This window comes from Megascapheus bottae, chromosome 18 (genome assembly GCF_031878675.1).
Source record: "Megascapheus bottae isolate mThoBot1 chromosome 18, mThoBot2.hap1, whole genome shotgun sequence".
Taxonomy (NCBI): Eukaryota; Metazoa; Chordata; class Mammalia; order Rodentia; family Geomyidae; genus Megascapheus; species Megascapheus bottae.
The window spans coordinates 13,259,342-13,385,893 of NC_143526.1; the positions used below are offsets into that span (position 1 = coordinate 13,259,342).

General features: G+C 38.2%; 2 protein-coding genes, 1 non-coding gene and 1 pseudogene across 3 annotated transcripts; 2 read left to right on the plus strand and 2 right to left on the minus strand.

Annotated features, from left to right (window-relative positions):
* Positions 1-15,216: 15,216 nt before the first annotated feature.
* On the plus strand, positions 15,217-16,940 carry Nkx2-4 (NK2 homeobox 4). Its single transcript, XM_090352773.1, has 2 exons — positions 15,217-15,679; positions 16,321-16,940. The coding sequence occupies exons 1-2, from the start codon at positions 15,217-15,219 to the stop codon at positions 16,938-16,940; spliced, it is 1,083 nt and encodes a 360-aa protein (XP_090208899.1).
* Positions 16,941-23,813: 6,873 nt separating this feature from the next.
* On the minus strand, positions 23,814-101,610 carry Xrn2 (5'-3' exoribonuclease 2). Its single transcript, XM_090351918.1, has 30 exons — positions 101,446-101,610; positions 86,340-86,467; positions 86,146-86,257; positions 84,654-84,765; positions 83,353-83,411; positions 83,187-83,276; positions 82,153-82,225; positions 81,847-81,897; positions 81,306-81,463; positions 76,530-76,604; positions 76,310-76,443; positions 76,152-76,209; positions 75,962-76,069; positions 72,195-72,239; positions 70,419-70,550; positions 65,944-66,062; positions 64,271-64,406; positions 61,528-61,635; positions 61,360-61,449; positions 60,583-60,655; positions 56,461-56,544; positions 55,210-55,307; positions 54,315-54,394; positions 52,041-52,097; positions 43,366-43,434; positions 43,151-43,282; positions 41,134-41,261; positions 34,472-34,535; positions 27,548-27,686; positions 23,814-23,990 (listed from the first exon to the last, which is right to left on the minus strand). The coding sequence occupies exons 1-30, from the start codon at positions 101,518-101,520 to the stop codon at positions 23,925-23,927; spliced, it is 2,853 nt and encodes a 950-aa protein (XP_090208044.1). The 5' UTR covers positions 101,521-101,610; the 3' UTR covers positions 23,814-23,924.
* On the plus strand, positions 67,948-68,042 carry LOC150050127 (U6 spliceosomal RNA; annotated as a pseudogene).
* A 22,330-nt stretch (positions 101,611-123,940) lies between the features above and the next one.
* Positions 123,941-124,043, minus strand: LOC150050128 (U6 spliceosomal RNA). Its single transcript, XR_016538775.1, has one exon. It is a non-coding gene; the product is annotated as a U6 spliceosomal RNA (small nuclear RNA).
* Positions 124,044-126,552: the final 2,509 nt, after the last annotated feature.

Sequence of the window (126,552 nt, forward strand, 5' to 3'; positions counted from 1 at the left end):
CACAATGCAACTAAGCTTTCAGCATACGAACCTTTGGGGGTTCATGTTTTGGTATTTTATGGAAATATTATAGACAGTAGACATTCACTAAGTGATTTGATTAAATTAGTTCTGAGTACATAATTGTTTTTTTTTCTGAGTACATAATTGTTATTCAGCATTCAGAAGGATAAGGCAAACTGCAAGCTCTAGGCCAAGCAACAAACATAACAAGTTCTAGATCAGCTTTGTGAACCCTCTCTCAAAAATCTAAATATGCAAATCACTTATATAAAATCTTTTAAATTACTTTTCTATCTGGAATGCCATCTCTGCCCTCCAACTCCTTAATTTTTTTTTTTTTTTTGCCACTCCTGGAGCTTGACCTCAGGGTCTGAACTGTGTCCTTGGACACTTTATGCTTAAGGCTAGTGCTTTGTCACTTGAGCCACCGCATCACTTCTGACTTTTCTATGTATGTGGTACTGAGGAATGGAACCTAGCTCTTTGTACATGCTAGGCAAGCACTCTACCACTAGGACAAGCTCCCAGCCCAAACTTCTTAACTTTTGAAATTCATAATATTGCCACTTAGTTGGATTTTTTTTGCTTTCATGAATGTACATTTAATATAATACCTAAATAACAGCATTATTGCCTGTAGCTTTGGTTAACAGAAGACAGGATTCAACAGTGATCAAGAAATTACATTTGTGGGGCCGGGAGTTTGGCCTAGTGGTAGAGTGCTTGCCTAGCATGCACGAATACCCGGGTTCGATTCCTCGGCACCACATACATAGAAAAAAGCTGGAAGTGGTGCTGAGGCTCAAGTGGTAGAGCTCTATCCTTGAGAAAGTCCAAGGACAGTGCTCAGGCCATGAGCCCAAGCCCAAGACTGGCAAAAAAAAGAAATTACATTTGTGATCTAATAATGCAATCCTTGTCTTGATCCAACTGTTTTATACCTCTCAAATTCAGAATTCACAACTTTAAAATTCTTTGGGAGCAATCAACATGATTTTTCTAAATGTTTAATAAATACTACCTTCATCTGAAATGAAGTAGTAAATAACTCATACATATACAAGGAATAGTGGTAGAATGCTTGCCTTAGCATACACTAAGACCCAGGTTCAATTCCTCTGAACCACATACATAGAAAAAAGCTGGAAGTGGTGTTGAGGCTCAAATGGTAGAGTTCTAGCCTTGAGGAAGTCCAAGGACAGTGCTCAGGCCACTTAGTTTTGAAGACATAGCTCTTAAGGTTACCCTACTTTGGTACAGAATTTTTCCACAAGCCACCTATTTGTTTAGTAAACTTTTAAAATTATTTTTATTTTTACTTTTTTTTTTTTTGCCAGTCCTGGGCTTGGGCTCAGGGCTTGAGCACTGTCCTTGGACTTTCTCAAGGCTAGAGCTCTACCACTTGAGCCTCAGCACCACTTTCCGGCTTTTTTCTATGTATGTGGTACCGAGGAATCGAACCCGGGTCTTCATGCATGCTAGGCAAGCACTTTAACCACTAGGCCAAACTCCCGGCCCTATTTTTACTTTTTTAGTCAGTTATGGGGCTTGAACTCAGGGCCCAGGTGCTGTTCCTGAGTTCTTATCACTCAAGGATAGTACTCTACCACTTTACATTACAGACCACTTCTGGTTTTCTGGCCCTAGATTATTACAGGTGTGAGCCACCAGCCTGGCATTTTTTTAAGGAAATATTTTTTATTATCTTTAAGTAGTTATACATACAAGTTGTCATTCCACAAAGCAATTTTTTAATACAACGTATCTTGATTAATGCCCCCCACAATGAACTCCATTTTCATTCTAGAGTAAGCCATTGATTTTCTTCTAAGAAGATTCAGTCACAAGGCAAGAGGAGATTAAGCAGAAGAGAGGTGTCAAGTGAGGGTGAAGAAACAGTCCTCAAAGAAAAAAGATTTCTCTTCTGCTACAGACCCATCAGTATGCCAACATGACTTCCCAGCTACAAACTCATACATTGAAACATGATAGTCCAGGAAATACATCCTTTTGTCATTCTCATAAAGAAGTGAAAGGAAGCGATAAAGTAAACATTTTTGGAACTGTTATGACAGATTATTTCACCTGTTACTTTAATCTGTTTCAGCTAGCTGTCACACTTTCATAGCTGAGAAAAATGAGATTCTGAAGGCTGAAGTAATGTTTGTTGGCCGCTGCATTTTATAGTTTGGTAAGGTTGAAATCAACTGATGTCCCCTTAATTCTGAAGCATAATTGCTTTACACCACACCACTGTCCCCATAATGAAAATACATTAACATTCTGGGCTACAGTATTTAGTAGGGATATTTCTGGGTATTATTTGTGGAGGCTTTTCTTCATACTTAATATATTTCTTGGTCAATTTTCTTTTTTTCATTTCTTAAAAAGAGTAAGAGTATTTTTGCAAATAGAACAAATATTAAAGAGGTAGTAAAATACTTACATAAGACTAGACTAATCTGGTAAATACAGGAATAATTATCTACTGTTAATGAGTGGTAATGGACAGAAAAGTAACACACATGTAACGTGCTACTTTTGGAGAGCAATTTGGTATCCTTCACCAAAATGAACAATAAACTTGGCCTACTGGTCAAAGCTAACTTACAGATATTAATTCTGCTGAATTATGCCAGCATACAAAGATCTGTATGAATATTACCTATGGCATTATTTGTAATAGAAAGAAAATAAGACTGAGAGGGAGAAAGGAAGATGGAAGAAAAAGGAAAGAAGTCATTAACCCAACCTCCTTCAGAAGAGACTAGTTAAATAACTTTTAGTAGAATCCTATTACAGAATCTTGATGTGATCATTAGAAAAACTGCGGCAGTAGAGCAGTATGTGCTACCATGAAAACATATACAACTGTAATAGCAAGGAATGTGTATAAATACTGACGTGGAAACTGACATGTAGTCAAGCAAATAAAGAAAATCACAGTTTAATGACACTATTACAAGAAATGGTGTGAATATGCCTCAATACATAAACATAAGTACAGAATATGTGAATAAATATTTGTATACTTAGGCATGTATATAAAATATACCATATAGGTTATGTATGTATACAAAGAACAAAGAAACATTTGTATATAAAGAAACATTTGGGAAAATACACAAACAAAAAGATATCTTAATAGTGATCACTTGCAGAGACAGGCATGGAACTGTGTATGTGCAAAGAAGACTTTGCCTTCTAAACTAAGTATGTTAGGTTTGTGGACTGCAATATCCTGGCACAGCTACTCCACTCGGTTATTTTATCCTACAAGCATCCCAAGATGAGGAAGTGAACCTTATCTATGAGGAATCACATCTGAATTTCCTAAGATTTTCACATCATGAATTTTCATTATTTTTTAAAATTTTATTGATGGGATAATGTAGAGGGGTTACAGTTACACTCATCAGGTAGTAGATGCATTACTTCTAGCACATTGATACCCCTTCTCGTGTTTTGTCCCTGGTTCCCTCTTCCCACCCCTCCCAATGATCTTGTTCCTCCCCCCGAATTTTTATCATTTACTTGACATTTTTCAATCATTTGAAAATGAAAAAAAATCCTATTGTACAAAATAAGACATTAGGCCAAATTTAGGCATGGATTCCTGAAGATCTATGTACACAGTGATAAAAAAAAATCAATAAAGGTAAGTATAGCATTGATGTGGAAATTTGATATAAAATGTAGCTGGCGGGCTGGGAGTTTGGCCTAGTGGCAGAGTGCTTGCCTAGAATGCACAAAGACCCGGGTTCAATTCCTCGGCACCACATACATAGAAAAAAGCCGGAAGTGGTGCTGAGGCTCAAGTGCTAGAGCTCTAGCCTTGAGAAAGTCCAAGGACAGTGCTCAGGCCCTGAGCTCAAGCCCAGGACTAGCAAAAACAAAAACAAACAACAACAAAAAAAAACCAAGTAGCTGGCTGGACACAGTGGCTCACACTTGTAAAACTAGCTACACAGGAGGCTAGATCTGAGGATCAAGGTTCAAAGCCAGCCTGGGCACAATAAGACCTGAGACTCATCTCCAATTAAAAAGGGGACATGGGGGGGCCAGGAGTTTAACCTAGTGGTATAGTGCCTGCCTAGCATGCACGAAGACCCTGGTTCGATTCCTCGGTACCACATACATAGAAAAAGGCTGGAAGTGGTGCTGTGGCTCAAGTGGCAGAGTGCTAGCCTTGAGAAAAGCTCAAGAACAGTGCTCAGGCCCTGAGCTCAAGCCCAGGACTGGACAAAAAAAAGGGGGGGGAGTGGGGCTTGGCTCAAGATAAGATGGTAGCCTAGAACTGAAGAGCTCAGGGACAATGCCCATGCCCAGGGGTATGGAGGTAGCCTTGAGCTGATGAGCTCAGGGACAGTGCCCAGGCTGAGTTCAAGCCTCATGACCCACACACACAAAAAAATGTAGCTGCAGGGTAGCTAGGCATCGGGCATATCACTCTAACCTCAGGTTTCAGGAAAGTAAGGCAGGAGGATTGAGAGTTTGAGGTTTTCCTACGTCCTAAGTGAGCTCATCTTCAAAAAATATTTAAGAAATGAAATATAGTTGGAGCCTTCCTATCCATTTCTATCCATTCTGATAGCACGTGGCTAATGAGCCCCGCATTCAGAGTGAGAATGCAATATATAATTATTTTTTTCAAAAACCTCCTGAGCCAGGCATCAGTGCCTTACACCTGTAATCATAGCTACTCAGGAGGTTGAGATCTGAGCATCGTGGTTCAATGCCAGGCTGGGCAGGAAAGTCCATGAGACTCTTATCCCTCATTGGGCATCCACAAAAGCTGAAGTGGAGCTATGGCTTAACTGGCAGAGCACTAGCCTTGAGCAAAGAAGCTGAGGGACAGTACCTAGGCTCTGCGTTCAAGCCTAGGATAGGTACATAGAGAGAAAGAGAGATGGGGGGCGGGCAGAGAGAGACAGAAACAGAGAGACAGAGACAGAGACAAAGAGAAATAACAAAAAAAAACCCCTAAAACCTCCCTAATAATTTTATATTGACATTTTAGATAATCTGATTTGAATAAAAATATTTTAATTTAATCCTATCTGCTTCTTTTCACTTCAATGTAGCTACTAGAATAATGTAAGCACTATGTGTGATTTCTGTTTTATTTCTATTGCAATAAGACCCTATTTATTTATTTCATCAATAACCTTAATGTTACTGAACTTGTATCAATAGCAATGTACACATAAAGTATTTGAAATTCACTATAACCTAAGAAATCTGATTGCTCTTCTAAAGAAGCTATTTTGTTACTGTGATCCCTACAGGAAAGAACACCTTTCATCACCTCTCCATTAATCTTCTCATTAGCCATCTGAAACTTTTAAACTTTTCTGCTTTTTTTTTTTTTTTCTTGCCAGTCCTAGGCTTAAGCTCAGGACCTGAGCACGGTCCTTGGATTTTTCTCAGGGCTAGAGCTCTACCACTTGAGCCTCAGCACCACTTCTGGCTTTTTCTAAGTATGTGGTACCAAGGAATCAAACCCAGGTCTTTGTGCATGCTAGGCAAGCACTCTACCACTAGGCCAAACTCCCGGCCCCCTTTTCTGCTTTCTTTACAAAAAAAAAAAAAGACACACAAAACAGTCAGCTGAATAAGTTGGTAAACTTTGTCCAAATAGTCATCAAAATCAACTGGCCGTGTAAGAATTTTACTGTTTCTAACAAAAGCTACTGAAAGATAGCATAAATGTAGATCTGTCAACTTTGTAGAGATGCAGAAAGTGACATTTTCTGTGAGATCTTCCCACTCCTTTTCGAAATACTTTTGGCTTAAATTCAATGTCAATGTCAACCACACTTTTAAATTCCTTTCTGTTGCAACTATTAAATGAGATGTACACACAAACACACACACACACACACAGAGTTCATTACAATACCATACCCAGTTACCAATAGATTAATAAGTATTCAGAATTTTTTTAGAATTTTAGCTTTATCTCCACCTTACAAATGAATATATTCTGAAAAGTTCATAAGCAAGTCAATTGTTTCACCTGGTATGTATTTTCTTCTAGACAAATATATTTGGGGGCCAGGGGTATGGCTTAGTGGTAGAGTGCTTGCCAAGCATGCATGCGGCCCTGGGTTCAATTATCTGTGTATACCACATACACAGATAAAGCAGACGTAGTGCTGTGACTCAAGTAGTAGAACACTAGCCTTGAATAAAAATAGTGCTCAAAGACAGTGCCTAAGCCCTGAGTTCAAGCCTCATGACTGGCAAAAAAAAGTTTGGATTTAGATATATTTTCTCAATCATACATATAAAACAACAGCACACAATTTTAAATAGTACCTAAAAGTAATTTTGTGTATGTACATATAATTTTAAAATACTGGTCAGGATTAGAATGATTGTTAGGATATATTTTCCCCTTTCTAATATCAAAGTTGCCCATTCTCAAGCACACAAAACCTTTTTAAGCCTATAGTGACCATATGATAAATCCCTAGTTAACATACACAAATATTAATTCTATATCCTTTTTTCTGGGAGACTTTTTGTTGAGGAGAAGATATAAGAAGGGACTAAAAATAGGATAATAAATATATGCTTGTAGGTGCAGAGCTTTATGGGAAGAAACTACACATATAGTTTAGCTGCAAAAGATGGAAGACTGATATCTGTAAATTGTAGGGACATAGTCTTAATATAAAAACTTTTTAGTTCTTATGGGGACAAAAACATAAGAAGAGCTATCAATGTATGTGAAGTAATGCACCCTCTATCTGGCGAATATAACTGTAACCCTTCTATTAATTACAATAAAAAAAAACAAAAGAAAAAAAAACTTTTTAGTTCTCAAACAGTGTGGTTTATGTGAAATCTTCCTTCAAAAGTATGGGCTTTGTGGGCTGGGAGTTTGGCCTAGTGGTTAAAGTGCTTGCTTAGCATGCACGAGGACCCGGGTTCGATTCCTTGGTACCACATATATAGAAAAAAGCTGGAAGTGGTGCTGAGGCTCAAGTGTAGAGCTCTAGCCTTGAGAAAGTCCAAGGACAGTGCTCAGGCCCTGAGCTCAAGCCCAGGACTGGCAAAAAAAAAAAAAAAAAAAGTATGGGCTTTGTTACTGCCCTTCAGAAGAATACATGCTCAGACCACACCTTCATCTTCCCATTCCTCCAGGTCTATAATTGACATGATTTAGGGTTAAGGACACAAACATTCTTGGAATAACCACTATAATAAGCTAAGGAAATAATAACTCTATCTACACTAGAACTATTACATATTAAAATTTTTATTATTATAAAGGTGATGGACAGTTACAGGGAAGGTCACCCTTCCTTTCTTTTCTTTTCTTTTTTTTTTGTTTTTTGTTTTTTGCCAGTCCTGGGCTTGAGCTCAGGGCCTGAGCACTAACCTTGGACTTTCTCAAGGCTAGAGCTCTACCACTTGAGCCATAACACCACTTCTGGTTTTTTTCTATGTATGTAGTACTAAGGAATCGAACCAGGGTCTTCATGCATGCTAGGCAAGCACTCTACCACTAGGCCAAACTCCCAGCCCCCTTCCCTTGCTTTCTCCCCATTTTCCTCTCCCATATCCACCCACAAGTTGTATGGTTCATTTTCAACATAGTGTTCAGTGAGTACCACTGCTCCATTTGTCCAATCCATTTCTTTTTTTTTCTTTTTTTTATTTTTCCAGTCCTGGAGCTTGAACCCAGGGCCTGGACACTGTACTTGGACACTTTTTGCTCAAGGATAGTGCTCTGCCACTTGAGCCACAGCACCACTTTCAGCTTTTTCTAAGTATGTGATACTGAGGAATCAAACCTGATTGTGTTTACAACTCAGAGAAAATATGGAGGTTCAAGTACAGGAATTTAGTAGGCTCTATATGTAACATGGTTGACTTTTTTTCACCCGTACCTTACCTCCCGTTTTTTTTGTTTGTTTGTTTGTTTGTTTAACACATAATTTTTCCTGAATTTTTTTTTTTTCAGTTCTGGGGCTTGAACTCCAGGCCTTGGAGCTGTCTCTGAGCTCTTTTGCTCAAGGCTACTTAGTGTTCTACCACTTTATGCCACAGCTCTACTTCTGGTTTCCTGGTGGCTAACTGGTCTCATGGACTTTCCTGTTTAGGCTGGCTTTGAACCAGGATCCTCAGATCTCAGCCTCCTTAGTAGCTAGTATTACATGCATGAACCACCAGTGCCTGGCTCTGTCAAAAGATGTATGTGAATCAGTGATTCATGCCTATAATCCTCACTACTCAAGAGGATGAAATTGAAGAATTACAGTTCAAAGCCAGCCAAAGCAGAAACGTTGAAATTCCATCTCTCCAAAAATAACCATCAAAAGTACAGGCTGGAAGCATGGTTTAAGTTATAGAACACTAATCTAACAAGCAGCAGAGAAAGCTTCAAGCTCTAAATTCAAATCCCAATCCTCCCCCCCCCCCAAAAAAAGGAGATGGAAGGATGGAAAGGAGGAAGGAGGAAACATGCCATTTAGGCACTGGTGGCTCATCCTGGCTACTCAAGAAAGTGAAGCAAAAAATGTTAAGCGTTGGCACCCAGATCCTTAGTTCAAGCTCCAGTACAGAAGTGCACACACACACACACACACACACACACACACACACACACACACACGAGTACAGCTTTAAAGAAATGAGGTGAACCAGGTGGTGGCTCAGGCCTGTAATCCTAGCTCCTCAAGAGGCTGAGATCTGAGGATCAAGGTTCAAAGCCGCCCAGGAACGGGAACAAAAGGACCTGAGACTCTTATCTCCAATTAACCTCTAGAAAACGGGAAGTGGGGCTTGGCTCAAGGGTAGGGTCGTAGGCTTGAACTGAAGAGCTCAGGGACAGTGCCCATGACCCACAATATAAAGCACTAAGTTGAGTTTATACTATTTTTTTTTAAAATAGGCTCTCACTCTGTAGTGTAGCTTGAGAATCTATGTCTACTATGTAGAACAGAATGGCCTCAAACTTGTGATCTTCCTGCCTCAGCTTCCCAAGTACTGGGATTACAGGCATGTATGATAAGCCTACCCTTGTGATTAAGATTCTGGGGAAGAAAGATCATGAAAAGTACTTGATTTTCAAGAGTGCTTACCTGTATTCATTTATTAGTTATGGAGTTAAGTACAATCACATGGGGTGTATTGAACACAAAAAACATTCTCAATTTCCCTTTTTGACTTGAGTACAGAATAAACATCCTAATTTGTTCCTTTAAGAGCCATGACCAAATAATCTTTAATGTCACATAATTTTTTTTCTGAACAAAGCACTTAAATGACACTTTTACCCATTAAACCTGGATTTTATGTGAAGATGATTTCAGAGGGCTCTGGAACCCCCAAGGTTTCTCTTCAATTCTCCAGTGTCTTTGGAAAGCAATTTTGAAACCACTATTTTCACTACTCTTTTAATCTCTGCAAATTGTTGGTAAGAGCTACATAAAGGGAGCCTGTGAACAATAGCTTAATCATATATATTAGGGAACACTGATTATTCTAAAGAAATAAATTGCATTTAAAAGAATCAACTATGGAATATGTACTTAACCAACTTCACAAATTTCATATGTGAAGATAAAACTTCACATATGAAATTGTTCCCATTCATACCTTTCAGAACATTTTATGTTAAATGTTTACAATGATAAGCACATAAAGCACATGCAGACTTTGGGGTACGGGGTAGGAGGGTAGTGGTGCATGCTTATAATCCCAGCACTTAGGAAGACTCAGGTAAGAAGATTACAAGTTTAAGACAAGCTTGAGTAAGTTTCCTGCCAGCCAAGTTTACATAATGAGGACCTGACTCAAAAGAATAAAAATAAATACATAAAATGTATTAAAATGCTTCCAGTATAAACTATCCCATGAATCAAACCCTAGAACAACTCAGCATAGCATTAGCTTTAATATAATTTTCACGGTTCAACATTTATTTGTATCATTAAAAAGTTAACTTTGTAAAATTATGAATTCAATTGTTAAAATCTTTTATCATATAACTAAAATATTTTTAAATAATTTAAGTGGTTTGTATCAGGCTTTTTCATAGAAATCATTGAAGGAATAGTTAAATTGCTTAAAATCTTCTATAGTTTATTGATTTATGAGGGGAACACAAGTTTATTGCTTCTTTTAAGTACAATTTTTAATCTTGAATTCAAATATTTGATTCTATGCAAATACCTGTTTTAAATATCATCTCAATATTAACAATATACAGAATAAAAAAGTATAAAATAGAGAAAATTATTCCCTTGGTATAATATTTTCCTATTTTGTCTAAATATTAACAGATATGATAATCTAATAATAAATTTGCCAAAATATCAAAAATTGTAACACTTCAGGTAACGGATAGGGTAGAATATTTACAATAACCAGTCCCACATGCAAAAATAATATAAATATGGTTATGCTTAAAATGCAAAAGATTCTCTTTTCTATAATATAGACATTTAATGGCATTCTAAAATATGCAATGGTGCTGAAAATATTGTTCAATAGAAATGCCATTATCTTGTTTCAAGTTTCTAGATAAGCAAAATGTATAAGTAAACTTAATACTCAGAAATAAAAGTATTATAATATTGCCATTTTCCCCATAACATTCATTCTTGAAAATATAGCTTTTTAACTGCCAAAATTTTTTAAATTTCTAGCTTAAGTTTATAATGTTAGGGTAAAAAAAATGTGGCTTACTGGCCAATTTCATAATTTTACTCCCTGTTATAGCCTAAGAACAAAATTTGAAAAAACTGTTACATGACTTAAAAACTACTATTACAGATTGCCTGTTAGAAGGAAAAGTCCCTTGTTTGGTTGATTTTTGTTGGTGTGTGTGTGTATGTTTTAAGGAAATGGTTGTGATGATTTAGTAAGATCTAGCTAGACATCTTCCATACATTCTTACATTGAGCTAATAACAGTGTTACCTGGGAAACTTTTTGATCTAAAATATACAAATTTTAGGAATGATCATTCAAGACTTTTTTAAGTAGTTGAAGTATCAGGATTATGCATTTTATAAAGAAAATAGAAAACAAACACTGTGTCACCGAGAAATAACAAAGTCATATAAATATAAGAGTAAATGTGCTAAGAAAAAATTTAAATAATTGAAACAAACACAAAAAACAAAACATTCAGGGCATGAGAAGGGGGAAGAGAGGGAGAGAGGGGGGAGAGGAGAGGGAGACCGGAAGAGAGAGGGAGTGAGTGGGGGAAAGAGAGTGAGAAAAAAGGAGAAGAGGGCGGGGGAGAGAAAACGAGAGAAGGAAAGAGAGGAGAGGGGGGCGGGAAACAGAACCAGAATTCAGAAACTGCTATTAGCAGATATTTAGAATAAACTTTGTTTCATTCTAGAATTTTTCTCCTTATGCCTCAAATTCTTCCACAAAATCCTCTCTTTGGCACTATTTATTCCTTCCCAACTGCAAAGAGGATACTTTAAAGCTACTTCTCCAACTTGAAAATTTCATTAATCAAATGATTTCACAACCATTTAAAACCAACCATAAATACAGCAAGTGTCTCATTTCTAAACAGCACTTCCACTCTTAAGTAGCAAGCACTGAGTTATACTTTGAAACATTTCAATTTGATGAGGAAATTTAGGTCCGACTGGCAATCTATTTGCTGCTCTAGAAAGACAAAATCTCCCTCTCAATGTGGGCTGGAACTCCACTTCACAGCCGATCAAAGTCACAAGGTTTCTAGGCTCTCCCAGGCCCCTCTGGCTGAGAAGTCTGACAACAGCAAATCCCAGCTGGAGTAGGGAGGGGGTGGAGACAAGCGCTTGCTTCAGAATTGCTTTGCCAAACGTTTTTGTTCATAAGATTAACATATCAGAGATGCTCAGGTTCATTAAAAAAAAAAAGTCAGGAAAAACTATTGAATCTTTTTGCCTAGAAAAACTTTCATTATTTGGCACAGCCTATTTTTAATTAACTTTTTCATATGAAGCATGATGTATGAAACTACAAAAACCTAACCCATGAAAAAAGAGAAGTCCCAAATCATTAAAACATGCAACATGCTATTCCTGGCATATTAAATAGGCTCAAGATGTGAAGACAAACCCAAAAGAAACAGGTAAACACCAAGTGCAAGGTCTGCCTTGTGAGATCATTTGAGCCCCCCCCCCTTTTTAAAGCCCTAAGTGCTAGCATTGTTTCTGAGGCAGACCTAAAGAACAAGAGCACATTACTGAGAAAACATATTTTCTTTGAAATACAATGTAATCAACAGTCTAACAATCAACTACAAATTTCTGTTGCAATTTGGGCAAAAAAATGTTCTGATCAAATGATTTTGTTAGAAAGCATCAATGGAATATTATTATTTTATGTCTTTGAATGAACATAATATATCATATCTCTTTAAAATCACGTGCACACATTCAGATAGTATTTCTAGCATGCAGTATGTAATGTCTAGAATGAGACACAAATCACTGATAGGAAATGTTGAAGTCTGTCAATCTTTCTTCCCACAACTATTCACCTCCTTTCAAGGAATACTATTTGGCTAGGTTTCTAAACAATCAGAAAGTAACTCTCTGTTAGACATTCTTCAGATGTGATAAAGTGCTTTGTTACTTAAGGATGGCAACTTTCCAGATACATATTCACATACATGACAAAGCAACAATGAATAATAGAACCACCTGTAAATTGCTATATTGAAGGTCTATAAATAAAACAATATGAAACTGAATAAATGTATAGCTTGAAAACTGAGTGATTGATATTCATCTGGAAAAATTGTTAATATCTTTTCAATTTGGACAACTAGTCAACATAGACATTGCGATAATGGTTTGCTTTTTTGTTATATTTAAACTTGAGAAATAAAATACGATGGTTCACAAGTGACTTTTATCTACATGTTATAACTATTTTTTACTTACCTTATTGTCTTTGATGGAAGTTTAAAATGACTTTCTATTTCTAAGCCAATAAATATAATACAATTTAAATTAAAACAAAACTTTAAGTGCCAAATTGGAGTTTTCAGAAGGGTCCCAGCAACTAATTTAAATGCATACTTAAAGGCTTGTTTGTGCAACATTAATTTAAGAATAAGTAGGCAATCCGATGCAGGTAAGGAGTAAGACCTAGCACAAGTATTTAAAGACCTGCAAAAGTAGTATCATGTTAAAGTTGCAACAATAGTAATCTTGTTAAGTCATTAACTGATGTCTGTAAACAAGCACATTTAACCTTGCATGTTGTTGTTAGTACATATTTTGAATATTACTAGCAATATTCCTCTGTTTGTCATTTTCTTCCTGTAGGTGACTACATGGATTTTTCTCCATATAAAGAGCAGTTTCTTTGCAAAACTATACCTAAATAATGGGAACAACGATTCAAACAATAAGACAAAGCCAGGAGTGACATTCTAACTACAGGCCTGAAACCAAACAGAAAAACAGCACTATTTTCATCTTGGAAACAAGCGCAACTATCCAGTTAAAGTTCCATAGTTTCCCCCACATTCTTTTTTCTCTTCATTTCTTTCTTTCTTTTCCTTCCTTCTTTTCTCCCTTCCTTCTTCCTACTTCCTAACTTCCTTCCTTCCTCCCTCCCTCCCTTCTTCTGTTCTTCCATTCTTTCTCTTTTCCTTTCCTTCTTTTTTTCCCCACAGTAAACTCTTGCTTAAAAAGCATTATTCCTGCTTCTTCTACTCCAGTTCCCAGGAAAACTTAAAACTGAATCTTCATTTTCCCTTTTATCATCATTTTTATTTGTGTCTTCATTGTTTCTTAATTGTAAGACTTTTCAAAATTTAGTGTATATGGTCTATACACTCCTTTAGCCTTTGTCTTGTTGAGCATTTGCTAATTTCTAAGTTCTTTGTAGTTATATTTACAAATCAAAAGATGATAAAGTTTTTAGACAATCATTACATCTATGGCTTTGTATTTTTTGAGAGAAGCTACTGTTTCACTTAATTTTTCTACATCCATTTTCATATTCCTCAATAGGTTATTGTTCCAAAAATAACAACAGAAAGACGCATTACATATTTGAAATTTCTGGTTGGTTTGTTTGTTTTTAAATGAGGTTAGTGGCAGAAAAAAATGTATCTTAAATCAGATATGAGGGGAATCAGAAACAAAGGGAACGAGAGTAAAGAACTTCACAAGTGCAAATAGCAAATAGCAAATCAAAGTTTACCTTCTTTCTCTCTTGTTCAACTTCCATCCCCTCCGAGCAAAAGCAAGATACAAGTTAGCATCTATGCATTTGCCAGTGTCTGTGTGTGTGTGTGTGTGTGTGTGTGTGTGTGCGCGTGTGTGTGTGTGTGTGTTTTCTCGCTTCTTTGGATGTGGATACTTTGAGCTAATTTGGAAGTATCCGTTTGGTTGCCCACAAAATGATGCTTAAGGATCTAAAGATGCATAAATTAGAGAGCCCTACAATGGCAGAGAACGGTCATTGTACCACTTCTCTTTTATGCACTCTTACGGTGGAACCCAAGAGCTTTTTTTTTTTTTTAATTTTAATTTAACACTTTACATGATCGAGCCAGTGAGGGGTTGGTAAGCTGGAAAGGATGCAGTCAGTCCTGCAAACCACCCCCTCCCAAACTTAGCTATGCGTCTCTCCCCCCAGCACCCACCCACCACCACCACCACCACCACCACCACCGCCACCACACACTCGCAATTCTACTGGACTTCGCCACGGAGTCACTTTAGGAAAACTCGGGTCTGGCAGGAGAGACAAGTGTGGAGTCTCCCGTCCAGCCTGGACACCAATCCCCGAGTTTCCCTTTCTGGTGCTCGAGGGCCATGGTAACTGGAGCGTACGGGAGGCGCGAAGGATGGAGAAAGTAAAGGGGGGTGATCTTTTCGAGAAGCACCCCACGGCCCCCTTTTACCTTGCTCGCCTCCGTTACGGGGCGAGGTGGTGGAGGGGGGGGCGCGCGAGAAAAAGATGTCAATGACCATTGTTTGCTCGTTTGGGATGTTGCTCCGCCCCCCGAGTCTGTCGTAAACCTGGCGCTGGACTAAAATAAACCCCAGATCCCCGCAGCTCCGGGCGCTCGCCGCGCCGCCGACTGCTCTCCACCGGCGCTGCCCCGCTCGCCCGCCCGCCCGCCCGCCCGCCCGCGGCCGAGGTGGCGGCCACTCCCGGCCGCCGCGTCCCGCCCGCGCCCGCCCCCACCCCGGGCCCCCCTCACCTGGCGGTCCGCCGAGCCATGTCGTTGAGCCCCAAGCACACGACGCCCTTCTCCGTATCCGACATCCTGAGCCCCATCGAGGAGACCTACAAGAAGTTCGGCGGCGCCATGGACGGCGCGCCGCCCGGCTTGGGGACGCCCCTGGGGGCCGCCGCTGCCGCCGCCGCCTACCGCGCGCCGCCGCCCGGCCCCTCGTCGCAGGCGGCGGCCGTGGCGGGCATGCAGTCGCCCCACGCCATGACCGGGCACAACGCGGCGGCGGCGGCGGCGGCGGCGGCAGCGGCGGCGGCGGCGGCCGCCACTTACCATATGCCCCCGGGCGTCTCGCAGTTCCCGCACGGCGCCATGGGCGGCTACTGCAACGGCGGCCTGGGCAACATGGGCGAGCTGCCCGCCTACACGGACGGCATGCGGGGCGGCGCGGCGGCGGCGGCCACCGCCGGCTGGTATGGCGCCAACCCGGACCCGCGCTACTCGTCAAGTGAGCGGGGCGAGGAGCGCGGGCACGGCGGGCAGGCGGGGCGGCCGCGGGCTCGGTCCGCCACCACCCTGGCGTTAGGGTCCTGGAGTTCGCGCCCCGGGGCGCGCCGGGGAGGAGTGGAGTGGGGTGGGGATGCGCTCTCGAGGATCCTGGATCGCGACGTGGGGGACCCAAGGCGTCCCGGGCCTCCGCGTGGGGTGCGCAGGGCGGGGTGGAGGGGAGAGAGGAGAAACGTGGGAGACGCGGACTTGGGCGCGCAGGGCTTTGAGACCTAACTTGGGGACCTCCATGGGGGCCGTCTTGGGTCATAGAGTGGGGCGCGCGAGGTGCGTCCTGGGGTGGGGGGGAGTGTCCAGCGTGGGGTGTCCTGGATCCCCCAGCCCGGGGTGCGCAGGGGTGACTGGGCCTCTTGGCATCCTAAGCGTGCTGGGGAGCGGGGAGGGGGGATCCCGGGACCCTGCCGGGCGGGGAAAGAGTTCGCGCCGTCGCGGCTGCTGCGTTTTGGTTTTGTTTTTGTTTTTTGCTTTTTGTGTTTTTTTTTTTCCCAACGAAAGACGGGCGGCGGCGGCAGGAAGGGGTCCCGGAGCGCGCGTGGAACTCACCGCCATCTTCTTGGCCTTCCCACCCCATCCCACTCCCAGTCTCCAGGTTCATGGGGCCGTCGGCGGGTGTGAACGTGGCCGGCATGGGGTCGCTGACGGGCATCGCCGACGCCGCCAAATCGTTGGCCCCGCTGCACGCGGCCGCCCCGCGGAGGAAGCGGCGGGTGCTGTTCTCGCAGGCGCAGGTCTACGAGCTGGAGCGGCGCTTCAAGCAGCAGAAGTACCTGTCGGCGCCCGAGCGCGAGCACCTGGCCAGCATGATCCACCTGACGCCCACCCAGGTCAAGATCTGGTTCCAGAACCATCGCTACAAGATGAAGCGGCAGGCCAAGGACAAGGCGGCGCAGCAGCTGCAGCAGGAGGGCGGCCTGGGTCCGCCGCCCCCGCCGCCGCCCCCGCCACCCTCGCCGCGCCGCGTGGCCGTGCCCGTGCTGGTGAAGGACGGCAAACCTTGCCAAAATGGTGCTGGCACGCCCACGTCAGGCCAGGCTAGCCAGCAACCGCAGGCCCCGACGCCTGCGCCCGAGCTCGAGGAGCTGTCGCCCAGCCCGCCCGCGCTGCACGGCCCCGGGGGCGGCCTGGCAGCCCTGGACGCGACGGCGGGAGACTATGGTGGAGGCGTGCTGGGTACCAACCTGCTGTATGGCAGGACGTGGTGACGGCGCGGGCTCCCCCAGCCCCAAAAGGGTCCTGCCTGCAGCTCTCCTCCCCCCACTACACACACACACACACACACACACACACACACACACACACACACACACACACACACACACACACACACACACACACAGCCGGGGTCTGCCAGAAACTGCTAGAACCAGAGTGGGGGGGGGTAGGATGAATGTGCGGAGGCCATGGAGATGTGAAACAAAACTATTGGGCGTGTTACCCACTGGGACAGGCTTGGAACTTCTTTGCTGGGGGTGGGGAGGACAGACAGACAGCCCCAGGATGGAATCCTGTCACTTCACGCTTAGAGGAAGTGATCTCTCTCTCTCTCTCTCTCTCTCTCTCTCTCTCTCTCTCTCTCTCTCTCTCTCTCTCTCTCTCTCTCTCTCTCTCTCTCTCTCTCTCTCTCTCTCTCTCTCTCTCTCTTTCTCCACGAGTTTCTAAATTATTCGAAACGCTGACCGAGTTCACATCCGCTCTGTTTCCTGACCCAGAGCTGCCAGAAGTGTGCAAAGTTGGAAACTTTTCTTAAATGTTCGTAGCTCTTTTCAAATAGCATCCCAGCTTTCAGGAAGGAATCCTGGCCCAAGTGGTGTGTTTATCTTGGGAGATCAGTTTTCACAGGGTCTCCCTAAGTGCAATTTCATTAATGTCTGATTGAAAGTAAATTGGATTGTAACTCCAGGTGGGTCGTATGCACGGGGCGACATTCTTGCGGAGGAGTGATTGTAATTAAGTAAAATAGAGCTATGGGATAAAAGAAAGAAAGAAAAAAAGGAAAAGGGATCAAAGTACTGCTTCTGTGGGTTGATTGATGCAGCTTTTTAAGTGCTACGAGATTTCAGAGTTGTCTTGAACTTTTGCCTACAATCCCAGAGTTGTCTCCCAAGATGCAGCGTTCCCTAAGAAAGAACGATGGTTGTGAAGTACTGTTCCTATGGAATCTGGCCTCTCCAATTCAGCTGATAAAAACTTCCTATCCAGTAGTCAAGGCATTTACTCTCTTTGAGGTATTTTTGTCTGAATTTGAATACTTGGATAAAGTACCAGAATGAGCAAGTCATTGCTAAAAGAATTAGAAGAAATAGTAGGGTGGTCTATTGAAATTGTAGTCAAGATATAAAGAAAAAGTAACATATTTATAATATTTCCAACATATTTAGGACTTAATAGGACTCGCACCGATTTTATTGGTATTTTATTGTATAAATTATGTATTTACTGTTTAATATGCAATTTATATTTCCAATGTTTCAAATGAATATTTAAATATAACTTAAAAGAATCTTGAGTACTTTTTCCAAAAAAAAGTCAAGTGGTCATTTCTTTTTCATTAATTATATTAGGGAAGGGATTAAAAATTAAAACTAGTTAACATGATGTGACAACCCAGCTTACTTATCTTTTAAATAACTTGTTTTGGAGGAAAAACATTACAAGACAATGGAATAAGGTCAATTTATAAGATAAATAAAAGTTAAATAATATGGGTAAAGCATGTTTTACAAATGATTAAAACATATAGTTTACCAGAGACCCCCAAACCTCTTCTACAGTTGAAGCTTTAGATAAACTGGGACTGAAATATTTTATCTTATTGCTTGAACATTTTTCTGAATGTACAAAATGAATCCATAGGAAGATATTATGAGCGTTAAATTTGCACTTTCTCCAAACTGTATTTTATAAAATAATTTTTTTTTGCTTTTTGTTTTAAATAACTACAGCTCCTTTATGGAGGAAGAGATCTCCTTTATTTAGGGGCTGTGGATGCACTTTTGGAAAGTGGGGTTTCATTAAAAATTTACATTAGAAGAAATGATTTCAGCAAATTAATATAAGAATAGTGCAGGAAACCTAAAATAAAGTGTTCCAACTTGGGTTTTTGCATGATAATAGATAAACTTTAGAAACAAAGGCTAAGCAAATAGGCCAAAGTATGACTGATGAGTTCAAAGTGCTTGTCTATATTTTATATGATTTTAAGATTGCTTCCAGAAAATCTGTTCTAAAAGGCCACATGATTTTCCATAATTTATTTTATAGCCCAATACCTACAACAACAATAAGAATTTATGGTTCAAGGACATCCAGAAATTAAATTTAAGGAAAATAAATCTTCCTGAGCACTTTTTCCCCCTTGATAGTTCATTTCCAGAATAAAGAACCCCTTAGACCAATGAACTCTATCAAAAATAATGTTGTCATTAAGAAGAAACAATTTTGTGTTCAGTATTTTCTGACAGTGTATTTAGGGTAGCCATACCTTTTCCATTCAGCCTTTGAAAAGCAGTAAAAGACCTAAGCCAGAAGTAATTGCTGCAAAGATTTACTGAGTTTATACTCGCACTCCAGGACTTGGGAAAAGGTTTGATTCCTGAAAGTTTAAAGAATGTTTTTACTATAGAATTCTATCTTCTGATTAATGCAAGGCAAGACTTTTTTTTTCTTTTGTAATTAGTATTTTGCAGATCCTTTATAAAAACACAAACGGCCAGACTAGGTGAAACTCATTAACTGAAGAGGAGGATAAGTGTCTTCACAACCAAGAGGGAGAACTGGCGCTGGGTCTGAGTGGAACAAAGCCCCCTTCAGAGTTTTGTAGAGGCCACAGCAAACCAGAGATGCTAACTCTGCAGATGTAACACTTGCCTACACAGTTTCGGGTCTAACTAACCATCATTTCCAATTGAGGCAGACACCAAAAGTGCAGAATGAAAACAGTAGAGGGGAATGGCAGATTGCAGGTACTTTGTTGCATTTGGATGTAAATGTGTGCAATTTTGAAGGACATAAGGAGGGTGTTTTCTGTATGAAGGGGCTGGGGGTGTCTTCTATTTAAGATTTTGCTTAGAAACAAAACCTAAAGGTCAGAACAAGTAGCCAATCAGACTTCTATCCACACAGATGTTGTGTTCAGACTCCATTCGGTTAGCAATTGTTTGCTTTCAATTTAAAGCAAACCCGAGGTTCAATCCTGTTCACTAAATTGCAAGCGCCTTCTTCCGTAGACTTGCTTTGTTAACTGCATTAAATAGTGACGGTTTAGCAAAACTATTAAAATAAATTTGTAAATCATAATTATATAAAGATGTATTGATTGGATTTTTAAGATATGAATCTGCGCATATGAGAAAACAATGCAAAGTCAATTATATTTGATAAAAATAGCATGTTACTGCTGGTGAGAATTTCTGGTGAATTTTCAAAGAAGATGCCAGGAGGGAAACCACATCCAAACCTTGTCAGAAGTCTGCTCTCTCTAGTAAGTATCACAATCTCTCTGATTTTAAGATCCGTTTTTACTATGTCTAAGTTTAGCCACAGAAAGTTTCAGAGAGTTTTTAAAATTTTGTTGAGTTTTGCTTTAGAATGTTTACCTGAGGTTGAATGCGATGCTTTTGTTTTTAAATCAGTATAACCTCAACTTCTGCTCAATGTTTAGGCGACTGACTTGTAATAAAATTTTAATCACCAACTGCCTAAATTTAGGTTGTGCAAAACTAATTTTGCAGTCGTGAACGGTTGTCGTCCCATTTCACTACATGCATTCGTCTGTTATCTCTTGATCCTCACCCCAGAGTATGGGAAATCAAGCCAGAAGAGTATTGGACGTAATTTCGACTGATGAAAACATCTTCCGAAAATGGGCCATCTGTTATATCATTCGTTCGTTTTATCTTTTTCCTGGTTTAGAAATAGAACTCCATCACCAGGAATAGATTCTGTCCGGATCTAATTCTGCGATCTTTCGGGAGGACTTGACAGGTTTAATGGGACCAGGCTAAACGATTTACAGTGCGCTCTAGGAAAGGATGGATGATAAATTAACTTCAGGGAATGTCTGCATTTTACATTTCCAAGCATAGCTAAATTTAATCGATCTCAGACCTCGAACTTAAAAACAGCTGCCAGGAATTTAAGTGAAGAAAGAGGACAACTTCCGATGTTTTCTTGCAGGTTTGGAGCTGGCGCTTGGACAGGTGAAGACGCTGGGCAGGCCGCGGTGTGAGGCCGACGCGGGAGGCAGGGTGCCCGGGAAGAAGGCCCCAATACCACCCCGAGAGGCGGAGGGCCGATCTCTTCCCAGTCCGCCCACCTGGCTGCGGGCCGCCAGCAGCTCCCTGAGTATCCTGAGCCTCGGGGCCACGGCGAGGTTTGCGCTCGGCACGGGGAGTAGCGACTGGGGACCAGGGCGACGCCCCAAGTAACCGCTGCCCAGGAGCTTCTCCCGACCCTGTCGAGTGGGAACGGGTTGAGGGGGGCAGCTATTTATTGTGGTGATTCTGATTCCTTGCAGAGCAGCTCGCCAGTCCTAGGACCGAGCCGCTCGCTTCCGAGCAGGGGGCCTGGCTGCGAAGTCTCTGCAACCCTCCCCGACCTCCTTTGAGTTCAGCCCAGGCTCACCGGGCGCCATTCAACTCCAGGGAAAGGGATAAACAGCCAGAGCGGGACCCCCAGCCCCACCTCGGTCTGTTCCTGGAGTCTAGCGTCATGGCAGGAAAATTAACCTATCGGTCATTACACCCCATTTGCCTTTGTAACGCTAAATGGCAATCTGATGGCAGTTGCAGAAGGCTTTGTACTTTAACATACATTACCCCATTTGATCTTCAGAGAAGACAGCTGCTCATTACGCGTCCCTAGCGCCACAGTAGTCAGGCTGTTACCAGGTTCTAAGATTTTTAAAAACCTTTATGAAACTGAAAAGAAAAAGTGCCCCATTTATAGATATTATAATGGAGTGCAATTAGCTACTTTAAAAATGGACCGTTGACTTTGCCATTAGAATTTTGAAGAGGCATTTATAGCTGTAAATATTACACTTTAAAGCACAGACAAGCCTTATTTGAAACAGGATTTGTGTGTGTGTGTGTGTTAGACATGGGACGAGGTGGAAGGAAATGGGGGAAGAATAAGCAAGAGGGCGAACATTCACCTGTTCTTAAGAGTTATCTATTGGAAGTGGCACTGTGGCTCAAGGGGTAAGGCAGTAGCCTTGAGCTGAAGATCTCACAGACAGCACTGAGGCCCAGAGTTCAAGCCCCAGGACCAACAAAAGACAAAAAGCTGAACTAGGTCAAAGACAGTCTTGTGAAAGTTTCCAACTAAAGGGCTGAAAAAAACAGGGTAGAAGTGTGGAATTGGGGTTCCTATGAGGCTATATACATTCAGGAGACGCTTTGGAAAATGTAGTACTTTGTTGAGTATGCATTTTTTTTTTTTTTGTCTTTGGAACACTACAGAGGAATCTGATTCCAGAAGGCACTAACAGAAGGCAGAGGTGAAACATAATGGTTGTTGATAATTCCTAGTGGAGACTGTCTCAACAATAGAAGGATCCTGCACCAGTCACCTTTAATCAGCAAGGAACTTAAATACCTTTCTATTCAAGTTTAAGATGGGATGAGCTAAGATTAATAAGTGTGCTTCAGTTGAATATGAAAACAATTATATCCTAAATCAGAAGGTCAAAGAGAAGCCCATCCTACAAATCTTAGGTTAGGAGAGAAAACTTGAGGTGCTGTGGCCAACTCTTTTTCCTGCACCAGTTTCATTAAAAGAAAGTGTTAAGTGGTGTGTGAATTCCAGACATTTAAGGAATTCTAGTGTGCTTAATCATAAGGGGGGAAAAATGAGTACAACTGAACTCAACTGCAAAGTAACCTTTTAAAATATGCCAAAATCTTCAAGTTGAAATTTAGAACAAGTCCTTAAAATTTATGAAATTGTAAATAATTTACTTTTTCAGTAATGAACTTATTTAATAAAAGATTTTGCTGGATTGTCTTGCTGATTACATCCTCTTAAAATCATTGACTTGCTTTTGATATCTAATTGTAGGACTGAATTAATTTCTGCAAAAGTTTAGTCAACAATCAATAGGTGTGTGTGGTGGCTCATGTCTGTAAGTAATTCTAGCTACTCAGGAGGCTGAGATCTGAGTATAGTGGTTCAAAGCCAGCCCAACCACTAAAAAGTGTGTGAGATTCTTATCTCCAATTAATCACCAAAGAACAGGAAGTATCACTGTGGCTCATGGAGTAAAGCGGTAAGCTAGAGTTCAGGGATAACACCCAGGCACAAAGTTCAAGTACCACTACTGACAAAAAATTAAGAACAACCCCTGCTTAGACTGGGAATGATAGTATACATATGTAATCCCATCTGTTTGAGCTGGAGGCAGAGGAAGGAGGATCCAGTTTAAGACCAGCCAGCAGGCGGAGGGGGGGAAGGTTCATGAGACTCTGTCCAAAAAAAAAAAAAAAAAGAAAAAAAAAGGCCAGGGAAGGAGTAAAAGAGGCAGACCCCACCTAAAAAACCTAAGTAAAAAGAGCAGGGAAGAGGAAGCATGTCTCAAGTGGTTGAATACTTGTTAATCAAGTTAACAGGCTCAGAGTTCAAATCCCAGTATCACCAACAAAGTCAACCCACTGTGCTTAGTCAAGATTTTCAGTTGAAATATGATAAAAGTATAACATGAGACAAGAGTTTTTAAAGTTTGCCTTTATTATTTTTTTACTAAAGTCCAGAAATTTCTGTAAGACAAGTACATTAATGAAATGTTTCCAAATACTGAACAATATATACTCTGAGTGTGTCAGCTCAAATGTTCATACCTAATTCTGTGCATTAAAAATCAGCATGGATCTTAGATGATCTAGAATACACTGTGTTTTAAAAATCCACAGCTGGTTTGATTTTTAACCATAAAGAAAAAAAAACAGTTCTCCTAATTCCATCAAATGTGTTCGCAAGCAATAATAAATTCAGACCCACTGTATTATGCAACACACAATCTTTGGAAAGCAACATAAAACAGTGAGATCAGACCAGTAGAAATATACAGTTAAAAGAAATACACAAAGTATTATAGTTTTATTAAAAACTACTACTTGAGAAAGAAATCTTTCCACAAATAGCATAAAACTGTAGAATGATGAGAGGATTTGGGAAAGCTTTACAAAAGCTTAATTCCAATTGTATCTTCCTGATGATGGTGGCAACGGGTATTTCCTTCCTTCTCTAGGATATCCCTGAAAATAAACAAAAGAAGGAGTTTGCTTTCTGGATTAATACTCTTGCAAAAAAATTGATTTCACATCTCAGGAAATACACAAAGAAGCTGAGTATGTTTTAACATATAACACATGGAAAGTCCCAATAAATAGATGCTTTAAATCTACAACTTTATCATACTTGCCGCAAAGCAGAAAACTAGCACATAGGCATATCATTAAAAAACAAATATTAACAACCACACATAAGAATTCCTAAAATGTCCACACTTAAGAATTCCCTAATATGTACACAAGTGAACTATAATGAAATGTTTTCTGTAAACAACAACGTGTACAATGTTCTCAATTTTGCCACCACTCTTAGCAGGAATTTATAATACCTTCTGGTGCCCACATCATCTGTAGAAAAGTTACCTGCATAAAGAAAGTAATTTTAATGTTTAACTGAGGTAAGAAACTTTATATATATTTTGGTTGGTTATAGGGCTTGAATTCAGGGCCTGGACAATGTCCCTGGGGTTTTATACTTAAGGCTAGCATTCTATCACGTTAAGCCATAGCACCACTTCTGGTTTTCTGGTGAATAACTGGAGATAAAGAGTCTTCTGGCTTGGAATTTTTATGTTCAGATCTCAACCTCCTGAGTCACTACGATTACAGGCCTGAGCCACCAGGGCTTTGGCTAGCAATCATTAAATCTTAATGAGCAATTAATTTCAGGATGTATTTTTGTTTAGTTGTAAATAGTATACCATTAATAAACTTATTCTATAATCAACAAGTGATATAACATACCCTGTTAATATGCTTGCATTTGTATAGAATACAAGATAAATGTTACATCCCTTCTACAATAATGCCACTTCTAGGAGGTATGGATGTAGGTCAATGGTAGAGTACTTGCTTAGCATGTGTGAGGCCCGAGTTTGATACCCAGTATAGAAAGGAGGAAACAGTAACATATCCTAGACCAACCTTTCTTTTTCTTTCTTTCCTTCTCTCTTTCTTTCCTTTCTTCCTTCCTCCTTTCCTTTCCTTTTCTTCTTTCTTTCCTGCCAGTCCTGGGCTTGAACTAAGGGCCTGGGCACTGTCCTTGGACACTTTTTGCTCAAGGCTAGCGCTCTGCCACTAGAGCTATAGCACCACTTCTGGCTTTTTCTATGTATGTGGTACTGAAGAATCGAACCCATGTCTTCGTGCATGTTAGGCAAGCACTATCACTAGGCCAAACAACTGGGTATTTTTGAGACAGGGTCTGGCTTCCTGCCTGGTGAGGCACAATCTTCTTGTTAGGCTCCCCACAACAGGGAAAGGAGTCGTCTCATTAACTTTTCTACTTGGACCAGCCTTCAAACACAATCCTCCCAACATTAGCTTCCTACAATCATGAGTGCACAGCAGAGTTCTTGAAAGGAGGCAGTGAGATGAACTGGGGCTCATAGTGCAAGCAGCCCATTTTCAGCTCTACTGCCCAACTTTATGGGGATTCTGAGCCAGGGGGTCCTGACTTGGACAATGAGATGAACTGATCATTCTCTAAGGGTTCTTCTGTCTGTCCTCATTTAAAAAAAAAAAAAAAAAGAGAGAAAAGCTGTTGTCTGGGTGCCTGTGTTTCATACCTGTAATCCTAGTCAGGAGATTGAGGTTTTAAGCTAGTCCAGACAGAAAGTCTGTGAGACTCTCCAAATAACCAACAAAAATCTGGAAGTGGAGGTGTGGCTCAAGTAGTAGAGTGCCAGCCTAGAGCAAAAAAAGGTAAAGAATAGTGTCCAGGCCGCTGAGTTCAAGCCCCAGTACTGTGACTAGCACTCACACATACACAAGCTATTATTTAAATGTTCAGTGCCATCTAAACCATACTAGTGGAGCCAGACTCGATTTATTCATGTAACTTTTTTTTTTTTTTGTGCCCAGGCTGGCATTGAATCTTTTTTTTTCTTTTTTTTTTTCTTATTGTAATTAGTAAAAGGGGTTACATGATATTTGCCAGATAGAAGGTGCATTAATTCACATACATTGATACCCTTTCACATGTCTTGGTACCCATTTCCCTCCCCCCTTCATGTAACTTTTTAAAGAGGTCATGGATTGAAAGAATTCAAAAATTCAAAGGCTATTCGTGATAAAACTTTATTTATTTTTGGGGGGGTGCGCTTAGAGAGGGCTACCATTCCTGGGGCTTCAACTCAGAGCCTGGGCTCTGTCCTTGTTCTACCACTTAAGCCACAGTTTCTTTCTGGCTTTTTTTTTTTTTTTTTAAGCAGTTAACAAGAAATAGTCTCATGTATTTTCCTTCTGGGCTGGATTTGAATTGCAATCCTCAGATCTCGGCCTCCTGAGTACTTAGGATTACAAGCACGAGCTACCAGCCCACAGGCTAAGGTGATTACTTCCTTAGGTTAACAGGACTTGTAAAAATACATGTAAAAAGGCTTCTGGACACATGGCAAGAACCCAAGTTAGAAAATTAGTATGCAAAGCATTGCGAAAGGCCTGCAGGCAACACCAGGTAAGCAATTTAAAAACCACTTCACATCACGGCAGGTGCCAAATCCATGAACACCACACTGAAATTGCAGCATTCTTATCCTCTTCTCTAGCAAGGATTTGATTAAAGATCATGTCAATACTATCCAGGGTGTGAGACTGTTGGGGAAATTATGTTTAATAGACCCAGTCTTACATGCTGCTAAAACTGGATGGTATCAAGAGAAGAAAATGAAGCTAGTTTACTACATTTATGAATCATAGTACTCCTCCAGTGACATAGCTGTTTATATTCAGTAGATGAAAGGAGAACTGGCATCTCACATGTGGAATCCTAGCTATTCTGAAGGTGAAGTGGGAGGATCATGGTTTGAGGCCAGCACTGGGCAAAGATGTTTAAGACATTCTACCTCAAGAGAAAAATCTGGGCTCAGTGGTGTGAGCCTGTTATACCAGCTATGGTTGGAAGCATACTTAGGATTGTAGTCCAGACTGACTAGGACAAAAAACAAGATCCTAGCTCAAAAATAACCAAAGCAAAAAGGACTGATCATGGCTCAAGTGGTAGACAGTCTGCTAGCAAACACTAAGCCCTAACATCAACCTCAGCACTACAAAAAACAAAAAACAGCTAAAGGGGGAAAAAAAAGTATCTCTTCAAAGAGAGACTTCTTTATATGAGGCCAGATATCAATGAGTCAAGAAAGGAGATCTCTAATATGAATAAAGACAATGGCTGAATAAGTAATTATTTTTGGATTCCAGAAAATTCTTATCTGCTATGACAAGTCTAGTACTCACTGAAGAATAATATCCTTAAGTGGAAAACAGTAAATTTTGGTGCCTGCTAATACTTGTGCTAATTATCACTGAGTGCAACAATAAAACAAATTTCTGGGCTGAAAATTCTTTTAGGGTCTTCATAAAATAACCTGTTTAGTAAGGCAGATACTTACCTTGATACATCTCATTAGATCTACTACCATCTTCTCCAGAAATACTGGTGAGAAAATACTTGTCCTGAGAGTCATGCTCAAATACAAAGTGAACAGTATGCTTTTTAGCCACAAACCACACTGCATTACCTGTCTTCCTCCACGATCATCCCGTCTGGGTGGATAGCCACCAGGGCCGCCGAGCATCTGGTACTGGTTTGGCTGAAAGGATGCATTCTGAGACTGGAGCATCCGGTTCCACGGAAGTAATGGTTCAGCCCCACCGCCCCTGTGGAAAGGCACGACGGTTCTATTAAATAGGCCCTAATAAAAACAAGTCTAAAAATGGTACAATTTCCAAATTTATGATAATACATTTTCTCCCATTTGCCCTATGGGCTACACAGTGACTTTTATGTTTCTTATGTCCAGAGTAATCTAACAAACATTATGAAGTATCACTATTTATTACAGTGATTCAAAAGATCTGACTATTAAAAAGAATATTTTTAATTGTGAAATTTTCTTTTTAGTCAATTGAAGATTTAGATCTAAGATCACCAAGTTGGCTATATTTATGATGCTATCTGAAGAGTAAACATGTAAAAGACATGAGGCTTTATTTTAAAAAATATCCAGACTTGTTCTTGGAATCCATTCTTTCTAGTTAATTGCAGGTTGCAAATGAATTCTTACTGCTGAGTATTTTGAATCCAGGGTAGGGGCCTTGGCTGTTTTTTCCCATCCATTATTCTGCTCAATATGTCAGAGGGTCTGATCGGGAGGAAACCTTTTCAAGTTCTATTGATGCAGCTTTCAATTGACCATGGTGACCTAGCAACATGAGCACTAATTGGCATGGGCTGACTGGCATTTGGTGTACAGTTTACATGGGAACACAGATTCAACTGCTATTATAACCCAGTTTGCCGTCCCAGATTACTGGCTGAAAGAAATGTTTTAATTGTCTTCAAGTGCCTGTTTTAACTTTGCAGATATAAAGCAACAGGTATAAGGGATTAAATCATAATTAAAATCTGTCACATAAACAATGTGGAAAGGAGATATACTTTCTAAAAGTAATCACCATTTAAAATATAACTTTTTTGTGAAGTATTTTATTCAACTTCTATTTTATAAAAGTCACAACAAAGAAACAGAAGAAAAATGCTCCAGTGGATTTTAACATTAGAAACAATATTGCTACTAATGATACCAAGAATAATCCAATAAAAATTTAAATTCACTAAGGCACTTACTAGTCACTATTAGCTATAAATAGCATGAGTTCCACTTTTTTGGGGGGAAAAAAAATCTTAAGAGGCCTGGGGCTGGGCTTATTGGGTGAGGCATTCTTCTTGCAGCTATTCAAGTCTGAACCTATCTTTACCACCCACTACTCTCATCCCGACCCTTCATTCTCCCCTCTTCACTCAGAACATGCCTTCTTAAGGCAGGGGCAGGAGGAAACCCAAATATAATTTTTATTCTGAGCAATGGCTCAGAGAACAGCTCTCTGAAGAACTCTAGAAAGGCTAAACATATCTTTATGGTTAGTGGTTAAATCTAGAGCTTACATATAATGTGTTGTAATTTTAAATAAATTAAAAGCCTATCTCAGAAAGAAATGCACATACTTAGTGCTTGCAATTATTAGATTGTTAGTACAAATAAATCCTGAGAGGAGTATTTCCTCTGTTGGAGTAAAAATGACTATTCAGGCAGACAGGACAGTCTTCCCTTATCTCTTCAAAAGTGGGAGATAATGATAAGTTTAGATGTATATCATGACCAAAGAGGCTCGTTAATACTGATCCAGGTGCACAAAACCCACAGGCCAAACATGTAACATATACACTGTATTAACTATGATAGGGTTTTCTTTTTAGTTTTTGTTGTTGTTTGTTTTTTGGTTTTATTTTGGTGTCAGTCAGGGGCTTGAACTCTGAGCCTGGGCATTGTCTCTGAGCTCTTCAGCTCAAGGGTACTACCCTACCCTTTGAGCCACAGCACCACTTCCGGTTTTCTAGGAGTTAAGAGTCTAATGGATTTCAGCACCTCAATACTCAGATCTCAGCCTCCTGAGTAGCTAGGATTACAACAGGCATGAGTCACCACTCCCAGCTTTTCTTTTTCATTTTATACTAATATAATTAATTCACTTCAGGAAAACCTGCTGGCAGAATTCACACTGAAACACCATTCCTTTTTTCTCTTGTTTGTTCCTTTTCTTTTTTGGTTGGTTGTGGGGCTTGAAGTCTATCCCTTGAGCCACAGTACCACTGAAAACACTTTTTTTTTTTTTGGCCTGTTCCAGAGCTTGAACTCAGCCTGGGCGTTGTTCCTGAGACTCTTTGTGCTCAAGGCTAGTGTTCTACTACTTCAGCCACAGTGTCATCACCAGCTTTTTCTGAGCAGTTTATTGGAGATAAGAGTCTCAAAGACTTTCTTGCCTGGGCTGGCTTTGAACTGCCATCCTCAGATCTCAACTGCCTGACTATCTATGATTACAGAGGTGAGCCACTGGTGCCTGACTGGCTGAAAGCACAATTTTAAAATTCTAATAATATATTAGGAACAAAGACAACAGTAACACTTTTTTTTCCCCTCAAAGTGACTACTAGTATTTTTGACAAAGGAAAGGTTTTTAAGGTCTGATATAAACACTAAAATGAGTCTATCTTAATTTTTGAAAAATTAGTTAAGCTGTGTGCAATGACTCACACCTGTAATCCTAGCTAATGAGGAGTCTGAGATTTGAAGATTTCTGGTTCAAAGCCAGCCTGGTCACTAAAGACCATGAGACTCTTACCTCTAAGTAACCACTAGAAAACCAGAAGTGGTGCTGTGGCTCGAGGGGTAGGGCGGCAGCCTTGAGCTGGAGAGCTCAGGGGCAGCATCTATGTACAGAATGCAAGCCTCAAGACAGACCAGAAAAAAAATTAGCAAATATAAACTGGGGAAACTAATTTCAGGTAGTTAGTATCATGATGATCAAAATATTTCAAAGTATCGCTTTGGAAAGTAGCTGAAAATACGGAATGCTGATTTAGGTAGGTTTAATTTATGCATATGGTTAATCAGGTTTTTTGTTGTTGTTGTTTTTGCTTTTTGCCGGTCCTGGGCTTGAGCTCAGGGCCTGAGCACTGTCCTTGGACTTTCTCGAGGCTAGAGCTCTACCACTGAGCCTCAGCACCACTTCTGGCTTTTTTTCTATGTATGTGGTACTGAGGAATCAAACTCCGGTCTTTGGGCATGCTAGGCAAGCACTCAAACACTAGGCTAAACTCCTGGCCCCAGTTAATCAGTTTTTAAAGATGTTCTATGAGTAATTGTTCTAAACACTAAACACAAGTTACAGGATGGGGAGTGTTTCTGTTGCAGTTACATTTATTTTTGAGACAGTCTTGTAATCCAGGCTGGCCTTGAACTCATAATCCTGCTGTAATTGTAAGCATAGGCCGCCATGACTGGCTCTGGCTGCATTTTTAAATCAAGCTACTATATGAATTATAAATACTATCCTAAAATAGGAAACAATTCAAGTATCACACTGTAGTTTAGGAAACATGAAGTACTCAAAATTCTCTTTGTTAACAGGATTTGCAACACATACTGAAAATATCAAAGAAGAATTGTACTGAACTAATGATCAATAAAATTTGGCTCTCCTAAGAATTTCACTACTTAAATTGTCTTGGCAAAGTCCTATAGTTTCTCCTCTGTCTTATAAAGTCTGAATGGCGGCCGGGAGTTTGGCCTAGTGGTTAAAGTGCTTGCCTAGCATGCATGAAGACCCGGGTTCGATTCCTCGGCACCACATACATAGAAAAAAGCCGGAAGTGGTGCTGAGGCTCAAGTGGTAGAGCTCTAGCCTTGAGAAAGTCCAAGGACAATGCTCAGGCCCTGAGCTCACGCCCAGGACTGGCGAAAGAAAGAAAGAAAGAAAGAAAGAAAGAAAGAAAGAAAGAAAGAAAGAAAGAAAGAAAGAAAGAAAGAAAGAAAGAAAGAAAGAAAGAAAGAAAGAAAGAAAGAAAGAAGGAAGGAAGGAAGGAAGGAAGGAAGGAAGGAAGGAAGGAAGGAAGGAAGGAAGGAAGGAAGGAAGGAAAGAAAGAAAGAAAGAAAGAAAGAAAGAAAGAAAGAAAGAAAGAAAGAAAGAAAGAAAGAAAGAAGGAAAATGAGAAAGAAAGAAAGTCTGAATGGCCGGACTGACATGTGCTGTAGAAACAAATTATCTAGGGCTGTGCGCTCATAGCTCACACCTGTAACACTAGCTATTTGGGAGGCTGAGGACTGAGGACCTGAGTTCAAAGCCAGCCTGAGCAGGAAACCCCATGGACAGAACCCAGGCCCTAAAAGTTCAAGGCCCAAATCCCCCCACCACCAAATACAGAAGAAAAGAAAAAACTGATGTAATGTGCTTGCTTCTTATTACCTGGTGGAGGAATTTAGGATCCCAGAAAACTCAGACTTTGTTTCTTTTTATTTCTTTCTGTCTTCCTCCCACCTTCTCCCCGGCTCTCTTATAACTGGGGCTTGATCTCAGATCTTTTCATTTGCTAAGCTGGCACTCTGCACTTGAGACATATCTCCCATTCCCTTTTTGCTTTTGCATATAGGTTATTACCTTCCCTAAAGGCCTAACTACTTCAGCCTGCCATCCCTGTATCTATGGCCTCCGACATTGCTGTGATAACCCAGGTACACACCACCATACACACCACCTATCTTGCTTGAGATGGGGGTTACTAACTTTTTGACCAGCCTGGCCTCAAACCATACCTTTCTAATCTCCCTACCTATTGAACAGTCAAGATTAACAAGTATGAGCTACCATCTGGTTGTTCAAATATCAAAACTAAAGGCTTGAAAATATAATTCTATTAATGTTCTCCTTTAAAGCGCGCGCGCGTGCGTGTGTGCGCGCGCGCATGTGTATGTGTGTGTGTGTATATGTGTGTGTCCTGGACTGGACTTGAACTCAAGGCCTAGGCCTTGTACACCGCTTTTGTGCTTAAGGATTGTACTCTACAGCTCCACTTCTGGTTTTCTTGTTGTTATTTTTAGTTTGTTTTTGATAGGTAACTGAAGCTAAGAGTCTCATGAGCTTTCCTGCCCATGTTGGCCAGGAACTCAGCTTCCTAGGGAGCTGGGATTACAGGCATGATCCAATGGGGCCTGGCTAAGGCATGGTTTTAAGTACCTGACTAAACCAAAAGCAATCAACAATGTTGGGAAGTGTGGCTCAAATGGTAGAGTGCTTGCAAAGCAGGTTCAACCCTTAGTACAAGACCAAACATATGACTACACTTCAAAACTTTTCCAAACCTGCTGGGTTCACAAATTCAGAATAATACTAGTACTTGGCAAAGGAAAGGTACAAAGACAGTGATGTTAGAAAACGTGTTATTACCCAGGGAAAAGGACTGGAGCAAGAGTGCCTCAGAAATAGATCAGATGCCTTTGAAGTCTCTGTGGCTTTACATTATGCTCAGAGTAAACATTTGCATTTTTTTGTTCTATGGAAGTTTCCTGGTAAAGAATGGTGTAGGAGAGTAAGCTTCTAAACTACGTGTCTCAGCCTCTACATCAGTAAAAATGAACAAAAATAGCAACTACTTCAAAGGTTGCTGGGAAGAACAGATGAAGTCATATTTATGAAATGGAATTAACAACAAACTGATATATTGAGAACAGAAATTAAACATTATTATTAGTATGAGAATAATTCAGAAAAATGTATCCTCTTTTAATTTCTATTTTAAAATGGCAGTGCTTTGAGAGTAATGAAACATATGCATTATCAGTCACATTAAACTTAAAGGGCTTGAATGTAAGGCCTGGGTGCTATTATTTAGCTTCTGTGCTCAAGGTTATTGTTCTAATATTTGAACCACAGCTCCACTTCTGGCTTTTCGGTAGTTAACTGGAGACGAGTCTGACAAATTTTCTTGCCTGAGTTGGCTTCAAAATTCTGATTATCAGATCTTGATCTCTTGGGTAACTAGAATTACAGATGTGACCAACTGGTATGTGGCCCTTTTCTTTAAAAAAAAAAAAAAAAAAGTGAAATTCTGGCAACTAGAATTTTTTTTTTTTAAGAAGAACAGCATTTATAAACCTACTTGTGAGTATGTTTTCTTCATTTTAGATACAAATAAATCAGCGATGGCTAAAATGGCACAGTAAACAGAACTGGAAAGGTAAAAAGGCCAGCTCTATTGTGATAGGGCTCCATTTGTTTTTGTATTTACTGATGCTGATAAAACCAATATAAACTGACACATTTTTTAAAACACATTAAAAACATCTTTTTATAGATGATAATATTATTATTCATAACATGTCTAGATGTCATGTCATGGAGAGTCTATGACTTAGAAACACACAACTTATCAATGAAGGAACACATGTCAAACATCCCTTGTTATTAAACCATGTCACATTCCTCCTAGTCCATGGTACTTATTAGACTGTAGATCCCATAATCCTCTTCTGAGTCCCTTCTGCATTTAATTCAGTTCAGTCTTAAGTAGTTAAAGAAACTGTTTTCAGTGGCAACTAATAACTACTGACCTACAGTGACACTGCCCTACAATAGACTTGTCAGCTCTGAAAAAGTTGTACCCAAGAAACTGATTAGAACTTGAAGAGGTTTGAAGCAAGAATCAATGGCTGGTCTGTACTAACGCTATGTTGCCGCAGTGAAATGATAAAAGTGAAACATCATTAGTTATGCCTCATTAAACTGGACAACCCTGATAAAAAGAAATTTGTTTAGCCTGACCAAAAAAATCTAATAACAGTTTTAAGCTGTATTTCACTTTTCTGGGCATCCCAAGTTCAGTAAGATAAAGGCCCAGAGAACCAAGAAAAGCATGAAAAGTATATAAACATGGGCATTTTAATTCAAAGTGTTAGGTAAATACCCTCCTACAGGATTCATGAAGGAATATTTGGTTGAGGAGGGGAAAGGTGTATTTTAAGCCACTGAAGTTTTGATTACCAAGAAGCCAGCAAACCCATATGTTGCAGTGGGACAATATCTGGAAGCCAAGTTTGCTTTACTATTACCTGTCAAATCTTTGTTGCTGGAACAGAGGAGGTGGACCTCGCCAGGGTTCCTGAGGCCTCATATCTGGAAAATGTACAAGGAAAAAAGATTAATAAAACACTTACCTACACACACATTTTATAATTGAAAGTTGCTGAAAAAATAGAGTACAAAGCATATAACTAGAACTATAAATAAACACAAAATAAAGACAAAAATAACAGGATCAATATTTTCTAAATTTTATTATTTTGTGTAAGCTAAGCCATTAAACACACACATTTCTTTTTCCCTGTGTGTGCATATATATATGCATATGCATATGCGTATATATATATATTTGTATTTTAAATGCTGTGCAAAACAAGATGATTTAGGTCTTTTTCATAAATATAGACAGAAAAAAATAGCAACTTTTATGGATATCCGGAAAATTTCCTCATAAAGATACAAACTACTACAACATAAGACAGAGATACACATTCTAACACAAACCAGGGAGATGTGTTAATGAAGGGACCTCACTTTTCTATTGTTCCTGACAGTAAAACCTTTCCCCTTATCACAAAGCTGAATTAGGAACAACATCTAACTGACAGCTAATTGACATACCAATATCCATTTAGGCCGGTCAAGACTCAGGGATTATCAACTAACCACAGCTTCAGCACCTTATTTCAGTCTTTCAGTCACCATCTTGCCTTCAGCAGGGTTTGCAGTTACCTAATTAAAACAGCTGGTTCCAGAAGTTGTCTATGAGTCAGACAATGATGGCTCATGCTTGTAATTTTAGCCACTCAGGAGACAGAGGTCTGAGGATTATGACTTGAAGACAGCCCAAGTAAGGAAGTCCATGAGCCTATTATCTTTAACCACCAAAAAGCCAAAAGTAGAGCTGTGGTTCAAGTGGTAGAATGCTAGCCTTGAGCGGAAAAGCTCAGGGACAGCTTCCATTGCATGAGTTCAAGCCTTAGTATAGCACCAAACATTTAAAAAAAAAAAAAAAAAAGTTGTTTAATGAGTTCTCTTCTAGCATCTGGAGACAACAAGGCTTATCATATTATATTCAGGCTCACATTTTAATGGAAACAAACTAGAAACATGTTTTTCAAAACTACTTTTCTAAAGGAACAAAGAAATGAAAGTTTATCTCTGGATAAGAACAAAATACAATCTGGTTTTGACTTTAGAATTTTTCTTTTTTCTTTTTTTGGTTGGTCATGGGGCTTTAACTCTGGGCCTAGGTGCTATCCCTGAGCTCTTCAGCTCAAGCTACCACCCTACCACTCAATCCATAGCACCACTTTACAGCATCACTTCTGGTTTCCTAGTGGTTAATTGGAGATAAGAGTGTCATGGACTTTCTTGTCTGGGGAGGCTTTGAACTTTGATCCTCAGATCACACCCCCGAGTAGCTAGGATTACAGGCATCAGCTACCATGCCAGGCTGACTTAAGACTTTTTTTTTAAATAAAGAAAAAGAAAAGCAGAAAAACCCACAAAAAGCTGGACATTGGTGGCTCATTACTATAATTCTTCCTACTTAGGCTGGTGTTTGGAAGACTGTAGTTTGAAGCCAATCTGACCTGAAAGTCTATCAGATGCCATCTCAAAAATAATGGCTTCAGTGACCAAGCGAATAAGCCAAGATGGAACAAGACCCTGAGTACAAAAGCCTTAATCCTAACTCCCCGCCCCTGAAAACAGCAACAACAGCCATACAAAGAGAACACAGACTTGAGTAAAGTATAGACAATAATGACTACAGTGTGACCTCCTCTGCTCTGGGCTTTTCACCTCAACATGACTGAAAAAGCAAGACTGAGAGTTTGTAAGCGATAGACATTCTATACAGAAAGAACAGCAGTCTTCAGGAAGTTCCCGTCAGCTAAACCTGAGATGTCTCCTTCAGAAAGCAGCAGCAAGCCCTTCAACAGCTGTAACTTCCAGGAAGAATCTCATTTTAAATCAAAAGAAAGGTGGTATCAATTTGAATTTGAATCGTCAATTTGAACTGTCCCCCCTTGAAAATATCTTAACCAAATTACTAGTAGTCAGACTGAGTAACAACACTGAGAAGATTTCACAATTGGCATCAGAACCTAATTCATGTTCAACACCCGAGTAAAAGCTAAACCACAGTCCACAGAAAATGTGAGAAGTTCTCTATTTTAGGCAAGAGTATATCACTATAAACTATCATGAAATCATAATTAGAAAAGGTAAAAGTCAGAAATTCTTAAAAGAACATCAATTATTTCATTTGTGTACTTCTTTTTATCACTAAGGTTTAATTCTGTGATTCTGGCTTTTGGTGTCTCTCATAATCAAAGAATATAAACTCTCTATACTATTTATAGAAGCTTCTCCTTTGGATCCCTGGATATTTAAATTAATACAAAGACACATATGTGCCAACAAAACATTCTATGTCCTTTGTTCTAAAGCTTTTGCAAAATAAAGGCAGAATAAAAGCACATGTTTTCTCTTAGAAGCAGTGTGAAAGCCATTACCAGTAGCAAAACACATGCACTAGATTCAAACACCCCATATGTAAAATAAGCAGAGCAATATATCCAAACAAAAATGAACTGGAACTTTCACTAAGCATAAATGCTTTGGAGGAGAAGGGTGAATGTTGTTTAAATTTACCTATAAGTGTTAGGGAACAGGAATCAGCTTCCCATTCCACAAATTCTAGCCTATAGGTTAAATTTTCCTTGCCATTTTCCACTTATCACTTCTCATCTCCAGAACAATTTTGTTGATATAATCACTGTATACAAGAATATATTTTGTTAAAAATCTAATCAAATCATATATATGTGTGTATGTATATGTATATACCCCCCCACACACATAAAATTTAGATGGTGCTTGCATTAAATTCAAAAAAGGAAATGATTAACAGAAAAGAAAAACTTCAAGACTACCTTAAAAAAAAATGTCTGCACATGTCCCTGAGTAACACATATAACCCATAAGTATTCATAAAGCAGAAATATTTCCTGGATAATATGTAATGAAGTAGATGGTAAAACAACCTTATTATCATTCATTTGTATGGCTCTAAAAGAAGATTCATTTGAGTGGGAGAAAAAAACCTGCGAGACAGTGAATTGCACTTCAGAAGGTAGAAGTGAGAGAAATAATGATTGTTAATTTTTTCCTTTGGTTTTTAAAAACTTATCCCTTTTCTAGAGTTCTAAGGCCACATAAACCAAGGTTTCACCAATAGATTCTCAAGTGACAATTTATCTAATCAGCATGGCAATCACAGAAAGATCCCATGTTTACTGATTGCACTAATCAAAAATCACTTTCAAATGCAGTTAATTGACAAGTTTACTGACCATAATGAAAGTAAGTCACCTATCAGGTTCTCTGCCTGCAGAAATGAATTGCTTTATTCATACTGAGTACTCAGGGATGCACTTGACACCAACAAGTCATCAGTACTGGGACAATTGCTCATCAGCCAAAAACTGACACATTAAAAACAAATCAAAGACTAACAATAAGCAACACCATCAACAGACACTTGATAAAGAGCTGGCAGTTGGATCAAATGCTCTGGAATGCAATTTTACGTTATATGAAAAAAATAGTTATGACATTAAAGCTGATTAGATTTCAATTTTTTCCAAAACTATGTCTGACAAAATTTTAAAGTTCAAAAATGTAGGGCCAGGAGTTTGGCCTAGTGGTAAGAGTGCTTGCCTAGCATGCAGGAAGACCTGGGTTCCATTCCTCGGTACCATATTACCCGCCCACACCCTGCCAAAAAAAAAAAGGTGCCAGTGGCTCATGTCTATAATCCTAGCTACACAGCAGTAGAGATCTAAAAAAATGGGGCTCAAAGCCAACTGGGGCAGAAAAGTCTATCAGAGTTTCATCTCAGATTAACTATTTAAAAAAAGTAGAAGTGGGGGCCGGGAGTTTGGCCTAGTGGTTAAAGTGCTTGCCTAGCATGCATGAAGACCCGGGTTCGATTCCTCGGTACCACATACATAGAAAAAAAGCCAGAAGTGGTGCTGAGGCTCAAGTGGTAGAGCTCTAGCCTTGAGAAAGTCCAAGGACACTGCTCAGGCCCTGAGCTCAAGCAAAAAAAAAAAAAAAAGTAGAAGTGGAACAGTGACTCAAATGGTAGAGTATTAGCCTTGAGCCAAAAAGTTCAGGGACAGCACCCAATCCCTGAGTTTAAGCCCCAGAACCAGCCCCCCCCCCCAAAAAAAAAGGTTAACATGTTAACATGTATACACTGTATCAACTATGGTAAGAGGGCAACTGGGAAGTGATAAGGATTAGAAATTCATTCAAGTACTTTATTACAGTAATACAAAGTGAATGATTAATACCTATGAGATGTAACATGAACATGTGCTTTCTCCATTGCTATTAAATGTCTTTTTCCATGTTGTTGAATGTGCACTCAATGCAACAATCCCAGGATTCTGCACCTTTTTTTTTTTTCTTTTTGGGCCAGTCCTGGGCTTGAGCTCAGGGCCTGAGCATTGTCCTTGGACTTTCTCAAGGCTAGAGCTCTACCACTTGAGCCTCAGCAACATTTCCAGCTTTTTTCTATGTATGTGGTACTGAAGAATCGAACCAGCGTCTTCGTGCATGCTAGGCAAGCACTCAACTCTACCACTATGCCAAACTTCCGGCCCTAACCTCAGGATTCATCTTGAGAGCTACTATCTAAACTATATCTTAATTCCTTTGCCCACCGGGAAACAGTAATACCATTATAGACTGCAGTAAATGGCAAAGAACCCTAAGGAAAAGAGAACTTTTTTTTTTTTTTTGCCAGTCCTGGGCTTGAGCTCAGGGTCTGAGCACTGTCCTTGGACTTTCTCAAGGCTAGATCTCTACCACTTGAGCCTCAGCACCACTTCTGGCTTTTTTCTAGGTATGTGGTACCGAGGAATCGAACCCGGGTCTTCATGCATGCTAGGCAAGCACTTTAACCACTAGGCCAAACTCCCGGCCCGAGAACTTATTTTTTAAAAAAGTATAAACAGTATTCAAACTAACCTGGGTAAACAAAGGAACTCAACACTTTCAAAAGAAGTACAAATGGCCAGAAGTACAAATGGCCAATAAATACATGAGGAAATGCTCAACGGCCTTGGCCATAAAGGAATGCAAATCAAAGCAACACTGAGATTTTCATCACATTCCAGTCAGCATGGTCTTCATCAAGAACACAAACAGCAACAAATACTGGAGAAGTTGTGGAGAAAAAGAAACCCTCAGACACTTCTGGCAGGAATGTAAACTAGTGAATGCACTAGAGAAATCAGAACGGTGGTTCCTCAAAACAAAACAAAAACAAAACAACCTTAAAAAGAGTTATCCTGTAATTCAGCAATAGCACTCTTAAGCACTTCTGCACATCCAAGAATTCAATGCAGCACAGTTCCCAATAGCCAAGCTAAGAAAAAAATCAGATGAATGAATTAAGAAAATGTGATATACATGCAGAATGGGGTATTATTCAGCTACAAAGAAAAATGAAATTACATTGCTTTCAAGGAAATGGATGGATATGGAGACCATCACATTAAGCAAAATAAGCCAGGCTGAGGACTAAGATCACATATTTTCTCTTATATGTGGTTGCTGTACTTATTGTATATATAATTATACTTACATATACATTATATACTATATATGTGTATGTAATCTGATTAAAGTACAATATATACATGTGTGAAATAGCATGGTATGCTTCTCTGAATAATTAACATGTACTTTAAAAAAAGGAAACTTCTTAGACTGGATTAGGAAAGTCAGAGCAAGATATGCTGTTTATGTATACATGGATATATCAAAACCCCCTTTGTAGAATTAATTGATACTAATAAAATTAATTTAAAAGTTACCATGGATATGGTTTTCACTACTACTGGTAAAATTTCAAACCACAGACAGCTAGTTCACAGTGTTTAAACTCTCCTGTTATATGTAGTATAACATGAAATAGATACATGGAAAAATTCAGAAATGTTACCTGTTAAATCGTACAAGAAAAGTAGCTATCTAGTTACTGCATCATGAATATTCCCATGGGCTTTCTGTGCTTCATTAAACAGAATAAAACTGAAGCTCATAGTTTTTATAATAGTATCTCATAATATTATATTCAATGCCATTAAGCCATACAATATAGCAGTCAACAGAGAGCATACATTGAAAAGAGGGTCCTGAGAAAACAAGACCTCAGAGTGTCAGCTATCAGCAAACAATGAGCTAGAGCTAGAGGCCTGAGTTCAAGCCACAGACTATTTAAATATTCTATAAATACTGTAAATATTATACAATGTTGTAAATATAGTATCTTGAATAAAATATTCAAATGACAGCAGTTATCTTCTGTATCTGACTTTTCTCTTCAAATATCTGCACTAAAGGAATAAATGCCAATGAACTCCATATACTTCTTTCTGCATAAGTTAACTTGGAAACAGGTTAGTCAGTAAAGATAAAAAAGCTAGTTGACCTCAATTAACTATGTACAGACAAGACAAAAAAATTATTTGATTATTCATATGGTATTCTTTTATGATTCTTATAGCTTAGACATTTTTAAAGCCCATTGATAAATAAAACTTCTTAGCAATGAGGATTAGAAACGTGTACTGTGATATTTAATTTTTAACACAAAGTAAACACTTACTTGACATAAGTTTTGGGATCTGGGCTTGTCCTCTCAGCAGCGGCCTGTATAAGTTTCCCTGGTAAGTCCCAGGTGGTGGTGCAGCATTGCTGTACATGCCAGTCCCTGAGCCTCTTGGCATGACATGGCTGTAAAAGAATCCCCCATACAAGAAAAAAAGTATAGAGAAATATAACACATATACAGAGATACATTTATTACATCAAGCTGACATAAATTACACAAATGCTAGTAGCTACTTCTTTACTATTACTTATGGTTAATAGAAATACTCAAAAGGTTTCTCATTAAAATCCAAAGTGCACACAATGAAAATGGTGATTAGCAAGTCTTCTACTTGTCAACACAGGATTCTTAACTGATGAGTCTTGACATTATCTAATTATTCATATAAAACAATTAGTAATTTTCCCACATATAACAGTTTCTTCAGGAACCCCTCCTGTCCTATCCTTATATATATTACTTCTCCACTTCTTCCTATTTTCAATGTACTATGTCAAACAGTGCCCTGTGTCCTTTCTCTTCATAGCTATAGACAAACTATGTGGATGCCTCATATTTTAGTAAACCTTTTTTCCTCCTTACATCAGTATTATACATTTCAATGTACTAGAAATATTTAGGCATACAACTGCTCTTGTAAAATGCACTCAGGATGCATTCCAAGAAATAAAAATTTTGATAAAAATTAAGATTATCTTCAGAATAGAATTTTAATTATGTAGAGACCACTCATTGTAGCTTCCCAAAATAGCTAGAATAACATAAAGAGATGTATTTATATTACTCTCTATATACACCATTTTAATTTTACTTATTTTTATTTTTGTGCCATTACTGGGTTTTGAACTCAGGACCTTACACTCTCACTTAGCTTTTTCCACTTGAAGCTGCATACACTTGGGAAAACACTTCCATTTGTTATTGTTCTTAAGAATGAAGAATTCTTGGGGCTGGGAGTTTAGCCTAGTGGTACAGTGCTTGCCTAGCATGTTCAAAGACCCGGGTTCGATTCCTCAGTATCACATACATAAAAAAAGCCAGAAATGGTGCTGTGGCACAAGTGGTAGAACGCTAGCCTTGAGAAATCCCATGGACAGTGCCCAGGTCTCGAGTTCAAGGCCCAGGACTGGCCAAAAAAAAAAAAAAAAAGAATGAAGACTTCTCAAAACAGTCGCAGACAGTGGCAGCTAACATTTACAAAGTGTTTAGGAACTACCTGAAGTGCTGGCAGACATTATAAAAGCTCCATGATGTGGATATAAAGTATTTTCTGCACCCTATACATAAGGAAATTGCTGTGTAAAGTGGTTCAGAATGTTACAAATACATTAAGTGGCAGAAAAACCAGCCCTTACTATTCACTACATAAATTATGTGCTGATGGTAACTTTCTGTCCAAATCACTTTTGGAAACACCTGTTTTAAAGTCTCCTCTCTATATACATAATCTCTACAACTAGGAAAACAACAATTCAGAAGCCACAAGCCCAAAAGATAAAAATCAGAAATTTACAAAAGAGGAAATATAAACCAGTACACATATTACCTCCACAAACAAGGAAATGCTACTACAAGCAACAATGAGCTAGTTATAAAGCAGGGGGGTAAACAAAGATGTAGAACTGTTGACTGTACTAATGCACTAGTTCAAAAAAGCAAAATATATAAGAATTAGGAATCAATAACTCACCCCAAAGTCCTATATAAGAAATAGAAATCAAGCCAGGTGTGGTTGCTCACCTGTAATCCTAGCTACTCAGGAGGCTGAGATATGAGGATCAAGGTTCAAAGCCAGCCCAGAGAAAAAAGGACCTGAGATTCTTATTTCCAATTAACCTCTAGAAAACTGGGAAGTGGCTTGGCTCAAAGGTACAGCAGTAGTCTTGAGCTGAAGAGTTCAAGCCTCATGACCCACCCACAAAAAAAAAAAAAAAAAAAAACAAGAAAAAGAAAAAGAAAGAAAGAAAGAAAATAAAAAAAGGAAAAAAAGAAATAGGAATCAATAACTCACCCCAAAGTCCTAAAAGCTGCTTGATCCAGGTGTACAGGTCGACGGTCCCGGTTAAAGCCAAGTTGGGGCTTCCATTGCCGTCCATTGCTAGATTTTTCCCAGTCACCAGGTTTCAGTACTGCTGCTGGCTTTCTGAGCATTTGAAAATATGGTATTTAGTTATAGGGATGAACATCATTTGTATAAAATAAATGTAGGTAGTTTAGTGATATTACCTTGCTCCTGGAAGCATGACCGCCTTAAAAATGTAATCTTCAGCAAATTGTGGGTCTTTAAAATTAATACTGCGAAAGAACAATAAACTTTTCAGGATTTTATGGTATATTAGCCTGGCTTTAATTATCAACAAAACTGGACAATTTCTAATATTTTAACAAAAATAACAAATTCAAAAGCACCTAAATCATTTGGCTAATGATTTTGCAAATTGGCTAGCTTCCACACTGATTCTGAATACGAAATGTTCCTATACATGATGCTCGTAAGAAATATTACGTTCTGTCTGTGAATGATCAAACAATGGGCACTGCCCCCCCATTTTCAAATTATTATTAGGAAATTGTAAAAAGGAATTACAATTCCTAAGTCAGGTTATAAGTACAATGCTTCTTGGTCAATGTCATACCCTGCTTTGTTTTGCCCCATTTCTTCTTCCATTTTTACCCTCAAGTTCAATTATATATATATATATATATATAATATAAATGTAATATAATGACTACATTTGCCAACCCTTCCTACCTTCTATTCCTGTGCCCTCTGCAGCTGTCCCCGCAATGTTTCTACTTCCCTGGTATTCATTTTGATAAGCAGTACATTAGTTGTCCTGAACAGTTATATCTTTGGATTCCTCCCTTCAGTACATACTCCTTTAGTTGTGTATAAATGCATCAGGCCCTATATATATTACCATACATAGTTGTATTTTAGATCTACTTTCCACCTATGAAAGAAAATATGGGTCTCAAACTGGCTTATTTCACATAATTTTTTTTCTAGGTCCCTCGATTTCCCTGCAGTGACATATTCTTACAGATGAGTAAAATTCCATTGAATATAAGTACCGCATTTTCTTGATTCACTCATTGTGTGTAGGTACTTCTCCAACTCTTTAAGAAATTTCACTATGACACTAGATAGGTAAAAGAAGCTTACAACAACAAAACCGAAAAATACAAACTATATACGAGCAGCTAAGAAACCTATTAGGAAAAACAGTAACAACAACATTAAAACCCCAAAGAAGCTCCCAGCTGGAACTCTGCACCTTGCTTTCCTAACATACATTTTAAAAACAAGGAACTATTTGAAAACTGTACAAATGCCTGATTTTCAAAGGTGTGCACTCAGAATTGGAGTATAAGCTGGGCTAAACTTCCTTTCTGGAATGGTGAATGGTGATAGTGATACAAATGTACGTTAATCTATCCCAAAAGTTGCTAGGATAAATACACATGTCTTTCTGACCCAGTAATACTTTTAGTTATGTATCAGACTTGTGCTAAAAGATGATGATAACATCTTTATTCATAATGCTCAAAGATTATATAATCTAAGTATATGAATAACTGTGGGGTGCCTATAACATATCAGGACATGCATTGGCAAACACATTCTGATTAAGAAAAGATTCTACATTCCCCCTATAGAAATGGAAATAAAACCTGTCTGGTAAGAGTGTAAGGAAGTAGAAAATAGGCACACAAGAGATGCCAAGTCACAGAATGTATGTGCATGTGGCCTTCTGGGTACCTCATCTCTTTGTCAGATGGGAACTTTTCCACTGGGGGACCAAAAAACCAAAGCAAAGCAACTTATAAGGCTATAGTTTAAGGTAGAACAGGATTGGCAATAAGATAGGAACAAAGATACTACTGGTTACAAAAATATCTAAAGGAGGCTCCAGTGGCTCAGTTGCATAGGCAACTGAGATCCGGAGATGAAGTTTCCAAGAAAGCTTGGATAGACACATGCCTGAGACACTCATCTTTAGTTAACTAGAAAAAGCTGGAAGCAGAGTTGTGGCTTAAATGCTAAGAGTGGTAGCCAAACAACAGCATGAAGCACTGAGTTGGATGCTCTGAGTTCAAGCTACAATATGGGGGACAAGAGAATCCAAACTATTTTCAAAGGGGTTTAGAACTCTCTGACACCATAAGCAAAATAAATCCTCTCAATTTCTTGGGCTTCATGCATGCTAGGCAAGCACTCTACCACTAGGCCCCCTCTCTTAAGTTCTTAAGTATTTGTTCATAGTGGCACAAAAAATAATGAATATAATATATGCAAAAATTATTAATAAAATACTAGCAAACCAAACTCAATATCATATAGAAAAGATCATATACCAAGACCAAGTAGAACGTAGCCTAGGGAAGCAGGAAGGTTGAATATTCAAAAACCAATAATTATAATTCATTACATTAGGAGATTAAAACCATGATTGACTCAACAGGTAGGGAAAAAAGCATTCAGTATTGTTTCCTATTAAAATCCCTTAATGAATACAAAATTGAGGAAAACTATCTCAACATAAATATACATGAAAAACCACATTAAATATGTCAAATAAGAAAAAGCTTTAGAGAATTTTCTCTAAAATATGGAAAAAACACTTATGACATCAATTTTTACCGATTCTATCAATTTACTACTCAGATTTGGCCATAAAAATTAGGAAGACAGAAAAACAATGAGTTGCTGTTTATCACCAATATCAACTCAAAGTGCATCAGAAACTTCAACATCAGACCTAAAACTTTGAAACTGCTGCAAAAGAGAGTAGGAGATACATTAGGGCTTATAGGCACAGGCAAAAACTTTTTGAGAAGAGTCCCAGGGGTACAGCAGATAAGAGAAACTGTTAGAGCTAATAAAAGCAGTTGCAATTACAAAAATGAATTCTTAAGAAAATAGTATTCTTACACTTAAGACTCTCCGAGCAGAGGATTACAATAGCACAAAACCTAGATACATAAATAAGGCCAGAAAAGGATGAGGCTAAATGAAAGGATATCCAGGATAGGGAAACAGGAGCTTTATCTTGTGTGATTGTTGTTCTTAACATACTATATTATTTTTCTTCTCTTTTGTTGTTCTTTGGTTAATCTCACATTGTTACAGTATCTGACTTTGTTACTTGGCATACTGTATATATGTTTGTTAATTTGAAATAGGAAAGGGAAGGGAAAAAACAAGATGATTGGGAAGGGATGGGGGAGGGGAAAGGGGAACAAAAACATGAGAAGGGGTATCAATGTGTGAGAATACACCTACTATCTGGTGAATATAACTGTAACCCACCTATACATTACAATAAAAGAAATAGTCTTCTTATTTACCACTGTGAAATGGCTGAAAAGTAAATTTAAAAATCATTCTTCATAATATACTATATACAGCTTTTTAATTTTTTATTTCAGTAGTTTTGGGGTTTGAACTCATGGCCTTGAGCCTGCTAGGCTAGCATTACTTTCTCTACTATTTAATCACGATATACCTCTTAACTTGTTTTTTGCTGTGTGTGTGTGGGGGGGTGGTCTCAGAAGCTTTTCTGTCTAAACTAGCCTAGAACTGCAATCCTTCTCAGTATCTTAAATAGCTAGGACTATAAGCATTAACCACTGGCACCTATCCAATATTTTAAAAGATCTCTAGAAATAAATTAAAGAATTAAAGCAAGGAAGTAAAATATCTCTACAATGAGTTATTTTTTTTAACTGATGAAAGAAATAACAGAAGCCATACAAAAATGGAAAATGCAAAGACAGCCCATGTTCATGGAGTAAAAGAACACTGTTAAAATTTCCATACTTTCACAGGCAATCTACAAGATTAAATGCAATGGTATTCTTCACAGATTGAGAAAAACAATAAATATGGACCCATAAAAGACCCCATGACATAGATAAAGCAATCCTTAGCAAAAACAAGGTGACTGGAAGTACCACAATGCCTAACTTCAAAGCATGGTACAAATCTATAATGATCAAAGCAGTTTGATACTGGGATTAAAAAAGACACAGTAACCAGTCTGGGAGTTTGGCCTAGTGGTAGAGTGCTTGCCTAGCATGCCCAAAGACCCGGGTTCAAAGTAGTGCTATGGCTCAAGTGGTAGAGCTCTAGCCTTGAGAAAAGTCCAAGGACAGACAGTGCTCAGGCCCTGAGTTCAAGCCCCACAACTGGCAATAAAAATAATAATAAAAAAAAGACACAGTAACTAACAGCACAGATTTTTAGAAATCTAGAAATTAATACACATTTATAGCTAATTGATCTTTGGAAAAGGTGCCAAGAATATATACTGGGACGTGTAAAGTCTTCTGCAAATTGAGCTGGGAAAACTATCATTAAAAAGAAAAATTCTCACCATCAACAATGACATCCCTCTCTCACTATTCATTAAAAATCAACTCAAAATGGGCTAAGGGCCCATTTTCTAATTACTGACTGGACAAGGGGATAGATAATATTAAGTATATGAAGGAAACAACAAAATGTAATTAATAATGAACAAATGGTCTAACTAGACAAATCTCAATAGAAGATATATGAATGGCCATTAAATATTTGAAAAATGCTCAGCATCATTACTAATACAAATTAAAACTGCAATGAGATATCAAACCACCTAAGACAGAAAAGTTACAAAGGATGTAAAGAAAAGGAACTATTTTGCCTGCCTCTCCTCTCCCCAGATACAGTCTCACTATCCAGACTAGCCTCTAATGTGCAATCTTTAGTTAGCCCCAGCTTCTAGAGTGCTGAGATCATAGGAATGTACTACAGAACTCATAAAGGTTTAGGACTCATTCAAGTTCTAATCAAAAAGATCTAACTGTTCACTGAGTATCATCACTAGAGAACCCCAAGGACCATTACTTGAAGTCTAAATGAATCCTGAATAAGTTATTTTATCTCTTCCCTAACAAAGTATAAAATCAAGTCTGGAGCTATAAGGACTTCAAAGTCAAAGGTGAGAGTAACAGGCTGACTTAATGTAGGTGCTGGGTAGTGAAGAATTCATTAAGCTGGACATGATTTTTTTTTAAAAAAATGGTAAGTACTTTTTTATGTGTATAAAGCAAACTCCGATAGAAAGCTTTGAGCAAACCTAAGAAAAAGAAGGGAGGGAGGAAAGAAAGGACAGAAGTAAGGAAGAATCGGGGAAAAGGGAGCGGGATGAAAGACAGAGAAGGAAGGAACAAAGGGAGGGAGGAAGGGAGGGAGGGAGGGAAGGAGGGAGGGAGGGAGGGTGGGCAGGTAGGCTGACTTTTTTGGTGGTTACATTTACTTTATGAATTATTTGAAGAATCAAGCACTGTGCCACACACCTGTAATCCCAGAGGTAGGGTAGGGAAATCATAGTCCAAAGCTTGCCCTGAGGCAAAATGACCCTATTTGAAATTAACTATAGCCAAAAGGACCGAAGGCACAGTTCAAATGACAGAACTCTTGTCTAGCTAGCAAAAGACACCAAGTTCAAACCTCAGTACTATCAAAAAAGAATTACCCTTAAGAATGTAATTTCAAGGGGTCAGAGTTTGGCCTAATGATAAGAGTGCTTACCTAGCATGCATGAAGACCCAGGTTCAATTCCTCGGTACCACATACATAAAAAAAGCTGGAAATGGTGCTGTGGCTCAAGCGGCAGAGTACTAGCCTTGAGAAAAGCCCAAGAACAGTGCTCAGGCCCTGGGTTCAAGCCCCACAACTAGCAAAAAAAAAAAAAAATGCAATTTCAAGCACTTTTATTTTATACAGTATTATTTTTGTAGAGTGCTGCCACACTTCACAAAGAAAGGAGAAAACTCAATACCAAGTTTCGTTTTTATGCTACCTTTCCCGAATACACTCTGTAATTAATGCTAAATTAGCATACCAATGCAAACTGTTCTTGCAGAGAAATTTTTTATGACTCACACACTTGACATTTTAAAACACTTAAAGAGAGTTTATAAAATTGTAAAATTTTATCAGGAGACACTAACCAGTTCAGTAGCCCACCTAGTACTGTAGGCAGTGGGAGTTAAACCCTCCATGGTATTACTTAGCCATTAAGTCGAGGGCTGCTAGCTTGCATTTCGCTTTCTTCAAGCTTTTGATTTCTGCTTAATTGCCTTACTAATACTGCAATAGTTATGTTTAAAAATTAATCTTGAAATGTAGTGTAGTCAAACTGACATAGTGAACTGAAACCCACTGTGTACAATGGAAGGTAACAATAAGTAAAAATGAATTTTAAAAATTCATCTTGACACATATCTACATGAAAAGAAAAACCTTCTGGAAGAGATAAAATGTTCTATTCTTTGCCTGATTTACCAAAGGGGAACAGGGGTGTTTGGTAAACACTGCTGTGAAGGGAAGAAGAGTTCTTACAAAAATGTGTCAAGCATTGGATCCAAAATTATAAATATTGAACATTTACATATGATGCTCTGCTAGGTTCTGTGAGAGAAATACAAAAAAAAAATCCAAAAGTAATACTGTTGAAAATAATAGACATAAACATATAAATTCTATGGGTTTCCTTTTATTTGTTGTTTGTTATTGCTTTCGACATTTTGTGACTTTTTTAGTTTTTGTCAAACAGGTTTCACTATATAGCCAGCTGCCCTTGAATCATCTTTCTCCTAAGTGCTAGGATTACAACTGTGTGTCACCATGTTGACATATATACTCCGCTTTGAAAGAAAATTAAAAAAAAACAAAGACGGGTAGACTACAGGCAGGCAGAAAAAAAGGCCCCCCCAAAGGAATGATAGAAAGACTGGGGTCAAAGGGACATTGAAGAGACCACCAACATGGTGAAAAGGTTTTACTCTTGAGGAATAGGAGATTTAGGTACAGAACTATACATATGCCAAATTATGATTGGCCTTGAAAATGCAAAATTGTATCTATGTAATGTGCACACATATCTTCCAAATGAACAAGACTCTAATATGTTGACTGTGCTAAGAAGATAACTTTTCTAGAGTCTAAAAAATCATATGTAGAAGGGCTTATGTTTATAGTTAACAAAAAATTACAAGGGAAAAAATTCTAGGTTTAAACAAATTACAGTGTGGAAAATGAGTGAGAAAAATTAAGGGAAGCAGCTCATATTTATTCAGAGTTAATCCACTATTATGTTGAATGCTTTACTGAAATCAAAGTTGAAAGAAAATAAAAAGTGCCCCCTATCACACGTGATTGACTACTCTACTGTTCCTTTTATGTTTTCTCAACATTCCAAACAAGACCAAATATGATGGGACTAATCAAACTATAAATTCAACTTAAGGAAATATTTTTTCAACTACAGAAGAGGACACTGGATGCAGCTAAATAGAGAGAAAGGGAAAAAATGGCAGGCAGGAAGAACAGTATTAACTGATTTTTATATATAAAACAAATACTGGATGCACAATAAGCCCTTAAACAAACACAAAATACTATAGTAAGTGAATCGTGGCATCCAGTTCCCCCCCAGAGAAAACACTGAAAATTACCTTACCATAAGGTAAAAGTTAACTTTGATTTTTCAGAAATCTTTTGGAAAATAACAAAAAAAAATGCTTTTAAAGTTAGTTTTCTACATACACCTGAATATACCCAGAGATCTGGGGTTTGTTTTAAACTTAATAAACGAAGTGAGTACTAACTACTAAAGGCTACTTCAGGCTCAGAAGTAACATCTGCAACAGCTAAACAGACTCCAAGCTTGCTCAGTCTTTAAATTGGTTGTGAGCAAATCTCTGTGTACTAATCACAAAGCTAAGTAGAATTAACTATTTCTAGAGAACTAGGCAGTAAGACACAGAAGAACTGAGAAGCGCAAGCAAAAATGTGACAACCAAAAAGAGAACTGGTGGAATTAATGGGCTGAAGCATCAATGTGAGCCAGAGACCCCACAGGTTAATACACACTGTCCACACTGAATTTGTCAGAGCCAGATTGTTTGGGATGGGCTTAGCAGCATGGCTTTTAAGTCTGTACTCTACCCTTAACAACAGAGCACAAAGAAAAAGTACCATGACAAATTATCTCTAAAAGTTAAACAAAAAATTGCATGCAAAGATAAATGAAATCAGCTAATCTAGAAGGCCTTCCCAATGCATAATAGTTTTAAGTAAACCATTCTAAAATGACAGCTACTACATAAATCTATTAACTATAACATATATATGCATGTATATGTTTGTATTTCAGTAATATATGTGCTTACATTACATAAGAAACTGAAGTAAAATCTAAACTATTTTCTGGGAGAAAAAGAAATAATAAAAATGGATGGGAAAGAAAAGGAAGGCTCAAGGAAAGCAGGATTTAACCAATTCTTCAATTCCTAATATGCGTTTGTTTTAAGACTTGCCTAAAAAGTGGAAAATAAATCTTGGCATCAAGTCTAGTAATTAAGTCATAGGAGTTTGTATTGATTTTTTTTTAAGCCGTTAAAACTTTCAGAATTCCATTCAATCCCATTTCTATTTTTAAACTTTGCAGAGACACAATTACAAAAAATAGTCTGTTATAATTCAGTGAAGCAGTATAAGCCACTAGGGTATAGAGATCTGTTTGTTCCTTAGATGGTAAACTACTACAAACTCCTACTTTCTACCTCCCACTTTTCTAATCCAGGAAGAATTAAAGGTTGTCAAGGGAAACCAGAAAACAGATAAGCATGCTTGTTAACTCAGTAGCCTTAACAATATACATAATTTAAAGTCAAGAGGTTCTGCTCTGAGGTCTGCAACCCAGGGACTCTCAAAGCACTGGTAGATTAACAGCTGCTATTTCCTTGTAAACCAAAGATTAAAAAGCAAAAAACAAAAACAAAAACAAAAACTACTCGTAAGTTCTGAGCTGTTTCCTAAACAAATGCTATGATTTTGGAAAACTTACCTTATTGCTGTATTCTGTGTCAGATCACGCAACATGGGAACAGGAGAACATACAATTCTAAAGAGAAATGAGAAGCGCCATCTGTCTGTAAATTCTAACCTTTCAGATAAGTGGAAATAAATGTTGCTACAGTAGGCTTCAGTGCAATGCACTAACAAAACCCTATCTGTAAAACATGAAGCTGTCCTTGTTTACCATCTCATAAACTAAAAACAATTATGATAAAGGACTTGTTCAGAATTTATATTTTTTAAAATCTCCCTACAAACTCAAATGGGGAGGAAATGGTTTAACCAGTATCAAACAGGTAACTCAAAAGTAAAAACTGCCAAATGGTTAATCATTAACCATAAGATATTTTAACACCATGAGCCATCAGGGATATGGAACTGTATACTACGAAATGCCAATAAGTACCCAGCAAATTGATTTACATAAAAGGGATGAAGATACATACACTCTATGATTAGCAATTTGATAAGTAGTTGAATGAGCAGTTCTCAAACTCTGGCCTCTGAACTTTTTATATTCTTAAAAATGATGTAGGATAAGGGTGAGTAACAGAGGGGATGAGGTTGATAGGGTATATTGTGCACAATGAAACTTGTAATAAATACTAACAAAAATCTAATAAATACTAACAAAAATCCTTAAAAAAATCAAAAATTACAAACTATTAAAATATTATAAAAGTGCCAAGATCTTTAGTCTGTATTAACTAAATCTCGCAGTATTTTCCTATTAAAAATTAAAGCTGGGCCGGGAGTTTGGCCTAGTGGTAGCGTGCTTGCCCAGCATGCATGAAGACCCGGGTTTGATTCCTGGGTACCACATACATAGAAAAAAGCTGGAAATGGTGCTGAGGCTCAAGTGGTAGAGCTCTAGCCTTGAGAAAGTCCAAGGACAGTGCTCAGGCCCTGAGCTCACGCCCAGGACTGGCAAAAAAAAAAAAAAAAAAAAAATTAAAGCTAAGAAAAATTTAGCTAGGTACCCAATGATTCATGCTTATAATCCTAGCTACTCAAGAAGCTGAGATCTGAGACTCAAGTTTGGAGCCAGCTTGGGCAGAAAAGTTTGAGGCACTCACACTTTTACAATTAACTGCCAGAAGTGGAGCTGTGGCTCAAGTGGTACTAACCTTGAGGACAGTAACCAAGCCCTGAGTGCAAGTCCCCATATTAGAACAAAACTGAAACTAAATTACAAGCAAAGTTTTATTTAACACAAAAATGTAATTTTAACTAAAAAATAGCTGTATTTTACCAAGAAAAAAGGGTTAAAATGTGTCACTGCTTTACATGTTTTATGGTTTATGTATTTGTGATAGTACTGAGGCCTGAATTCAAGGGCCTTGTGGTTTTACTTGACTTTTTTAATCAAGTTGGTGCTCTACCACTTGAGCCACACCTCCATTTCCCTGTTTTACATTTTTGAAAATCAAACTATCTAGTTGACTTAGTATATATATATGTAAACTAGTGTTTCTTCTCTGCTTTTTTTTTTTGTTTTCTTTTTGGTGTCATCCAGTCAGGGTCTGTGAACTGTCTCAGCACCCCTTTTTTTTAAATTTAAGTTTTTCAGATAGTTGAAGATAAGAGATTTTCTTGCCCAGGTTGGCTTTGAACCATGACTCTTTGAGGAACCAGGCATGAGCCACTGGTGTCCAGCTTCTCTATTAATTAACTTCACCTCTTAAGGTATCATCCTTTTTTTTTCTGGTCAGTCATGGGGCTTGAACTCTGGGCCTGGGCGATGTCCCTGAGCTCTTCAGCTCAAGGCTACCTCCCTACCCCTTGAGCCACAGCGCCACTTCCGGTTTTCTAGAGGTTAATTGTGGATAAGAGTCTCATGGGCTTTAATGCCCGGGCTGGCTTTGAACCACGATCCTCAGATCTCAGCCTCCTGAGTAGCTAGGATTATAGCACAAACCACCAGGTCCAGCTATCATACTATTTTTAATCTCTAAAAATGTACACATAAGAACGGAGAAAAGCAAGTAGTACCATGACATTAATATTATTATGAAAACAGCTGTGATCTCTGGGTGCCCTGACGATTATCAGGCACTCTCAAAGATTGCCACGTAAGCTAACATAGCTACTAAATACTCAAGAACTAGACTTTGAATCCACACCTTTTTGTAGTTCACTATGGCTATGTTTTGTTTTAAATATGATCTTCCTGCAGTTACTAGAAAATATACATTAGAAAAATGAAAAAGTGCTGATTAAAATTCCTTCTAATCATTTTAATTATGTACAAATGAATGCTTACTGATCTGGAAGAACAGCTTCTTCATCCAAAGAAAACTTTCCTTGAATCCCATGACACAGTTCAGGTGGTACATCTACTGGCTGTGGGAAAATGCATTGTTGACTATATGCCAAATGAATGGGAAGTGGGGATGAAAGCAGGTACTGGTTCACTAAATTTCAAAGGAGTATTATTCTAAAGAGACTAACGGTAGAAATAACCAGTTATCAACAGATAACTGGATAAACAAATTGTGGTATTTACATATCAACAATTTTTATTCAGCCATAAAAAGAAATGCCATGTTTGTGCATGCTACACCACAGATGAATCTTAAAAAATAAGTGAAATAAATCAGATAGACATAGAAGTACAAATATTGTTTGATTTCATTTAAATATGGTACCAAGAAAAGATAACTTCTAACGAAGAAGGTAGTAGAAAGGTTACTAGTGGCTAAAAGACAGTAATTAGAATAGTGGAATAGGTGAAATATGCTTTTACTTTTATTTATTTATTTTCTTGCCCATCTAGGGGTTTGAACTCAGTGCCTGATGTTGTCCCTGAGCTTCTTTGTGCTCAAGGCTAGCACTCTACCACTGGAGCCAGAGTGCTTCTTGTTTTCTCTGATTAACAGTTTAGATAATGAGTCTCACAAACTTTTATGCCCAGACTAGCTTTGAACCACAATCCTCAGATCTCAGTCTCCTGCATAACTAGGGTTACAAATGTGAAACACCAGTACCCCGTAAGGGAGATATGCTGTAATATTACTTACTGGCTGAAGAATTTCTGTATGAGTAGATTACATGGTTCTGTAATAATATCATAAATTCACTTCAAATAACAGAATTCTACTAAAAGTTTTAAAAAATGAGTTCTTAATATATTTTTTTTAGCACATTATATACAATACCTCTGAGGAACCTGTCTGGTACAGCTCTGAAATAAAGTCGTGAAGTGGGTGATGTTTCCCCACAAACAAGACATCACCTCCCAGGCTGTTTCTTCTGTCTGAGGATAGAATAAGAAAAAGATTAATACCACACATCAAGCCAATTGTATTTCTTAGACATCTATTGGATATGGAAGATTCTTTTTTTTTTTTGGAGAGTGCTGGTCCCGGGCTTGAACTGAGGGCCTGGGCATTGGACACTTTTCAGGGCTATCTAGTGCTCTGCGATTTGAGCCACAGTACCACTTCTAGCTTTTTCTGTGTATGTGGTACTGAGGACTCGAACCCAAGGCTTCATGCATGCTAGGCAAGCACTCTACCACTAGGCTATACTCTCAAGTTGTCCAATTCATAAAGTGTTCAATTATGTGGTATTAGAAATATGTAAGTATTCCTGAGGAAATACAAACTATCATCCAGTGATAAGGATTATTCTACACATAACTGATAGTTTCTTACAATTACTAAATAAAATTTTCAGCAAAAATCAGCTTTACAATTTCCTTCCCCACCTAATATATATTTATATTGTCAGAATTAATTATAAAATCCCATTTATTTTGGAAGTTATGTTTCAAGTCAGTATTCTAAAGGCAAATGGCTTGTTTCATCTTAATGCTTCAAGTAAAGCTATTATTAGGCAGACAATGATGGGGGAAAGGCAAATTGAGTAAATTAGTAGTATCTTCCCAACAGATAAGAGCTTTGTGTGCAAACTATCATGTAAGAATGGATTAGAACCAAGGATATTCCTGTTACATTTAAAAACATTTTAAATAATTCAACTACTACTCAATTTATATATGATTAATAAAAGTTAATATATATCAGAAAAAGAAAAATTAATGATTTATACCTCCATGGGAAATCTGACATATGGGGGAAATTTTTTGCATGTGTGTACTGGTATTGGGGCTTGAATTCAGGGCCAATGTGCTCTCTTTTAGCTTGTTCACTCAAAGCTGGCCTTCCACTAGTTGAACCACAGATGCACTTCTGGCCTTTTGCTAGCTAACTGAAGATAAGAGTTTCAGACATGTTCCTGCCCAGCTGGCTTCAATAGTGTAGATCCTCAGATCTCAGTCTTTTGAATAGCTATGATTACCACCAGCATGCATCTCTGGGTACTTTGTAAAAATGTTTGATTTTATACAAAAATGTAAAGTCTATATTACACAGACAGCTCTGAACAAGTAGCAGTGTAACTCTTACTCTCTTCTGGAGTGAGATCTGGGTACACCTCTTCTAAGGCAGCACGCAGCCTTCGCTCATCCACAAATGGTAGCAGAGCAACACCTGGGGAGACCAACCAACACAAATCACTCCATAAGCATCTCATTCCAACTTACATTGGTCTACATAGGCATATTTTCTAGATTATCAAGGCACTCTGGAACTCAACTCCATTTCCTAATTTAGCCAAAACACAGATTCAACTATTTTGTATGTAGTAGCAGAATTCACATTTCTCATACTTCATATGGCTCATTTTGGTTTCTGAGTCTCTTCAATAGAACAGTTGAGTGAAAAGAACAAGTAGACACCTGAATAGCAATCTACGTTCTCTCCTTACTTGTTAAGATGCTTTCAAGCCAACTAATCTTCTGAGTGTTTGACTGGATGTGTGCTTTTGTGATAGCTGGTTTTCTTTTTTGAAAAATGAGAGTAATTCAAATAAATACTCAAATTCTACTCAACTATACTCTATGAAAGATGACTTCTAGACCTAAAATTCCACAGTTTATTCTATTTATATTTTAAAGCCAATCAAGTAGTTGACATAGAAAAGCTAAGAGACTTCCTGTAGGGAAGACTTCCTGTAGGGAACAGAATAGGAAGAGGCTGTTCATACAGAGGCTGAAAATGATCAACAATATGTTACAATTAAGAACATTACTTTAAGATCCTATCATTATCAGAGAAGCTTATCACTAATGCAACATCTATTACTAGAAAAACAAGTTATCTAGACATTGCTCTTATATAGCAAAAGTGTAGTCTGGCTAAGTAAAACTGGTAAACAATAAAGATAAATGCTAAGCAGAGTTAAATAATTTGACATTACCTCATTTAGTTCTCTTAATCACCCCAAGACAACCCACATAGGGGTTATGTTCAAGTAAGAAGTCCTTCAAATGTGAGCTGTAGAGTCATCAAGACTCTTTGGGCTCAGAATCTGAGCCTGCCAATATATGACTATGATAAAAATTACTTATATTCTCTATTTGTAAAATATATAGCAATTACTGTACTATATACACTACACAAAAATTTTTTTTTTTTGCCAGTCCTGGGCTTGAGCTCAGGGTGTGAGCACCGTCCTTGGACTTTCTCAAGGCTGGAGCTCTACCACTTGAGCCTCAGCACCACTTCTGGCTTTTTTTTCTATGTATGTGGTACTGAGGAATCAAACCCAGGTCTTCATGCATGCTAGGCAAGCACTCTACCACTAGGCCAAACTCCCGGCCCCATACTAGACAAATTTTACAAAACCACAATATTGCTGTTTATGTATAATGTTGGTAAATACATACATTCAAAAACATAAAAAAGTATTGAGCAATATTTTATCTTCCTATAATTGCAAGAGATATTCAACATAGGCATGAACTAATTACTATAATTACCATTACTTCTTCTAAGTTGTAAAACTATGTATGGAATAACTATTTCCTAATAGTATTTGATTTTACCTAAAAAAAAAATTCTCTTGCCAGGGACCTTTGGTGAAAATATTAATATAGTAATTATACACTGCAAAAATATTAAAGGTGAAAACTTAAACCTATCCAGAAATGTATATGACTCTCAGGGGACCACCAAATAGACACAACAAGAATAAAACAGGAAGATAGAATTTTAAACATCATTTACTAAAACTTCAATAATTAAAGCAGTATAGTTCGGGTATGAAGATGACACATAAACACAATAGAACAGACAGAACAGAAATAAATGCTCATGTATATAATTTCAACATGAATGCTAAGACTATTTAAGATGAAAAGATCTTTTCAATAACTGATGCTGAGAAAACTAGATATTTAGATGAACAATGAAGCTGGATCCTTACATTGCACAAAAACAAAAACTTAGACTGCTTAACAAGCAAAGTTCAAACTCCAGCACCACCTCATCCTCGCCAAAAAAAGCCCCACAAAAATCTCAAAGAGATCAAAGATCTAAATGTAAGAGTGAAACTTAAAATTAAAGACAGAGAGGGGCCGGGAGTTTGGCCTAGTGGTTAAAGTGCTTGCCTAGCATGCATGAAGACCCAGGTTCGATTCCTCGGTACCACATATAGAAAAAAAAGCTGGAAGTGGTGCTGAGGCTCAAGTGGTAGAGCTCTAGCCTTGAGAAAAGTCCAAGGACAGTGCTCAGGCCCTGAGCTCAAGCCCAGGACTGGCCAAAAAAAAAAAAAAAAAAAAAAAATTAAAGACAGAGGAAAGGGGAGAAAGAAAAGGGGAAGGGAGGAAAGAAAACTGGGGTAAGCTTCATGACAGTGGACATGGCAATGATTTCTTGGATATGACATCAAAGACACAGGCAAAATGAGTAGATTTCTTCAATTTAAAAACTTGTGTATCAATGGATATTAAAGCAGGGGGTAAAGACAACACACAGAATAGGAGAAAATATATGCAAATCGTGTATCTATAAAGGTATTACTATTTAGATTAAATGAAGAACTGCTACAGGCTGTGGATATAGCAGTAATGGCACACTTGCTTAGCATATGTGAGGTCCTAGATTCAATTGCTAGCACTCACACAGACACACAAACAAATCAACTTCTGCCATGCAACAACTAAAAATCAAACAACCCAATTAAAAAATGACAAAGAACAATCTCTGAAGATATATGTAAATGGTAAGTACATGAAACTATTCTCAGTATCAGTAATCACTAAGGAAATGCACATAAAACTATCATGTTACAATTTCATAACTATTGGGATGACTATTAAACAGAAAATTACAAATGTGTTGGCAAGGATACTACTTTGTTTTCCATATTGAAAATACGTGTCAGTGATTTAAATGACATAGCCTTCAATAACACAGCTAGCAACTTGTGTGCGTTTATATACTTATTTAATAAATCAAGGCAAGGACTTTTTTCCCCCCAAGTTCTAAGGAAGGGATTCTCTTTTTTTTAAATTGTTGGGTTAATGTATAGGGGTTACAGTTACATTCATCAGGTAGTAGGTGCATTACTTCTCCCACATTGATACCTCTTCTCATGTTTTTGTCCCTGTTTCCCTCCCCCCAGCCTTTAATTGTTTACTTAACAAATATATAAATGCATTTATTCATTTATTCATTAGTATTTTTATTTTACTATTCCTCATTCTTTATGCCTCTTCTCTGTTTTAATCAAAATTATTCCAGAGAGCTCCATCAAAAGGTGAAACTCCAAGCTTTTTACATACAACCAAAACAGGCATACCTTACATAATTCAACCAGTGAGATTTATTCCCATCACTGATGCATTAAGCCTGTATGGTATTAATGCCACTATGCAAACCAAGTCAACTCTGAAATCTCCTAAATAATAATGCTTCAGATTTTAAAATAGTTATGTCCCCCTTCCTCATGATTCTCTTTAAATCATGTTATTGGATGGTATAACCACATTATAGGGAATAGACAACAAAAAAAGTGAAATGGTAGTTCAACAAATGTGTTTATTATCCTGAAAAAAACATGGAGAAAGAACAGGTTAAAATGCAAAAATCTGAAATGACTGCTGAAAGTTATGGAGTGAAACAAAAGCTGGCCTACTGGCTCAGTAGATGGGATATGTATCATGTTTGCCATTCAATTGCTTTGTAATTACAACTGCTTGTAATTCATTTGTTTAGTAATACCTTAAATCTAGTATTAATCTTATACAAATCTATTCCTTTGAGAAATTAAGAAAAAGCAATGGCTAATTCCAAATATTTAAATATGAATTTCAGTACATTTTCCACAAATTTCCATAGGGTAAAAGTAAATTTCCATATGGAAACTAATATGTTTCTTTTTCAAGAACTTTGAAAGGTTATACAAACTACTGATTGAATAGAATAAAACGTCAGAAATTAATTACAAAGGAGACAAAACTAGTAATTACTAAGGTCTTTGAATTCAAATTACTGTTAATCAGAATGTTACTATTAAAACTATTATTAATCAGGTAGGATTACTAATTATAGGTGGGATGAATATACATTTTATGCACAATTCAGAAATTACTCATTTCCTGAATTCATTTTGTATGAAGTAATTCATACTAAACATTTTTGCTAAAGTGTTTAAAGAAAAAAAGAGTGATGTCTAAATTTTACCTTGCCAAGCGTATTTCTTCCCATTCAAATCGATAGCAAAATCTTCAGGGTAGAAGTCAATTATACTTGAATCCTACATTAAGAAGAAAAGTATAAAGAATCAAAACATCAGGCACATCGCTGTTACATGATTTGAGTTTTATTTAATTAATCAATCCTGATGAGGAAATGAGGTAAACATCATTTAAAAATATTAAGGTACAGGATCATTAATTGTAGGCAGAGCAAAGCAAAATTAACAATATTGTTTAAAAGATGAACAGAGGCTAAGTGTAGCAGCTCACAGCTGTAATGTTATCTATGTGGTAAATACAGATGAAAAGGACTATGGTTACCCAGGACAAAAAGTTAACTTCCAATGGAACAAACAAGCCAGGTGTGGTAGAATATGTTTATAATTCCAGGTGTAATTAGGAAGATTTAGGTCAGATCAGGGGAAAAATCGAGATCTTACTTCAAGGAAGGAAGGACAGGGAGGACTAGGGATGAGTTCAAGTAGTAGAGTACCTGCCTAAATATACTTGAAGCCATGAGTTCAAATCCTAGTACTAAAAACTACCTAACAAGTAGGCTTAAAAATTAAAAAAAAAAAAAATTTAGTAGATAAGAACTCAAGGATTTTTTTTAAAAGCATGTAAAAATGTACACAAAAACCTAAATATTTTGTTTCTGTACTTTAAATTTTAAATTATGAGATGCAAAACAATTATTGGCTAATGTAGTCAAATATATGACAAAACTTAGTTATCAATATGTTCAAAATACTAAAACACTCACGGGATCACTCATAAGCTTCCGCCAAGATGGAGGTAGAAAATTACCACTTGCAGCTGGAAAGACTCCCATAAGTTGTTCCAGTGGTTTAAACTGTGTGCGAGATAGAAAAAAGTAAAGGCTCCAAACCATTATCTAGTCCAAAATTCCATCAACTCTAATAAAGCTTACCGGTTTTGTTCCCTTCTCAAAATCAGAAGACATGTCTGCAATACCTTCGAAGTCTGAAGCAAATGGTGCATAATGGAATGGGTAGTACCACTTCCAGGAAGCACAGCCCTACAATCATTAAAAACAGCATGAATAAAAATCTATGTCAATGATAGGCACAATGAAAAAAATACTAGAATATTAACCTGTAATATTCTATTTATAAAAATATCTATGAGTTCTTAAAATTATTTTGACTAAGTCTTAGCTTTGGCTCATTCATATCATTAACTTTAAAATACTTGTAAAACATCTTTAATCATCAGAAGCTTAGCATCAAGTTTATTATACTCACAAACACAATTTGGTGAAGATTTATATTTGATGACTATTCTTTCTAAGTCTAAGCTACCCATCATGAAATAAAACCAAGCGCAAAAGGGTAATTGGAGCTACCAGTAGACTAGTAGTTGAGTATTAGCCAAACATTTCATTTTATGAAGCTTCATTATATTTTCACACAATTTTCTCTTGCCTAAATAAACCTTAAGTGGCCAAGTGTGGTGGCTCACCCCTATAATACTAGCTACACAGAAGGCAGAGACTGGGAGAACTTGACAGTGAGACCCCATCTCAAGCAATAAAAAAAAGCTGGGCATGGTGATACATTTCTCTCATCGCAACTACAAGGCTAGCATCAAAGTAAAATATTACAAAAAATTAAGGCAAAAAGAGTTACCAACTTCAAGTGGTAGAGCATCTGCCTGGAAAACTCAAGACCCTGAGTTTAAACTCCAGTACCAATAAAACCCAACCACACCTGAGTTCTGGTGGCTCATACCTGTAATCCTAGCTACTCAGGAGGCTGAGATATGAGGATCACAGTTGGAAGCCAGCCCAGGCAGGAAAGTCCAAGACACTTATCTCCAATTAAGCACCACAAAGTTGCAAGTGGAGCTGTGGCTCAAGTGGTAGAGCACAAGCCTTGAGCAAAAAGGCTCAGGGACAGGGCCCAGGCCCCAAGTTCAAGCCCCAAGACCTGAACAACAACAACAAAAAGCAAACACAAAAATAACAAAAACAAAAAACCCATCATCACTACCACAACAAAAAAACAGACTATATTCGTAATAAAGACTTGTCTGAAAAGTATTTTGACTCTGTGCCTAATACATTAAAATCTTGTAAGTAGAAGTGAAATTTGCGAACAGAATAGTACACAGTCAGTATGCGGTGGACTAAATTTATTTTGTATTTATTAACTTCATCAACTCCTAGGTCACACCAAACTTAATTTGGTTTGCTCTTTGAGCATGGAAACAGGTATTACTGACTGTTACGATCCTTAATATATCTATCTATTTTCTCAGCAATCTGACATCTCAATTAAACACAAAATCACTTCAGTTAGAATTCACTTTTTGTGATACTATATGTAATATTACTGAATTATGAAAGGGATACTATCCTTTAAATCCCTTTTAGATTCTCATTGATACATTCCAGGCTTTGTCCTTTAACTGTAGGAACAATCAATCACCCAAATTATCTTAAAATCTGTTTAAATCTGTAGTTATAAACATAACTACATAGACATAAAAATCTATGATGGGCTATATACTCTATAGACACAATGTTTTATTACATAGATTAATATGAATCTATGACACACAAACCCTCAGTTTAATTTTAATTATGTTCTAAAATATAAGTGCCAGTGATTGTATATACAGATTCCCTTCTTGAATACTTATTTGTTAAACATGATATTTGAAATATGATATAAAAATCAATGTTAATAAATTCTTTAATAAAAAAATAGAACCACTAAAATTTAGTTATCTTAAATACAAAGTACAGCCAACCATACTACCTGATACTGAAAATCCTCAACACAGCAAAAACTAACTTTTTTTTATGCATCCAAGCCTTTTCAAGTATTATGGCAGCTGTATGTGCGCAATGGCAATAAACGAACAAAACTTAGGGCCAGGAGTTTGGCCTAGTGGTAGAGTGTCTGCCTAGCATGCACTAAGACCTGGGTTCAATTCCTTGGTCCCACATAAATAGAAAAAAGCCAGAAATGGTGCTGTGGCTCAAGTGGTAGAGCTCTAGAGTTGACGAAGTCCAAGGACAGTGCTCAGACCCTGGGCTTAAGCCCAGGACTAGCCAAAAAAAAAAAAAAATATATATATATATATGACCAAAATAGAAAGCTTTTTAAAAAAATGAAGCTGGGTCAGGCACTGGTGGTTTACTTGTAATCTTAACTACTCAGGAGGCTGAGATTGCGCTTTGAAGTCAGCTAAGGAAAAAAGCTCCGTAAGAGGGCTGGGAGTTTGGCCTAGTGGCAGAGTGCTTGCCTAGCATGCACGAAGACCGGGGTTTGATTCCTCGGTACCACATACATAGAAAAAAAAGCCGGAAGTGGTGCTGAGGCTCAAGTGGTAGAGCTCTAGCCTTGAGAAAGTCCAACGACAGTGCTCAGGCCCTGAGCTCAAGCCCAGGACTGGCAAAACAAACAAACAAACAAACAAACAAAAAACACAACTCCGTAAGATTCTTTTTACAAATTAACCAGCAACAAGCCAGAAGTGGAGCTGTAGCTCAAGTGGTAGAGCACCAGACATCAGCAAAAAATACCATAAGAGACAGAGCCCAGGCCCTGAATTTTATTTCAGAACATTCAGTATTAGATGTAACTATAGAAATCACTATAATTCTAAAACGATTAGCTTTATATTTAGGCAATATATTTTTGTACCTGATAATAATATCGAAGAACCCAGCAAAGACCTTCAACATAAGACTGTACAACCTTACGTCGAAATTTTTCATCAGCTGCATCAACATCAAATTTGTTCTTGTAGTACCGTTGCTTCCAACCAGCCTCCCATAACCTAATAAGCAGGTAAAACCAGTTTATGTTTAATTAATACACTTGCAATATTAAGATTTTTTTACCGATTTATATCTCAAATCAAGTTATACTTAATATCAAGGAGAAATGTGAAGTTAATATAGTCATGTAATTTATTTCTAAGAGTCTATTTTCGTAGGATTTATTTAAGACAGTCAAAATATGAAAAAAATCCAAATACCGATTCTGACAAGTCTGTTACAAAACTGGATTTTAAGAAAGAAAAACCTCTTATGAGGTATGCACAAGAATGCTTGTGCGGGGCACAGTGGTTCACGACTATAATCCTAGCTACTCAGGAGGCTGAGATCTGAGGATCTCGGTTCAAAACCAGCCCAGGCACAAAAGACCGTGGGACGCTTATCTTCAATTAACCACTAAAAAACCAGAAGTAGTGCTGTGGCTCAAGGGGTAGAGAGTGACAGCCTGGTGCTAAAGACCTCAGGAATAATGTGTAGGCCCAGGAATAGGGTGGTAGCTTTGAGCTGAAGAGCTCAGGGACAGCGCTCAGGCCAAGTTCAAGCCCCATGACACACTGTGCTCAAAATTTTAATACCATTTTACATGTGTTTTTCTTTTTCTTTCTTTTTTTTCATTATCCAATAACTTTAAAACTACTTTTTATAGCTGACCATGGCAGTGCATGCAGACCTCTAATTCTAGCATTTAGAACTCATTCATATCATTTTTCTCTCAACTCTTTGTTTTTTTTTTTTTTTTTTGCAAGGTTGAGATAAAATCCAGAGGCTGGCAGGTGCTAAGCAACCATTCTACTGCTGAGTCCTGTAACACACATTGGCCTCCAACTCTCAATCCTGTCTCCTAAAATTCTAGGATTACAGGTATGCACCATTGTGAGCAATTCCTAAAATTTTAGCAAGCTAAAATTTAGTATTTTGCATTGAGAGTTCAAACCTGGTCTTAGTTACAGGAAAGGTGTTAATAATATTTTATAATTCTGGATCACTTTAATTATCTATTATGAATTTCAAATATACAGCTAAGAGGAAATCCCACTCATGAAATAAAACTGTGCATACTCAAGTTTGTAGTTTTAACAAAACAATGATGAGAATTAGTTTTGTGTATATTTTACTGTGGGGAAAAGCCTTTTCAGTTGAGAAGATTAAAGTAAACTGCATTACTGTCCAAGTGAAACAACTTTCTAGCTAAGCAGCTTGAAAATTTAATCTCCAAACAGTAACATTCAGATCACATCTTCAGAGCTAAATGCCTCGTGTCTAGCATCGTGATCCAGGGCCTGGTCTCAGAGGACAATGTGGCTTGGAAGATGAAAACCTGCATGCATGCTAATCTAGATACTTGGGGGCTAACAGCTATAGCTTATACATCTCACTGGAATTTACTGACTATTCTAACTCTCCACATTAATTACTGATGGATAAAAAGATCACAGGTGTGAGTCTTAAGGCACTGCTGCTCTAAGCTAAACAGCATTAATTAGACTACATTTATTTCAGCAATTTGCTAAAAGTGCTCCTAAAAAATAGTTTTACCTGACGTTATCCTCTGGCTCCGGTTCACTGTCACTGTCTTCTGCTTTTCTCTTAATTCCTCCTATTGGAGATGGGGAGCCATCAGATGTGAAACTTGTATTAGGAGATACTGAAGGACTCTGCAGACAATTATGATATTACAGAAGGATTTCATTACTCATTTTACACAAGAAGACACATCCAATTGGCATTATCTACTATGCTTCACAGGCACACATTTTAAAAAGTCGTTATTAATTAGATATAGTAAATATATTTAGAAAGTATAAACTGATCTTGTCCAATTCTAACCTCCTCTCCAAGAGTAATACAAAAGAGTGTCATATGCTTAAACTCAAGGAATTAACACAATTAAGAGAAAAATAGCTCAAGGTACAGCACTTGGATTATTTTCCTTTGGTAATCATTTTCACAGCAAAATTCGTAAAAAAGAAAAAAGTAAAGTCCTAAGAAGAAAAACATACACATATATGTAACATACCAAAAAAACAACAACAGGAAATAGTCAATGTTATATTTAGTAAGAATGTTATTCAACATTAAGGGTTCAACCTAGTACAACGAGTCTAGAAAGTAGTGCGATTCTGCCCAATAATTGTTAAGTAAAATTCAATGCATAATATTATTAGTCACCTTAGTTTTTATTTGAAAAAAAGCACATTTTTTATTAGCATTACTAATACTTGGATGCCACATTAAATTCAGTATTAGTTTCTTTTTGGGCCAAATTCAATTAATTCAACAATAAGGTCTTAAATATTTTTATATTTAATTTAAAAAATTAAAAGAGAGCATTCTGCAACTTTAAGTTAAATGAACAAAAATGGAAATGGCAAAAACATGTTTACAGTAAAGTTTTCATTCTATTATTGACAACATATTAAAAAACTCAAGCAAACTGAATTATCTCAAAATTGAGAATTATTTTAACAGTACTCTAAAACGTTAATGAGGAGACACTTCATATCTTAAGCCCAGAATAGTGAAATCCAAGTAATGCTATACTTCACATAGACAGTGCTCAGACCCTGACTTTAAATCCAGGACTGGCAAAAAAACACACACACACACACACACACACTAATTAAAAGAAATAATTAGCCACTCCTAGCTACTCAGGAAGCTGAAATCTGAGGGTCAAGGTTCAAAGCCAGCCTGGGCACAAAAGGACTTGAGACTCTTATCTCCTATTAACCCCTAGAAAACATGGCAAGTGGGGTTTGGCTCAAGGGTAGGGCGGTAGCCTGGCACTGAAGAGCTCAGGGACAATGCCTAGGCCCAGGGGTAGGGTGGTAGCCTTGAGCTGAAGAGCTCAGGCATAGCACCAAGGCTGAGTTCAAGCCCTATGATCCACAAAAAAAAAAAAAAAGCAAAGAAAAAGAAAAAATTAGTGCAAGCAAGTACTTATGTACTTTGAAAATGAGACAGGTATTTTTAGTCACACAGAACTGAATTTGTAGTGCCAAGTTTTATCTTTATTTGATGTATGGCTCTAGACAATTTAGCCTTCTCTGAAGATGGTGACAGCAATGTTTTATCTCTATACAGATTATTTTAAGGATTAAATGAAATAGTACATGTCATAAATTATTAAGCCATATGCTGCTTGTCTAACACATATGGTTTGGGTAAGACAGTGAATTATCACTATTTATTAATACACTTGTATTTAATTATAAATGTGGCATTCTTATCGACTACATAGAAAAGTCATAATACTTCCCCAGGCTGATTCTTCCTATCTTTCAATGTAAAAAAACAATATGTACAAGGACTTGAATTTAATCCTCAGTACCAAATGAAATACACTAAAGATGAACAACAGTGAACTTTTAAGAATATAAGCTGTTTATCACTTAATGCTAAATATGTGCTCGTCTGCTTCTACCAGTAAGTATATGCATTTCTGAACATACTATATTCACACAAATTTAAAACATTTTTTTTTCTGGCTGTAATGGATTTTGAACTGCTATGCAGGCATCTACCTCCTCCAAAGCATATGTGTAGCACATATACTAAAACTAGGATAACAGGGAAGATCTGTATGGCTCCTGAGCAAAAATGACATACAAAATTGTGAAGTATTCTGTATTGAAAACCAAGCAAACAAAGGATAGCCTCCGCGATAATAATACCACAATTTACAATGCAATATTTGAAGCTTCATGTATGAGGAAATAAAATACCTATCAGATAGTATTAACAATACTGTCAAGTATTAAGTATTAGATATTAAAGTCTACCCACTATAACCAACAGGCTGGGGGGAAAAAACAGCAACAACCAAAAAAACCACACACACACACACACACACACACACACACACACACACACACACACACCCCAACAACAACAAAAACCAACTCTAAAACCTGTAACTTTACAGACTTCCTTTAAAGACTTGACAATTTGGTATCATGAATTCTTTAAGCTTGGAATATTCTAAAAGTGAAAAAGCCAGTCTCTAAATGCTAATTCAGTATCTGTCTCTATAGAAATAATTGTTAAGAATGGATAAAACAAAATAGAGTAAGCAACCTAATTACTAATCTCCCCATTCCTTCTTCCACAGGAGACATGGATCAATAGAGTAGCTCTATGGATCAAGTCTCATGGAGCCTGAATATAGCATTGAAATCCATCTCAAAGCACATAAAACTGTCAAATTTTATGTCTGAGGGCCTCTTTGAGATTAAGATAAAAATACTATTTGGGGATCTCAGCAACTCTCAGATCTCTACAGGAATGTAATCATATAATTTCAAATGGTAGATAAGAACTTATATTCTACTCAGCTTTGACTTCAATCTGTTTTCTTGATTTACAATGTCCTACTTATTAGTTATACAAGAGAACAAAAACCTCTAAATCAATGAATACAACAGAAACCCAGGCTGCTTCCCTCAGAAGATACGAAGTTTCACTTTGAAAACTACAAATCCTGAAGTGTATAGGTGTAAATTAATATCAATACAAGCTAGATCAATCTTCCAATAAACCAAAAATTTCACATGTAGTTTCCTTTTGTAATAAGGGATGCATGAATCAACAGAAAAATTACAGAGTAATAACATTAAAATATCCGAACATGTAATTTCCTGATATTTCATAACAAAAGTATCTACAATATTTCAACTTCTTTCCTCTACTATCAGTTCACAGTTCATGGTCTCTTCCCTCACTCTGAGTTCATGGCAGTTGCTACATAGACTAAGGACAGCAGAGTGGGTGGACTTTTTTTTTTTTTTTTGCCCGTAGAGTGGATTATAAGGCAAGGAGGGATACATACAGTAAATCCACTCAGTTCCTGAACTTACAAACAGGAAGTAACTAGAGTTTGAATCATAAAATAGTATGTCTGAATTGTACAGTTAGGGCTTAAGATGTAATATATGCATTTGAGAATCTAAGAAACAACATTTTGAAAATATTCATAAGTAAGCTGGGCACAGTGGCTCATACCTGCAATACTAGCTACTCAGGAGGCTGAGAGCTAAGGATCTTGGTTCAAAGCCATCCTGGGCACTAAAGTTCATGAGATTCTTCTCTCCAATTAACCACCAGAAAACTGGAAGTGGTCCTGTGGCTCAAGGGATAGAGCACTAGCCTTGAGCTGAGGATCTCAGGGACAATGCCCGGGCCCAGAGTTCAACTCCCACAAGTGACCAAAAAAAAAAAAAAAAAAATGTTCATAAATGATCTTTAGGATGAAGAAATAAAGGACCAAGCTTTGCCTTTTTCTCTTCCCTTAAGTTTGACTCTTAGACATCTCAGTCATGCTTCTAATATCCTGCACTCCCCAGTTCTTTAGGGTAGAGGAAAAGTCATATTTGCATTACTTGAACACTGCGGTACGGTTTATATTCATATACATCAATTATCCCATGCTTTTCTTTTACATCAAAAGATAGATTTTAATAAAGTAAAAATTAAAGAAAAAAGCTCATAAAACAGCCTCAGGGGAGGGGCCAGGAGTTTGGCCTAGTGGTAGAGTGCTTGTCTAGCATGCACAAAGACCTGGGTTCATTTCCTCAGCACCACATACATAGAAAAAAGCCAGAAGTGGTGCTGTGGCCCAAGGGTAGAGCTCTAGCCTTGAGGAAAAAGTCCAAGGACAGTGCTCAGGCCCTAAGTTCAAGCTCCACAAACTGGCAAAACAAAACAAAACAAAAAACCAAAACAGCCTCAGGGGGTTGGGAGTTTGGCTTAGTGGTAGAGTGCTTGCCTAGCATGCACAAAGACCTGGGTTCAATTCCTCAGTGGTGCTGTAGCTCAAAAGAGGTAGGGCAGCAGCCTTGAGGAAAAAGCCCAAGGACAGGATTCAGACGGTAAGTTCAAGCCCCAGGACTAGAAGAAAAAAAAAAAAAAATGGGCCATCAGCCTTAGGTTAAGTGATAAAATTGAGACAAACAACTCCAAGAAGAATCCTGTATTTATCACTCTTCAATGCCACACAAAAGTGAGTCACTTACAGAGTTATTCTGCATCCTCATTTCATAGGCTGCTTGTCTTGGATTACTGGCTACTTGAGAACCTGGTGAATTTCTTGCACCCAAGGCATGAGGGGTTAATATTCCACTAGGAGTAAAAGCTGGTTGATCTCTCTGACATAAATGGGAATAATTAAAGAAATTAAAATTAAATCAGAACAACACAGGTGGCAAAAAACAAGGACAATGAAATAACAGCGTTCTCCCCCCAACCCTAACCCCTTAATCATTGAACTACTATAAAAGACCAAATGGATTTCCATTAACACTACAGAGTTATCTGCAGTTTGAGTTGATGGCTATTTATATTCTGCAAACAACAGTCTATAATACTTAATTCTGGCTTAAAAGTACATATTATACACTGTTGTAGCACATAGTGTCAATTTGTTTCATTAGCTAATCCAATGTCTACTTAAAATTTTAGAAAACACTCAACAGAATTATAAGCAAAGGAAATAATATAAGAATAAACATTTGGGGCCTGGAGTGTGGCCTAGTGGTAGAATACTTGCCTAGCATGAACAAAGACTGGGGTTCAATTACTCAGTACCACATATATAGAAAAGCCAGAAGTAGTGCTGTGGCTCAAGTGATAGAGCATTAGCTTTGAGAAAGCCCAAGGACAGTATTCAGGCCCTGAGTTCAAGCTCCAAGACTGGCAAAATAAATAAGAATAAAGATTTTTAATAAAAATTTTAAAAATAAGATTTTTTAAAGTCAAGTGTGACTTATACTGATGCCTATCACCTTACTAAGATTTAAAGCAAATTAATGAGATATTTAAGTACATGTAAAAAGTAGTATTTCATGGATGACTAGTAAAATAGATGCTGACTGAAAGAAAATAATCATAATAGTAATATGTAATGTAAGTGGCATTAAACCTACACGCAACAATTTTTAAAAACTCTACTTTTCTCTTCCAGTTTCCTGAAGTTGTTCAACTCCAATAAAACATAACAAAAGTCAGTCCCTAATTCCATGACTTTGTGAATGGTACCAAGTGAAGGATATACTTTTTTGTGTGTGCCAGTACTGGAGTTTAATCTCAGGGCCTGAGTGCTGTCCATGAGCTTTTTTGTTCAAAGCTAGGGGTGTATTACCACTTGAGTCACAGCTCCACTTCCAGCTATTTTAGTGGTTAATTGGAGATGAGCCTCGAAGACTTCTGCTCAATCTGGCTTTGAACTGTGATCCTCAGATCTCACTCAGCCTCTTGAGTAGCTAGTATTATAGGTATGAGCCATCAGTACCCAAGCCAGCAACACTTAATACTTTTTGAATCAGCACTGATAGGGCAAATTGAGAAGACAAACAGGAGCAGGAGGGGAAGGGGATCTGAAGTGCACAGCTAGAATCAGACCACAGTACAGTTCCTGGAAAGCCAAACTAAGGTAGAACTGGGTTGTGAATGATTTCAGAGCAGGGAAACAACAGTTTTAGAGTACTGTGTTCTAGGAAGATATAAATGACAAAAACGTCGGAATAAAAAAAGACTAATAACTTTCAAGAGGATTTAGAGTTGATTACTTTCATTACAAAACAAAAACCTATTGTAAATAAATGTAATAGTTAAATAATCACAGCTTCCCATCTCCTGTCCATCAAGCATATCCCAATTCCACACTGAGATCGGACTTCTTTAAAAACGGAAAGCAATTTTCTCTCCCAAAGTAATAAAGGAATAAAGTTATTGTGATGAATACTTTTTTCAAAAACTGTAAACTAATAGCCAATTTCATATTAAAAACTCACCTTCATCCTTTTTCTTTTTTCTCTCTGTCGTCTTCTAAAACTGTCCTAAAAGTATAAAATCCACATAGTCTGTCAAATAATTACACAAAAATGTCAGAGTTAAACATTACCAGGAATGATTCAGAAGGCCATTTTTTTTTTAAGTTTTAAAGGAAGATCCAAAAAGTTTATGTATATAATTAAACTATGAAATAAACTATATAATCAAAGTGTTGCTAAGACTTTAGATCAACAGAAAGAAATGTTAGATACAATTGTTCCTCATAAATTTTAATTTTTTTGACATTTCAGGAAAGTGAAAGAGCCCTGGACAGAAGAAGGTGCAAAAGTGGAGAAGATATAAATAAGAAAACAATCAAGTTTTAGCTAAGTGTAATTACATCAGATTACCATTTTATGAAGATCTGTAAAAGAGACTGTTACATTATTAAGTGCTTAGCAGTTCCCAACTCTATAGCATTGAATGTCACAAAAGAAAAAAAAAGAAATATGCAAATACTAACTCTTAACTTCCAAAAAATTCACTAATGGATAAGAGAAATTCAGTATGCACTGCTTACTCTGGGACAATTTAATACACAAAAATGTCTGGTCCAGCCAGGCATGGTGGCTTAAGCCTGTAATCCTATCTACTCAAGAAGCTGAGATCTGAGGATCAAAGTTCAAAGCCAGCCCAGGCACAAAAGGACCTGAGACTCTTATCTCCAATTAATGTCTACAAAAAGGGAAGTGGGTAGGCCGTTAGCCTTGAGCTGAAGAGCTCAGGGACAGCACCCAGGCCAACTTCAAGCCCCATGACCCACAAAAAAAGTCTGCTCCATGTTGATTCTCTTCCTCTCAGTTCAGATCAGAGGGTACCCAAGGTTTTAACTTGGGGTTCACCCATATGCACACTGGGCCACTGCAAGGCTTCATATGCTCATCCTCAATTTTTCCTAGGTATCACTGTTTTGAAAGGACTTCTAAAATGCCAGGACTTACATAGAGGCCTAACAGGGGGCTAATAGGTATGGCAAGCATGGCTATCAATTGCCTTTCTGTTTTGCAAGTCAGGCTTGTCAACTGCAATGTAGCATCTTAATGACATCTGAGAATGGTACTTCCCGCCAAGAGAGGAGTTAAGCACTAAATACATAAGGGTATATCTCTAAAGTGACGCTTAAGTAACTTATCCTTCTATGCTGATAACTCTAACAGGACTTCTCCCCAATCAACATCTCCATCTGGTTTATTTTAAACTTAACATGTCCCAAATGGAATTCCTGCACATGCTTTTACTCCTTTCACTCCAAGTCCTTCTCATAAAGGTCACTCAGAAAATGCCATGGAGCCATTCTTTTTTTTTTTTTGTCCAAGACTGGAACTTGAACTCAGTTCCTGATCCTTTTGCTCACTGTTGCTCTATGGAGCCATGCTTCAAACCTCCCTGTGGAGTCATTCTTGATACATTCCTTTCTCTCACATTCACAATCCATTTGCCAATTCCCTTGGTTCTACTTTCAAAGTACACTGAAGGACCTGAGGCATAGCACAAGTGGAGAGTGCTACCTCAGTTCAAAGCCCAGTATCTCTAAAAAAAACAAGCGAAAATACTCAGAATCTACCTCTTATCACCTCCAGTACCACTTTCTAAACTGGGTTACAATGTAAAAGCCTCCTCATCTCCAGGCTCACTTCTGATTTTGCCTCTACAGTATAGCTAGTTAACATAGTTAACTGACAAGATCTTTTTATAATGTCAGATCTCAGCATCTTTTTTCTTTTCTCTCTTTTGGCCAGTCCTGGGGCTTGAACTCAGGGCCTGGGCATTGTCCTTGGACACTTTGCTCAAAGCTAGTCTTGTCACTTTTCTACTTAAAATTTTTACTAATGCACTAATAAAAGCTAAGGTTCTTAGAATGATCTGAAGGATGCCACCAGACCTGGATTTCTAACGTCTTTCTGACCTTATCTTTATTAGTTTCCCCTTGCTTCCTCTGCTCCTGCTACACTGACTTGGCATTGGCTAGTCCCTTAGTCTCAAGTGCTTTTAAGTCTTGCATGGCATAGTCAGCTGTCAGTGAGGGCTTCTCTTGTCAACTTTTCTAGAATTGCAACCTCTCCATTACTACCTTCCCACATATTTCTTCATCTGCTTTTTATCTTCATCTACCATCTTCTCTATCATATTATAATACAATTTACTTGGTTACTATATATTATTCATGTAAGCTCCAAAAGGACAAAAATGTTTGTTTAGTTTTTGTTGCTATATTATTAACACTCAGAATTGTGACTGGCTCACATTAAATAAGCATTTGTAAGTTAAAAAAAAATCAATGCTAATTAGCACCATCACATTTCTGGCCTAAATGCTTTTGTTTTTCTATCATGGGGTTTGAATTTAGGGCCTGGTCACTAGTCCTGAGCTCTTTTGCTCAAGGCTAGTACTCTACCACTTTAAGCCACAGCTCTACTTCTGGCTTTCTGGTGGTTAATTGGAGATGAGTCTCACAAACTTTCCTGCCTGGACTAGCTTTGAACAGTGATCCTTAGATCTCAGCCTCCGGAGTAGCAAGGCTTACAGTTTTAAGCCGCTGGCATACAGCTAAATGTTCAATTTTAGTAACAGATATTCCTGTACTCTCCTTCTAAATCCATATTTGCTGACCTACTAAGTATATCTAAGGGATATAGCAGAACAGCATACTCCTAGCTTGGACCTCTTGGACCTCACTGATCTTTCATCTTTTTTTTAAACCTATGAACTCCTTTGGAAATCTGTTAAAAGCCATAGACACACTTCTTTAACACTGAATTTCTGAAGGTTTTCCCTGATGTCCAGCCATGTGGAAGGATAGTATATAACTTTCAGCACACTTATAACAAAATCAACGCTTTAAAATATCCTCTTTACCAGGTCAACTAGAAACTATTAATGAAATCTGAATCACTAGGTAGCTATCAAATTCTATGCATTTTACTCTAGTGTTAAGTATTAATCATACTAAATGATAGAGTCTGCTAAAGCCACATATAAGAACTATTCTAACATGTACCATACAGTAAGTACACATATGCTTTTTTTTTGGGTGCTAGTGCTAGGCTTGAACTTAGGCCCTACACACTGCTCCTTAGCTTTTTCTTAAAGCTATCATTTTATTACTTGAGCCACAGTTCTACTTCTAACTTTTTGGTGGTTAACTGGAAATAAGACTCTCACAGACATTCCTGACTGGGCTGGCTTTGAACTTGATCCTCAGATCTCATCTTTTTTTTTCTCAAGGCTAGAGTCCTACCATTTGAGCCACAACACCACTTTCAGCTTTTTCTATGCATATGGTACTGAGGAATTGTGCATACTAGGCAAGCACTCTACCACTAAGCAAAGCTCCTGGCCCCAGATCTCATCTTCTTGAGTAGCTAGGATTACAGGAATAAGGAACTAGTACCCAGCTTGCTTTTTTTTTTTTTAAATATAAATGGCACTAGATGAAGTGAAACTATTATAATTGTTGAAAACTGGGTTTAGAATACCTATTCTAAACATTCACTATCCCAGGCAAAGTTAGGCCTATAATTAAAATTTTATAATGAAAACTCTTGCAGTCATAGAAGACTACCAAATACTAAAGAAAGCAATCAAAACACTGATGCTCACGATTACATTACTGCTGATATATTATGATAGTACAAGACACCCAAAGAGGTTAAAAGAACAATCACAGGATCATCACAGCCTATTAGAGACAGGAGCAATTGTAGCTACTGCAATAGAAACACTTTACCTCATCATCCTTTCTCTTTTTAAAAATGCTATCCTCAACTTCACCAACTGCTAACATGATCATCTGTACTCTCTGCAGATTGACATAACCACTTTCTGTAAGGTAACCCTGTAAATGATAAAATACATGTAAAATGATCTTCTTAGAAAGCAAACACATCTGTTTTAAAATCATTCAAGAGGAAACTCACCCCAGTTTTGTGCACCACGTTTTTGTATATGTTAACCAAACGGTCAATTGCACCTTCCCTGTCACCAGGAGACAAACGCACATTAGGACCAATAGATTTTGTAAAGTCAAGAAGGCTAAAATAGTAGTTAGAAAATAAAACCACATGAATATACATACCTAATCTCTAACGATGGCAAGTGAGGGAGGAAGTCATTTCCCACAAAGAAGCACATGAACACCCAGTCATCAATGCTTCTTTCCACATCAAATGTGAATGGCAGGCTGGCCATGGTCAGTTCTCTTTCCAAATACTATAATCGAGAAAGAATGCTGCCATTAAAGCTTTCAAAAGATACTCTATTTAACATGTCAGTTTCCAGTAGCTGTTGATACATACCTCACGGAGAACATTCAGCCGGAGGAAGATAAACTCTCCTTCTGCACAAGGAAGACTATCTGCAAGTTCATCATGCTGCAAGAATGAGAGTGGCGATTAAACATTTGTACGTTTGTTAAGAAAGGCAAGCAATACTTTAAATCTTTTTCTAAAAAAGATCCATTTTAATTATAAGAAGCCCACGATTTTTAAATAAAAATTACCCATAAACTAAATCATACTTAGACAAGGTATTATTAAACTTACTACCTGGCCCAATGCAGCACGAAGTTCCAACCCAAAGGGCCAAATAGAAAATATTTTAGCCTTTATTGTACACATATGGTCTCTAATACATTTTTTTCCATGTTTTATTATGTTTTTACATCCATTTAAAACCTGAAAACCAAAGACTCTGGTAGCACAAAAGAGACAAGAATCTGAAGAGAGAAATAAAAAAAGAACAAAACCAAGAACCACAAAGGAGTTGGTGGGAAGGCAAAACACTATAAAGAAACAAAGCCAGCAAACAAAAAGCAGCAAGGTGTTCTAAGCCAAGGCTGTCCCAGAGGGACAGAGAAGGCTGAAGACTCCATTGCAAGGTAATACAGATGCTCCTAGCAACAGAATGCCAATTCTATCTTCAGAAATAGTTCACATATCCCACAGCCTTAATCCCAGTACTGGGATTTGTGAAACAGCTATTACTTCTACTATGGAAGGCTAACCTTGTGAATAATAAAGGCATTTTGCCATACCCACTACCTCAGAGAGTACTATTAGGACATCATCTTTAGGGAATGTCTATTGTTCAAAACTGAGTTTCTCCAGGGAGCTCAGAATTAGGAGCAACCATTGCTCAAAGAGTCTAATGCTACCATGCCAGAGTCTGGGTCATGAGAGGTGGTTGAGAAAAAAGAGATTATCTAATAGGACCCAGCAGAGAAGTTTAAAGTGTGAGAAACTACATTGTCAGCTTAGGCACCAGAGGTAACTGCTCAGGATGACTGGCAAAGACCGGTAAAAGAAGCACAAGACTCCCAGGTTAGCCATGCAGCAGAGTTAAGAGTATATGGTAACCATGGAAGCTTCTCCAGTGACTGTGGAAGTGGAGAAAAGAGTTGCAAATCAAAATGTTTGTCAGAGGTGCCATTAAAGGCAATTGGGATGCTAAAGATTCAGTTGCTAGAGTTATCGAAGTGGCCAGGAGGGATGCCCCTCATCTCAGTCCAGAGCTGCAACAAAGTATTTAGCCTGAGGGTTATTAAGTAATTTATTTACAGGGACTACCCTCTGGCTCCACATGTTGACAGCTGGATAGGTCAGAACCCTATTTGTTTTCTGTTTTTGTTTTATTTTGTATTACAAGTGCATGTTCAACTTTTTTCTTCTCTCCTTCCCTGATACACCCTGAACACAGGATTATAGATCTTTTTGAGTTATCTCACTCTACTTCTCAGTAACCTCTTTCTATTAAGCTTAGCTGCCACCCTTCTGTTCCCTGTATAACACTTGTATTACTTATTATTTTCTCCCAGTGCCAGCCACTCTGCTTAACCAAGGAAGATCTTTCTAGATCACAAAGATACACCTTTGCTTTTATGTTCATCTAACAATACCAAAACCGTAGTGGTGACTATTCTTTACAGATTGCCACAAAAACAAGATTGTAGTTTCTTAACTGCAATAGCTTTTACGGCCATGTTTTGTCACCCTGGGTGGAAAAGAAGACTGAATAGTGCCTTCAGCAATGAAACTGAATGCTTGACTATTGAGACACACATTTCCAATTTACTAAAGGGAAAACAAGCACTTGTTGAGAAATCAGTAACTAAAAAGACAAAAGAATGAAACCTCTGGCTAAATTCTAGGCCCCAGATGTATAAATATCAGGGGGGAAAAAAATCACAAGACTCATGAGTAAAAGAGACAATCTGTCTCACTCAAAAGTCAAGAGCTCCACATCAGACTTGATAAAAAAGAAGAAATTACTTTTTTTTTTTTAAGTGGCAAGAATAATAAATTAGGGGCTGGGAGTTTGGCCTAGAGGTAAGTGCTTGCCTAGCATGCATGGAGACCAGGGTTCAATTCCTTGGTACCACATACATTTAAAAAGCTGAAGTGGTGCTTTGGCTCATGTGGTAGAGCGCTGGCCTTGAGAAAGCCCAAGGACCATGCTCAAGCCCCAAGTTCAAGCCCCAGGACTGGCAAATCATCATCATCATCATTATCATGAGAAGATGATATAAGCAGCTGAGAGAATTCAAAGAAGATACAAATGAACAGGTAACTGAGCTCAAAGAAGACAATGCAGATTATGAAAAGAGAATTCTAAAAATATAAAAATCCTGACTTTTTGCTCAAGTATAAATAAAAAATTCAATCAAAAGAGTAACTAATAGACTGAACAAGATGATCAGGATTGAAAATGAAACAGATGGAAAGAACATTGTAAGATCTCTGGTGCCAGGTGCTGGTGGCTCACACCTACAATCCTAGCTATTCAGAAGGCTGAGATCTCAGGATCATAGTTCAAAGCCAGCTTGAGCAGGAAAGTTCTCTCTGGGCAGGAAAGTCTATGATTAACTACCACAAAACCAGAAATGATGCTATGCTTCAAAGCATTAACTTTGAGCACAAAAAGCTCAGGGACAGTTCCCAGGCCCGGAGTTCAGCCCCACAACCAACAAAAAGATCTGAAACACTATCAAAAAAGACCAAACCAACAACTCATGGATATAAGAAGAGATACAAAAGTAAAGGCATAGGTAACCTATTCAATAAATAGCAGAAATTTTACCCAACCTTGAGAAAGAGATGGTTATCCAGGTGGAGGTGGCTTACGGAATTCAAATAGACAAAGTTAGAGAAGAAATACCCTATACATATATACATATATACATACATACATATATTTATATGTATATATATACATAGACACATATTAGTTAAAATACTAAATATTAAAAGCTACAAAGCAAAAGATTTTCAGTTAAAATACTAAATATATGGAAGATTAAAAGCTACAAAGCAAAAGTAATTTTCACATACAATGGCAAACTTGCTAGAGTAACAGTACATTTAACACAAACTTTAAATGCAATGACAATCTAGATTAGTGTAGCCAGTGATGCTATTCTTCATAATTGAAGAATAATAACCTTCCATGAAAAAGTTAAAAGAATTTGACTACAACTCAACTGCAAATAATGCTACAAAAACTACACAGAAAATTAAAACAGGAAAGAGTAAATCCCACTAGACAATTATAAAGTAGTAAGAGAAGAATAGGCAAAAGGTAAACATCAAAAAAACAATAAAATGACAGGAAATAGAACACACTTTTTACTAGTCTCAACTTTCTGATCTACAGATATAAACACACTGGTGCAGCTTTAGATCTAAGGATCAAGGTTCAAACTCAGCCAAGAATTAACCACCAAAAAGAGAGAAGCGGAAATGTGGCTCAAGTGGTAGAGCACTTACTGAGGAAAAAAAAAAAAAAGCTCAGGAACAGCACCAGGTCCCGAAATCAAGCTCCACAATCAGCACACACAAGACAAAAAGATGTAAAACAGGGCCAGGAGGGCAGCCGAGTGGAAGAATGCTCTCCTAGCATGCACGGGGCCCTGGGTTCAATTCCTTGGTACCACATACGCAGAAAAGGCCAGAAGTTGTGCTGTGGCTCAAGTGGCAGAGCACTAGCCTTAAGCAAAAAGTGTCCAAGGACAGTGCCCAGGCCCTGAGTTCAAGCCTAAGAACTGGTTAAAAGAAAAAAAAAGACATAAAACAGTAAGTTGGATTAAAAAGATCTCATTATTTGCTGTCTATAAGAAACACAATTCACTGAAAAAGGCTTAAAGGACCCCCCCCCCAAAAAAAATCCAACCTAAGAGACCCTGAAGTAGTTATACTTTATACTTATATTTGACAAAACAGATTTTAAACTGAAACTAGTCAGAAGAGACAAAGGTCACTTCATATTAATAAAGGGAAAATCTAGCAAGAGGAAACAGTAATTAACATACACACACTGACAGATCTCAACAGTAATAGACAACTTCAATATCCTATTCTCACCAATACTGTAGATGAATCATACAAACCAAAAAGGAAAAGCAATAGAAAAATCGAACAACACTATAGACCAAATAAACTTAACAGACTATATAATATTTCACATAACAGTTGCTTAATACACATTCCTTTGGGTAGACCATGGAACTTTCTCCAAGCTAGATATGTAATATGCCTTAGTAAATACCAACAGATTGAAGTAATTCCCTGTATCTCAGCAGACCATAAAAATACAACTATATATAAAAACTATGTTTATTGGAGGACTGTTAGGATTACCGAACCATGATCTATGTCTAACTAATATTAAAATTTTTATTCCACAGAATATATGGAATCATGCTGTATTTCTTTTTAATTTTTCACTATTTTTCCTATACTGTTATCCTTAAAGCATAAGCCATTTAAAGGCAACTGGACATAACAAAGAAAACTCAAAATACCCAGAAACTAGGATTAACTTAAAAGTATCATAAAGTTTTAACATATCTGATCAATAATTTCCAACTTCTGCAAACACCAACTTCTACACTCAAAAGACAGCATTAACTATGAGAACTTAAAAGGAGACAGTCTATATTAGAAATTATATAAAGTTGAACAAGTGTGTGTATACATGTTTTTCTTTTTTTTTTATATACATTTTTTTTTCCCAAGTATTTTAAAAGATCCATCTCTATGAAGAGTAGTTTGAAGCAACTCTCATCTCAAAGGTCTTACCTTTCCCTTCTTTTCTCTTGGCAAACCTTCACAATCCTTGACCTCATGTCCAAATTGATTACAAAGACCACATGGTTTGGGTTTGTTTGGTTTAAACTCTTCTCTAATAATGGTAAAGTTGGGTTCATGTGTAGCAAGGCCAAGCATAATGAGATCAGCTATAGATCAAAGAAAAAAAAAAAACGCACTGAATGCAGAGCACTTTTGAGAGGATATTTTACACAATCAAAGTAATACAAGACATCAACACAAAATCCCCCAATGAGCACATAAAGAAGAGCGAAACCAAAAAGACTGAAACTTCACAGCATTTCTCAGTGAAGAAATCTTCCAGACATGTGAACCTACGACTACTACTCAGGATAAAACACAGAAAATTTCTCATTGTAAAGATATGTGTAACTGTATCAAAAGGCTGAAAATACGTGACAGGTAATCAGTGATCACAGATTACATAGCTACTCAACAGTAGTTGTCCACAAAGCCAAGAATGATTACACACCAACCCATGGACTTGTTATGGTGTAACACAAAAACTTACCATCAGCTCCACACAAACAATGATGAGTATTTGGGTCATGATTAGGCTGGGCTAAAAGTAATGAAATACATATTTATATAAATATATTACTACAGTAATTGACCCTTTCCAAATACTTTCTAGGCTTTTTAAATTTCTTTTTTTTCCCCTTTTCTCGGGGGGGAGGGGAGGGAGATGGGTGGGATGGGAATGCTAGAGATTGAACATATGGCCTTGAAAGTATTAACATTAAGCTACATTCCCAAACTGGTCTGCCATTTTTCATTTCAGAGAACATGTAATTAAATATTTATAAGTGAGTTTTACCTCTTTGTCTTCTAATGTAATCCATGATTTTATGTTCTCCTTCACCAGGAGCACTAGCATCAGATAAAATAACCTTAAAAAAAATAACACTTTCAGTTCATCTTGCCTTCTACTGGAACAAAAATCAGGGAAGAACTATAGGCCAGGAGTTTGACCTAGTGGTAGAGTGTGCTTGCCTATCATGCAGAAAGACTCAGGTTCAATTCCTCACTACCACATACATAGAAAAGCCGGAAGTGGTGCTGTGACTCAAGTGGTAGAACACTAGCCTTGAGGAAAGCCAAAGGACAGTGCTCAGACCCTGAGTTCAGTCCCTAGGATTGGCAAAAGAAAAAAAAAAGTGTGGGGGGGAGGGAGAACTAAGTATCTTAAGGAAAACTAACATAAAATTCTGTTAATACAGTATTATTCAACTTCTCTGAAGTAAGGTATGTATGGTAAATCACAGAATATACTTCATTGATTAACTTTCTATATGAAGTAAAAAAGAATGACATGACTAGGTCAGCTCAGCTATTAGCACTATCACAAGTTCCTATTGTTTTCTCACCGCTACTCAAGGATATGGCACCAAAACACATAACCCCCAAGAATAATCAATAAGACAGTAAAGTAATAATTTACATGTTTAAATAAGGGAAAGTCTTAAGAACCTAAAATTATGTAAAAGTTAACTTTTACGAGAACAGTCATTTTTTAAAGGCAATCCACAACTTTAAGCTGGTATATTTTCATATAACAGAAACTCTTATTTAAGAACAACATTTTTATATACTACCTTAAAAATCATGAATCCCATTTTATAACTTTGCAAGTGATGGTAAAAGAACAAAATTGGCATTGAGAGAAAATTCAGCTATCTAAACCTTGACCATACAAGGTATCCCATTTCCAATAATCTGGGAAGCTTCTCTTTTCTCTGACAGCCAACTAGCATTTTAAGGGGGGAAAAGTACAAATAATATCAGTTATATCAAAGTATTGCCTCAAATAATCACTTTAATCTTCTTGAAGCACCAAAATGTGAAACTTACTGTCAAATTTTTCCACCCAGGGTCATTATTTAAACGATCAGCTATGTAATAGCGAAGGCATTTAGCAAGATTGTCCATGAACTCAGTTCCCTAAAATGATAGAAAGAAATAAATTAACCTATCATTTAAGAGTTAGCAATAGCTAGCAAAGTCTGAGATTACTTACTGGTGTAATACAGTTGCTGTCAAACCTTTCTTTTATTTCTTCTGGAGGAAGAAAGCCACCTAGAGAAGAGATGCAATGTTTTGTTTGCCCCATCAGTGAGGCACATTAATATTAAGGCAGAATAAGAAACATATAAATACAAAAGAAAAGACAATGTTGTCACTAGAGAAATAATGTTCCCCTTTGGGGAAAGAAAATAAGATTTTTCCTCTTTTTCAAATTTAAGTTAAACATTAACAAGATTGTCAAATAATATATGGCATAAAAAAACCAATTATGTTCTGTTACAATATAGTATTTTTCTTTTAAAAAATTTTATTGTACAATATAGTATTTTTATAGTTTTGTTACATAAAAACACAAAATTATGAATTTGTTTTTCTGCAACAGGAGAATAAACACATACATGTATAAACACATATGAATTAAGGGTCTTCATTTTTTTTTTGTCTGTTGTGGGACTTTAACTCTGGGCTTGGGTGTTGTCCCTGAGCTCTTCAGCTCAAGGCTACTACCCTACTCCCTGAGCCACAGCGTCACTCCGGTTTTCTGGTGGTTAATTGGAGATACGAGTCTCACAAACTTTAGTGCCCAGGCTGGCTCTGAATCACAATCCTCAGATCTCAGCCTCCTGAGTAGCGAGGATTACAGGTGTGAGCCACTGAGGTCAGCAGGGTCTTCATTTTTTTTAAGGGCTTTAATTTTTATAATAGTTCTTAAGATACAGATGCTACCAAAAGGTGAAAAAATAATTTTTGCCATAGCTTTGTATGTGAAATAGAATTATGAATGAGCACACTAAAAAGCCTTATTTTGCTCTGTATCATTAATTAGCTGTTTTTTAATATACAAATATACTTCATAATTTCATCTTCCAAAAGAATTTTTAAAATAACATAATTCATCATTCATAAATAGAAACAAGTGTTACTCTTAAATATGTTTATAGACACAAGCTGTGGCTGAACTATACTGATACTTTCAACGTATTGAAATAGCATAATAAACTATCATAATTACAAGCTGATGGTACCTTTTTTATTCCAACTGCAAAGTATAATTACCTTGAGCCAATAAATGTGGCATTCCTGGCCTATTAAAATGCCTCTACATTTAAATTATTATATATAACTGCCACTTTGCTACAACCAACCAGACTTCATACTTTATACAAACATGGGTTGGGAGTGACCCAGCATCAGCATTCCCTGACCTTCCCTTTCGCTTCTATGAGATTAAGTCAGCTCCTACCCTATATAACCACAAAGAATTTCAAAGTTTTCAAAACACATATTCCCTACCTTTTGCCAATATTTCCTCCCTGACTCGCTGCTTCTCAACTGCTGCTTCCATTCCTTCTTTTGATGCTCGGAACCTCCTTGAACGTTGCTGGTTCATTTTAGCTCGTGGTGCCTGAAAGCACACATTTCGTACTCATATAATACTATTCAAAATAGTCACAAATAAATATGTACATTACTTTTCAATCAGTTATCCTTGTAAAAGTAGTGGGCTGGCAGTTTGCCTAGCATGCAAGAAGACCAGGGTTTGATTCCTCGGTACCACATACACAGAGGAAAAAGAAAAGCTGAAAGTGGTGCTGAGACTCAAGTGGTAGAGCTCTAGCCTTGAGAAAGTTCAAGGACAGTGCTCAGGCCTAGGACTGACAAAAAAAAAAAAGTAATACTATGTGTAATAATGATTTCATAACAAAATCAAAGGCCTATAAGCTTAAACTAGAACAAAGAACCTAAAATCTGAACCCTGTTAAGTGATCAAATTACATAATTAAACAGACAAACATCCAATGAAGCCTTATCAGTTCATCCTACTAAGAACCACATTTCTCAGGCCATTTTTCCAGAATTAGGGTGGTACTTCAAGGAATCAAAAAATGAAAGTCACTTTTCTCAAAAGATATAGCCACTATTAAAGAAGTAGTTATTACACAACTTAGATCAGAAAGATTTTCCCTATATCTATTACTAATGAAAGGATAGTCTGCAAATCAAATGGACAATGTCCCATAAAAGGTGCAGAGAACAACTTCTTTTTGACCTTCAGGTCAAATGTACTTTTATATTTCCTACAATAAGCATAATTACCACTGGCTTTTTTTAATAAGTCACAGCAGTTAGAAAAGGAACAATGTTTCAATCAAAAGTACTTTTAAATCACTCTAATTAAATGTAATTTCTATCACTAGATAGGACTTATCGAAGTGAACTGGATTGTAAAATTTTCAGAAGTTACTGAACTGAGTTTTAGGTTTGGAAGAACTCTTGACAATATTTAAATCTATTATATATTACATAAATGCTTTATATTCACTTAACGGTTCCTTTTTCTGCAAAACAAGACTAATGTAACTCTTAAATACCAAGTTCTATAATTCAAATTTATACTTTAAAAATTGCATACATGCATAGGCATATACAGAAATATACTGTGCTGTGAAAGTGGAGGACAAATGTCACCTTCTCTACCTTCTAAATCCTAGAGTTATCTCCTAACTTCTGCTTCTTTCAGCATCCTGCAAAATGTTTTTTAGCGCCTATAAATGACTGAACTCATTCATGGATCTTTGTCTCTCCACATTAAGCCTTTCGAAGTGAGAGTATTTAACAAACTACCCCAGCACACAACAAACATTCAAATATAAATGAGTGAATGAAACACCAAGTTTTCTCAAATTTACAACCGTCAACATTCTTCACTTTATAGTTGACTTTCATTCTAGACACTGGAAAAAACAACAAAAACAAGGAAGTTTCTAATTATTTTAGCACTTACCACACCATCTATTGCCATGTAGAGAAGTCGCCTTGGTCTTACAATATTGAAAAGTCTGTCAATGTACTCAAAAATCGCAACCATCATTTCATCTTCATTTTTTGGTGCTGGTCTATAATGACAAGTAAACAATGGAATTTAATATAGTATTTCCCCTGTAATTTGTATATCAGTAATGCAAATAGGTTACATACTTATCTTCAGGATGAGTACAGGGGTGGATGATTCCATTCATATCCAAATACAGATTATCAAATTCTACATCATTTGGATTAGGTTTACTGGCATCAACTGGAATCTTTACACCGTTGCATTCTTTTGGCTATGAGGAAGCAATAATTAGGTAGTTTTATTGTTCAGGTTCAAAAGTGAAAGATCTTAAGAGTCATATCTGAATTGGAAATAAAATACTTCTAATAACCTTTATATTTTATTTCTTAAACTTAAGTAGTTCACCCATTCATAGTAAGTAAATGGCTTCAAGCACAAGTTAATTTTGAAAAAGTGAGTGATTTTTTTTTAAATCAAATTCCCAAATCATTCAAATATCCAAGTGGGAGATGATAAGTATCACCTTAAGAGTTCAGTTCCCTCATCATTCTCATTGATAAGTTCGTCAATTTAACCTGGAATGGGGAAGCAATGAAGCCTCTTCATTTCGTGTCCTTCACTGACACTACCATAAACATCAGGTTATCGATGCTGACCTAAACAAGCCTACTGTGTGCACCAGTACACTCTATTATTTCCAGCCCAGCCTCTACAATGTCAGTTCGCTTTCTGTTTGTGTCTTAATTTTGCTTATATTTTCTAATCATCCCCACACCAAGTACGAAACAATGAGCCTAGAATAGCCTTCAGTCCTGCCACAATGTTGTTGAGGCCCAGTTGCTATTTCAAAAGTTCCTAGAAAATATTCTTTCTTCGTTCAATGCCTTGTCATAATGCACCTCCTTTGGTAGTCCCTTCTTCCCCCATCAACTCTTGCTTCCTTAGATCTTATTATTTCTTTTAGACTCAGATCAAATGTCACTCATTTTGGAACATCTTGTTATAAAGGTCTTGCCCCAGGAAATTACTGCCTCTTTCTCCTCCAGTTCCTTACAACATTACTTATTGTAACACTTTCAGACATATATTTGTCATTCTACATTTTTAAGTTCATCAAAGGTAAGAAGAGCAAGCCAGTAATTCTAGCTATTCAGGAGGCTGAGATATGAAAATGAGGACTCAAAGCCAACCAGAGCAGGAAAGTCCATGAAACTCTTATATCCAATTAACTATCAAAAAACTGAAAATGGAGCTCTGGCTCAAGTGCTAGCCTTGAGGGGAAAAAAAAAAGTTCAGGACAAGCATCTAAGCCCTGAGTTCAAGTCCTAGGACTGGCACATACATACAAAATGGCAATAGCTCACTGTATTTTATTTATTTAGCCAATCCTGGGGCTTGAACTCAGGGCCTGGGCACTGTCCCAGGCTTTCTCAAGGCTAGTACTCTACCACTTGAACCACAGTACCACTTCCAGCCTTTTCTGTGTATGTGGTACAAAGGAATCGAACCCAGGACCTGGTACATGCTAGGCATGTACCTAGGCCATACTCCTGACCCCAATTATATTTTTTATAAATGATATTTATTAATTTTTCTCTTGCAGGGTTTCAACAGAAGATTAAAAGATTAAATTTCTGCTATCAAAAAAGTAAACAATTTAAAAGCCCATCATTCACATGATATATCATGGATAAACCTGAAAAGATCATACTAAATGAAAGAAGATAATCACAAAAGGTCATATACCATAAATCCCATTTACATGAAATTATTAGACTAGACAAATTTATAGACAGAAAGTAGATTAAGGGGCTGGGAGTTTGGCCTAGTGTAGAGTGCTTGCCTAGCATGCATAAAAACCCAGGTTCAATTCCTTGGTATCACATACACAGAAAAGCCAGAAGTGGTGCTGTGGCTCAAGTGCCACAAGAGCCTTTAGGAAAGCCCAAGGACTGTGCTCAGGCCTTGAGTTCAAGCACTGGCCAAAAAAAAAAAAAAAGGTAGATTAATGGTGACTTCTAGCTGAAGGAGGGAAGGTAAGGGAAAAGGAAATAATTAAGGGAACAATAGTGATTTAGGGAGAGGGATTTAAGTGATCTAAAATTACATAATAATGATTGATGATTGCATAAATATTCCAGTAACTACTGAATTATACAGTGTAAGTTAATTTAATGATATTATATCAATTTAAAAAAGGATGAAAACTGGGTAATCCTAGCTACTCAGGAGGCTGATTCAAAAAGCCAGCCTGGGCATAAAAGTCTGTGAGACTCTTATCTCCAATTAATCACTCAGAAAAAGCCAGAAGTCGGACTGTGGCTCAAGTGGTAAAGTGGGGGGGGAAAAAAGCTCAATGGCAAAACCCAATCCCTGATTTAAGCTCAAAAAAAAAAAAAAGAGCAGCAGCTAAATCAAGAGCCACTCTGAACAGATATACATCCATGTGTGCACACATACATGTATGTATGTATATGCACTGTTGGTCAATGCCAGAAATCCTAGCATAAGAGCTTAAGAGGACCACTAGTTGAACTATATCGCAAGACCATTTCAAAAGCAAATAAATAAAAACATTAAATTATCAATATTAAGTTATTAAAATTAAGTTACTTTATTACTAAAAATAGTTAACATTTTACAACTATTGTAGGAAACAAAAAGTAGAAATACTGTGGCTGAGAAATCATAAGATGCCTAAAATATAGAGAGCCACTAAAAGTGATTAGAAACAATGCAGTACCTAAAACATGGTAGTGAAAAAAAAAAACACTGCGGGGTGCAATGACTTACACTTGTAATCCTAGCTACTCAGAAGGCTGAGATCTAGGGCCGGGACTTTGGCCTAGTGGTAGAGTGCTTGCCTAGCATGCACAAAGAACCGGCTTCGATTCCTCGGTACCCCACATACATATCAAAAAGCCAGAAGTGGTGCTGAGGCTCAAGTGGAAGTGTGCTAGCCTTGAGAAAGTCCAAGGACAGTGCTCAAGCCCTGAGCTCAAGCCCAGGACTGGCAAAAAAAAAAGAAGGCTGAGATCTGAGGATCACAGTTCAAAGCCAGACTGGGCACTAAAGTCTGTGAGACTCTTACCTCCAATTAACCAAACTGGAAGTGGCACTGTAGCTCAAGGGGTAGGGTGATAGCCTTGAGCTGAAGAGCTCAAGGACAGTACCCAGGCCCAGAGTTCAAGTCCCAGGACCAAAAAAAAAAAACCCAACCAAAAGTAGTCCCTAAAAAGGACTCACTCACAGAAACACTCAGGCAGGCCAAGCTTTTCCATCGCCTCTTCTTTTATCCCTTCAGGCCCTACTGTCTCAGGCAACTTGAGACAGGCGTTCTCATAAGAGCATAGAAGCCTAGATCAGAAGAGTAGTGTCCTGGCTGACAAGCAATTCCCAGGAAAAACAGAGAATAATTCTACCTAGAAAGTTGGCAGTCAAGTTATCTCTGCCTCATAGGAAACTTACTCTTTCTCTACTTCATGTATATCCTAAATACGTAGTATAAGCGTTATTGTATTTATGTATAAAGATGCAAAAAAATTAAGAAAAAGATATGTAGAAAAGAAAACACAAAGCCAGGCACCAATATCATGTGCCTGTAATCCTACTTACATGGGAGGTAAAGATTACTGAGGATTGTAGTTCAAAGCCAGCCCAGACAAAAAGTTCATGGGACTCCAGATCAGCCATTAGTTATTGAACACAGTGGTACATGATTATTATCCCAGCTACAGGATCAGGGTCCAGGAAAAAAAAGGAGACCCTATCTCAAATATAAACAGAATGAAAGACAGTAGGTACTGCTCAAGTAGTAGAGTGCCTTGTTTAAGGAAGTGAGAAGCCCCGAATTCAAACCCAAGAATAATCTGAAAAAGAGGTTATATAATGAATTATGCTTTATCCAGATATAATGTTCAAAAGGCCTAGTGGATACCTGAAATTGAAGACAGTAGTAGGCCTTATATATGTTGTTTATTCTTATCTTAGATCTTAGTATATAATGCTTTTATTATTAAGCATGGTTATCTTTTCAGTGAGTAAGCACTTTATAGATTCTCTTTAATATATTCAAACTGCCAACATAATCATTCTCTTTTCTTTATTTGTATTTATTTTTTTTGTGTATGTGTCAGTCCTGGGGTTTGAATTCAATGTCTGGGCACTGTACCTGGACTTTTCTGCTCAAGGCTAGCACTCCACCGCTTAAACTACAGCTCCATTGGCAATTTTTGGTGATTAACTGGAGAGAAGAGTCTCACAGACTTTTCTGCCCTGGCTGGCTACAAACTGCGTTCTCATATCTCAGCCTCCTAAGTAGGTAGGATTACAGGTTCCAGCCACTGATGGCCAGCTGCATCACCACTCTTACAGTATGGGGCCCTATCAAATGACTACATGTGCTGTAGTATGTATGTAATATACGTACGTACGTACATGCATACGTGCATGCATGCTGCATGCATGTACATTTGGACATGTCCCAGGCTGGGTAGAGTAGTAAGCACAGTGTGAGGTTTCACGCCACTGAGAATGGCACACAATTTCAAACTTATAAATTGGATATTTCTAGAGTTTTCCATTCATATTTTCAGACCATGGTTGATCACAGATAAGAAACTATGCAAAGTAAAACCACAGATATGGCAGGCCTACCATATAAAAATAAATCCACAAATTTCATACCTACTTACTATTGAAGACAATCATATAAGCAGTAATCAGTAACAGATGAGCAGATGTGTCCTCGGCACATACCAGGTTGGGTATAATCATGGAATTACAATTACTAAAAAAAACACAACCGGAGATGCAAAATATGCAAGACATGTGAAATTGATCCTTGCTCTCCAGATATTAATACTGGCAAGAACAAATTCCAATAAAACCAGTGTGAGGAGCTATAAAAACACTGGCACTTTAGAACATGGTGAAGTTTAAACCTAAATGTACTCTCAAGAACAGTGAAAGTTGTGATCAAGACTGACTGGTAGATTTGTGTGTCTGCCAGCCTATGCTAGCTAGTTTGCTGGAGAACACTAGGGAGGGAGTAAGAGACTTTGAGAGTCACCTCAATGGGTTTAAGCACAAATCGCAAACAGGGAACTCAAAAACTAATCCCAAGAAGGAGCCATACAATTAGATAAGATTAATTGCTAGACAAATTTATGCTCCAGGGCATTGCAAGGTTTAATCGCTGGGTGTGATCAGGGAAAGAATGTGAGCAAAGCCCCCAAGCACCACAGTCATCTCACCACAGTGACTACAAGCCTGAACAATAAGGCATTTCCCTGAAGAACAAAAGCCAAAACACAGTACATAAAAGATAACACATTTCAACAAAATAATTCAGTCAATAAAAAAAGTAAAAATATGAAGCCTTAATAGGCCCTGGAAGGGACTAGTTACTACAATGTATCATTTAAAATGTTCAATTTGCAACAAAAATTTACCAGGCATATCAAAACCAAAATCAGCAATAACAATGGCAAATCCCAAACAAGCAAACAAAACCATTAAAATTATATCATGCCAGGCCCTGTTGGCTCAACCCTGTATGCCTAGCTGCTCAGGAGATCAGGGGATCTGAGGTTGGCAGTTAGAAGCTAGCCCAGGCATTAAAGTCTACGGAGACTCTAAAGCTAGAAGTGGTCATGTGGCTCAAAGTGGTAGAGCACTAACTAGCCTTGAGCAAAAGAAATTCAGGAACAGTGCCCAGGCCCTGAGTTCAAGCCCCAAGACAGACAGACAGACAGACAGACAGACAGACAGACAGACACACACACACACACACACACACACACACACACACACACACACACACACACTCTACTCTATAGGGGGTGGGGGAGATACAGACAAAAGAAGCTGCCTATGAGCCTGTCCAGCCCTTGGATTTTTGTTGTTATTCTTATTGTTGTTGATCATGGAGCTTGAACTCAGGGCCCGGGTACTCTCTCTGAACATTTTCCCTCAAAGCTAGTGCCCTATCACCATAAGCCACAGCGCCACTTCCAGTTTTCTGGTTGTTAACTAGAGATGAGTCCCATATGGATTTTCCTGCCCAGGCTGGCTTTGAATCCCAAGATCTGAATCCTCAGATTCAGATTCTCAAGTAGCTAAGATTACAGGCTTGAACCACCAGTATCTGGCTCAAGCTGCTGAATTTAATAAAAAGAAACTTTAAAGTAGTCATTATAAATATAGAACTAAAGAAGGAATACCACCAATTCTCCAAATAAAGTTTCATCAACATAGCATCTTCAAGTTAAATGTGAAAGGGTATCAATGTATGTGAATTAATGCACCTTCTATCTGGCAAATATCATGTAACCCTTTTATTAATTACAATAAAAAAAGAAATAATAAAAAAAAGCCAGGAAAAAAAAAGCCAATCTGAGTAGAAAAGTCCAAAAACTCCACCTCCAATTAAAGCAGTAAAATTCTGGACTGGCAAAAGTGGCAAAAGTACAAATCAAACAATATACACATACACTACAAAAACAAGTTTCCCACAAATCCCCAGCTTTATATGGCTCCATTGACAAGTTATACTGAGTATTCAAGAAAGAAACAACACAAAGTCTACAAACAGCTCAAAAAATAAAATGGATGAGGACAAATACTACATCTTCTGCTGAGGCCAACATTATTTTAACATCAAAACTAAACTACCAAGTACAATGGTACAGACCTGAAATCCCAGTACTCAGAAGCAAAGGTATAAAGGACTGAATTCAAGATAAACAACTTCAGCTAGAGACTCCTGTCAAAGAACATGAAGAGGAAAAAGGGAGAGGGGAGAACAGAGAAGAGGAAGTATAAATGGCACATGCCTGTCATATGTTATTCAGAAGGTGGAGACAGGAAGATCAAGGCTAGATGGGCAAAGTTAGGTGCAAGACCCCCATCTGAAAAACAAACTAGGAGAAAAGCATGTCTCAAGCGGAAGTGGTAAGTCCTGAGTTCGATACCACAACACACACACACACACACACACACACTACTACTACTACTACTACTATAAAAACATGGCTTACATTGTAGAGAACTTGCCCAGCATGGGCAAGGTCCTTGGTTAAATCTCCATTATTATAGAAATACAACAAATTAGACAAAGATATTACATAAATACTACGTGAATCTCTTGTCAACATATTTTAAAATTCTCAAGAAAATTTTAGTGAACTGAATCCAACAATATATAAAAGCAATACAATATAATCCATGGGGTTATAGAAGGAATGCAAAGATAGTTTACCATTGTAGTTTATTCATTGTATTAAAATACTAAAAACAAATTATCAGATACACAAGTTATTTAAGAAAGCATTAGAACAGCTTAGTGACCTTGGCTTTGGCAAAGACTTCGCAAATATAACAGAGAGCAGGAATATAAAAGAAAAAGGTTAATAGTCATATATCATTCAAATTTTAAACTTTCACACATTATTTTGTAAAAAGGCAAGCTGAAGATTAGATAAAATATTTGCAAAAGACAAATGCTAAGAAAGTTTATCTATAATATAACCAATTCTGTAACTCAACAATAAGACATAACAGAGTTTAAAAATGAACCAAAAAAAAAAATCTGAATAGACCCCTTACCCAAGAAGATATATGAAAAGACAGGCACTGCAGGAGAACCTCAAATTAGTCAGTCTGCCTAGCAAGCACAAGATCGTAAGTCCAAACAAAAACAAAAACAAAAAAATGAATAGGTAAGTTTAAGAAGCCAAGCACAGTGGCTCACACTTATAATCTACCTACTTGAGAGGCCAATTTGACCAAAGAGTGAGACCCCATTTCAAGTAGTAACCAGACTAAAAAGCTAGAGAAGAAGGACTCAAGCCATGGAGCATCTGAAAAGATCTGCCATTACAGAAATAAAAGTTGAAAACCACAATAAAACCACACACTAGAAAATCTAAGAATTGAAAAAGAGCATACCAAGTGTTGACAAGGAGATAGAGCAGAACCCTCATGTGCTGGTAGTAACAAAGTTTAAAAGAACTTTCCAATCAGCCATCTGTGGTAGAGCTACCACCACCATACAGATTTTGTGTGTGTGTGTGTGTGTATGAATGTGTCAATCCTTCAGCTTTTGTGCTCAAGGCAACACCCTATTACTTGAACCACAGCTCTATTTCCAGGTGTGTGTGTGTGTGTGTGTGTGTGTGTGTATTTCCAGGTGTGTGTGTGTGTGTGTGTGTGTGTGTGTGTGTATTTCCAGGTGTGTGTGTGTGTGTGTGTGTGTGTGTGTGTGTGTGTGTGTGTGTGTGTGTGTGTGTGTGTGTGTGTGTGTGTGTGTGTGTGTGTGTGTGTGTGTGTGTGTGTGTGTGTGTGTGTGTGTGTGTGTAGCTAAGAGTCTCTGGGACTCTCCTGACCAGACTGGCAACCTTGACCTTCAGAACTCAGCCTATGGAGTACCCAAGGATATAGATGTGATCCACTAGCACCCAGATCAAGATGAAGATTTTCATTAAAAAAAAAAAATAGGGAGAAGACATTGTACAACAGAATATGTAAAAACCAAGATCCAGAATAAGGAAGTGCACCCTTCATCTTATGGTGGGATTTCCATAATAATGCTGAAAAAGGGATGAAGTATTATAGAGAAAAGGTTAAGTTGCTTGACTTGAAATACCACAGATGGATGAAAATGGCAAAATTTAATAGTCTTGCTCCAGTGCTCTTTGGATGGATATACTAGAGTTTTATTGCCTAGCCACTTTTAATATTATTGTGTCAAGTGTCTGACTTACTGACTCAACAATTGTATATGATTTAATAAAACACACATGCACACAAATGAAGTACAATGGCACAATCAATTTGGGAAAAGTACAGGTTGTTCTTTTTTTATCTTTAGTTGTATAAAGGAGGTGCCATTTAACAAAGCAATTTATGAATACAAGATTTTTCTTTCTAAAATATCACAAACTTATACAAACCAATTTTACCCCAGAAACCCCTCAAAAGAAACCAAAGTCTATGTCCATGTGAAGACTTGTACAATGTTTCCTGTAATAGCCCCAAACGAAACTATGCAAACATTCAATTCAATTAGGGGAATGAATAAACAAAATGTAGTACACTCAAAACAGAGTAATATAAAAAAACTAAAAAAATAAAATAAAGCTGGAAAGACAGGATACACTACAAGACATCTCTCCTCTGGGGGAAAATAAAATGAGCTATAGGGCCAAGAATATGGCCTAGCAGTAGAGTGCTTGCCTGAATGCATGAAGCCCTGGGTTCGATTCCTTGGTACCACATATACAGAGAAAGCTACAAGTGGTGCTGTGACTCAGAGGGTAGAGCTCTAACTTTAAGAAAGTTCAAGGACAATGCTCAGGCCCTAACTTCAAGCTCCTCGACAGGCAAAAATTAAAAAAAAAAAAAAAAAAAAAACAACGGGGGCTGGGAGTTTGGCCTAGTGGTAGAATGCTTGCATAGCATGCACAAAGACCCAGGTTCGATTCCTTGGTACCACATACACAGAAAAAAACCAGAAGTGGTGCTAAGGCTCAAGTGGTAGAGCTCTAGCCTTGAGAAAGTCCAAGGACAGTGCTCAGGCTCTGAGCTCAAGGCCCAGGACTGGCTAAATAAATAAATAATTTTAAAAAATTAAAAAAAACAACGAACTACATGTATCAACATGAGTAAATGTCAAATATGCTATAGGAAAGTAAGCTATGCAGAAGGAATATATGTTGTAGAAAGTCATTTCAATGCAGTTTTAGAAGGGAAAAGGTATTTACAGGATCAGAAATCAAATCAACAGTTGACAGACCATAAGAAGAGTGGTGGAGAATTATAAAGAGACAAAAGGAAAACTCTACAAGTGATATTGTGTTTTCATCCATGATGATAATTCTATGGATGTATATATTGTATTAATTGGTACACTTTAAATGCATGCTTACTTATATCAATTATATTTCAGTAAAGCTGCAAAAATAGGAGTGAAGGTAGGGGGAAAAGCTAGAAGACAACAGACAAGAAAAATTACCAGTGACGACGAGTATCTACAGATAAAAAGCTTGGGGCCGGGAGTTTGGCCTAGTGGTAGAGTGCTTGCCTAGCATGCACGAAGACCGGGGTTCGATTCTTTGGTACCACATACATAGAAAAAAAAGCCAGAAGTGGTGCTGAGGCTCAAGTGGTAGAGCTCTGACTCTGAGAAAGTCCCAGGACAGTGGTCAGGCACTGAGCTCAAAGCCCAGGACTGGCAAAAAAAAAAAAAAAAAAGGCTTAAGATATAATCAAAGAGTATTCCCTAACATTGAATAACAACACAAGACTCCAGACTCAAAGTCTGCCAATGAGCTACCAAGACAAAGCCAAACTGAAGCCTGGCACCAATAAGTCACCATTGAAATCCTAACCGCTCAGGAGGCTGAGACCTGAGAATCATGGTTGAAAATCAGCCTGGGTAGGAAAAACCATAAGAGTCTTATCTCCAATTACACACCTAAAAAGCCAGAAATGGAGTTGTGGCTAAAGTGGTAGAGCACTAGCCTTGAGTAAAAAAAGTTCAGGGACAGTGCTCAGCCTGAGTTCAAACCCCAAAACTGGCACCAAAAATAAAAAGAAAGAAAGAGAGAAGGAGGGGAGGGAGGGAAGGAGGGAGGGAGGGAGGGAGGGAGGGAGGGAAGGAGGGAAGAGAGATAAGAGAAAGCTAATCTGAGCTACATACTCAAGTACATATCTGGGAAGTGGGGAGAACAGAATTTAATTTTAAAATAAAACCTATACCTAGTCCATAATCATGAAAGGTTAAAATTCAGAAAAAAAAAAAAAAAAACTAGGCATGCCTGTAATTTCAACCACTTGGAAGACTAAGCCAGTAACTGCTAGCACCCAGTAGCTCAGGGCCAGATGAGGTACATAGCAAGACACGTTCTCAAAAATAAATTACTTTAAAAAATAAAATTCAGAAAGAATTGATAAGAATGAAGGAAAAACAAAGAAAGGAGTAAAAATTAGGTGCATGGCTTTGCAGTCTTCTATACCAGTTTTCATGTTACCTGAGAATAATACTTTTTCCTCCTATCTCAATTTTCTGATTTGGAAAAATCAGGATCTTTGAAGCTATAATCTATAAAATGCTTCAAATAGGAATTGGCACATGCTAAGTATAGCCAAATCTACCAAATAAGCACATAAAAACATACTAACAGCCGGATGCGGTGGTTCACGCCTGTAATCCTAGCTACTCAGGAGGCTGAGCTGAGGATCAAGGTACAAAGCCAGCCTAGGGACAAAAGGACCTGAGACTTATCTCTAATTAACCTTTAGAAAACCAGAAGTGGGGCTGTGACTCAAGGGTAGAGTGGTAGCACTGAACTGAAGAACTCAAGGACAATGCCCAGGCCAAGTTCAAGCCCCATGACCCATAAAAACAAAAACAAAAACAAAACTCAACAAAAAAAACATACTAACACTGAACTTTGTCAACAACTACGCAATAAAAAAACAAGGTCTTCTAAGAACTGACATTTTCAAACTTGGAACTCCATGTCTAAGTAGTTAACACTCATACATATAGGGCAGAATGGATATTTGTGGTCCTATAATGACAGAAAACTTCAGGGCTGAATGACACTTATTAAATATCCAAGTAAGAATAAAAACCAAGGAAGAGTTTCAATTTTAGCAAGAAAGGTAATGATCCACAAAACAATACTTAACCACTGAAAGCCTCAGAAAACTGTTTTCCAGTACGTCTCTAGAATTTATTTCTGTAACTGCCACAGAAATAAGGCTCAAAACTTGAGCATTATGGCACTAATACCAGCACCCGGAGAGGTTGAGATAAGAGGATTGCAAACTGGAGGCCAACCTAGGCCACAGGGTGAAATCAAGAAATAAAGAAAAGGGAAGAAGGGAGAGGAGATAGAAATGAAATAAAACAAAAACAAAAACTCCGAGTCTCCTCAAAAAAATGGTACTTCGCAGAATGACTGATAAAATAGATTACATGAGGAAAGGTACAAAATGAAAATAAAAAGCAGGTCTAGGCAGCCAACCAACTGGGAAAAGATATTCACCAATAATACATCTGACAAATGCTTAATATCTAGTATCTACAGGGAACTCAAGAAACTAATCCCCCCAAAACCCAATAAACCATTCACTAAATGGGCAAGGGAACTAAAGAGAGACCTATCAGAAGAAGAGATTAAAATGGCAAAAAAGCATATGGGAAAATGTTCATCATCCATGGTCATAAAGGAAATGCAAATAAAAGCAACCCTAAGATACCACCTTACCCCACCAAGAATGGCCAAGATCTTGAACTCAGACAACGACAGTTGCTGGCAGGGTTGTGGAGAAAAAGGAACTCTACTACACTGCTGGTGGGATTGTAAACTAGTTCAGCCACTCTGGAAAGCAGTGTGGAGGTTCCTTAAAGAACTGAAAATAGACCTTCCCTATGATCCCGCCATTCCACTTCTGGGCATCTATCCTGAACAGCATGACCCAGGATATTATAAAGACACCTGCTCAGCTACGTTCATCTCTGCACTATTCACAATAGCCAGGCGATGGAAACAACCCAGATGCCCTACTGCAGATGAATGGATACAGAAAATGTGGTATATATACACAATGGAATTCTACATAGCCAACAGACAAGATAAAATAATGGCATTCGCAGGGAAGTGGATGAATCTAGAGCGAATCATGTTGAGTGAGACAAGTCAAGACCTAAGGAACAAAAGGCGCATGGTATCCTTAATATGCGGTTATTAAATCCAAAGAGTACAAGAGCGAGGACTCAATAACTGCATACCCAAAGCTACGGACATGGTAATGGAAATACAAACATAACTATATAGACATAAAAACCTATGACTCTATAGACATAATGTTTTATTTCATAAATTGATATGTTTCTACGACATACAAACCCTTAGCCTAATTTTGATTAAGTTCTAAATACTAAGTCCCAGAGATTGTAATTAGAGATTCCCTCCTTGAACACTTGTTCGTTAAACTTGTCATTTAAAATATGATGTAAACATAAGCCATATAATGAATGATTGTTGTTCTTAAGGTACTATGTTATCTCTCATCACTTTTGCTGTCCCTTGGTTATCTCATATTGTTACACTATCTCACTTTGTTACCTGATATATCGGATATATTTGTATTTGGTTATCTGAAATTGGATAGGGAACGAGGGAAAACAAGATGAGGGGTGGGGGTGGGGGGAGGGAAATGGGGACCAAGACATGTGAAAGGGTATCAATGTATGGGAATTAATGCACCATTTATCTGGCAAATATCATGTAACCGTTCCATTAATTACAATAAAAAATATATGGAAAAAGAATATAAAAAAAAAAGCAGGTCTAGGAAAAAGAAAAGCAACATAAGAAACATAATCACAGCACATAATATGTATCAGTACAGGGCTCATAACCAAAGTAATTATTTTCATTTCTCAAGTTTTTCTCGTTTGTTTTTCAAAACAAACGTGCACAGCCAAATCCTTGATAGTTTTGGATGCAAACAAGAAAGCACTACTGACAACCATGGTTGTGAAGGATAAGGGAGTAAGGGGTGGGAGAGGGAACCAAACACCAACCTTAGAAACTAGCAGATGATGAAATTTAAGAAAAAAAAGAAAAAGTTACAAACAATGGAAGACATAACACAGTGGTTTACAGGAGGACCTGACAAATGACACTGAATTCTCTCTTTTCGTAAGCTAAACTATAAATCAAATATAGATGTAAAGATCAGAATTGCTTTAAGTGGTTGTCTCTGGACAGAAAACATACATGGGAAGAGTGGGCAAAGGAACTGTTGCTTTTTTAATATAATCCATGAGAATGAGGTTTGACAGAAGTTTTTAACATACAACGTAAGCATTCACTCAGCTTAGCAAATTACTCTTGAGAAAATCATATGGGCCAAGAACGTTAAAAAAAAAAATCGGGCTGGGAGTTTGGCCTAGTGGTAGAGTGCCTGCCTAGCATGCACTGAAGAGCCTGGCTCGATTCCTCGGTACCACACACATAGAAAAAAGCCGGAAGTGGTGCTGAGGCTCAAGTGGTAGAGCTCTAGCCTTGAAAAAGTCTGACAATGTTCAGCCACTGAGCTCAAGCCCAGGACTGGCAAAAAAAAAAAAAAAAAAATCAAGATCTCCTTTTGCAATTTAAGCAAAAGAAGTTCACAGGGCGGTTTGGTACTATCAAGAAGCAGGAGGAGGAAGGGACCTGCGTACCCCGAATCTCCAGTTAATCTAATTAGGAATACAAAATCAAAATTTTGAATCTTAAAAAGGACAAAAATAAGATTCAAAACGACTAAAAGATGGGTTGTGGGAGAAGCGACTGACTCTTAGACGGACAAGTTAACTTAATTATACGCTTTGAGAAATATATACGAGGGGGGGGGAGGGCTGGAAATAAGGACAAAAACATAAGAAGGGGTTATCAACGTGTGAGAAGTAATGCACCTACTATCTGGCGAATGTAACTGTAACCCCTCTATACAGTACCTCGATAATAAAAAAGAAAATGAAAAAAAAAGAACTATATAACCAGAAGTCTCCGAAACGGTTCCGAGTGCGTCTACGACTCCTGATAACTTCAACAAACAGTCTGTGACACACACAAGAGACGAGGGCCGTTCATTCGACTTCTGTCTAGGCCTACACCTTTTCTGCTTTGGGGTGGGCGTGTGTACACACACACACACACACATAATTCGTGTACATTTATGACCTTACAGCAACAAGCAACCTCTCTGGATAGCCAACCACAGAAACCTCGCCGCCAGCCATCACGAGACGGTTAAATCAAGGCAGGCCTCTCTCTCTTCCTGCACCTGCAACCTTGAACCGAACTCGACAGCGCCGGCGAGCACAGCACAACAACCGCGGAGTCCCTCTCCCCCCCCCCTTAAGTCTCCAAACTGCGCGGACCCCGGAGGAAACAAAGCCGTGGGCGGAGCCTTCCGGTGCCGGGAAAAGCGGGCCGGGGAGGAGCGGCCCGCTCACGACTGCAGGCCCGGTCTCAGCCTCTGGCCCCGCCCAGGCCGCTTCCGCGCACCCCGTTCCCCTCAAACCCACGTCTAACAGTAAAGCAGAGGTCTCAGGGGTTTGGCGGGAAAAGGCCAGGGCTCCGGCGAGGTCCAGGCAGGAGAGGACACCCGGCACCCAGGCCCGCGGCCTAGAGAAGCCGCGGCTCGGAGGCTTGTTAATGGGACGGCCTCCCGGTACCTGCTCACCTTCTCTTCCACACAGTTGACAATGATAGACGGGTACTTGCGGCTGAGCCAGCGGAAGAACGCCGGGACTCCCATCGCGGCAGCACAGCTAGGCGCAGCGGCCGAGGCTGGTGGACGAGAGTAACCTAAGAGACAAGCGGAGCCGCGGCCACTGGCTAAGGCGCTTCCTCCCACGTGCGCGCCGGAGAGCGGCAGTGACGTCACCGCGTCGCCGCGGGGGAAGCCGGGAAGGGCGCCGCCACCGGCGAGGGAGCCCTGGGAGCTGGGCTGGCTTGTGGGTTGGTAGCTCGGCGTGTTTGGTGGTGGGCTCGCTGTTCCTGCGGCCGACCGTGGGACCGTGGAGGCGGCGCCTGGCCTCGCCTAGCCCTTGTCACTCTCTGTGGCTCTCCTCTCGGATTTCACGTCCGTTGCCTCAGCTGGGACACTTTCCCCGCGCTCTGCAGGCCCTGGAGAGCACTTCTCTGCGCCCTTGGTCGCATCTTAGGGGAAAGGCATGGTTTAGTTTACCTTCTTTTCTTCTCAAGCTAGGGTTGGTAGAAACAGCTAGACTCCATCGTTACTGCTTCCATTTCCTGGTTCCTTTTCTGCTTTGATATTACAGTACAATAGCAGAACTGTGACGGGGATTCTTAAGGTATTTTACAGTACTGTCTGGCTTACATAAATTACTCACTTTAGTTCAGCATGTAACATCCATCCCGCCTTCCGGTTTCTTTTCTTTTTTTTTTTTCTGGTGCATGAAAGTTACTAATCTCAGCCGGGCACCTTGTGGCTCACGCCTGTTAACCCTACAATTTACTACTCTGGAGGCTAAGATCTGAAGAACATGCTTCACAGCCTGCCCAGGCTAGAGTTCGTGAGACTCTTATTTCCATTTAGCTATCAGTGGAGCTTTGACTCAAGTGGCAGAGTGCCAACTAGCCTTGAACAAGAAAGCTCAGGGACAAGACCTAGACCTGAGTTCAAGCCCCAGGATTGGCCTGTGCGCAGGTACACACACAGATTGCTAATCTCACTCTCCAACATTTGTTGAGCACTTAAAATAGACTAAGATATTAGCTAAGAGATTGTCTCTTTTTAACCATCTCTTCAGCGTTCTGCGGGCACCATTATTCTTCTGTAATGAAAGGACAATTAAGTTGTAACAGTCTCATTCACACAACTTGTGTTTTCAGTGTAAAGATCATTTAATCTCCTGTTCTTGCAGTAATATATTTTATCCTTTGTTGTCTTATGGCCTCAAGTGCATTTTCCCCTCAACCTATGAAAAGAGAGATCAGAAAAGGAGGAGGCCCATTTTCTCAATTCTGAAAGTCCCTGCTCTGAATCCCCTCTTGGCTTGTCAAATCACACTCAATCCTAAAGGCTCATCTCAAGAGGCCTCAATGAAGGTATTTCTACCCACTACCCAGTAGACAGTATTAGTTGCCCCCCTCCTCTGCGGTTGGATGGCACCTAATTTAAAACTGCTAGTATAAAACTCAGAGAAATGATCATTCTATATTTTATTTAAGGATAATAAAAATTATTCCAGTGTATTATGTCTATGGGGAGATCCTCATTTTACTTGGAAATGGCCCCTGCTCTTCAAGTGTTTTGGTTCCCCTGGGATGCGCTGTGTTCTTATAAGAACACACAGATAGGCATTTGGGGCAAGGATACACAGCAGGCCATGTCCAGCCATTCAGAGTCCTCAGCCAGTATTTTGAACTTGGAACTGTAAAGAAAGCAAAAGAGCACCTCCCAGATTATCCAAAGGTGAAAGATAAGAATTGCGACTTCTTAGACTGGGATGTGGCTTAAATGGTAGAGATTCTGCCTAGGAAGTAAAAGGCCCTGAGTAAACAACCCTCAATAAAGAAAAAATAAAATTCTACTTCTAGCCAACCTATAATTCAAGAAGCAGATTTAAATCCCTGGTTCCAAGAGATGTTGGAATACACATAAATCCCTCTCTTCTTGCAATCTGTTGATGTTTTCCTAAATTTATGTTGCTGCAAAGAGTCTTAACTTACCGTTAAAACTAACTGGTAAGTTGGTTTGCATAGAAGATGTACAAAATTATAATTTAGGACACTCAGAAAAAGGCTCATGGTTGTAATCATAGCTACTCAGGGACCTGAGTTCTGAAGATTGTGGTTGGAAGCCAGCCCAAGCTGGCTCAAAACCCTGTCTTCAATAAACCAGCAAAAAAGTCAGCCTGTGGGATGGAATTAGTCTTTTAACTCCACTTCATTACTTGAAAAATTACACATAATTATGCAATGAACCTACTCCGATTAAGGTGTTTTTTTCCTCAAAGGTGCCCTAGTGCCATGATTGCATATTTTTATTACCATTTGGAAATGGAGAAGCCACTTGTTATATGCCTTGGAACCTCTGCCCCTCTCTACCACTTTTTTCTCCCTCCCTCCCCCAAAAGAAATATTTTCCTGGCACCAGTGGCTCATCCCTATAATCCTAGCTACTCAGGCGTCTGAGATCTTAGGATCATGGTTCAAAGCCAGCCTGAGCAGGAAGATCCATGAGACTCTTAATCTCCAATGAACCACCAAAAGTGGAACTGCAGCTCAAGTGGTAGAATGCTTTCCTTGAGAAGGAAAAAAAAAAAAAGCTCAGGGACAGTTCCCAGGCCCTGAGGTCAAGCTCCAGGACTAGCACCAAAAAGAAAAAAGAAAACATTTCTTTGTCCAGACAAATGAATTACATTTTCTCTAGGGTTTTGCTTGTTGCGCTGCACACTGTGGACCTCACCTTGCAGAACAAGTCCCCGAGTCCCCCCTTGGCAGGAGCATCTGCATGTAATAATGTCTGTCAATTATTATTCCTCACATAATACTGTAGAACTTAATGTAAGATTCAGGGAAGCTCAAATTTTGTTACTTGTCTTTTAATAATGCAAATTTTTGTCAAATCAAATAAAGATCAATGAATGTTCTATTAAAAAAAAAAAAAAACCCACAGGGCCGCGAGTTTGGCCTAGTGGTAGAGTGCTTGCCTTGCATGCACAAAGACCCAGGTTCAACTCCTCGGTACCACATACATAGAAAAAAGCTGGAAGTGGTGCTGAGGCTCAAGTGGTAGAGTTCTAGCCTTGAGAAAGTCCAAGGACTGGCAAAAAAAGAAAAAAAGAAAAAAAAAAAAGCCTGGAGGTGTGTGGTTCAAATGGTAGAGTGCCAGATATGAACAACACAAATCCAGGCAAAAGTGTGATATGATGAGTTCAATCCCCAGTACCAAAATACATAAAGTAGAAAGGAGGAGGACCCTGAACATTGACAGGTAGATATGGACTAAGTATAATCACACCTCCCCCAACCTAACATGTCCTGCAAAGTGTCAGGTGTGGTGTGGATTATTTCCTCATAGAAATTGAACAGAATGAATCATACCATAGTCATGATGGTCTAGAACCATAGGGTTAGGCAACAAACTAGAGCTCAGAAAGCAAAAGCGATGAAAATCTGAGTGTTGTGAATTTGTAATAATATTGAAGGAGACCTTCCTTAGATGTTTTGTCTATGAAACAGAGGAAGGTCCCACAAACGCCTGGATTACATTAATATAAAGAATATATGAAGCTGGGCGTGGTGGCTTATGCTTGTAATCCTAGCTACTCAGGAGCCTGAGATCTAACGATCACGATTCAAAGCCAGCCCTGGGACTAAAGTCCATGAAACTCTTATCAGCAATTAACCACCAGAAAACCGGAAGTGGCGCTGTGGCTCAAGGGGTAGGATGGTAGCCTTGAGCTGAAGAGCTCAGGGAAGCGCCCAGGCCCAAAGTTCAAATCCTACAACTCCCCCAACACACACACACACACACACACACACACACACACACACACACACACACAGAAGAATATATGAGTGGGGTGGCTCACGCCTGTAATCCTAGCCACTCAGGAGGCAGAGATCTGAGAATCGCAATTCAAAGCCAGCCCGGGCACGAAAGTCCAAGAGACTTTTATCTCCAATTAACCACCAGAAAACCAGAAGTGGTGTTGTGGCTCAAGGAGTAGAATGCTAGTTTTGAGCTGAAGAGCTCAGGGACAGTGCCCAGGCCCAGAGTTCAAGCCCCATGACCAACAAAAAAGAAAAGAAAAAAAAGAAAAATATAAATGCTGGAAGCTGGTGGCTCATACCTGTGGTCCTATCTACTAAGGAGGCTGAGATATGAAGGTTGTGGTTCAAAGCCAGCTTGGGTAGGAAAGAGTGAGACTCTGATCTCCAATTAACTATCAGAAAAAACAGAAGTGGTGCTGTGGCTCAAAATGGTAGCTAGGCATGAGCTAGCAGTGTCCAGCTTTTAGATAATTCTTTATCTAAATGTCAAAGTTGAAATTAAATAGCTATGTTAGGTTTATGATTTTTTTTTCCATTGTGACAATCTTGAAAATTTCAAAGGATTCATTTTGGCTTAAGATTTCAGAGGTTTAACATGGCCCTGTGGTAGTGGGTCTGTGGTGGGGCAGACCATCGTGGCAGGAAAGTGAAGTGGAGCAGAGATACTTACCTTATGGCAGCCTGGAAGTAGAGACAGAAGGATAAGAAAGAAAGAGACAAGGTTGTACCCTTCACAGGCAAGCCCTCAATGACTTGCTTTCTCTTATCAGGCCTTCCCTTCCACAGTGTTCCCAATAGTTACCCAATTGAGAATCCAGTAGGAGTTAATTCATCAATTAGGTCAGAGCTCTTACAATCTATTCAGTCACCTCTCAATAGCTCTCCCATGTGGGGATCAGACCTTCAACATATGAGCCTCAAAGGAACATACTGGATCTAAACTATAACAATCCTTTTTTTTTTTTTACAAAACTCAAAAAGTTCCAATTGGTTGCAATTCTAAGTATAAAAGGCAGAATTATGAAGTTCTTGAAGATAATATAGAAATATATCTTTAGGGGCTGGGAGTTTGGCCTAGTGATAGAGTGGTTGCCTGGCATGCAGCATGAAGACCTGGGTTCGATTTCTTGGTCCCGCATACATGGAAAAAAAAAAAGCTGGAAGTGGTGCTGAGGCTCAAGAGCTAGAGCACTAGCCTTGAGAAAGTCCAAGGACAGTGCTCAGGCTGTGACAAATATATCTTTCGCGCGCGCGCGCGCACACACACACACACACACACACACACACCCCTATAAAGGGAATATGAAGAGTGATTTCTGACAGCAAACTGCCCTTGGACTAGAACCACAGCCCTTTCTAGCCTACTTAAATAGGACATCAGACTGGACTTTGCCAAGGTTCCACAATCATGCAAGACAATTTCTCAATTTTCTTTACTCTGAAATCCTATTGGTTGTATTTCTCTAATGAACCTTGATAAATACATCCTGAAGATGCTTAACTTCTCTAAGCCTCCATTTCTTTACCTGAATAATGAGCAGTTTAGATTTTCTAGGAGTTCTGTGAACATAAATCTGGAAATGGAATCTACAAATTTCTAAAACCAAAGCTGATTTTTCAAAATTCTAAAGATTTTGATGTAGTCAGATCTGAAATGCTCCTTGCTACCTAAAACAATCCGCAATTATGAACAAGTACAGTTCACATGTATACATGAACTTGACATGGATAAAGAAATGGAGAACACCTTTCTTTATACGTAGTCCTATCCCTGTTGAGCTTTACAATGCAGTCAAATTAAGGTATAGAAATGTAATCTGAAAATAAAAAGAACTGAAAGTGCATTTAAAGGTCTTAATAAGAATATATTGATATAGGGACTGGGAATGTGACTTAGTTGTAGAGTGCTTGCCTAGCGTGCATGAAGCCCTGGGTTCAATTCCTCAGTACCACATAGACAGAAAAAAGCTGGAAGTAGAGCTGTCGCTTAAGTTGGAAGAGTGTTAGCCTTGAGCAAAAGAAGATCAGGGACAGTGGCCAGGCCCTGAGTTCAAGCCCCAGGACAGGTTAAAAAAAAAAAAAGAATATATTGATATAGTCAGAGCATTTAAGGGCCTGGAGTGTGGCCTAATGGTAGAGTGCTTGCTTAGCATGCATGAAGACCGTGGTTCAATGCCTCAGTACTACATACATAGAAAAAGCTGGAAATGGTGCTGTTGCTAAAGGGGTAGAGCTCTAGCCTTGAGAAAGCCCAAGGACAGTGCTCAGGCCCTGAGTTCAAGCCTGGCAGTTCAAGAACTGGCAAAGGGGAAGCATTTAATTTTGAACTATGTCAATCTATCTTCACTCCTTAAAACAAATTTAAAAAAACATATAAAATCCTCCACCTCCAAAAACGTAACCATGAGTAATATGTCTTGACATATGGAGAAAGATTCTGTGGCCAAACAATTGAGAATTGACCTAAGCAGACTGCATTTCTGTGGTCTTCTTAGTGTCTTTTCAATTACCCTATCCTAAATTTCTTTAGCTCTAAGAATCTTCTTTGTAGTTGTTGCAGTCTATTTAGTGCCCTTGTATACCTTAGATGCTTTGGGAAATAGTGTTATGCATATAGAAATGTGTACATGTTGCTTCTGACACCTTTAGCTAACATACATAGGTTTTAGAGAGCAGAATGTGATTAAAAAACATAGATCTAAGTCCTTTCTTATTGTTATATGTATTTATATGTCAAATCCCATTCTCTAAGTCATAACCAGGAGTAATCATAACATGCTAGAACCTGATTTGCTTGTAAAGCAAGTACAAAGTGTCCTACATCCAGCATTATAAAAGGATCCGACTGCATTTCATTCCCTAGTATGACATTTGAGAAAATTCTGGCAGATTTCTGTTGAATGCCACAGGTTGTATTGTCTCTTAAAGGAAAAGACAGGAAGGTGACAGAAGCCACATCTTTCAGAGTCGAACAGTATTAATTCCCTCTGGGGGTATAAATGGAAGAAGTGCAATGGAAAAGACCTCATTTAAAGGATAATAAAGTGTAAAGCACTCTGAGAAGTGTTGAAGGTAAGACCTCAACCCTACAAGCTGATAAGCAGGTCCAGACTTTTATTTATAGTGACATGAGTGACATTTATCTGCCTTTCACTAGAACATCTAATCCACTTGTCAAGGTGTGTCTTAAATAGAAACTTGATTTCTGGTTGGAGTTGACAGGTGTTGAATACAAATGTGACTGCTCTGGCTGAAATTCCTGATTGGAAAGAAATCATTAATATTTGAAATTATCATGTAATTAACTATACCAATTCTATTTCAGTTTGCCTCAAAAAGGACATATTCTGGAAAGGGTCATGGCTTTGAGATAGAAACTTTGGTCTTTCATTTGAAACAGAAGTGAAATGAATTACTAGAGTTTAAGAAAACCTCAAATTTCTCTACTTAGTCCCTAAGTTGAAGCATAAGAATGTAGATCTCTTTCTTACCTTAAATTATTATCCTTAACTCAAAATGAATGCAGGACTTCTATGAGAACTTCCCACCTCCTATAGTAAAGGAATTGTAAGAGAGTTAGGGTCCAATGCTCCCACAAAGAGCACATTTAAAAATTAAGTTGTAATAAGTAGTTAAGGGGCTGGGAGTGTTGCCTAGTAGAAGAGTGCCTAGCCTGCACAAAGCCCTGGGTTCCTTGGTACCACATACACAGAAAAAGCTGGAGGTGGTGCTGTGACTTGAATGGTATAGCACAATGACCTGAGTTCAAGCCCCAGGACTGGGGAAAAAAATAATAATAGTAATAATGAGCAGTAGCAGTAGCAGTTCAAGTAGAATAAGGCCATAAGGGTTTACACGTAAATTAAAGATACTATTGGAGTTTAAAGGAGAAAAAAGAAAGGTTAATGAATGAAGAGAGTCAGCAAGAATGTATGAAGTGTGACTGAGTAAAGACATTTACTAAAATGATGTACCATTAACTCTGAGATATAAAGGTCCCAATTCACATCATCGCTCCCTCTCCCAATCTCAACACTCTTTGTCCCTTACTCTCTTTACCCCTCATTCCCCCACCTCTAATTCTTGTCCATATGCTTCTTTGTCCAATCGGTTCTTTATTTCAGGGGTGCACGCCCTAATGCATGCATCTGCTCCTCCGCCTAATCCTAGATCATAAGCACCTTAGAAAAATCACTTCTATTTCCTCTTCTCTGGCAGCTATGTTCAGCTATAGTTGTTTTTGTTTTTGTTGGTTTTAGCCAACTTTATTTAGGTACAATTTATACACATGAAAGCACATCTGTATTAACTGTAGGGTTCAATAGGTTTGACAAATGTGTACACTTGTGATTTATCACTACCATAAAGATATAGAACAAAAACGTCACTGAAATAAAAGGACTTTTGTGCTTCCTTCCTATTCCTGGACTCAAGCAATCATGGATCTCATTTTGTTACTAAAGATTAGAACCGTAACAAATTTAAAAAATTATATACACAGTGGTCAAGTAGGCTTCATCCCACAGATGCAAGGCTGGTTTAACATTCGCAAATCAATTAATGTAATACATCATATCAATAGAGCTAAGGATGCGGAGAAGGCATTTGACAAAATACAACATCCATTCATGTTGAAAGCAGTAGAAAAAAACAGGAAAAGGAGGTACATTCTTAAAATAATTAAAGCCATATATGACAAACCTACAGCCAGTGTCTTACTTAGTGGAGAAAGACTGGAACAATTTAAATCAGGAACTAGACAGGGATGCCCACTTTCTCCACTTCTCTTCAATATAGTAATGGAACCCTTACCCAGAACAATAAAGCAAGAGAAGCACATCAAAGGAATCCACGTAGGGAAAGAAGAAATTAAACTATTCCATTCACAGATGACATGATCCTATACCCAAACGACCCAATAAACTCCACTCCCAACTCTTAGAACTAATAAATCAAACTGCAAACTGGCAGGATACAAAATCAACCTGCAGAAGTCAGTAGCCTTTCTATATGCCAACAATACGCAAACAGAAGGAGAAATCAAGAAAATGATCCCATTTGAAATAGCCTCTGAAACAGGATGTGGAGAAAAAGGAACCCTACTACATTGCTAGTGGAATTGTAAACTAGTTCAGCCACTCTGGAAAGCAGTGTGGAGGTTTCTTCAAGAACTGAAAATTGACCTTCCCTACAATCTCGCCATTCTACTCCTGGGTATCTACCCTGAACATCATAACCCAAGGACACCTGCTCAGCTATGTTCATCTCTGCACTATTGACAATAGCCAGGCGATGGAAACAATCCAGATGCTCTACTGCAGATGAATGGATACAAAAAATGTGGTATATATATATATATACAATGGAATTCTACATAGCCAACAGACAAGATAAAATAATGGCGTTTGCAAGGAAGTGGATGAATCTAGAATGAATCATGTTGAGTGAGACAAGTCAAGACGAAAAGAACAAAAGGAGCATGGTATCCTTAATATGTGGCTATTAGATCCAAACAGCATAAGAGCGAGGACTCAAAAGTTGCATACCCAATGCTGTTCCTGGACATTTATTCAATAGACCACAAACCAGGCCACACTAAATCTACCAACACAACCATGTTCATTGCAGCAACCAAGATGTCCCTCAGTGGATAAATAGATAAAGAAAATGCACAATGGAATTCTGTGCTCCTATCAGAAAGAATGAAATTGCCCCATTCGAAAGGAAATGGAAAGACTTGGAAAAAATTATATTAAGTGAAGTAAGCCAGACCCAAAGAAATATAAGTTGCAAGGTCTCCCCCCTTTGTGGTACCTATAAATCTACAAGTAAATATACTGGATGTAAAAGAAAAAACATACAGTGGGACCTGATAAATTATATTAGACTCTAGATATTAACACAGTGAGACCAAGGAAGGATATCCTCACAGAGGATCACAAGGGCTCAATAGCTATGAGCATATGATCATATAAAATAATGTTTATCAAAATGAACTCTAAGAAATAGAAAAAAGGGGGGTTTGTTATTTTGCTTTGTGTGGGTTGTTTGTTTCTTCTTTGTCATTTTTTAAATTGATTTTTTTCTTGTATGTAAGTTTATCTGCTTGGGAGAGACAAAGAGGGTACAGAAATGGAGGGACAAAAGGTGAACAAATGCAGCAGTGATACTCACTAGACACTATGTTGAAAATGAACTCTACTACTTGTAGGAGAGTTATTCTTCAGGGAAAAATTGGAATCAAAGTAGGAAAATGGCAACACTATTCAAAAAGAAATGTATTCGTTACCTGACCTATGTAACTGTGACCCCTCTGTACATCAACTCTACAATAACAATAAAATGTATTCAGTATAAAAATCCTTTCTTACAAAAAAGAAATAGCCCCCAAAAGAATAAAATATTTGGGAATTAACTTAACTAAAGATGTAAAGGAACGGGTAGGGGGTGTAGGGGGGAGGGAAACGGGTACCAAGACATGTGAAAGGGTATCAATGTATGTGAATTAATGCACCTTCTATCTGGCAAATATCATGTAACCCTTTTACTAATTACAATAAAAAAAGGAAAAAAAAAAAAAGATGTAAAGGAATTATTTAATGAAAACTATAAAAGCCTAACAAAAGAAATTAAAGAGGACACCAGGAAATGGAAAGACATCCCATGATCATGGGTAGAGAGAACCAATATAGTGAAAATGGCCATACTGCCAAAGTTGATGTACAAATTCAATGCAACCCCCATCAAAATCCCAAGGACATTATTTTTTTCCAAGGACATTATTTACTGAAATAGAAGGTGTAATCTAAAGGTTCATATGGAACAACAAAAGACCTAGGATAGCCAAAACAATTCTAGGCAAAAAGAGCAATGCAGGTGGTATTACAATACCAGACTTCTCTACTATAGAGTCACAATAACAAAAATAGCATGGTATTGGCACAAAAATAGACCAGAAGATCAATGGAACAGAATAGAAGATCCAGAAATAAAACCACATACTTACAGTCAACTTATATTTGACAAAGGAGCCAGGGATATACAGTGGAACAAACACAGCCTATTCAATTATTGGTGTTGGCAAAACTGGGCAGCCACGTGCAGAAAACTAAAAATTGATCCTAGCCTTTTGTCATGCACAAGCATTAACTCAAAATGGATCAAAGACCTCAATGTCAGACCTGAAACCTTGAAACTGTTACGTGATAAAGTAGGAGAGACACTGGAACTCATAGGCACAGGCAAAAACTTCCTGTCCCTGTCCCAGGGTCACAACAGATTGGAGAGAGACTCAACAAATGGGACTACCTAAAAATAAAACATTTCTGCACAGATAAAAGCATAGCTACTAAAGTAGAAAGACAGCCGACCAACTGGGAAAAGATACTTACCAATAATACATCAGACAAATGTTTAATATGCAGTATCTACAGGGAACTCAAGAAACTAATCCCCCCAAACCCAACAAGACAATCACTAAATGGGCAAGGGAACTAAAGAGCGACTTACCAAGAGAAGAGGTTAAAAGGGCAGAAAAAACATATGTGAAAATGCTCATCATTCATGGTCATACAGGAAATGCAAATAAAAGCAACTCTAAGATACCACCTTACCCCAATCAGAATGCCCAATATTCTGAACTCATTGACAAAATGCTAGCGGGGTTGTGCAGAAAGAGGAACCCTACTGCACTGCTGGTGGGAATGTAAACTAGTTCAGCCACTCTGGAAAGCAGTGTGGAGGTTTCTTGAAGAACTGAAAATAGACCTTCCCTACAATCCTGGGCATCCTTCCATACCACTCCTGGGCATCTACCCTGAGCATCATCATCCAGGATATGATAAGGACACCTGCCCTGCCATGTTCAACTCTTCACTATACACAATAGCCAAACGATGGAAACAACCCAGATGCCCTACTGCAGATGAATGGATACAAAAAATGCGATACACACACACACACACACACACACACACACACACACTAGAATTCTACATAGCCAACAGACAATATAAAATAATGGCATTCGCTGGGAAGTGGATTAAATTAGAGCAAATCATGTTGAGTGAGATAAGTCAAGACCAAAGGAACAAAAGGCGCATGGTCTTCTTGATTTGTGGATATTAGATCCAAACAGTGCAACAATGATGACTCAATATTTGGGTACCCAAGGTTATGGTCATGGTCTTGGAGGTATAAACATAACTACATATACATAAAAATCTATGTGGGCTATATACTCTATAGACATTGTTTTATTACATAATATGTATCTATAACATACAAACCCTCAGCTTAATTTTAATTATGTTCTAAAAATCTATGTGCCAGTGATTGTATATAGAGATTTCCCTTCTTGAATACTTGTTTGTTAAACATGACATTTGAAATATGATGTAAAAATTGATGTTAATAAATTCTATAATTAAAAAATGGGCTGAGCCCAAAGGGCAGGAGGCATCTCTTAAGTGGTAGTGCATCTGCCTAGGAAGCTCTGAGTTCAAACACCAATACTGAAAAACAAAGTCTGTGGGGGGGAGTTCTTCAACTATCTCACTAATATTTTTAAAATTACCAGCAATATATTAAAATAAAGTACTAAAATAGTTACATTGAAAAAAATTAGAACAGTATTTTCCTACAGTTTTACTATAAATGAAGCCATACCATTTCTAGTCTTTCTTCTGGCTTCTTTTACTATTTATAATATTTTTGAAGTGCATACATGTTGTTTGAATCAGTAATTTTTCTGTGCATGTAAGAGTTCTGGGGCTTGAACTCCCCTGAAGCTGCTGTTCCTGCGATTGTGTGTTCAAGTTTTTGTGATCAAGACTAGCAGTCTACAACTTGAACCACAGCTCCACATCTTTTTGGTGGTTAATTGAAGATGAGACATTTTAACTGTCTCTAAGGAAATTCATACCAAACCTGTTTCTAGGATTTCAGGAATCTTGTTTTTGAAAGAAGGAAAGTACAGAGGGAATCCTGCCTTTATAGATTCAGTCGACAAACATAAGCAGTATCTCTGTAGAATGGAGTCACTGCATCAACTGAAAAGGAGGGGAATGCTAGCAGATGGTTCTGGGAGAGCATGAAGTGACTAAGTCCATTGATGGGATTTTAACTGAAGCACAAGCTGGAAAATTGGAACGTACAGCCCATGACAATTACAAAAAGAAAGAAAAATGCAAGCCATCCTGTCTCATTAGTCATTCGTGAATTCATATGAAGTTAGTGCCTTGTTGAAGCATCATCATAGGCAAGATTTGGATCCATAACATCTCCTGGGATCAGCTTGTGAGGGTTTTTTTAAGGCAATGCTAATCATAAAATTGATAGTGAAGAAGGGAGGGGAGTGGGAAAGAAGAATTAATTCCTTTAAAAATCATCAGTAGCCAATTTTCTTAGGAATATGATTATCTCAATTTGAAGAGAAAATATATTCATAATTTGGTTCAGAAAGTGTACAGCACCATTTCTTATTCTATTTTTCAAATGTGGTTTACAGTCTTCGGCAAATCCCTGTATTCTTTTCTGAAATGAATCTTCCACATGAGCTAGAATGTTCCTTTGTCCTGACATGTGTTTCTTAAATAGAATCCTTCAAGAAACTTGAATAAGAACTAAAAACATGGAATTGAACACTTGTGTTATGCAAAAATGAGTCATTATCTGGCTTAAAGCTTGCACAATGTAGAAGCTACTCACACTCCAGAATTTAGTCCTGCACAATAGGAGAATGCCTTAAATTAATTAGTGCTTTCAAAAATGCAACAAAGGTAAGGATCAAAAAGCTTTTCTTCCAGTGAAAGACAGGGGACACATTTCTATCTTTCTATCATAGGATCACTAGCAGAGGGAGAACTTGCTTAGAAATCTCTACCTTTTACAGACAACACTTTAGCCTGTGGTTACAGAAAAGAGATGGTGATTTGGTCACACCAAAAGACCAGGATTTTTTCTTTTTTGCCAGTCCTGGGCTGAGTGTCTGATGGCTTGAGCTCTGTCCTTGGGCTTTCTCAGGGCTAGAGCCCTACAACTTGAGCCATAGCACCACTTCTGGCTTTTTTTTTTCTATGTATGTGGTACTAAGGAATCGAACCCGGGTCTTCGTGCATTCTAGGCAAAGACTCTACCACTAGGCCAAACTCCCAGCCCCAGGATATTATTTTTTAATATGGCTGACCCTGCTAAAAAGACAAATTAAATCACCCAGAATCCCCCCCAGAAAAACTAGAACAAATAACAACAACAATCCTCTTATTACATTTTCCACAAAGTGGGATGATATGCATTTATTGTTATGACCAGCCTTTTCTGCCGAGATGATATCTTGTGAATTTTTTTTTTACCCAGGTTGATGTGGAACTACAATCCTCCTGATCTCAGCCTTCCATGCAGCTGGGATGACAGGCACGAGCCATTATTCCAAAGAATACATCCTATTCTTAATTACATGTATATGTATCAGTTCTATCATCCATTGATGATTCTTGCCTGACACAAATTATGATGGTGGCAAAAGGTGATGTTTCTTTTTTTTCATATAATTTTTATTGTAATTAATAGAAGGGTTATATTACATTCACCAGATGGAAGGTGCATTACTTCACATACATTGATACCCTTTCACATGTCTTGGTCCCCATTTCCCTCCCCCCCACCTCCACCCCCACCCTCATCTTGTTTTCCCCCCTTTCCTAAAGGGTGATATTTCTAACTCTGGCATTCTGTTTACATTCTTAGTTAACTGAAAGAGAAAGTTCTTCACAGTTGAATGCCAACTAATCATGCCTAATTGCTACACACACTCACATAAGTATACCTACTTATATATACATGAATATGTAGATATGTTATCTAAAGTATACATTATTAGTTGGTATATATATACATACTCCACATGTATTTGTAATAACCATGGCAAAATTATGTAAGTGCTAGAGATTGATCCCAGGGCTTTCCTCTTCCTAGACATGTGTTATACTGTGGAGCTACTTCCTCAGTCTTAGTACTTGGCCTTGCCTCCTTCATACCCACTCTGCAATGAGAATGGGTCATCTGAGTCTTGCTTACAAGGGTGGTCTCCCATCTAAGTACTAACCAGACCCGACCCTGCTTAGCTTCCGAGATCAGACAAGATCAGGCGCGTTCAGGGTGGTATGGCCTAGTGGTAGAGTGCTTGCCTAGCATGGACGAAGACCCAGGTTTGATTCCTTGGTACCACATACATAGAAAAAAGCCGGAAATCGTGCTGACACTCAGGTGATAGAGCTCTAGCCTTAAGAAAATATAAGGACAGTACTCAGGCCCTGAGCTCAAGCCCAGGACTGAAAAAAAAAAAAAAAGCAAGTACAAGGATGAGGAAGATGACTGCAATTCCAAAATGTACCTAAAATTATATTTGATGTCAATAATATTTGCTGTCAACTTTGAAATCTCAGAACAAAGCTGCTCTAGAAAAGAGACTGGTTGTGCTCAACAAATGAATGGAGAGCTCAGGAGAGATTGCAGACAAGCCTTGTGAAGGAGTTATGGAGACACAGACCAGACACCTGGGTCAATGTCATCTCTCATTTAAGAAAAAAAAAAAAGGATTGGAGGCCAGGAGTTCAGCCTAGTGGTAGCATGCATGAAGACCCAGGTTCAATTCCTTGGAACCACATACATAGAAAAGGTCAGAAGTGGTGCTGTGGCTCAAGTGGTAGAGCTATAGCCTTGAGAAAGCCCAATTCAAACCTCTGGACTGGCAAAAAAAAAAAAAAAGGATAAAAAGATTTGGAATGACTTCAACTTTGTGCTTCTTTAAGAAACTATCAAGCTCAGAATTGTGATGAATGCTACTTTGACCTGGGGGATGGGTAGGGGCACAGGAAACAACAAAATGCTTTTTATTTAATAGAGTCAAGCAAGGGTCCATCTTTTTTTCTGCTTGAGCAGGGTTTGTGAATCCTAACCAGGCTGAGAGGCTCTCCAAGACCTCAAGTTTGCCTAGCAGAAACAATATTGATATTCTGTTTTTACTCAATGATTCATCACCAGAGGTTGCATAGAAGATCAAGACTGCAAAGCATCCTCTCTTCTTCTCTCTCTGGAGTTCTTTCCCAGTTCTGGCAGACCTGTTTTCTTGGGAGGAAATAAACATTAACCTCAAATTCTGTAGTTCCCACTTACAGCTTGTCAAGTCCCTGTGTGTTTTTTTTTTCAGTTTCCAGGGAGAATGGGCAGAGGATTATGCTCTATCTTCCAGGTGGAAAACTTACAGTAAAGAATTCATAAGAAAAAGATTGAAACCACAAGCAAACTTTTGAACATCCCTATGTACAATTTAATGCTTAGGAGGACAAAATCATGACTCCTGGGCCGGGAGTTTGGCCTAGTGATAGAGTGCTTGCCTAGCATACACGAAGACCCGGGTTCGATTCCTTGGTACCACATACATAGAAGAAAAGCCAGAAGTGGTGCTGTGACTCAAGTGGTAGAGCCCTAGCCTTGAGAAAGCCCAAAGACAGTGCTCAAGCCCTGAGTTCAAGGCCTAGGACTGGCAAAAAAAAAAGTCATGACTCCTCCTTTTAAACTCACCTAAAACCTTTAGGATTGTTTCATGCACTATCAACAAGAAACCTGTAGATTTATTTGGCCTTGGAGATAATGCACCAACTAAGAAATATTAGCACACGTAGATCTGGTTCTTCAAGAAATAGAAACAAAAAAGAAAATTAAACAAACAAATTAAACCTTTGACTTGACTATCCTGATTATTGTTTATAACTCCCCTATCCTTGGTGACTCTGTTTCTGGAGGTGTGCTGTCAGCTACTCTACCAATAGAGGCTACCCAAAGTTGTTTTAAAATACTTTTAAAATTGTTATAAAGGTAATATACAGAGGGTTACAGTTATATAAGTCAGATAAAGAGTATATTTCTTTTTGGACAGCATCACCTCTTCCCTTGCTCTCTCCTGTTTTTTCCCTCCCATCCCCCAAATTCTTTTTTTGACATCATATTGTAAAAACTGTTTTACATTCCTTTCTACTTCTTCCTCTCTAGGTCTCCCTCCTCCTAAACATCTTTTCAAACTACACCTTCCCCTGTGATCCATCTTAAATCAAAAGGAAGAAGCTATAATTTTACTACACAGGAAAAGAAAACAAATGTTTTATCAAGAAATAAAAGAACATAGGAACGAATGTAGCTAAAGCCCGTAAAGAAACCATTATGCAAAATTACGAATATAGGAAATGTTTAGATGTGACCAAAAATAACATGTAAAAGCACTTACAATCTAGGACTAGTTGTGGAACATTCATTTTGAAAAACTTCTATCCACTAAAAGTAAATGACGGCTCTTATTAAAGCCTATAACCTCTGAAGTAGGGAGAACAGGTGCTGTTCCCAATTCAGGTGAACAAAAGTTGCCTAGATGATAACCACATAGATTTCGAGATATAATCTTTTTCTTCAATCAAGTATCTTTCAATAATTTTTCACGACCATAAAAACCAAATGCAGTGAGGTAAGTGGCTCCTTCAGTTAAAAAATACTGCAAGAGAACAATTTTGTTCAAATAGGGAAATTTGAATAAGAGCCATATATTGGAGACCATGACTATAAATGTTATCATCTCAAATGTCTTAATAGTACTATAATTAGGCATGAAATGTCCTCATTCTTTGGAGATGCTGGCTGGAGCATTTAGGCCTAGAGGAAAGGAAAGCAAAGATATCACAAGACCAGCTGGCCTGTCCAGGGCTCCTTTCAATCAGCTGGAAAATACACTGTTTTAAACGCACAATGCTGTATAACAAATATCCTGAAACATGGCAGCCATCACTATCAAGTGGTAATTTGCTGCTAGTCTACATTTGAGCAGGCAGCACCTGTGGTCTCAAATACCACTTGTGGGCAGCTCAATGACTAAATTCCTTTTGGCTGAGTTCCTCAGTCCTCTTCTATATGTCCTGTCCAGTTGGTTAGCTTGAGTTTCCTTGTAACATGGTGGTCTCAGCAAAGTTGAACTTATTACATGGAAGCTGGAATTCCCTGAAGTACATAAGAGGAAGTGTCAGATCTTCCATAAGGCTTAGGCCTAGAAGGGACACGGTGTCAATTCTGACACATGTCATGGAGCCCAGCCTACTCTGCAGGACTTCAATGCCATGGGGAGGGGTTGTCACTAAATGGGGAAATTTACTGTAGGTCAGCAACCTCAGAGACAGGATGCTCAAAGAGTGTTTCTAAATTCTTCAAAGATTGCCTTGGGCCATACCAGATTTGTTGGTCATCTTACCATCATTCAGAACAAAATGCATGATGGGAGGGAAATGGGGGCAAAAAAAAATGAGAAGGGGTATCAATGTGTGAGAAGTAATGCACCTACTGCCTGACCAATGTAACTGTAACCCCTCTGTACATTATCCCGACAATTTAAAAAAAAGAACAAAACAACATAAAAGGAGGAAAGATTTCTTTTGGCTCAGAGTTTCAGAAGCTTTAGTCTTTGTTTTATATTATTTTATTGTTGGGGTGATGTGCAGAGGGGTTACAGTTACCTTCATCAGAGAGTGGGTACATTACTTCTTGAACATTGTTACCCCTTCCCATGCTTTTAGTCTTTGTTTTTTTTTTGGTATAGTTGCTTTTAGACCTATGGCAAGGCAGAATATCAATGGCAGAAGCATGTGAGGTTAGCTACTTACCTCTTGACAGGCTGTAGTTTAGATTTTTACCCTTCAGATTTGGTCAAATTTTGCATTGGATCACAGTCCAGGGTATTTTGTTGACTGTACCACAATGATACTAGTCCCTGATTCTTCTGGTGTATGTTGATAATTTCTCTTCTCCCACGTCCTCCTAAGAGGATTTGTGGAGGTTCAGTATTACCAGATATCAGAATATGAATCTTGAATGCCCAATATGAACTCCTGTGAAAACTCTTCCTCATGAAAATTCTAATAGCTCATAGGGAAAAATGATACACTGGTCAAGCTCTTGCTTGGCACTCGGGATGATTGAATCCCCAGCTGTTTCCTCACCAAACTTTTTTTTTTCATTTAAATTTTATTGTAAAGGTGATTACAGAGGGGTTACGGTTATGTAAGTCAGGTAATAGTACATCTCTTTCTGAACAGTGACATCCTCTCCTTCATTCTCTCAGTTTTCCCCTCTCCCCCATACCACCAAGTTGTGTAGTTCATTTCCAATATAGTGTCTAGTGAGTATCACTGATCAATTGGTTCACTCTGTCCCACTCTTTCTGTGCCTCCTCTTTCCCTCCCCAAATCAAATAGACTTATATACAAGGCAAAGCACAAAAATCAACAACAGTAACAAAAGGGAATAAACCAAAGGGAAAAGAGAGGGGCATCTGTGTGGTTTCCATGTCTTTGCTATGGTAAATGTGGTAAATATTTCAATGAACATGGTTGTGCTGGTGGCTTTAGTATGACCTTGTTTATGGTCATTTGGGTAAATGGCTGGGAATGGAATTGCTGGGTTGTAGGGAAGCTCTACGTTTAATCTTTTAAGGAACCTCCATACTGCTTTCCAGAGTGGTTGAATAAGTTTACATTTCTACTAACAGCATTTCCTTTTGACCACATCCTCACCACTTGCTAAACTCTTTTTGGTCCTTGGATCAGTTTATGTAGGCTTAATAGGACCTACACTTTGATAGTCTGTCAAATCCCTTAAATGTATTTCCTCCAAGTAGCTGATAGTTACATTATTTGCTAATATGAGGATTCAAATATGGTGTGTTTTGCTCCTGAACTCAACAGTTTAATCTCTGCATGCCTCAGCCTCTCTGGGGTTGTTCATCAACAACCTCACTAGATAACAAAGATGAATAGTTTTCCAATAAAATATTTTGTCTTCTTCCCAGAGAACATTATTGTCCAGCTGGTAGTTGTTTCTTAACCTATTTTATGGTTAGCTATGGCCACATAACTTAAGTATTCACCAGTGGAATGTGAGAAGAAACTTTCTTTCCTAAGTCTTCCACTCTCCCTCTCTTTACTAATATCCATAACACAACATGGCTGTGCAGACCAGTTTGGTAACCTAGGGATGGTAGAGGAACAAAAGAGAAAGAACCTAGGCTTCTGAATGCAAGAAACAGAGCCCCCTGCTAAACCTGGGGCTACTAACGATTGTGAAATAAATTGACATAACCCCTAAGCCACTGTACTTGGGGGCCTATTTACCCTAACAGTTGAGTCCTTGCCCTAAACAATTTACATGAAAATGAGTCTTTTCTTTTTCCTGTGAGACAGAAAAGTTCTTGAGGACAGAAAGATTATGACAAATTCATCTTACTGCTTATCTAGCATTCTTCCAGAAAGAATGCTCTTGTAGAATGAGTAATTGAACAAGCAGCTTCTCTTATGTTGTTGCAAAAAATGTCTATAAATGACTTTTTGCACATTGAGACAGGATATGGACACACCTGAAAAAAGGAGATAGACACATGTGGAACTGACATCATTCTAGTGAGACTGGAGAGAGTGGTGCAAACTGATTTCATATAATGTCTATCGGTGTGCTCTCAAGTGCTAGACAGACCTAGCTAGCCAGATCCCACAAATGACATTTAATGAACCACCACGGTGATTAAACTACAGAACATTATACAGTAGCTCCCTAGCTCTTTTCTCCAGCAAGTTCTTTCACTAGAGTGGCTTTAAATTTGGAAAGGCAGGAGACAGCAATGGTACTCTCCATCAGTATCATCTGGTATTATCTTTGGGCTGCCAGCATGACAGCTGGGAAAGAGTAGGATCAAGTTGACTGGCAGAATGCTTTGCATCTAATGAGTTTGTGCACAATAATAGTATAATAAATAAGGCTCTAGAGGAACTCAGTTATCACTTGCATTCCAAAAGTGAGATATGGCCTTACCAGAAGCTCACAGAACCATCTGTCATCAAATATTAGTCTTTGTGTCAGTGGCTAGACTAGCCTGGGGAAATGGAAAACATCAGTGAAGGGAGACAAATGATGACCCGTGTCATCCAAAAAGATTTAAGGGGAGCTGCCTTAAGAAGCAAGAGATTTTCAGATGATTTTGAAATAAGTATCTACAACCACTACCAAAAGCAGTTAGAGTTGAAATCTTAGCTGCTGAATGCTAATGAGACTTTACATTGGATGAGTTCAGTGTCTGTCATTCAGAATAAGTTCTTGAGTAATATCATTCTTATCTCCTTGGATTTGGGACTGGAATTATTGTGATCATCTTTAATGTGTTTTTGCCAGTTCTGATCCATCATGATCTGATTGTCACCAAAGCATTCTGCCAAGGACATAGCCATTAGTGACAGGGATATTGAGACTGGACGAAAGCTTGAGAATTTGATAAAAGCTGTTAGGATTTGTAGTTGTTTGGTTTCCTCATTTCTCTGTTGAGAGAAAGAAGGAAGAAGCTCACACATTGTCACAAATAGAGAATTGTGGCCTACATAAATCTCATCAATCAACAGGATCACTAATCACGGAGCATATCAATCCACTTGGTAATGGGAAGAGTCAGGGAGGATAGGGTAGAAGGATGATGATTTTTTAAAGAATATGAAATTAGAATAATAATTCACCAAAATGAAAAATTCAAGGAGAGCCAAGTCCCAGTAGCAGCAAATACAAATTTATGGGGCTTCACTGTACAAGGATTGTACAAAAATTTGCCTTGTTAGGATTTCTTTCTAGACAAAGCATGGTAAGTTTCTGACATGGGTCCCTAGGGACAGGATTCAGCAAGGTGAATTTTGGTGGCTTATAGAATTCACCTCTAAATCTGCTTTTTCAGTTGGGAACAATCTTTCACTTTATTCCTGGACCAGTATTGGCAGATGCTTACAGAGAACCGAGTAGAACAGTACTCAACACCCTTCTGGCATCTCTTGTGTATCTTGTTAATACTGTAGAGCCTGCTTAAAACTACACTGTCTAGACTCCCTTGCAGCTAGGCTTCCATTGTAATTTAGGTAGATCCTACCAATCAGAGATTTGAAGGGTAGGAAGCAGGAAGATCTGTGCTGCTCTTTTGCTGCCACTGTTGCTCAAGTTGCAAGATTGTGGAGTTTACTTGAGGTCTCATAATGTCAGGTCATAGCACTACACATCCATTTTCCTGGGATAGATGATTGGTTTAGTAGCTGGCAGCTGAAATAGGGATTTGATTATGATGGGTTTCTGTTTATGGCAGCTTTCTGATAACTGTGGCATCCATATGGGGGACAAAGGTGTGTTTATGGAGCTGGCAGTTGTAGAAAGGTGCTCTACTTTTGCAAGGGATTTCCTCCGTGAACAAAAGGTAAGAGATCCTTTGATAGTCCAGTTCTGTGGAGGATGGCTAGTTTCTTCAGTTTTCTCAATACTTTTTTTAAAAATTCTAAACAGATTTTCTTTATTTTAAATTTATTTCAGAGGGTTGTATTTTTGCCATCCTTAATATTTTTCATATTTCCAGAAAAGCAGTGTTGAGCACATAGAGCTTGGCTATCATTCTTGTTCCTTCAAATTTGGTGCTCATTGGTGGGAGTTGTGTTTGACAATGTATGGGTTAGTTTACTTTACTATTATTATGGAGGTGATGTACAAAGGGATTACACTTACATGAGTCAGGTAATTAGTACATTTCCTTTTGTACAGTGTAAAAACATGGATGCTTCATAAATTTGAAGTCATCCTTGCACAGGGGCCATGCTAATCTCTGTATTGTTATAATTTTAGTATATGTGCTGCCCAAGGAAGCACCTCTCAAGTCTTTTTTTTTGCCAGTCCTGGCTTGAACTTAGGGCCTGAACACTGTCCTTGGGCTTTCTCAAGGCTACTTGAGCCACAGAACCACTTCTGGCTTTTTTCTATGTATGTGGTACCAAGGAATCAAATCCGGGTCTTCCTGCATGCTAGGCAAGCACTCTACCGCTAGGCCAAACTCCCAGCCCCTACTTCTCAAGACTTTTAAGTGGTTCAGTATTCTTTGTAGTATAGAGACTCCAAAGATGGTCCTATCAATTATTTTTATGACCATTTAGGCAACTCTACTCATTAAGAGGTCAAATTCCCACCCTTGTGCAATGGCTAGAATGAGTGAAGGTAAGAGCACAAGTTGGCCTCAAACTCTTTTAAAAAAAAATCATTGTCAGAGTGATTATAGAGGGGTTAGTTCCATTTGTAAGGCAGTGAGCACATTACTTCTCAAACATCGTTACTCGCCCATGTTTTTCTCCCATTTTCCCTCTCCCTACCCTCTCTCAAGTTGTAAAGTTCATTTCCAACACATTGTTTTATGAATATTGCTGCTACATGGTTCACCCTTTGTCCTTTGTCTCATCTTGTTTTATGGCCATATCTCGTCTAAACTCAAACTCTTGATCCTCTATTTGCCAAGTGCTGGGATTATGCGTATGAAACATGCTTGGCTATCTACTAATTATTTAGGTTTTTTTTCTATGAACAGCTCATTTTGACCCTTGGCTTTTCCCACTGACTTCTGTATTTCTTATTGAGGTGTAGTTCTTTATATATTTGAGATACAGTTTTTTAATATATACATTCTCCAAATGTCCCTTCTAGATGATTCCATTTCATAGTGTTGATAATTTTGCTACTCAGAAGTTTTAACTTTAAGGTGTTGGTATTCATTTCCATTTGTGAGTTTGTCCTTTTTTTGTCTTGGTTAAGAAATTCTTCCTTGCTCCAAAGTTAAAAGACACTGGCTTTTTCTCTTCAAATGTTTTATTATTTTACACTTAGCTCTGTATTCCAGCTGGGATTTCTTTTGTGCTGTATAAAAATTTGGTGCTCTCCTATATAGCTCATCAACTGTCCAGCAATACTCATTTCTGTATTACATTTATCTTATCCACATGCCTGAGTATTTCTAGGGCAACTGCTGGCTCCATATTTCTATCAGTTAGACAATACCATATCACCTAATTGCTATTCTTCATTTTCATATCAAATAGCCCAATTACTATTCTTTATTTCTTATTCTAGGGCTTTAAGTTAGGACCTCACATCCTTATTTGGCTTTTTTTTACTCCAGGTTGATGCTACTCCACTTGAGCTATACCTCTATTCTAAGCTAGTTAATTGGAGTCTTGTGGACTTTTCTGCTTGGGCTGGCTTTGTACCTCTATCCTTAGATCTCTGCCTCTTGAGTAGCAAGGATTATAGGTATGAATCACTAGCACTCAGCTATTTTTAATATTATTTACTATTTTAATAATTCTATTTTGTAAAATATATTTAAGATTTTATTTTGCTAGCATACATTGTCATTATACAATAGGGCATTTCATGGTGGCATGCCTATATATGTATATAATGTATTCCAATCAATATTTTCACCTCCATCATTCTCCCTTACTCCGCTTCCTAATACAATTTCAACAGGTACTTTTTTCAAATATGCCAACAATTTGACACTGTTCTTTAAAATAAGTTTTGATTTTTGCGATAGCAAGATCTCTCCTCATTGTTCAAAACTGATCATATTAGCCTTTCAAACTTCCTCTTAATTTCATGATCAGATTCCTGGAAAGCATGTTGGGATTTTTATTTCTATAGCATTGGCTCATTTAATTGGGAGAGGATTCAGTGTGCCCATTTATAGTAGTCAGCTTTGTGTCACTGTAACAAAATACCTGATACTTAGGAATCAAAAATCATATGACTCAGAAGGCCAGGATAAGGTGGCACTACTAGTTTGGAGCCTCTGGTGGTGGTAGCATATCATGGTGGAATACATGTTGAAGCCAACACTCACAGCCTAAGATATGAAGCAGAGAGAAAAAGACATGCTGTGTTTGTGTGTGGTCTCATAATGCCCTTCAAGGGCATGTCTTCATGTCCTAAGAACCTCCCACTGTGTCCCATCTCTTAAGCGTTCTATAGCCATTCCCCGAGGACCAAGCTTTCAACATACAAACCTTTGAGGGACCCTATCCATATTCAAACCATAGGACTATCCATGAACATGTGGTTTTCTAACATCAATAAATGATAAACGTATAAATTTCTTTTAATAACTTCATTCCTTTTTGTCATGTGGTCTTTGTTCTTCAATTGTTGAATCTTTTCCCAGTTTTTCCAGAATCAGCCCTCCTTCTGATTTTGGAAGTTATCTTTATATCTACCAACTTTGTTGAACATTTGCTGGCTCGAATACTTTGCCTTTAGAGTCCCTTAACAATCATATGTTCTTAATAACCATATTTTCTTTAAATAAGCCTTTTTCTTCCTTTGCAGTCTGTAGTTA

Bases quoted from the DNA above. Each gene is read 5' to 3' on its own strand.
- Nkx2-4 (XM_090352773.1), top strand. From the start codon at position 15,217: ATGTCGTTGAGCCCCAAGCACACGACGCCCTTCTCCGTATCCGACATC. The intron at 15,680-16,320 runs GTGAGCGGGGCG...TCCCACTCCCAG, and splicing joins GGACCCGCGCTACTCGTCAA to TCTCCAGGTTCATGGGGCCG.
- Xrn2 (XM_090351918.1), bottom strand. From the start codon at position 101,520: ATGGGAGTCCCGGCGTTCTTCCGCTGGCTCAGCCGCAAGTACCCGTCT. The intron at 41,262-43,150 runs GTGAGTTATTGA...ATTCTTTTACAG, and splicing joins GCAGCTTTTAGGACTTTGGG to CCATGTCATGCCAAGAGGCT. The intron at 23,991-27,547 runs GTAATGCAGTGT...GTTTATTTTCAG, and splicing joins ATGATCGTGGAGGAAGACAG to GGATATCCTAGAGAAGGAAG.